Source organism: Phyllobates terribilis, unplaced genomic scaffold (assembly GCF_046119375.1).
Source record: "Phyllobates terribilis strain yellow unplaced genomic scaffold, ASM4611937v1 Scaffold_4__5_contigs__length_816908805, whole genome shotgun sequence".
NCBI classification, from domain to species: domain Eukaryota; kingdom Metazoa; phylum Chordata; class Amphibia; order Anura; family Dendrobatidae; genus Phyllobates; species Phyllobates terribilis.
The window spans coordinates 682,510,471-682,654,094 of record NW_027362764.1 but is presented as its reverse complement, the minus strand read 5'-3'; the positions used below and the strand labels follow the sequence as shown (position 1 = coordinate 682,654,094).

General features: G+C 45.2%; 5 non-coding genes and 27 pseudogenes across 5 annotated transcripts; 7 read left to right on the top strand and 25 right to left on the bottom strand.

Moving 5' to 3' along the window:
- The window catches only part of LOC141267583 (5S ribosomal RNA), a 120-nt pseudogene extending 2 nt beyond the window's left edge, over positions 1–118 (bottom strand).
- Positions 119–724: 606 nt separating this feature from the next.
- Positions 725–844, bottom strand: LOC141269856 (5S ribosomal RNA; annotated as a pseudogene).
- Positions 845–27,501: 26,657 nt separating this feature from the next.
- On the bottom strand, positions 27,502–27,621 carry LOC141269429 (5S ribosomal RNA; annotated as a pseudogene).
- A 625-nt stretch (positions 27,622–28,246) lies between these two features.
- Positions 28,247–28,365, bottom strand: LOC141268429 (5S ribosomal RNA; annotated as a pseudogene).
- A 941-nt stretch (positions 28,366–29,306) lies between these two features.
- Positions 29,307–29,426, bottom strand: LOC141267445 (5S ribosomal RNA; annotated as a pseudogene).
- Positions 29,427–30,928: 1,502 nt separating this feature from the next.
- LOC141267998 (5S ribosomal RNA) lies at positions 30,929–31,048 on the bottom strand (annotated as a pseudogene).
- A 1,505-nt stretch (positions 31,049–32,553) lies between these two features.
- Positions 32,554–32,673, bottom strand: LOC141268513 (5S ribosomal RNA; annotated as a pseudogene).
- Positions 32,674–33,293: 620 nt separating this feature from the next.
- LOC141266758 (5S ribosomal RNA) lies at positions 33,294–33,412 on the bottom strand. Its single transcript, XR_012320783.1, has one exon. It is a non-coding gene; the product is annotated as a 5S ribosomal RNA (ribosomal RNA).
- Positions 33,413–34,354: 942 nt separating this feature from the next.
- Positions 34,355–34,474, bottom strand: LOC141268122 (5S ribosomal RNA; annotated as a pseudogene).
- A 10,221-nt stretch (positions 34,475–44,695) lies between these two features.
- LOC141270280 (5S ribosomal RNA) lies at positions 44,696–44,815 on the bottom strand (annotated as a pseudogene).
- Positions 44,816–45,436: 621 nt separating this feature from the next.
- LOC141268381 (5S ribosomal RNA) lies at positions 45,437–45,555 on the bottom strand (annotated as a pseudogene).
- A 941-nt stretch (positions 45,556–46,496) lies between these two features.
- Positions 46,497–46,616, bottom strand: LOC141268845 (5S ribosomal RNA; annotated as a pseudogene).
- A 13,794-nt stretch (positions 46,617–60,410) lies between these two features.
- On the bottom strand, positions 60,411–60,529 carry LOC141268832 (5S ribosomal RNA; annotated as a pseudogene).
- A 921-nt stretch (positions 60,530–61,450) lies between these two features.
- Positions 61,451–61,570, bottom strand: LOC141269105 (5S ribosomal RNA; annotated as a pseudogene).
- Positions 61,571–68,759: 7,189 nt separating this feature from the next.
- LOC141268253 (5S ribosomal RNA) lies at positions 68,760–68,879 on the bottom strand (annotated as a pseudogene).
- Positions 68,880–76,527: 7,648 nt separating this feature from the next.
- LOC141268982 (5S ribosomal RNA) lies at positions 76,528–76,647 on the bottom strand (annotated as a pseudogene).
- Positions 76,648–77,262: 615 nt separating this feature from the next.
- LOC141269999 (5S ribosomal RNA) lies at positions 77,263–77,381 on the bottom strand (annotated as a pseudogene).
- A 1,667-nt stretch (positions 77,382–79,048) lies between these two features.
- Positions 79,049–79,167, bottom strand: LOC141270216 (5S ribosomal RNA; annotated as a pseudogene).
- Positions 79,168–80,099: 932 nt separating this feature from the next.
- Positions 80,100–80,219, bottom strand: LOC141267122 (5S ribosomal RNA). The gene has a single exon (XR_012321136.1). It is a non-coding gene; the product is annotated as a 5S ribosomal RNA (ribosomal RNA).
- A 1,055-nt stretch (positions 80,220–81,274) lies between these two features.
- LOC141269072 (5S ribosomal RNA) lies at positions 81,275–81,383 on the bottom strand (annotated as a pseudogene).
- Positions 81,384–82,324: 941 nt separating this feature from the next.
- On the bottom strand, positions 82,325–82,443 carry LOC141270091 (5S ribosomal RNA; annotated as a pseudogene).
- Positions 82,444–83,064: 621 nt separating this feature from the next.
- On the bottom strand, positions 83,065–83,183 carry LOC141267151 (5S ribosomal RNA). The gene has a single exon (XR_012321165.1). It is a non-coding gene; the product is annotated as a 5S ribosomal RNA (ribosomal RNA).
- A 922-nt stretch (positions 83,184–84,105) lies between these two features.
- On the bottom strand, positions 84,106–84,225 carry LOC141269925 (5S ribosomal RNA; annotated as a pseudogene).
- A 621-nt stretch (positions 84,226–84,846) lies between these two features.
- LOC141266659 (5S ribosomal RNA) lies at positions 84,847–84,965 on the bottom strand. The gene has a single exon (XR_012320689.1). It is a non-coding gene; the product is annotated as a 5S ribosomal RNA (ribosomal RNA).
- A 943-nt stretch (positions 84,966–85,908) lies between these two features.
- LOC141268721 (5S ribosomal RNA) lies at positions 85,909–86,028 on the bottom strand (annotated as a pseudogene).
- Positions 86,029–104,119: 18,091 nt separating this feature from the next.
- LOC141269291 (5S ribosomal RNA) lies at positions 104,120–104,239 on the top strand (annotated as a pseudogene).
- Positions 104,240–105,055: 816 nt separating this feature from the next.
- LOC141268943 (5S ribosomal RNA) lies at positions 105,056–105,174 on the top strand (annotated as a pseudogene).
- Positions 105,175–105,795: 621 nt separating this feature from the next.
- Positions 105,796–105,915, top strand: LOC141269225 (5S ribosomal RNA; annotated as a pseudogene).
- Positions 105,916–114,846: 8,931 nt separating this feature from the next.
- On the top strand, positions 114,847–114,965 carry LOC141266855 (5S ribosomal RNA). Its single transcript, XR_012320876.1, has one exon. It is a non-coding gene; the product is annotated as a 5S ribosomal RNA (ribosomal RNA).
- A 621-nt stretch (positions 114,966–115,586) lies between these two features.
- On the top strand, positions 115,587–115,706 carry LOC141268164 (5S ribosomal RNA; annotated as a pseudogene).
- A 22,166-nt stretch (positions 115,707–137,872) lies between these two features.
- LOC141267974 (5S ribosomal RNA) lies at positions 137,873–137,992 on the top strand (annotated as a pseudogene).
- A 1,023-nt stretch (positions 137,993–139,015) lies between these two features.
- On the top strand, positions 139,016–139,134 carry LOC141269711 (5S ribosomal RNA; annotated as a pseudogene).
- Positions 139,135–143,624: the final 4,490 nt, after the last annotated feature.

Below are 143,624 nucleotides of genomic sequence, written 5' to 3'. Positions count from 1 at the left end.
TCTACAGCACCCGGTGTTCCCAGGAGGTCTCCCATCCAAGTACTGTCTGAGCCCAGCCCTGCTTTGCTTCCGAGATCAGACGAGATCGGGCGTATCCAAGGTGGTATAGCCAGTAGACGCTGCTTGATCCATCGCCCGGCCAGCCTTTCTCAGGATCGCTTGGTGGCGAGCAATCTGGCCGTGACGGGGCGGGCTCCGAAGGGTCTATGCAAAGGCTGTGCCGTCCCTACAGGTGTGGTTTGTTTAGCAGTGATTCACCCGCCGCATCAGGTGTCTTCAAAAATGGCTCGGCGCAGGGTCTCCTGCAGGCTAAACCCTTCATCGCGGTAATGTGACAGAAAGAGCAAGCTGGACCCGTAACTTGGGGGCGGAGCGAGACGTCCAGGGGTGAATGAAGGAAGAGGGTGAGATGGTTGCCAGTGACTTTGAGCTGCTCTTCAGGGGGGAGGGTCGTGTTGCCTGTAAAGGTCTTCTGCTTGGGGTTACCGGTGGTTGCCTCCAGCCACGTGGGAGACGCTGGTCCTAGTATTAAAATTAAAGAAGCAACAATGCTGGAGGCCCACGGTGATCAGAAGGATGCTGGTATTTTGTAGAGATGAAATAGCGCAAGGGAGAAAGCAAATGAAAAAAAGAAAAGAGAATGAATGTGTGCACTTGTGAAAGGGAATAGAAAAAAGGCACAGAAGAAAGTGCCCCCTGCTGGTGGAAGGAAAGAAAAAGCAAAAGCCTACAGCACCTGGTAGTCCCAGGCTGTCTCCCATTCCAAGTACTAACCAGGCCTGACACTGCTTAGCTTCCAAGATCAGACGAGATCAGGCGTGTTCAGGGTGGTGTGGCCGTAGGCAGAGACAAGCCTCTCACTTGCTGCTTTTCTACTTTGACGTCTGGCTGCCGGCTGCCCTTTCCAGTGCTCAGCAAGACCAGGTCCTTTTGTGCTTTCCCTTCTCTTCAATTTTTTTGCTGGCTTCCTTAAAACGTCTTGTAGACACAACTAGTGTTGAGCCACCCCCGTAGTGTTCGCCAAACTGTTCGTCGAACTGTTCGTCGAACACCTTCGAACACCGTTAAAACCAATGGCAGGCAAACAAAAACACATAGAAACACATAGAAAACACCTTCAAAGGTGTCCAAAAGCTGACAAACTGCTCAGAAGACATAACTAACACATGGAAAAGTGACAAGTACATATAGTCATGCGAAAATAAAAGAGGTGGAGGAGTAAAAGGAGGGGGAGACACAGATATAGGCATGTCATGCCCTTCTAAAATCCAAAAAGTGAGAAGCCGACACGGCCAGTCCGTTCCTGCCCGTGCCACCTCCGTGTCGCCGGGTTTGTGCCAGAGCCGCGGTGGACCCTGACGGCCAGCCCCCCTCTCCTAATACTGGTGCCTGTCCGCTGGTGGGTCGTGCCCCCCGCGGTGGGGGGGGGAGTAACATCTGCAGAAGAAAGACCATCTTCCAGCCAAACTAACATGTCGACTTCTTTTCGTGGACAATGTGATACGATCCCTTTGTTACGGACACGCCCATCGCTACAAATTCCAGATGAGGCACAAAAACAGCAGGTGCTTCAGCGGATATCAAGTGCTCCTTCAAGTGGGCTCTCCTCCACCTCAACTTCAACATCACAAATACTCCAGTCCTCAGAGGTGTCACCCCAATCGCACTTGCTTCCTCACAGCTCCCAAGTCTCCAGCTGCCGGTCTGAGTATGGGGTAACACAGATGGTTGAGTCTGCACAGCTGTTTACTCATACTATAGCCTGGGAAACGAATGTCTGCTCCAGAGCTTCTGTTAATCCAGACGAGGAAATGATCTGCACTGATGCCCAGAATCTTTATAAGTCGGATCCAGGACCAGATGAAGAAGGTTCTGAGCATAATGTAGACCCTCGTTCCCAAACTGTAACTCCTGTTGGTGGAGACAATGATGAAGACGATGATGAGACTCAAATACCTGATTGGAGCGACAACTTGACTTTTCGGTCAGGGCAGGAAGAGGTTGGCTTTGAGGACAACAGGTGTGATAACACACAGGGTGATGATGACAAGGTTGGAGATCCCACTTACTGTCAACCCACAGTCAGCCAGTCGATGAGGTCACCCGGGCCTTTGCCTGGCCTTTGGGATGTCGCGGTGGTCGGCTCCCTGGCCCGTACCCTGGGGTCACTCTTTAAAAGGGTGGATAATTGTTAATTTTATAAGAGTTTGTGACACCACCTGTGGTATCTGGTGAGAAGCACCAGCGCTGCAGCAGTCCACTGAGGCCCGTGATAAGGCAGCTCGATGGTATAGCTCCCCACAGGTGGAGCTAGGTCTCAGGTCAGCGTATGCAGGGGGAATGCAGGACAGGCGAGACCCAGCTGGGTCAGAGCAAGAACGGAAACGGACACGGTAGTCACTTCAGTACCTTTTACTGGAGGAAATTCAGGCACATCCTGGAGCACTGTAGGGTGAAGGGTGCATATCAGGATCCTCCCCAATGAGCAGGTGTAGGGCCTCCTGTTTCTTGCCTCTGCGCAGTAAGTTTCTGACCTGCCTGGAGCTAGGCCTAACTTTGTCTCTGTCTTGCGCTGGCTGACCTTGTGGTAGGGCCTTCTCTTGAAGTTCACGCTCCCAGTATGCGGGGCCTAAGCGTCTCCTGGCTCTGTTACGTATCAGCACCTTAGCGATCCTGGGACTTGTAGTTCTCCAGGGATTCCGGTTATGCCTTACTGGGTCATAGAGATCCCGGTAAGCTCGGATCCGGTGTCCGGTAAATGCTTCGGGGTGAGCTGGTTAAGCTCCGCTGCCCCTTATGTACTAACTCGCCACTCGCCTTCGGCCTACTCGGGCCCTCAATAGGCTAAACAAACTAATGGCAGCTTGCCGCGCTTCACCGATCTTATGACGCCGGCACACCTTAAGCTCTATCTGGGCTCCCTGAATCTAGCTAGCAGGAGCCTCATGCTCCACTGCTGAACTATTAACTGAGTTCTCTAGACTAGACTGAGCTACACTGCAGACTGACCTCTCTTAGGCTTCTCTACTGCAGGAACTCTTCAGAGGAACTGAACTGCCTAGCTCCACCTTCCCTATTTATATCCCTAACGGGCTCCCTCTGCTGGTCTGAGGTGGAAGGTGGAGATGTGTGAATGTTTATGGGGGCCTCTTGTGGAGGATTCCATCAATACACTCTTCTAGGATCTGTGATACCAAGCGCAGCGGGGCGTCACAGATGCTATTGAGGACGAGGTTAGGTTGCGCCTTCCTGGACAGAGACGGAGTACTGGAAGCACGTCAACAACTGCATCCTCAACCACAACTCCGCCTCTGACCACAAGTCGTAGTGGCTCTTCAGGTCGCATGGGCTCTAAGCCTTGCATAGCCTGGGCATTTATTCAGATCGATAAGGATGACCCAACTCGTGTTATCTGTAATATTTGTCACCAAAAGCTAAGTAGAGGCCAAAAAATCGATAGTTTGAGTACTTCATGCATGTACCGTCACATGGATATGAAGCATAAGTTGCAGTGGGAAGCTCACTGTGCTACAATGCGGCCTAGCAGACTGGGCCAACCACCGTCTGCCCCATCTTGTGCATCCGCGGCCTCTTCATCCTCTGTGACTGGGGGGACAGCAGTCACACATGTTTTTGGACGCAGACCTGCCACCTCTTTACCTGCAACAGCCAGTGTGATTGGCAGGTCGTCAGTTCATTGGGAAGTGGAAACACCTGCTGGTGTTGAGAGCTCTCTGACATCGAGAGCACCACCTTTGGATCAAGGCAACCTAACATGTCCGCCTGCATCTTCCTCACAGACTGGCAGTTTGCCAGGGACACCCTACTCAACCCCGTCAAAGCACAACAGCCAGCCCTCGGTCATTCAGATGTGGACAAGTAAAAGACCATTTCCTCCTAGCCATGAGAAAGCTAAGAGGTTGAATTTCACCATCTGCAAGCTGTTGGCTACAGAAATGCTGCCTTTCCGCCTGGAGGACACAGTGGATTTTTGAGACCTTATGTCCATCGCAGTGCCCCAGTACCAGATGCCCAGTCGGCACTACTTCTCAAAGAAAGGTGTGCCTGCGTTCCACCAGCATGTCGCACACAACATCACCGCTTCTTTGAGAAACTCTGTGTGTGACAGGGTGCATTTCACCACAGACACTTGGACGAGTAGGCATGGACAGGGGTGTTACATGTCGCTGACAGGGCACTGGGTAACTATGGTGACATCAGGACAAGGGGCTGCTGTCCAAGTCTTGCCATCCCCGCGAGTTGTACGTCAATCCTCTATCTAGAAGTTCCTCCACTGCTTCTGCCTCCTCAACCTCCTCTCGGTCCTCCACCTGCACCCAAAGCCTGTCTGGTAATGCCACCTGCGTTCTAACTGCGCACCTCCTTACTATGCTGGCAGCAGGGCTCAACGGCATCAGTGTTTACTTTGAAATGTCTGGGAAATGTGAGTCACACAGCTGAGGACTTGTGGTCAGCTCTGGAGACCCAGTTTCATGAATGGTTGTCTCCACTGGACCTGCAACCAGGGAAGGCCGTGTGCGACAATGCTGCAAACCTGGGTGCGGCCCTTCGCCGGGGCAATGTTACACACGTGCCTTGTATGGCTCACGTGTTGAACCTGGTTGTCCATAAATTTTTAGCCCACTATCCCGGACTAGATGGCCTTCTGCAGAGGGCACGGTCGCTGTGTGCTCACTTCCGCCGTTCGCATCCCGCAGCTCAACGACTTACATCTCTACAGAAGTCGTTGGGCCTGCCAGTTCACCGGCTGAAATGCGATGTGCCGACACGGTGGAATTCAACTCTGCACATGTTGCAGCGACTGTGGCAGCATCGACAAGCCCTGGTGCAATAGTTTCTGACGTATAGCCTGGGCCAACGAGATCCAGAGGTGGGGCAAATCACACAGCAGGAGTGGTCTCAGATCAGGGACCTATGAAGTTGACGCGCCCCCTGGGCCGTGGGGTACCCGGAGCCGGGCCGGTAGACGCTGGGGGTTGTAGTCACTGTGGCGGTGACCCGGTCCGTGACCCAGGGCGGTCAATCCAACGGTAATTTGTATATATGGATTTTATAATGTCCGACTACGCTACCTGTGGAGTGCGGCCAAAGGGGCCGCCGCTGCGGAACAGTCCTCTGAAGCTGGTGGTTTTGCTGCAATGGTATTATTACTCACCACAGGAAGAGTGTAGCTTCAGGGCAGTGTGGGTGGTTGATGGTGGTTGTAGTGCAGGGAGTCAGTAATGAACACAGAGTCTGTGTGATGCAGTCCCAAGATCTTTACTCACAGTTGTTGCAGTCCAGATTACAGGTACCAGAGCTATCTCACCCGTCGTGCTGTGCGTACTCAGTGAGGGGCTCAGTCCACCCCCAGATAGCTCCGAAGTACTTAGCAGGACCCCCTTCTGTGTGTCCTTTCTCTGGCCTTCTCCCTGCACCTCACACCCAGTGACACTTCTATCCGGTATCCTCGGGCCTTGGCGGGCGACTTGTGTTCCGTCCCCTGGGTCCTATGTGGCTACCTTCTTAGTGAGACTGGTGTGGACTTTTGCCTGCAGTACATGAAATGCTGCAGCCTCCGGTTTCTAGTTCAGCCTTGCTGTTTCTCCTCTAGTTGAGGGACCGGTTCCCCTTATCTGGCCTGACCCCTCTACCTCCTGGTAGCAGCGGGAGTACAGGTGGCCTTCTGCACGGCCCGTAGCCCTAGGGTCCCTTTGGTTCCTGGAGCCTTCCTGCTCCCACTCCTCTCTTCTCTCCTTCAGTCCTGGGCCTCCCAGGCTAGGCCCGCCTCCGGAGCAGAGCTCATGTCGAGCCTCTGCTCCTGTCACTTTTCCTCCTCTGACTGGCTTGCTCTTTCTAAGATGGCTTCCTATTTATACTCTCCCTGTCATGTGCTCCCCTAAGCTGCTCCCCTAAGCACCCACTACATAGGATCCTCCCACCAGCTAGGGACCTGGGACTGTGCTCTCCCTTAGGAGCAATCTCGCCCTAACCCCACTGCGGGTATGTGTTGGATGCAGGTGTTAGGGTCCCGAGCCATACGCCTTCCTTACCTGAGGGTGAGATACCACACCTCTGGGTGAGATGCAGTAACTCTGTGGTGACTGCACCCTCAGGGGCACCACACACCTTTCTGCACAGTTTTGAAATGGCGACGAAGATGTTTAGTGCTGACGACGATGCCATTATCAGCATAACTATTCCGGTGATTTACATGCTGGAGCACACATTAAACAGAATTCAGAGTCAGGTGGTCGGACAAGAGGAGGTGGAGGAAGTAGAGGAGGAGTCATATGTGGAAGGGATAACATCTCCAAGGTCCAGACGGTTGGCAGCACCAAGGAGGCAGGCATGGGAGGGTGGGGGAGAGGGATTAAACAGGGCGCATGGTAGCAGCCAAACTGTTGAGGAAGGTGCAGGAGCCGAGGAAGAAGTGGAGGATGAACTGGCGATGGGCATGGAAGACTCATCAGATGAGGGAGACCTTGATCACATTTCTGTTGTGCGAGGTTGGGGGGAGAGGGCAGAGGAAAGAAGCATGATTCTTACCTCGCTACCAACACAACAAGGACTTGGTCCTCCTGGATGCGCAAGACACATGAGTGCCTTCTTGCTGCACTACCTGCAACATGACCCTCAGATTGCAGAATTCGAAGTAATCTCGACTACTGGGTTGCCACACTCTTAGATCCCCGGTACAAAAGTAAATTTGCCGAAATAATTCCTGCCATAAAAAGGGATTGACGCATGCAGGAGTATCTGCAGACGCTGTTGCAGAATCTTACATGTGCTTTTCCACAAAACACCAGTGGTGCACGAAGTGAATCTCACAGTTCTAACTTGCCAACCGCGGGACTGTCGAGTCTTCATCACTCAAACCGTAACAGTAACACAGTATCTGCTGGTAACAGCAATTTTGTGAAATCGCTTCACCACTTTTTTAGACCATCCTTTGCAAGGCCACAGGAGACAAGAAGTCTGACACATAGTCAATGCCTAGAGAGGATGGTGCAGGAGTATCTCCAAGTGAACATTGAAGCCATGACTGTGTCACTGGACCCTTGCTCATTTTGGTATTCCAATCTGGAAAAATGGCCGGAGCTCGCCACTCACGCCTTGGAGATCTTGTCATGCCCTGCAGCCAGTGTTCTCTCTGAACGTGTGTTCAGCGCTGCTGATGGTGTGCTGACAGATAAGCGCACGCGGCTGTCCACTGAGAATGTAGACAGACTCACGTTCATAAAGATGAACAAATCATGGATTCGCAAGGACTTTTCTAATCCTGTGTTATCCTTGGGAGGCTAAAAGCTTGAGGATTTGGTAATATCACCTCACCAACCGTTTTAAGCAACTGTGGGGCAATTGATGCCACTTAACCCTAGAACGCATGACCATAAAAATCTACACTTTCATATACCTGGGGCCTTTTAGGCCCGTGTGCAAATAACATTGAATAACTCAAACTCAAATGACAAACAACTATATACATGAAGAATACCTAGAGTTTCAAAATTCTAACTAAAGTAATCTTGCAGAAAATAGAAAACAATTAACAGGGCGGGACTGCGAGGCCCCAGGTATGCGTTCTAGGGTTAAGTGGTGTCTGTGCCACAATTTTGGGAAAAAATGGAAACTCTTTTTGGAGTCCCCTTGCTGTGTCTTACGTGACGTTGGCATCGTCAATTCCAGGTGGGTTGGGTCGCTCCCCCCCCCCTTTTAACTGTAAGAAACTACATACACTATGGCTTGGGGTAACACAGATGATTGAGTCTGAAGAGCTGTTTACTCAGAGGTCTGCTCCAAATCTTCAGTGTCTGCTAGTCAGCGTAGAATTTTTAACTACATCTAGCCTAGGCAATACTTTGGGCGTAGTAGCCCAGCTGCGAAGCAAGCTGCACCGCCTGTGTATCTAATAAGAATTTTTAAATGCATCTAGCCTAGGCAGACTGTGGGGACCCCCAACCAAACCCAGACGCTCAGCCCCCCTACCGCCCCCCTTTCCTTGACAATACAATAATGTAACTCTTACAACTGGATGGGTGAGGATCGGTCACAGCTTTATTAACTCTTTATACTCATTCCATTAGAAAGACATTTTATTTCTAAAATAATTCAGCTTGTTGCAGCATGCCCTGGGTCTCCACTCCGGCAACTTGGCCAACAAGTGTAACTCTCCAACATGTCCTTTCTATTTCCAGGCCACGGAGGATCCTGCGTACTCGTATGCAGGACTCTGACCCCCACCCATCACTCTTAACGCTTGTTCCACTCCGTCCTGGAGTCCTGACAGGAATATGTCCAGTCCAATATCCATTAAGTGAACACCGTCGGGCCGTATGAGGCCTGCTTTATCTCCTTCCAGTTGTCGGTGTCGTACCACTACACCGCCTCTGTCTCTTCTAAATTTTGCCATCCGAATATTTATTACCCGCCTTGTCCGTTCGATGGCCGTGATGTCTCGCGCACCTTGCCAAACCGCTATCGGCACAATCTCTGACCATACTATAGCTAGTTTTGTGAAAAATTCTCTGAAGCGCTCAGTGTCTAGTTTCATTATTGCCATTAGTTATGCGCTCTTGTGATGACCTAGGTTGTTTCCCCCGGCCTGTATAACTAAGGTGACCAGACATCTTGCCTCTCTCCCTACTTTGATTACCTCCATTAGTACCTGTGGCCATAGCAGGCCTCTAATACCTCTCCAGTTGAAATATGTGTTATGAAACTCTAATTTCCTCCCGCCTGGGCGGACTTTCGCCCTTTAATCTGCCCAATATATATACGAGTGGCCTATCACCCACACTGTTGGCTTAGCGTCACCTGTAAAAGAAACAAACCACGTTAGGATAACAAGTCCGGTCTTATGTATCTTGCCAAACACGTGGATCACCATCTCTCTATCCTCTGAACTTCCGTTTCTGACAGTCCTGCTCTTGCTGCTTCTGTGGCCGCGCCTATGCGGAATGAGTGTGTCCCGTAATCTTTGGGGTGGTTCCCTGCCGATGTTATGCATTTATTAAATATAGCTTGGAACTGGTATCTTGATAATGGCGTCCCATCAATGTGTGATAGGAACAAATTACTTTGTGATCTGATGGTTAGATATGGTTTTACTATTGTTACCCGACTCAGTGTACCGTTTGTGGGTTGTAGAAGTACCCAAGTGCCCCTGCCCGCTGGAACCATTTTCGATTTGTGTATGCGTAGACGTATTGCATTATTGCCTATGACTACGTCCTGGTGCAATAAGCCTCCACTGGTGCTAATTTTGGATTGAGGGACTAATTCGCTTATGCATAGCGCCCCGAAGAAGGCGATCACAAATGCAGTAGACAGTAGTGTTGCTTCAAATTGTGAGTGTCATGTTAATGGTGTTAGGGATATGATGTGAGAAATCAGTTTTAGTGACACGGGACGGGACGTCTACACTCCTGACTTGGCTGACCCCTTTTCCACCCTTTTATGGATTGTCTGATGATGAATCTTTGTCACATCTCCCCAATTCAGTAGTTGGAAGTGAAATGCTACTCCGGTCAGACACCGCTGCGCTGACGCCCCTGATATGCCCCTCATCATTAGCTGGTGGAGAAATTCTATGGTGACTTGTGATCTGGCTTGTTCACATTGGTCAACCCGTCTGCCTGCTACTAGTCGTGTCCACTCTTCCCATGCCTTACCGTATGCTTGCCACGTCGACGGGGCAACTGACGCTCTGATTAATGGCATCAACTATTCGCCACTAGATCCCATAGGGAAGGTGGGCAACTGTTGTCCCGATGGGTGGGCATTGTGGAAGAGCTCTGTGAAAATCTGCCAATTGAATTGTTATAAAGCGTTAGCAGCAGCTTTAGACCACTCAGCATAGTGGCTAGCGCGGACCCATACATTGTGTTTTAGGCACAGGAATGCTAGCCTGGGTAGTAGGCCTAGCACTGGGAGAGACAATGATGCCATCTTATTAATGCAGTGCGCTAAGCTGGTGTTTTTTGTTATGAAGCGTATATTTTTGTAAGCCAGGAGCGCGCCCCATATTTCTATTGCTACCACTATTGGGAAGAAAAATTATTTTCAGGGCTAGATGCAGCGAAAAATTATTATTAATTGAAAAGCTGGTGGAGCTTGGTATAGATGGCCTAATACAATGAGACCCACACACTGCTAGAAGGCCAAATATTTTTTCAGAGTTAGATGCAGAAAAAAATTATATTCAGTTTGCAACCTGATGGAGGTCAGTATAGATGGACTAATAGAACAAGTCCCACACACTGCTAGAAGGCCAAATATTTTTTCAGAGGTAGATGCAGACAAAAAATTATTTTGAATTTGCAACCTGATGGAGGTCAGTATAGATGACTAATAGAACAAGTCCCACACACTGCTAGAAGGCCAAATATTTTTTCAGTGCTAGATGAAGAAAAAAATTATATTCAGTTTGCAACCTTATGGAGGTGAGTATAGATGGACTAATAGAACAAGTCCCACACACAGCTAGAAGCCCAATATTTTTTCAGAGGTAGATGCAGAAAAAAATTATATTCAGTTTGTAACCTGATGGAGGTCTGTATAGATGGATTAATAGAACAAGTCCCACACACAGCTAGAAGCCCAATAATTTTTCAGAGGTAGATGCAGAAAAAAATATATTCAGTTTGCAACCTGATTGAGGTCTGTATAGATGGATTAATAGAACAAGTCCCACACACAGCTAGAAGCCCAATATTTTTTCAGAGGTAGATGCAGAAAAAAATATATTCAGTTTGCAACCTGATGGAGGTCAGTATAGATGGACTAATAGAACAAGTCCCACACACTGCTAGAAGGCTAAACATTTTTTCAGAGCTAGATGCAGAAAAATATCATATTCAATTTGCAACCTGATGGAGGTCAGTATAGATGGACTAATAGAACAAGTCCCACACACAGCTAGAAGGCCAAATATTTTTTCAGAGGTAGATGCAGAAAAAAATTATATTCAGTTTGCAACCTTATGGAGGTCAGTATAGATGGACTAATAGAACAAGTCCCACACACAGCTAGAAGCCCAAATATTTTTTCAGAGGTAGATGCAGAAAAAAATTATATTCAGTTTGCAACCTGATGGAGGTCAGTATAGATGGACTAATAGAACAAGTCCCACACACTGCTAGAAGGCCAAACATTTTTTCAGAGCTAGATGCAGAAAAATAATATAATCAATTTGCAACCTGATGGAGGTCAGTATAGATGGACTAATAGAACAAGTCCCACACACTGCTAGAAGGCCAAATATTTTTTCAGAGGTAGATGAAGACAAAAAATTATTTTGAATTTGCAACCTGATGGAGGTCAGTATAGATGACTAATAGAACAAGTCCCACACACTGCTAGAAGGCCAAATATTTTTTCAGTGCTAGATGCAGAAAAAAATTATATTCAGTTTGCAACCTTATGGAGGTCAGTATAGATGGACTAATAGAACAAGTCCCACACACAGCTAGAAGCCCAAATATTTTTTCAGAGGTAGATGCAGAAAAAAATTATATTCAGTTTGCAACCTTATGGAGGTCAGTATAGATGGACTAATAGAACAAGTCCCACACACAGCTAGAAGCCCAAATATTTTTTCAGAGGTAGATGCAGAAAAAAATTAAATTCAGTTTGCAACCTGATGTAGGTCTGTATAGATGGATTAATAGAACAAGTCCCACACACAGCTAGAAGCCCAATATTTTTTCAGAGGTAGATGCAGAAAAAAATATATTCAGTTTGCAACCTGATGGAGGTCTGTATAGATGGATTAATAGAACAAGTCCCACACACAGCTAGAAGCCCAATATTTTTTCAGAGGTAGATGCAGAAAAAAATATATTCAGTTTGCAACCTGATGGAGGTCAGTATAGATGGACTAATAGAACAAGTCCCACACACTGCTAGAAGGCCAAACATTTTTTCAGAGCTAGATGCAGAAAAATATTATATTCAATTTGCAACCTGATGGAGGTCAGTATAGATGGACTAATAGAACAAGTCCCACACACTGCTAGAAGGCTAAACATTTTTTCAGAGCTAGATGCAGAAAAATATTATATTCAATTTGCAACCTGATGGAGGTCAGTATAGATGGACTAATAGAACAAGTCCCACACACAGCTAGAAGGCCAAATATTTTTTCAGAGGTAGATGCAGAAAAAAATATATTCAGTTTGCAACCTGATGGAGGTCAGTATAGATGGACTAATAGAACAAGTCCCACACACTGCTAGAAGGCTAAACATTTTTTCAGAGCTAGATGCAGAAAAATATTATATTCAATTTGCAACCTGATGGAGGTCAGTATAGATGGACTAATAGAACAAGTCCCACACACAGCTAGAAGGCCAAATATTTTTTCAGAGGTAGATGCAGAAAAAAATTATATTCAGTTTGCAACCTTATGGAGGTCAGTATAGATGGACTAATAGAACAAGTCCCACACACAGCTAGAAGCCCAAATATTTTTTCAGAGGTAGATGCATAAAAAAATTATATTCAGTTTGCAACCTGATGGAGGTCAGTATAGATGGACTAATAGAACAAGTCCCACACACTGCTAGAAGCCCAAACATTTTTTCAGAGCTAGATGCAGAAAAATATTATATTCAATTTGCAACCTGATGGAGGTCAGTATAGATGGACTAATAGAACAAGTCCCACACACAGCTAGAAGGCCAAATATTTTTTCAGAGGTAGATGCAGAAAAAAATTATATTCAGTTTGCAACCTTATGGAGGTCAGTATAGATGGACTAATAGAACAAGTCCCACACACAGCTAGAAGCCCAAATATTTTTTCAGAGGTAGATGCAGAAAAAAATTATATTCAGTTTGCAACCTGATGGAGGTCTGTATAGATGGATTAATAGAACAAGTCCCACACACAGCTAGAAGCCCAATATTTTTTCAGAGGTAGATGCAGAAAAAAATATATTCAGTTTGCCACCTGATGGAGGTCTGTATAGATGGATTAATAGAACAAGTCCTACACACAGCTAGAAGCCCAATATTTTTTCAGAGGTAGATGCAGAAAAAAATATATTCAGTTTGCAACCTGATGGAGGTCAGTATAGATGGACTAATAGAACAAGTCCCACACACTGCTAGAAGGCTAAACATTTTTTCAGAGCTAGATGCAGAAAAATATTATATTCAATTTGCAACCTGATGGAGGTCAGTATAGATGGACTAATAGAACAAGTCCCACACACAGCTAGAAGGCCAAATATTTTTTCAGAGGTAGATGCAGAAAAAAATTATATTCAGTTTGCAACCTGATGGAGGTCAGTATAGATGGACTAATAGAACAAGTCCCACACACTGCTAGAAGGCCAAATATTTTTTCAGAGGTAGATGCAGACAAAAAATTATTTTGAATTTGCAACCTGATGGAGGTCAGTATAGATGACTAATAGAACAAGTCCCACACACTGCTAGAAGGCCAAATAGTTTTTCAGTGCTAGATGAAGAAAAAAATTATATTCAGTTTGCAACCTTATGGAGGTGAGTATAGATGGACTAATAGAACAAGTCCCACACACAGCTAGAAGCCCAATATTTTTTCAGAGGTAGATGCAGAAAAAAATTATATTCAGTTTGTAACCTGATGGAGGTCTGTATAGATGGATTAATAGAACAAGTCCCACACACAGCTAGAAGCCCAATAATTTTTCAGAGGTAGATGCAGAAAAAAATATATTCAGTTTGCAACCTGATGGAGGTCTGTATAGATGGATTAATAGAACAAGTCCCACACACAGCTAGAAGCCCAATATTTTTTCAGAGGTAGATGCAGAAAAAAATATATTCAGTTTGCAACCTGATTGAGGTCTGTATAGATGGATTAATAGAACAAGTCCCACACACAGCTAGAAGCCCAATATTTTTTCAGAGGTAGATGCAGAAAAAAATATATTCAGTTTGCAACCTGATGGAGGTCAGTATAGATGGACTAATAGAACAAGTCCCACACACTGCTAGAAGGCTAAACATTTTTTCAGAGCTAGATGCAGAAAAATATCATATTCAATTTGCAACCTGATGGAGGTCAGTATAGATGGACTAATAGAACAAGTCCCACACACAGCTAGAAGGCCAAATATTTTTTCAGAGGTAGATGCAGAAAAAAATTATATTCAGTTTGCAACCTTATGGAGGTCAGTATAGATGGACTAATAGAACAAGTCCCACACACAGCTAGAAGCCCAAATATTTTTTCAGAGGTAGATGCAGAAAAAAATTATATTCAGTTTGCAACCTGATGGAGGTCAGTATAGATGGACTAATAGAACAAGTCCCACACACTGCTAGAAGGCCAAACATTTTTTCAGAGCTAGATGCAGAAAAATAATATAATCAATTTGCAACCTGATGGAGGTCAGTATAGATGGACTAATAGAACAAGTCCCACACACTGCTAGAAGGCCAAATATTTTTTCAGAGGTAGATGAAGACAAAAAATTATTTTGAATTTGCAACCTGATGGAGGTCAGTATAGATGACTAATAGAACAAGTCCCACACACTGCTAGAAGGCCAAATATTTTTTCAGTGCTAGATGCAGAAAAAAATTATATTCAGTTTGCAACCTTATGGAGGTCAGTATAGATGGACTAATAGAACAAGTCCCACACACAGCTAGAAGCCCAAATATTTTTTCAGAGGTAGATGCAGAAAAAAATTATATTCAGTTTGCAACCTTATGGAGGTCAGTATAGATGGACTAATAGAACAAGTCCCACACACAGCTAGAAGCCCAAATATTTTTTCAGAGGTAGATGCAGAAAAAAATTAAATTCAGTTTGCAACCTGATGGAGGTCTGTATAGATGGATTAATAGAACAAGTCCCACACACAGCTAGAAGCCCAATATTTTTTCAGAGGTAGATGCAGAAAAAAATATATTCAGTTTGCAACCTGATGGAGGTCAGTATAGATGGACTCATAGAACAAGTCCCACACACTGCTAGAAGGCTAAACATTTTTTCAGAGCTAGATGCAGAAAAATATTATATTCAATTTGCAACCTGATGGAGGTCAGTATAGATGGACTAATAGAACAAGTCCCACACACAGCTAGAAGGCCAAATATTTTTTCAGAGGTAGATGCAGAAAAAAATTATATTCAGTTTGCAACCTTATGGAGGTCAGTATAGATGGACTAATAGAACAAGTCCCACACACAGCTAGAAGCCCAAATATTTTTTCAGAGGTAGATGCAGAAAAAAATTATATTCAGTTTGCAACCTGATGGAGGTCAGTATAGATGGACTAATAGAACAAGTCCCACACACTGCTAGAAGCCCAAACATTTTTTCAGAGCTAGATGCAGAAAAATATTATATTCAATTTGCAACCTGATGGAGGTCAGTATAGATGGACTAATAGAACAAGTCCCACACACAGCTAGAAGGCCAAATATTTTTTCAGAGGTAGATGCAGAAAAAAATTATATTCAGTTTGCAACCTTATGGAGGTCAGTATAGATGGACTAATAGAACAAGTCCCACACACAGCTAGAAGCCCAAATATTTTTTCAGAGGTAGATGCAGAAAAAAATTATATTCAGTTTGCAACCTGATGGAGGTCTGTATAGATGGATTAATAGAACAAGTCCCACACACAGCTAGAAGCCCAATATTTTTTCAGAGGTAGATGCAGAAAAAAATATATTCAGTTTGCAACCTGATGGAGGTCTGTATAGATGGATTAATAGAACAAGTCCTACACACAGCTAGAAGCCCAATATTTTTTCAGAGGTAGATGCAGAAAAAAATATATTCAGTTTGCAACCTGATGGAGGTCAGTATAGATGGACTAATAGAACAAGTCCCACACACTGCTAGAAGGCTAAACATTTTTTCAGAGCTAGATGCAGAAAAATATTATATTCAATTTGCAACCTGATGGAGGTCAGTATAGATGGACTAATAGAACAAGTCCCACACACAGCTAGAAGGCCAAATATTTTTTCAGAGGTAGATGCAGAAAAAAATTATATTCAGTTTGCAACCTGATGGAGGTCAGTATAGATGGACTAATAGAACAAGTCCCACACACTGCTAGAAGGCCAAATATTTTTTCAGAGGTAGATGCAGACAAAAAATTATTTTGAATTTGCAACCTGATGGAGGTCAGTATAGATGACTAATAGAACAAGTCCCACACACTGCTAGAAGGCCAAATATTTTTTCAGTGCTAGATGAAGAAAAAAATTATATTCAGTTTGCAACCTTATGGAGGTGAGTATAGATGGACTAATAGAACAAGTCCCACACACAGCTAGAAGCCCAATATTTTTTCAGAGGTAGATGCAGAAAAAAATTATATTCAGTTTGTAACCTGATGGAGGTCTGTATAGATGGATTAATAGAACAAGTCCCACACACAGCTAGAAGCCCAATAATTTTTCAGAGGTAGATGCAGAAAAAAATATATTCAGTTTGCAACCTGATGGAGGTCTGTATAGATGGATTAATGGAACAAGTCCCACACACAGCTAGAAGCCCAATATTTTTTCAGAGGTAGATGCAGAAAAAAATATATTCAGTTTGCAACCTGATGGAGGTCAGTATAGATGGACTAATAGAACAAGACCCACACACTGCTAGAAGGCTAAACATTTTTTCAGAGCTAGATGCAGAAAAATATCATATTCAATTTGCAACCTGATGGAGGTCAGTATAGATGGACTAATAGAACAAGTCCCACACACAGCTAGAAGGCCAAATATTTTTTCAGAGGTAGATGCAGAAAAAAATTATATTCAGTTTGCAACCTTATGGAGGTCAGTATAGATGGACTAATAGAACAAGTCCCACACACAGCTAGAAGCCCAAATATTTTTTCAGAGGTAGATGCAGAAAAAAATTATATTCAGTTTGCAACCTGATGGAGGTCAGTATAGATGGACTAATAGAACAAGTCCCACACACTGCTAGAAGGCCAAACATTTTTTCAGAGCTAGATGCAGAAAAATAATATAATCAATTTGCAACCTGATGGAGGTCAGTATAGATGGACTAATAGAACAAGTCCCACACACTGCTAGAAGGCCAAATATTTTTTCAGAGGTAGATGAAGACAAAAAATTATTTTGAATTTGCAACCTGATGGAGGTCAGTATAGATGGACTAATAGAACAAGTCCCACACACTGCTAGAAGGCCAAACATTTTTTCAGAGCTAGATGCAGAAAAATAATATAATCAATTTGCAACCTGATGGAGGTCAGTATAGATGGACTAATAGAACAAGTCCCACACACTGCTAGAAGGCCAAATATTTTTTCAGAGGTAGATGAAGACAAAAAATTATTTTGAATTTGCAACCTGATGGAGGTCAGTATAGATGACTAATAGAACAAGTCCCACACACTGCTAGAAGGCCAAATATTTTTTCAGTGCTAGATGCAGAAAAAAATTATATTCAGTTTGCAACCTTATGGAGGTCAGTATAGATGGACTAATAGAACAAGTCCCACACACAGCTAGAAGCCCAAATATTTTTTCAGAGGTAGATGCAGAAAAAAATTATATTCAGTTTGCAACCTTATGGAGGTCAGTATAGATGGACTAATAGAACAAGTCCCACAAACAGCTAGAAGCCCAAATATTTTTTCAGAGGTAGATGCAGAAAAAAATTAAATTCAGTTTGCAACCTGATGGAGGTCTGTATAGATGGATTAATAGAACAAGTCCCACACACAGCTAGAAGCCCAATATTTTTTCAGAGGTAGATGCAGAAAAAAATATATTCAGTTTGCAACCTGATGGAGGTCAGTATAGATGGACTAATAGAACAAGTCCCACACACTGCTAGAAGTCCAAACATTTTTTCAGAGCTAGATGCAGAAAAATATTATATTCAATTTGCAACCTGATGGAGGTCTGTATAGATGGATTAATAGAACAAGTCCCACACACAGCTAGAAGCCCAATATTTTTTCAGAGGTAGATGCAGAAAAAAATATATTCAGTTTGCAACCTGATGGAGGTCAGTATAGATGGACTAATAGAACAAGTCCCACACACTGCTAGAAGGCTAAACATTTTTTCAGAGCTAGATGCAGAAAAATATTATATTCAATTTGCAACCTGATGGAGGTCAGTATAGATGGACTAATAGAACAAGTCCCACACACAGCTAGAAGGCCAAATATTTTTTCAGAGGTAGATGCAGAAAAAAATTATATTCAGTTTGCAACCTTATGGAGGTCAGTATAGATGGACTAATAGAACAAGTCCCACACACAGCTAGAAGCCCAAATATTTTTTCAGAGGTAGATGCAGAAAAAAATTATATTCAGTTTGCAACCTGATGGAGGTCAGTATAGATGGACTAATAGAACAAGTCCCACACACTGCTAGAAGCCCAAACATTTTTTCAGAGCTAGATGCAGAAAAATATTATATTCAATTTGCAACCTGATGGAGGTCAGTATAGATGGACTAATAGAACAAGTCCCACACACAGCTAGAAGGCCAAATATTTTTTCAGAGGTAGATGCAGAAAAAAATTATATTCAGTTTGCAACCTTATGGAGGTCAGTATAGATGGACTAATAGAACAAGTCCCACACACAGCTAGAAGCCCAAATATTTTTTCAGAGGTAGATGCATAAAAAAATTATATTCAGTTTGCAACCTGATGGAGGTCAGTATAGATGGACTAATAGAACAAGTCCCACACACTGCTAGAAGCCCAAACATTTTTTCAGAGCTAGATGCAGAAAAATATTATATTCAATTTGCAACCTGATGGAGGTCAGTATAGATGGACTAATAGAACAAGTCCCACACACAGCTAGAAGGCCAAATATTTTTTCAGAGGTAGATGCAGAAAAAAATTATATTCAGTTTGCAACCTTATGGAGGTCAGTATAGATGGACTAATAGAACAAGTCCCACACACAGCTAGAAGCCCAAATATTTTTTCAGAGGTAGATGCAGAAAAAAATTATATTCAGTTTGCAACCTGATGGAGGTCTGTATAGATGGATTAATAGAACAAGTCCCACACACAGCTAGAAGCCCAATATTTTTTCAGAGGTAGATGCAGAAAAAAATATATTCAGTTTGCCACCTGATGGAGGTCTGTATAGATGGATTAATAGAACAAGTCCTACACACAGCTAGAAGCCCAATATTTTTTCAGAGGTAGATGCAGAAAAAAATATATTCAGTTTGCAACCTGATGGAGGTCAGTATAGATGGACTAATAGAACAAGTCCCACACACTGCTAGAAGGCTAAACATTTTTTCAGAGCTAGATGCAGAAAAATATTATATTCAATTTGCAACCTGATGGAGGTCAGTATAGATGGACTAATAGAACAAGTCCCACACACAGCTAGAAGGCCAAATATTTTTTCAGAGGTAGATGCAGAAAAAAATTATATTCAGTTTGCAACCTGATGGAGGTCAGTATAGATGGACTAATAGAACAAGTCCCACACACTGCTAGAAGGCCAAATATTTTTTCAGAGGTAGATGCAGACAAAAAATTATTTTGAATTTGCAACCTGATGGAGGTCAGTATAGATGACTAATAGAACAAGTCCCACACACTGCTAGAAGGCCAAATATTTTTTCAGTGCTAGATGAAGAAAAAAATTATATTCAGTTTGCAACCTTATGGAGGTGAGTATAGATGGACTAATAGAACAAGTCCCACACACAGCTAGAAGCCCAATATTTTTTCAGAGGTAGATGCAGAAAAAAATTATATTCAGTTTGTAACCTGATGGAGGTCTGTATAGATGGATTAATAGAACAAGTCCCACACACAGCTAGAAGCCCAATAATTTTTCAGAGGTAGATGCAGAAAAAAATATATTCAGTTTGCAACCTGATGGAGGTCTGTATAGATGGATTAATAGAACAAGTCCCACACACAGCTAGAAGCCCAATATTTTTTCAGAGGTAGATGCAGAAAAAAATATATTCAGTTTGCAACCTGATTGAGGTCTGTATAGATGGATTAATAGAACAAGTCCCACACACAGCTAGAAGCCCAATATTTTTTCAGAGGTAGATGCAGAAAAAAATATATTCAGTTTGCAACCTGATGGAGGTCAGTATAGATGGACTAATAGAACAAGTCCCACACACTGCTAGAAGGCTAAACATTTTTTCAGAGCTAGATGCAGAAAAATATCATATTCAATTTGCAACCTGATGGAGGTCAGTATAGATGGACTAATAGAACAAGTCCCACACACAGCTAGAAGGCCAAATATTTTTTCAGAGGTAGATGCAGAAAAAAATTATATTCAGTTTGCAACCTTATGGAGGTCAGTATAGATGGACTAATAGAACAAGTCCCACACACAGCTAGAAGCCCAAATATTTTTTCAGAGGTAGATGCAGAAAAAAATTATATTCAGTTTGCAACCTGATGGAGGTCAGTATAGATGGACTAATAGAACAAGTCCCACACACTGCTAGAAGGCCAAACATTTTTTCAGAGCTAGATGCAGAAAAATAATATAATCAATTTGCAACCTGATGGAGGTCAGTATAGATGGACTAATAGAACAAGTCCCACACACTGCTAGAAGGCCAAATATTTTTTCAGAGGTAGATGAAGACAAAAAATTATTTTGAATTTGCAACCTGATGGAGGTCAGTATAGATGACTAATAGAACAAGTCCCACACACTGCTAGAAGGCCAAATATTTTTTCAGTGCTAGATGCAGAAAAAAATTATATTCAGTTTGCAACCTTATGGAGGTCAGTATAGATGGACTAATAGAACAAGTCCCACACACAGCTAGAAGCCCAAATATTTTTTCAGAGGTAGATGCAGAAAAAAATTATATTCAGTTTGCAACCTTATGGAGGTCAGTATAGATGGACTAATAGAACAAGTCCCACACACAGCTAGAAGCCCAAATATTTTTTCAGAGGTAGATGCAGAAAAAAATTAAATTCAGTTTGCAACCTGATGGAGGTCTGTATAGATGGATTAATAGAACAAGTCCCACACACAGCTAGAAGCCCAATATTTTTTCAGAGGTAGATGCAGAAAAAAATATATTCAGTTTGCAACCTGATGGAGGTCAGTATAGATGGACTCATAGAACAAGTCCCACACACTGCTAGAAGGCTAAACATTTTTTCAGAGCTAGATGCAGAAAAATATTATATTCAATTTGCAACCTGATGGAGGTCAGTATAGATGGACTAATAGAACAAGTCCCACACACAGCTAGAAGGCCAAATATTTTTTCAGAGGTAGATGCAGAAAAAAATTATATTCAGTTTGCAACCTTATGGAGGTCAGTATAGATGGACTAATAGAACAAGTCCCACACACAGCTAGAAGCCCAAATATTTTTTCAGAGGTAGATGCAGAAAAAAATTATATTCAGTTTGCAACCTGATGGAGGTCAGTATAGATGGACTAATAGAACAAGTCCCACACACTGCTAGAAGCCCAAACATTTTTTCAGAGCTAGATGCAGAAAAATATTATATTCAATTTGCAACCTGATGGAGGTCAGTATAGATGGACTAATAGAACAAGTCCCACACACAGCTAGAAGGCCAAATATTTTTTCAGAGGTAGATGCAGAAAAAAATTATATTCAGTTTGCAACCTTATGGAGGTCAGTATAGATGGACTAATAGAACAAGTCCCACACACAGCTAGAAGCCCAAATATTTTTTCAGAGGTAGATGCAGAAAAAAATTATATTCAGTTTGCAACCTGATGGAGGTCTGTATAGATGGATTAATAGAACAAGTCCCACACACAGCTAGAAGCCCAATATTTTTTCAGAGGTAGATGCAGAAAAAAATATATTCAGTTTGCAACCTGATGGAGGTCTGTATAGATGGATTAATAGAACAAGTCCTACACACAGCTAGAAGCCCAATATTTTTTCAGAGGTAGATGCAGAAAAAAATATATTCAGTTTGCAACCTGATGGAGGTCAGTATAGATGGACTAATAGAACAAGTCCCACACACTGCTAGAAGGCTAAACATTTTTTCAGAGCTAGATGCAGAAAAATATTATATTCAATTTGCAACCTGATGGAGGTCAGTATAGATGGACTAATAGAACAAGTCCCACACACAGCTAGAAGGCCAAATATTTTTTCAGAGGTAGATGCAGAAAAAAATTATATTCAGTTTGCAACCTGATGGAGGTCAGTATAGATGGACTAATAGAACAAGTCCCACACACTGCTAGAAGGCCAAATATTTTTTCAGAGGTAGATGCAGACAAAAAATTATTTTGAATTTGCAACCTGATGGAGGTCAGTATAGATGACTAATAGAACAAGTCCCACACACTGCTAGAAGGCCAAATATTTTTTCAGTGCTAGATGAAGAAAAAAATTATATTCAGTTTGCAACCTTATGGAGGTGAGTATAGATGGACTAATAGAACAAGTCCCACACACAGCTAGAAGCCCAATATTTTTTCAGAGGTAGATGCAGAAAAAAATTATATTCAGTTTGTAACCTGATGGAGGTCTGTATAGATGGATTAATAGAACAAGTCCCACACACAGCTAGAAGCCCAATAATTTTTCAGAGGTAGATGCAGAAAAAAATATATTCAGTTTGCAACCTGATGGAGGTCTGTATAGATGGATTAATAGAACAAGTCCCACACACAGCTAGAAGCCCAATATTTTTTCAGAGGTAGATGCAGAAAAAAATATATTCAGTTTGCAACCTGATGGAGGTCAGTATAGATGGACTAATAGAACAAGTCCCACACACTGCTAGAAGGCTAAACATTTTTTCAGAGCTAGATGCAGAAAAATATCATATTCAATTTGCAACCTGATGGAGGTCAGTATAGATGGACTAATAGAACAAGTCCCACACACAGCTAGAAGCCCAATATTTTTTCAGAGGTAGATGCAGAAAAAAATATATTCAGTTTGCAACCTGATTGAGGTCTGTATAGATGGATTAATAGAACAAGTCCCACACACAGCTAGAAGCCCAATATTTTTTCAGAGGTAGATGCAGAAAAAAATATATTCAGTTTGCAACCTGATGGAGGTCAGTATAGATGGACTAATAGAACAAGTCCCACACACTGCTAGAAGGCTAAACATTTTTTCAGAGCTAGATGCAGAAAAATATCATATTCAATTTGCAACCTGATGGAGGTCAGTATAGATGGACTAATAGAACAAGTCCCACACACAGCTAGAAGGCCAAATATTTTTTCAGAGGTAGATGCAGAAAAAAATTATATTCAGTTTGCAACCTTATGGAGGTCAGTATAGATGGACTAATAGAACAAGTCCCACACACAGCTAGAAGCCCAAATATTTTTTCAGAGGTAGATGCAGAAAAAAATTATATTCAGTTTGCAACCTGATGGAGGTCAGTATAGATGGACTAATAGAACAAGTCCCACACACTGCTAGAAGGCCAAACATTTTTTCAGAGCTAGATGCAGAAAAATAATATAATCAATTTGCAACCTGATGGAGGTCAGTATAGATGGACTAATAGAACAAGTCCCACACACTGCTAGAAGGCCAAATATTTTTTCAGAGGTAGATGAAGACAAAAAATTATTTTGAATTTGCAACCTGATGGAGGTCAGTATAGATGGACTAATAGAACAAGTCCCACACACTGCTAGAAGGCCAAACATTTTTTCAGAGCTAGATGCAGAAAAATAATATAATCAATTTGCAACCTGATGGAGGTCAGTATAGATGGACTAATAGAACAAGTCCCACACACTGCTAGAAGGCCAAATATTTTTTCAGAGGTAGATGAAGACAAAAAATTATTTTGAATTTGCAACCTGATGGAGGTCAGTATAGATGACTAATAGAACAAGTCCCACACACTGCTAGAAGGCCAAATATTTTTTCAGTGCTAGATGCAGAAAAAAATTATATTCAGTTTGCAACCTTATGGAGGTCAGTATAGATGGACTAATAGAACAAGTCCCACACACAGCTAGAAGCCCAAATATTTTTTCAGAGGTAGATGCAGAAAAAAATTATATTCAGTTTGCAACCTTATGGAGGTCAGTATAGATGGACTAATAGAACAAGTCCCACAAACAGCTAGAAGCCCAAATATTTTTTCAGAGGTAGATGCAGAAAAAAATTAAATTCAGTTTGCAACCTGATGGAGGTCTGTATAGATGGATTAATAGAACAAGTCCCACACACAGCTAGAAGCCCAATATTTTTTCAGAGGTAGATGCAGAAAAAAATATATTCAGTTTGCAACCTGATGGAGGTCAGTATAGATGGACTAATAGAACAAGTCCCACACACTGCTAGAAGGCCAAACATTTTTTCAGAGCTAGATGCAGAAAAATATTATATTCAATTTGCAACCTGATGGAGGTCTGTATAGATGGATTAATAGAACAAGTCCCACACACAGCTAGAAGCCCAATATTTTTTCAGAGGTAGATGCAGAAAAAAATATATTCAGTTTGCAACCTGATGGAGGTCAGTATAGATGGACTAATAGAACAAGTCCCACACACTGCTAGAAGGCTAAACATTTTTTCAGAGCTAGATGCAGAAAAATATTATATTCAATTTGCAACCTGATGGAGGTCAGTATAGATGGACTAATAGAACAAGTCCCACACACAGCTAGAAGGCCAAATATTTTTTCAGAGGTAGATGCAGAAAAAAATTATATTCAGTTTGCAACCTTATGGAGGTCAGTATAGATGGACTAATAGAACAAGTCCCACACACAGCTAGAAGCCCAAATATTTTTTCAGAGGTAGATGCAGAAAAAAATTATATTCAGTTTGCAACCTGATGGAGGTCAGTATAGATGGACTAATAGAACAAGTCCCACACACTGCTAGAAGCCCAAACATTTTTTCAGAGCTAGATGCAGAAAAATATTATATTCAATTTGCAACCTGATGGAGGTCAGTATAGATGGACTAATAGAACAAGTCCCACACACAGCTAGAAGGCCAAATATTTTTTCAGAGGTAGATGCAGAAAAAAATTATATTCAGTTTGCAACCTTATGGAGGTCAGTATAGATGGACTAATAGAACAAGTCCCACACACAGCTAGAAGCCCAAATATTTTTTCAGAGGTAGATGCAGAAAAAAATTATATTCAGTTTGCAACCTGATGGAGGTCTGTATAGATGGATTAATAGAACAAGTCCCACACACAGCTAGAAGCCCAATATTTTTTGAGAGGTAGATGCAGAAAAAAATATATTCAGTTTGCAACCTGATGGAGGTCTGTATAGATGGATTAATAGAACAAGTCCTACACACAGCTAGAAGCCCAATATTTTTTCAGAGGTAGATGCAGAAAAAAATATATTCGGTTTGCAACCTGATGGAGGTCTGTATAGATGGATTAATAGAACAAGTCCCACACACAGCTAGAAGCCCAATATTTTTTCAGAGGTAGATGCAGAAAAAAATATATTCAGTTTGCAACCCGATGGAGGTCAGTATAGATGGACTAATACAACAAGTCCCACACACAGCTAGAAGCCCAATATTTTTTCAGAGGTAAATGCAGAAAAAAATATATTACGTTTGCAACCTGATGGAGGTCTGTATAGATGGATTAATAGAACAAGTCCCACACACAGCTAGAAGCCCAATATTTTTTCAGAGGTAGATGCAGAAAAAAATATATTCAGTTTGCAACCTGATGGAGGTCTGTATAGATGGATTAATAGAACAAGTCCCACACACAGCTAGAAGCCCAATATTTTTTCAGAGCTAGATGCAGAAAAAAATTATATTCAATTTGCAAACTGATGGAGGTCAGTATAGATGGACTAATAGAATGATGCTATGCCCAAAAGATTTTACTTCACTAGGTGCAGTAAAAAAATTGGTATTCTATACACAGGTGGTATATCTTGCATCACAGATAGGCTACTCCACTGACTAACACACTCTGCAATAGGCCAAAAAGGATTAGCTTTGCTAGATTCAGCCAAATGCTGTGAAAAAAACTTGCACAGCACTGGCACAGACCTGCCTGGCAAAAACTGATAGGAACTGATGTAACCTAGTCCTGAAAAGGACTCCAATTACAATTAGTCTTTACTCCCACAATCTATCTATTTAAGAGAACAGACCTGCCTGATAAAAGTCGTAGGAAATGCTGTAACCTAGTCCTTAAAAGGACTGCAATCACAACTATTCCCTACTCCCAAGCTATCTGTAGATTTGTGCGAAAATTGGCTTGAAATTAACAAGGTATAGCGCACACAGCAACAGCGGTGCCGTCTAACACGCAGCTGCAGCAGTGAGAAAATGGTGGCGACGGGGAAAATGGCTTGGTCTTATAGGGCAAGGACATGTGACATACACTGCCAATGACACATGCCCTTGCTTGTGTGAAAAAAAGCACTTCGCTCCGTGTGTGCGCTGCTGATAGGCTGACAGATTGCACCTCCCCACTGCAAATGCAGGAAAGAGAAAAAAAAATAGAGATCTTCATTGTTCCTGCAGAGATCCATCCCCTGCCCCTCCCCCCACCCCGCTGTACACTCAAACTGCGTATTAACATTAATTTTCATCATTACTGAGAAAAAATCCAGTTATGATTTTGGTGCACGAACATTTATCGAACATAACCTCGAACAGCCGAATTTTTCTCAAATTGTTCGTGTTCGCCGAACGGCTCGAACACCGCCCAAAACAGCTCTAATTTGAGATTGGCGAACAGTTCGAGTAGAACAACGCTCATCTCTAGACACAACGCCCCACTCAGAGCCGCTGAGCTCACTGATCGGCTGCAGTGCTGTCGACGGAACGTCAGCTTCACGGCCAATACCACAGGCCGGGAGCAGAGGCGAGACTCACCGGTAGACCCGGGTAGGGTGAGCAGAGCGCGGTTAGTTGCTTTCTAATAGCCTGCAGCCGGGGATTAACTTTTAATGAAAGGGAACAATCCCTTTGACTGTCTGCTGCGCGCCACACCTAGGAAGTGCACTCTCACACACAAGCCAGCATGCACACGTGCTCGCACGTGATAACACCCCCTATCTGCCCCTGCAACCTCTCCGTCACCATGCGTCAGAATCTCCAGCCTGTTTTATGATTTCAGGGCCCTAGCAGGAATCACCCCCCCCTCCCCAATTCCTTCCTTGCCTTCCTTGCACTGAGGTTAGCTCTTTGTCAGCCGTCTGGCTTGGTTACAGAAGCTTCTTTGCAGAGAAACATGTTACTTCTGCTGGCCCTCGCTAGGCGGCAGGCATCCAAAACCTTCTCTGGGCACCTGCTGAAAGCCTGGCCCCTTCACGGCCCCGGGTGCTTTTAACGCCATCATTTCCACACGTCGAGCTGCGGAGTCAATAAGCACTCCTAGCCGTGGCAAGGAGCTCGGTGTCAGGCCTGCGTGAAGGCGGCAGGGTAGCGTACTTAGCTGCCAACTGGCTCAGAGGCCTTGGGGCTTCCATCATCTAAGTTACTTAAGTCGGTGTCCGGCAAGGCGCCGTTCCATGCTAGCAGAGCTGGGCAGTAGGGCAAAACGTCATCAAAATGGACTACAGCACCCGGTGTTCCCAGGAGGTCTCCCATCCAAGTACTGTCCGAATCCTGCCCTGCTTTGATTTCGAGATCAGACGAGATCGGGCGTATCCAAGGTGGTATGGCCAGTAGACGCTGCTCGATCCATCGCCCGGCCAGCCTTTCTCAGGATCGCTTGGTGGCGAGCAATCTGGCTGTGACGGGGCGGGCTCCGAAGGGTCTATGCAAAGGCTGTGCCGTCCCTACAGGTGTGGTTTGTTTAGCAGTGATTCACGCGCCGCATCAGGTGTCTTCAAAAATGTCTCGGCGCAGGGTCTCCTGCAGGCTAAACCCTTCATCGCGGTAATGTGACAGAAAGAGCAAGCTGGACCCATAACTTGGGGGCGGAGCGATACGTCCAGGGGTGAATGAAGGAAGAGGGTGAATGGTTGCCAGTGACTTTGAGCTGCTCTTCAGGGGGGAGGGTCGTGTTGCCTGCAAAGGTCTTCTGCTTGGGGTTACCGGTGGTTCCCTCCAGCCACCCGGGAGACGCTGGTCCTGGTGAAAAGGAGCCTAGTATTAAAAGTAAAGAAGCAACAATGCTGGAGGCCCACGGTGATCAGAAGGATGCTGGTATTTTGCAGAGATGAAATAGCGCAAGAGAGAAAGCAAATGAAAAAAAGAAAAGAGAATGAATGTGTGCACTTGTGAAAGGGAATAGACAAAAGGCACAGAAAGAGTGCCCCCTGCTGGTGGAAGGAAAGAAAAAGAAAAAGCAAAAGCCTACAGCACCTGGTAGTCCCAGGTGGTCTTCCTTCCAAGTACTAACCAGTCCCAACACTGCTTAACTTCCGAGATCAGACGAGATCAGGCATGTTCAGGGTGGTGTGGCCGTAGGCAGAGACAAGGCTCTCACTTGCTGCTTTTCTACTTTGAATTCTCGCTGCCGGCTGCACTTTCCAGTGCTCAGCAAGACCAGGTCCTTTTGTGCTTTCTCTTCTCTTCAATTTTTTTGCTGGCTTCCTTAAAAGGTCTTGTAGACACAATGCCCCACTCAGAGCCGCTGAGCTCACTGATCGGCTGCAGCGCTGTCGACGGAACGTCAGCTTCACGGCCAATGCCACAGGCCGGGAGCAGAGGCGAGACTCACCGGTAGACCCGTGTAGGGTGAGTAGAGCGCGGTTAGTTGATTTCTAATAGCCTGCAGCCGGGGATTAACTTTTAATGAAAGGGAACAATCCCTTTGACTGTCTGCAGCGCGCCACACCTAGGAAGCGCTATCTCACACACAAGCCAGCATGCACACGTGCTCGCACGTGACAACACCCCCTATCTGCCCCTACATCCTCTCCGTCACCATGCGTCAGACTCTCCTGCCTGTTTTATGATTTCAGGGCCCTAGCAGGAATCACCCCCCCCTCCCCAATTCCTTCCGCACCTTCCTTGCCTTCCTTGCACTGAGGTTAGCTCTTTGTCAGCCGTCTGGCTTGGTTACACAAGCTTCTTTGCAGAGAAACATGTTACTTCTGCTGGGGCTTGCTAGGCGGCCGGCGTCCAAATCCTTCCCTGGGCACGTGCTGAAAGCCTGGCCCCTTCACGGCCCCGGGTGCTTTTAACGCCATCATTTCCACACGGCGAACTGCGGAGTCAATAAGCACTCCTAGCCGTGGCAAGGAGCTCGGTGTCAGTCCTGCGTGAAGGCGGCGGTGTAACGTACTTAGCTGCCAACTGGCTCAGAGGCCTTGGGGCTTCCATCATCTAAGTTACTTAAGGTCGGTGTCCAGCAAGGCGCCGTTCCATGCTAGCCGAGCTGGGCAGTAGGGCAAAACATCATCAAAATGGTCTACAGCACCTGGTGTTCCCAGGAGGTCTCCCATCCAAGTACTGTCCGAGCCCAGCCCTGCTTTGCTTTCGAGATCAGACGAGATCGGGCGTATCCAAGGTGGTATGGCCAGTAGATGCTGCTCGATCCATCGCCCGGCCAGCCTTTCTCAGGATCGCTTGGTGGCGAGCAATCTGGCCTGTGACGGGGCGGGCTCCGAAGGGTCCATGCAAAGGCTGTGCCGTCCCTACAGGTGTGGTTTGTTTAGCAGTGATTCACCCGCCGCATCAGGTGTCTTCAAAAATGTCTCGGCGCAGGGTCTCCTGCAGGCTAAACCCTTCATCGCGGTAATGTGACAGAAAGAGCAAGCTGGACCCGTAACTTGGGGGCGGAGCGAGACGTCCAGGGGTGAATGAAGGAAGAGGGTGAGATGGTTGCCAGTGACTTTGAGCTGCTCTTCAGGGGGGAGGGTCGTGTTGCCTGCAAAGGTCTTCTGCTTGGGGTTACCGGTGGTTGCCTCCAGCCACGCGGGACACGCTGGTCCTGGTGAAAAGGAGCCTAGTATTAAAAGTAAAGAAGCAACAATGCTGGAGGCCCACGGTGATCAGAAGGATGGTGGTATTTTGCAGAGATGAAATAGCGCAAGAGAGAAAGCAAATGAAATAAAGAGAATGAATGTGTGCACTTGTGAAAGGGAATGGAAAAAAGGAATAAAAGAGAGTGCCCCCTGCTGGTGGAAGGAAAGAAAAAGCAAAAGCCTACAGCACCTGGTATTCCCAGGCGGTCTCCCATCCAAGTACTAACCAATTTTTTTGCTGGCTTCCTTAAAAGGCCTTGTAGACACAACGCGCCACTCAGAGCCGCTGAGCTCACTGATCGGCTGCAGCGCTGTCGACGGAACTTCTGCTTCACGGCCAATGCCACAGGCCGAGAGCAGAGGCGAGACTCACCGGTAGACCCGGGTAGGGTGAGTAGGGCGCGGTTAGTTGCTTTCTAATAGCCTGCAGCCGGGGATTAACTTTTAATGAAAGGGAACAATTCCTTTGACTGTCTGCAGCGCGCCACACCTAGGAAGCGCACTCTCACACACAAGCCAGCATGCACACGTGCTCGCACGTGACAACACCCCCTATCTGCCCCTACATCCTCTCCGTCACCATGCATCAGACTCTCCTGCCTGTTTTATGATTTCAGGGCCCTAGCAGGAATCACTCCCCCCTCCCCAATTCCTTCCGCACCTTCCTTGCCTTCCTTGCACTGACGTTAGCTCTTTGTCAGCCGTCTGGCTTGGTTACACAAGCTTCTTTGCAGAGAAACATGTTACTTCTGCTGGCCCTCGCTAGGCGGCCGGCATCCAAAACCTTCCCTGGGCACCTGCTGAAAGCCTGGCCCCTTCACGGCCCCGGGTGCTTTTAACGCCATCATTTCCACACGGCGAGCTGCGGAGTCAATAAGCACTCCTAGCCGTGGCAAGGAGCTCGGAGTCAAGCCTGCGTGAAGGCGGCGGGGTAGCGTACTTAGCTGCCAACTGGCTCAGAGACCTTGGGGCTTCCATCATCTAAGTTACTTAAGGTTGGTGTCCGGCAAGGCGCCGTTCCATGCTGGCCGAGCTGGGCTGTAGGGAAAAACGTCATCAAAATGGTCTACAGCACCCGGTGTTCCCAGGAAGTCTCCAATCCAAGTACTGTCCAAGCCCAGCCCTGCTTTGCTTCCGAGATCATATGAGATCGGGCGTATCCAAGGTGGTATGGCCAGTAGAAGCTGCTCGATTCATCGCCCGGCTAGCCTTTCATAGGATCGCTTGGTGGCGAGTAATCTGGCCGTGACGGGGCGGGCTCCGAAGGGTCCATGCAAAGTCTGTGCCGTCCCTACAGGTGTGGTTTGTTTAACAGTGATTCACCCGCTGTATCAGGAGTCTTCAAAAATGGCTCGGCGCAGGGTCTCCTGCAGGCTAAACCCTTCATCGCGGTAATGTGACAGAAAGAGCAAGCTGGACCCGTAACTTGGGGGCTGAGCGAGACGTCCAGGGGTGAATGAAGGAAGAGGGTGAGATGGTTGCCAGTGACTTTGAGCTGCTCTTCAGGGGGGAGGGTCGTGTTTCCTGCAAAGGTCTTCTGCTTGGGGTTACCGGTGGTTGCCTCCAGCCACGCGAGAGACGCTGGTCCTGGTGAAAAGGAGCCTAGTATTAAAAGTAAAGAAGCAACAATGCTGGAGGCCCACGGTGATCAGAAGGATGCTGGTATTTTGCAGAGATGAAATAGCGCAAGAGAGAAAGCAAATGAAAAAAAGAAAAGAGAATGAATGTGTGCACTTGTGAAAGGGAATGGAAAAAAGGCATAGAAGAGAGTTCCCCCTGCTGGTGGAAGGAAGGAAAAAGCAAAAGCCTACAGCACCTGGTATTCCCAGGCGGTCTCCCATCCAAGTACTAACCAATTTTTTTGCTGGCTTCCTTAAAAGGTCTTGTAGACAGAACGCCCCACTCAGAGCCGCTGAGCTCACTGATCGGCTGCAGCGCTCTCGACGGAACGTCAGCTTCACGGCCAATGCCACAGGCCGGTAGCAGAGGCGAGACTCACCGGTAGACCCGGGTAGGTTGAGTAGAGCGCGGTTAGTTGTTTTCTAATAGCCTGCAGCCGGGGATTAACTTTTAATGAAAGGGAACAATCCCTTTGACTGTCTGCAGCGCGCCACACCTAGGAAGCGCACTCTCACACACAAGCCAGCATGCACACGTGCTCGCACGTGACAACACCCCCAATCTGCCCCTACAACCTCTCTGTCACCATGCGTCAGACTCTCCTGCCTGTTTTATGATTTCAGGGCCCTAGCAGGAATCACCCCCCCTCCCCAATTCCTTCCGCACCTTCCTTTCCTTCCTTGCACTGAGGTTAGCTCTTTGTCAGCCGTCTGACTTGGTTACACAAGCTTCTTTGCAGAGAAACATGTTACTTCTGCAGGCCCTCGCTAGGCGGCCGGCATCCAAAACCTTCCCTGGGCACCTGCTGAAAGCCTGGCCCCTTCACAGCCCCGGGCGCTTTTAACGCCATCATTTCCACACTGCGAGCTGCGGAGTCAATAAGCACTCCTAGCCGTGGCAAAGAGCTCAGTGTCAGCCCTGCGTGAAGGCGGCAGGGTAGTGTACTTAGCTGCCAACTGGCTCAGAGGCCTTGGGGCTTCCATCATCTAAGTTACTTAAGGTCGGTGTCCGGCAAGGCGCCGTTCCATGCTAGCCAAGCTGGGCAGTAGGGCAAAACGTCATCAAAATGGCCTACAGCACCCGGTGTTCCCAGGAGGTCTCCCAATGAAGTACTGTCCAAGCCCAGCCCTGCTTTGCTTCCAAGATCAGACGAGATCGGGCGTATCCAAGGTGATATGGCCAGTAGACGCTGCTCGATCCATCGCCCGGCCAGCCTTTCTCAGGATCGCTTGGTGGCGAGCAATCTGGCCGTGACGGGGCAGGCTCCGAAGGGTCCATGCAAAGGCTGTGCCGTCCCTACAGGGGTGGTTTGTTTAGCAGTGATTCACCCGCCGCATCAGGTGTCTTCAAAAATATCTCGGCGCAGGGTCTCCTGCAGGCTAAACCCTTCATCGCGGGAATGTGACAGAAAGAGCAAGCTGGACCCGTAACGTGGGGGTGGAGCGATACGTCCAGGGGTGAATGAAGGAAGAGGGTGAATGGTTGCCAGTGACTTTGAGCTGCTCTTCAGGGGGGAGGGTCGTGTTGCCTGCAAAGGTCTTCTTCTTGGGGTTACCGGTGGTTGCCTCCAGCCACCCGGGAGACGCTGGTCCTGGTGAAAAGGAGCCTAGTATTAAAAGTAAAGAAGCAACAATGCTGGAGGCCCACGGTGATCAGAAGGATGCTGGTATTTTGCAGAGATGAAATAGCGCAAGAGAGAAAGCAAATGAAAAAAAGAAAAGAGAATGAATGTGTGCACTTGTGAAAGGGAATGGAAAAAAGGCATAGAAGAGAGTGCCCCCTGCTGGTGGAAGGAAGGAAAAAGCAAAAGCCTATAGCACCTGGTATTCCCAGGCGGTCTCCCATCCAAGTAATAACCAGGCCCAACCCTGCTTAGCTACCAAGATCAGACGAGATCGGGCGTGTTCAGGGTGGTGTGGCCGTAGGCAGAGACAAGCCTGTCACTTGCTGCTTTTCTACTTTGAAGTCTGGCTGCCGGCTGCCCTTTCCAGTGCTGAGCAAGACCAGGTCCTTTTGTGCTTTCCCTTCTCTTCAATTTTTTTGCTGGCTTCCTTAAAAGGTCTTGTAGACACAACGCCCCACTCAGAGCCGCTGAGCTCACTGATCGGCTGCAGCGCTGTCGACGGAACGTCAGCTTCACGGCCAATGCCACAGGCCGGGAGCAGAGGCGAGACTCACCGGTAGACCCGGGTAGGGTGAGTAGAGCGTGGTTAGTTGCTTTCTAATAGCCTGCAGCCGGGGATTAACTTTTAATGAAAGGGAACAATCCCCTTGACTGTCTGCAGCGCGCCACACCTAGGAAGCGAACTCTCACACACAAGCCAGCATGCACACGTGCTCGCACGTGACAACACCCCCTATCTGCCCCTACAACCTCTCCGTCACCATGCGTCAGACTCTCCTGCCTGTTTTATGATTTCAGGGCCCTAGCAGGAATCACCCCCCCCTCCCCAATTCCTTCCGGACCTTCCTTACCTTCCTTGCACTGAGGTTAGCTCTTTGGCAGACATCTGGCTTGGTTACACAAGCTTCTTTGCAGAGAAACATGTTACTTCTGCTGGCCCTCCCTAGGCGGCCGGCATCCAAAACCTTCCCTGGGCACCTACCGAAAGTCTGGCCCCTTCACGGCCCCGGGTGCTTTTAACGCCATCATTTCCACACGGCGAGCTGCGGAGTCAATAAGCACTCCTAGCCGTGGTAAGGAGCTCGGTGTCAGGCCTGCGTGAAGGGCGGCGGGGTAGCGTACTTAGCTGCCTACTGGCTCAGAGGCCTTGGGGCTTCCATCATCTAAGTTACTTAAGGTCGGTGTCCGGCAAGGCGCCGTTCCATGCTAGCCGAGCTGGGCAGTAGGGCAAAACGTCATCAAAATGGTCTACAGCACCCGGTGTTCCCAGGTGGTCTCCCATTCAAGTACTGTCTGAGCCCAGCCCTGCTTTGCTTCCGAGATCAGACGAGATCGGGCGTATCCAAGGTGGTATGGACAGTAGACGCTTCTCGATCCATCGCCCGGCCAGCCTTTCTCAGAATCGCTTGATGGCGAGCAATCTGGACGTGAGGTGGCCAGCTCCGAAGGGTCCATGCAAAGGCTGTGCCGTCCCTACAGGTGTGGTTTGTTTAGCAGTGATTCAACCGCCGCATCAGGTGTCTTCAAAAATGGCTCGGCGCAGGGTCTCCTGCAGGCTAAACCCTTCATCGCGGTAATGTGACAGAAAGAGCAAGCTGGACCCGTAACTTGGGGGCGGAGCGAGATGTCCAGGGGTGAATGAAGGAAGAGGGTGAGATGGTTGCCAGTGACTTTGAGCTGCTCTTCAGGGGGGAGGGTCGTGTTGCCTGCAAAGGTCTTCTGCTTGGGGTTACCGGTGGTTGCCTCCAGCCACCCGGGAGACACTGGTCCTGGTGAAAAGGAGCCTAGTATTAAAAGTAAATAAGCAACAATGCTGGAGGCCCACGGTGATCAGAAGGATGCTGGTATTTTGCAGAGATGAAATAGCGCAAGAGAGAAAGCAAAGGAAAAAAGAAAAGAGAATGAATGTGTGCACTTGTGAAAGGGAATGGAAAAAAGGCATAAAAGAGAGTGCCCCCTGCTGGTGGAAGGAAGGAAAAAGCAAAAGCCTACAGCACCTGGCATTCCCAGGCGGTCTCTGTTAAATGGTTAATTATGGAAATTCATTTGGAATGTTAATCGATAATCATTTTTCTGAGTTCTATGCCTCAGCCATCGTGTCTAGTTGACATGCGCTATTTGTGTGTGTGTTTTTGGTTCACTACCATATGTAGAACAGGTGTCCATACGACTGGCTATAAAAGCCCATGGTACAGAAAGGGGGGGCTCTCTTGCTCTGCCCACCCCACAAGACACAGAATCTTCATGCTGAGAAGCAGATGACATGTAGGCCTGGACACATGCTGGACAAAGACATGATTTACCAGCCAGGATCCAAGGAAAGATGGGTGAATCTCAACAATTAAGCTAATTATGGACAAATGGACAATTACTTTATAACTAAATATTGTATATACCTGCTGCAATCTGATTCTTTTTAATGGACAATCCAAGAATAAATAGATACATTTTTCTATAAGAATATCGTGATATTGATACTTTGAGAAGTCCTCAGTAGAAAAAAATAATACAGGAAGAGTATTATTTTACAATTGTGAGCCAGCCAGTCCTGTTTTTTTGTTTTTTAAATTAAGTAAGAGAATTTCTTCCGTGAACAAGGGGGGAGTCCTGACGAGCTGAACAGCTGTTGTTCACGTGTCAGTAAATTCACTAGTTTGTCACGAGAAGCAGAAAGGACCTACAGACTGAGGAAAGACAGGAAGCAGAGGTACTAACAAGGAACAGAATCACACAGGAAAAGAATCAGACGAACTGAAGACAGGACGTGCTGATAAAGAGAAGCCAAGGAATCTTAAGGTAAGCAAAATATGGATATATTTTCTTCTTTAGCTAAACAAAGTAATATTAATTTCAAAGTTAATGTAGGAGATGACATAGAAGTTTTGTGGCTCAGTTTATACAAAGAATGTGAATTGCAGAATTTACAGTTAACTTCTAAGTTGGTAAATAGAGACAAACAGAAATTGAGAAATATTCTACATTTGGTAGATTTTTTTCATAGTCTTGTGTTAGAGATTTCTAAGCAGGAAAATAGTGTAGAAGTGTCAGACGGTGATACTGATTCTGACTGTAATGTGGAAAATGAGCAAGAAGTAAGACACGTGTCTATAACTGAAGGTGACCTTGGGTCTGACCAAGAGACGGACATACAGAAACCTGACATGGGAGGAGACATGACTGACATACGAGAAACCGACATACTAGGTGATGTGGGAGGAGACGTGAGTGACGTAGGAGGAACGGACGTACAAGAGCCACTAAAAATATCAGAGAATTCTGGAATTACCCAGGCTCAACTCCAAATTAAAATGAGGAAAAATTTGCTGAAATTATACAAAATCATACCAAAATATGATGTCAAAATCCATGCCTGTAGAAATTCAGAGACATTTGAGAGCTTCTCTGATAAGTTTGATTTATCATATGAGGAGAGGAATCAATTATTTAAAATATGGATTCCTGTGACATTGTCCAGACGTTTACATTTAATGCCCTGTGAAAATGACTCTCCTAATGGATGGGAAAATGATTCGGGCAGATTAAGATATTTGATTTATTGTGTCACAAAGGATTTTCCCAACATAGAAGATCTGCAGAAACTAAGGATTGGTAGGAAGGAATGTACATATACATTCATGTCCATATTTGAACGGTTGTACAAAGCTCTCATCAAAAATGGAAATGTACAACATATGATAACAACTTTTGTACAAAAATTCAAATTCCTAAATTAAATTTCCCAAGTCATGGCATCACAAAAAAATTCATTATTTGAATGTGCGCAGATGCTGGATTTTGTTAGAAAACATGAGAATCGTGAAAAGAAAATAAATCAAGCTAAATTTATAAAACCAGGAAAGGTAAAATCTTACCAAAAGCCAATATCAAACTCTCCTAGACTGAGTCATCCCCATAGTGAACTCTATCAAATACGCAGAAGATTTCATATATGTTATAAGCCATATCAGCCAGTGCAAAGATCCATCTCTCCACAGAATGAGTTAATTCTCAGTCAGAACTGTGATTCTCTAAAAAGGAAAATGGCTGAAACTGATGGACAGAGACAGGTGAGACGACCAACTCACAGTGACGTCATGGAATGTGGACAGAAGAACAGGCAGTTCTCTGAGGTTTTGAAGGATAGAAAAATGTCTTTCCTAAATAGGGCGTTCCTGGGGATATTTGAGAGAGACAGAAGATTTGGTTTAGGGAGTGGCTAAGGAAAAACTGCAATTATATTGTTGTATCAAAATGTAATACAATGTCTCAATATTTATTTATAATCTTATGCAGTAAAATTGTAGTTACATAGTTTCTAATAGTTCATATATATATATATATATATATATATATATATATACACTTGTCTAAGTAGAGATTGCGTATAATTGTATTTATATATACGTTTATAAAATATATTTTATATATATTAATTAATAAATTAGAACTTCATATATATAAATTTAAGTAGCAATATTTTGAATTACATTAGAACCAACCAATATATGTATAAGATATTTAAATAATTCTGTTTCTGTATGAATTTGATATTTAATTTTATTTTCTTATATTTCCTTAGAGTTTTCATTCCAAAGCAGGATTTGATCAAAGAACTCTAAAATGGATTTATTTCTTTATTCACACAGGAAGTGAAAAAATTGCATGATTTTATGTGTATAACATTTTAAAATAATAACAATATATCTAGTTGAACTATAATATATATGTAATACTTATTAATTCTTTTGTGTTGCTAATATTTTCTGTGCATGAAGTGTTCGTGCAAATTAAAGTAGCTTTACAGCATGACGTGTGACAGCTGCGGCCTTTGAACTTTGAGCTAATAGTATAGGATCCCATTCATTCTATTTTCAACTGATGTAACTTAAGACCGGGCAGCCAGTGAAAAAAGAATCTAAGACAAGAGTTTTTTCAAGTGTCTGAAATTCCAGTGACTTACTCTCATATTATATAATATGTACTTGGGAAATATTCAAAGAAATATAAAGATATTCAATTGATATGGCAATGCACATTAATAAATTGGGATACAACAATTTTGGGTTAAATATATATATATATATATCTAAAACTTCATATGTGGAATGTTTGAGTTGAACAGATCTGTGAATGTCAGAGTGAAGGTGACAGATGAGTAAATCAGCAGCTGCTAAGTGTGATTGATGTGACAGAGGCCTCGTATGTTTGTATGTTTGAAAAAAAAAAATGTTTCTTTATGTGAAGGTACAAAAATATATTTAATTCTGAGGAAATTATAATACATAATTAGGTATTATCTACATATGTATATTTCTATATTTCTTTAATAATTATTATTTCTTGATTTAACTAATAGTGGATAAGGGCAACCACACATCAAAATGGTTTACAAAGCAAATTTATATTTAGAATAATTTTCCACATGATAATATTCTTGAATAACTATAATATTAGTTTTAATGGTTACCTAAATAGGTACACACCTCTCTTTAGTCAAATCTATGCTACTCATCGATATGAAATTTATGCACAATATTTCTAGAAGAATAATTATTTTTAATTTGGTTCTGATATATACATAAATTTTATAAAATAATATTTTTGGTATTAAGGGGGAAAATGTGTTTTTGATCCTGATTACATAATCACTTTTGATCAATACTTATTTTCCACACATTTTAATAAAGAAGAAATAAAAATAATGTACTATGGTATAATTAAGAAGGGTATTACATGCAAAGTTGCATAATTTAATATTTTTTGGTGGTACAAGATTATGACAAATATGAAATCATCCAGATAATGGAGATATAAGGGTATTTTTTATGGAGAATATAATTACTCTGCTTTTGTCATTAAAATTTAAAGGCCTTATTTTTATTTTTATTCTTATTTTTACTCTTAATTTTATTTTTCATTTTTAAAATTTTATTCTTACTTTATACTTCTTATTTTTCTATTTTTTCATTTTTTAATTCTCATTTGATTTTATTTGAGTTCAATATCTCAATTGAGAAAACACATTAATATTTAATAAAGTAATGTCTAATACAAGAGTATTGCTTCATTAAATATATATTGCTAAGGAAAAAAATGTTTACATTTTCTGAGTAAACACAACAATTCATTCATTCATTTATTCATTCATTCATTCATTCATACATTCATATATTTATTCATTTTGGTTCAGGAGTATACATTCTTTGATATTATTGGTTTAATAAAGATATAAAAACTTGTTTTTTCAAAATACACTGACACCTATGGGTTGGAAAAGGTAATTACACCTATGACATAAAAATGTTCTATCATATGGAGAACTTGATTGATAATGAATTATTATCTATTATTGTTTATTATTCCAAACATAATATATTTTAATATTTTGATAATAATTAGATGGATATTACTGATTGCTATGGTACGCTGTGATATTATAGGTTAGGAAAAACTGCCAGATTTGGTATCAGATTAGGGAATGAAGTCTTCAATCAAGACATCGCAATTATGAATTCTATCTTAATAAAGACTTTTAATTTTTATAAATCAAAGAGATTCTCAAAAGTTACAAGAAGAAGCAACTGACATCCGGACGTCTCAGAAGGTAACAGGTGTGAATGCTGAGTGTTATAATAGACTGTGTCCATTACATACAATACAATTCACACCACTGATCACCAGGACGGCAGAGGACGATGATCCTATATGTACTGTGTTGTGTTTAAGTTTCATCACGTTCCAGTGGTTTCTTATCACCTGCAACGCTTCAATGAAAGCTGGTGAACAGGTAATACCTGGCATATGTGTCCTGTATATAAAGGACTGAGTACTGGTTATGGTGCTATATAAAGCAGGAAAGTGTCAAGTTAACCCTTGCTTTACTGACCAAAGACGTCACATCTGTTCCAAAAGTGACACGAGACCAGTGCGGACACACGGAAGATTCCAAAGACGATACAACGTAGGTCCAGGTGACACTGCACAGATATTAAAGCTACATTTCATCCATGGACTTTGTTTTCTTATCAACTGACACACATGATCTTTCTAATAAAGAGTACAGTTTATGGACTGAACAATAATGAACACAATTATGGACTGTACAATATCTACATGCTGTCATTTATTTCAAAGGAGTTTTCATCTAAAGAGTGTGTTATAAAAGAACCAAGAAGAAGACGAGACGACGACTCGATGACATCAGATGATGACGATTGAACCCGCGATTGCTTCAATTTAGATATAGGGAAGTATAATTATACATATTAAATGAATATTAGTCACGGCTTACCATAACATGAATTCACATCATTATATAGCAATAATCCGATATTGATACTATTATTACTATTATTATTATTATGGAAATTTAATGATATTGCCAAGGAAGAAGGAAAGAAAAAATGATTGATGAATGTATCTTCTTTTGATAAATTTCAGTTAAAGTCCTTTTATTCTCAAAAAAGGGGGAAATGTTAAATGGTTAATTATGGAAATTCATTTGGAATGTTAATCGATAATCATTTTTCTGAGTTCTATGCCTCAGCCATCGTGTCTAGTTGACATGCGCTATTTGTGTGTGTATTTTTGGTTCACTACCATATGTAGAACAGGTGTCCATACGACTGGCTATAAAAGCCCATGGTACAGAAAGGGGGGGCTCTCTTGCTCTGCCCACCCCACAAGACACAGAATCTTCATGCTGAGAAGCAGATGACATGTAGGCCTGGACACATGCTGGACAAAGACATGATTTACCAGCCAGGATCCAAGGAAAGATGGGTGAATCTCAACAATTAAGCTAATTATGGACAAATGGACAATTAACTACCCCGATATAGACTGGGAAACCGAAAGCTGTAGATCTCAGAAAGGAAACAGGTTTCTGTCAATTATCAAAGACAATTATTTGTCACAACTTGTGCAGGAACCAACTAGAGGGACGGCCCTTTTAGACTTAATATTAACTAACAGGCCAGACAGAATAACTGAGGTGCAGGTCAGGGGGCACCTGGGAAATAATGACCACAACATTATACAATTCCACATGTGCTTCAGTAGGGTGCCCAGCAAGGGAGTCACAAAAACACTGAACTTCAGGAGGGCAAAGTTTGATCAGCTAAGAGATGCCCTTCACCTTATAGACTGGGATAGTATCTTTAGTAATAGGAGCACGGATAGAAAATGGGAAATTTTTAAAACAGTCCTACATAGTCACTGTAGAAGGTACATACCTTATGGGAATAAAAGGGCTAGGAATAGGAGGAAGCCAATGTGGCTAAATAAGGAAGTCAAGAGGGCAATGAAAAACAAAAAAAGGGCATTCGGTAAACTTAAACAAGAAGGCAGCGAGGAAACGCTAATATCTTATAGGGAAAAAAACAAAATCTGTAAGAAACAAATAAGAATAGCAAAAGAGGAGACAGAGAGACTAATTGCCAAGGAAAGTAAAACGAATCCCAAACTGTTCTTTAACTATATAAACAGTAAAAGGATTAAAACTGATGGAGTTGGCCCATTGAAAAATAACCTGGGTAAAATCATAGAGGGCGATGAGGGTAAAGCAAACCTACTCAATAGCTTCTTCTCCACTGTTTTCACAAAAGAAAGCAATTTATCGGAGGAAATGCAGAGTGATAAAGTAAACCCTCCGCTAAATATCACCCACCTAACCCAGGAGGAAGTTCAGAAACGCCTAAATAATATCAAAATAGACAAGTCACCAGGCCCAGATGGCATACACCCCCGGGTACTAAAAGAATTAAGTAATGTGATAGACAGACCGCTGTATCTTATATTCAAGCACTCTTTATGGACAGGGACTGTCCCACTAGACTGGCGCCAAGCAAATGTGGTACCAATATTCAAAAAGGGGTCTAAAAGTGACCCTGAGAACTATAGACCAGTAAGCTTAACGTCTGTTGTGGGTAAATTGTTTGAAGGATTTCTTAGAGATGCTATTGTAGAATATCTTAATGATAATAACTGTCTAACTCCATATCAACATGGATTCATGAGGGATCGCTCCTGCCAAACAAACCTGATGGCCTTCTACGAGGAGGTGAGCTCACAGCTGGATCGGGGAGAGTCAGTGGATGTTGTATACCTTGACTTCTCCAAAGCGTTTGATACCGTGCCACACAAAAGGTTGGTATATAAAATGAGAATGCTTGGTCTGGGGGATAATGTGTGCAAGTGGGTAAATAGCTGGCTGAGTGATAGAAAGCAGAGGGTGGTTATCAATGGAGTAAGCTCAGGGTGTGTCAGGGTTACTAGCGGGGTGCCTCAAGGGTCTGTCTTGGGCCCTATATTATTTAATATATTTATTAATGATCTAGTGGAAGGGTTGCATAGTAAAATAGCAATATTTGCAGATGATACTAAACTTTGTAAAGTAGTTAATACAGATGAGGATAGGGCACAGCTACAGGAGGATTTAGATAAATTGGGGAGTTGGGCCAAAAAATGGCAAATGGGGTTCAATGCCGATAAATGTAAGGTCATGCACATGGGAAAGAAAAACAGCAGTCACCCATACATATTAAATGGGAAACCGTTGGGGAAATCTGACATGGAGAAGGACCTGGGCGTCTTGGTTAATAGCAAATTAAATTGGAGTGCCCAGTGTCAGGCAGCAGCTGCGAAGGCAAATAGAGTCATGGCATGCATCAGAAGAGGAATAGGGGCATATGATGAGAACATTGTTCTTCCTCTGTATAAAGCGCTGGTAAGGCCGCACTTAGAATATTGTGCACAGTTCTGGGCTCCTGTGCTCAGGAAAGACATATTGGAGCTAGAGAGAGTAAAAAGGAGGGCGACTAAGGTAATAAAGGGAATGGAGGGACTAGAATACCCAGAGAGGTTGTCAAAATTAGGCCTATTTACATTGGAAAAGAGAAGGCTTAGGGAGACCTCATAAACATGTATAAATACATCAGGGGGCAGTACAGAGATCTCTCCCATGACCTGTTTATACCAAGGATGGTGACAAAGACGAGGGGGCACACTATGCGTCTGGAGGAAAGGAGGTTCCTGCACCATCATAGAAGGGGATTCTTTACGGTCAGAGCCGTGAGACTCTGGAACTCTCTGGGAGAGGAAGTGGTGATGTCCAACTCACTTAAAGAGTTCAAGAGAGGCCTGGACGCCTTTCTTGAGAACAATAAAATTACATCTTATGCTTAGTTAATTAATCCAGGGATTTAATCTGACTGCCAGATTGGTGTCGGGAAGTGAATTTTTCCTCAATGATGTAAATTGGCCTATGCCGCATGTTTTTTTGTTGCCTTCCCCTGGATCAATGCTGCGGAATAGCTGCAGTGCACAAGAAATAGGCTGAACTGGATGGACGCTTGTCTTTTTTCGGCCTTATAAACTATGTAACTATGTAACTTTATAAGTAATTATTGTATGTACCTGCTGCAATCTGATTCTTTTTAATGGACAATCCAAGAATAAATAGATACATTTTTTTATAAGAATATCGTGATATTGATACTTTGAGAAGTCCTCAGTAGAAAAAAATAATACAGAAAGAGTATTATTTTACAGTCTCCCATCCAAGTACTAACCAGGCCTGACCCTGCTTAGCTTCCAAAATTAGATGAGATCGGGCATGTTCAGGGTGGTGTGGCCGTAGGAAGAGACAAGCCTCTCACTTGCTGCTTTTCTACTTTGACGTCTGGCTGCCGGCTGCCCTTTCCAGTGCTCAGCAAGACCAGGTCCTTTTGTGCTTTCCCTTCTCTTCAATTTTTTTGCTGGCTTCCTTAAAAGGTCTTGTAGACACAACGCCCCACTCAGAGCCGCTGAGCTCACTGATCGGCTGCAGCGCTGTCGACGGAACGTCAGCTTCACGACCAATGCCACAGGCCGGGAGCAGAGGCGGGACTCACCGGTAGACCCGGGTAGGGTGAGTAGAGCGCGGTTAGTTGCTTTCTAATAGCCTGCAGCCGGGGATTAACTTTTAATGAAAGGGAACAATCCCTTTGACTGTCTGCAGCGCGCCACACCTAGGAAGCGCACTCTCACACACAAGCCAGCATGCACACGTGCTCGCACATGACAACACCCCCTATCTGCCCCTACAACCTTTCCGTCACCATGCGTAAAACTCTCCTGCCTGTTTTATGATTTCAGGGCCCTATCAGGAATCACCCACCCCCCCCTCCCCAATTTCTTCCGCACCTTCCTTGCCTTCCTTGCACTGAGGTTAGCTCTTTGGCAACCGTCTGGCTTGGTTACACAAGCTTCTTTGCAGAGATACATGTTACTTCTGCTGGCCCTCGCTAGACAGCTGGCATCCAAAACCTTCCCTGGGCACCTGCTGAAAGCCTGGCCCCTTCACGGCCCCGGGTGCTTTTAACGCCATCATTTCCACACGGCGAGCTGCGGAGTCAATAAGCACTCCTAGCCGTGACAAGGAGCTCGGTGTCAGGCCTGCGTGAGGGCGGCCGGGTAGCGTACTTAGCTGCCAACTAGCTCAGAGGCCTTGGGGCTTCTATCATCTATGTTACTTAAGGTCGGTGTCCGGCAAGGCGCCGTTCCATGCTAGCCGAGCTGGGCAGTAGGGCAAAACGTCATCAAAATGGTCTACAGCACCCGGTGTTCCCAGGAGGTCTAGCAGCCAAGTACTGTCTGAGCCCAGCCCTGCTTTGCTTCCGAGATCAGACAAGATCGGGCGTATCCAAGGTTGTATGGCCAGTAGACGCTGCTTGATCCATCGCCCGGCCAGCCTTTCTCAGGATCGCTTGGTGGCGAGCAATCTGGCCGTGACGGGGCGGGCTCCGAAGGGTCCATGCAAAGGCTGTGCCATCCCTACAGGTGTGGTTTGTTTAGCAGTGATTCACCCGCCGCATCAGGTGTCTTCAAAAATGTCTCGGCGCAGGGTCTCCTGCAGGCTAAACCCTTCATCGCGGTAATGTGACAGAAAGAGCAAGCTGGACCCGTAACTTGGGGGCGGAGCGAGACGTCCAGGGGTGAATGAAGGAAGAGGGTGAGATGGTTGCCAGTGACTTTGAGCTGCTCTTCAGGGGGGAGGGTCGTGTTGCCTGCAAAGGTCTTCTGCTTGGGGTTACCGGTGGTTGCCATCAGCCACGCGGGAGGCGCTGGTCCTGGTGAAAAGGAGCCTAGTATTAAAAGTAAAGAAGCAACAATGCTGGAGGCCGACGGTGATCAGAAGGATACTGGTATTTTGCAGAGATGAAATAGCGCAAGAGAGAAAGCAAATGAAAAAAAGAAAAGAGAATGAATGTGTGCACTTGTGAAAGGGAATGGAAAAAAGGCATAGAAGAGAGTGCACCCTGCTGGTGGAAGGAAGGAAAAAGCAAAAGCCTACAGCACCTGGTATTCCCAGGCGTTCTCCCATCCAAGTACTAACCAGGCCCAACTCTGCTTAGTTTCTGAGATCAGATGATATCAGGCCAGTTCAGGGTGGTGTGGCTGTAAGCAGAGACAAGCCTCTCACTTGCTGCTTTTCTACTTTGAAGTCTGGCTGCCGGCTGCCCTTTCCAGTGCTCAGCAAGACCAGGTCCTTTTGTGCTTTCCCTTCTCTTCAATTTTTTTGTTGGCTTCCTTAAAAGGTCTTGTAGACACAACGCCCCACTCAGAGCCGCTGAGCTCACTGATCGGCTGCAGCGCTGTCGACGGAACGTCAGCTTCACTGCCAATGCCACAGGCCGGGAGCAGAGGCGAGACTCACCGGTAGACCCGGGTAGGATGAGTAGAGCACGGTTAGTTGCTTTCTAATAGCCTGCAGCCGGGGATTAACTTTTAATGGAAGGGAACAATCCCTTTGACTGTCTGCAGCGCGCCACACCTAGGAAGCGCACTCTCACACACAAGCCAGCATGCACACGTGCTCGCACGTGACAACACCCCCTATCTGCCCCTACAACCTCTCCGTCACCATGCGTCAGACTCTCCTGCCTGTTTTATGATTTCAGGGCCCTAGCAGGAATCACCCCACCCTCCCAAATTCCTTCCGCACCTTCCTTGCCTTCCTTGCACTGAGGTTAGCTCTTTGTCAGCTGTCTGGCTTGGTTATACAAGCTTCTTTGCAGAGAAACATGTTACTTCTGCTGGCCCTCGCTAGGCGGCCAGCATCCAAAACCTTCCCTGGGAACCTGCTGAAAGCCTGGCCCCTTCACGGCCCCGGGTGCTTTTAACGCCATCATTTCCACACAGCGAGCTGCGGAGTCAATAAGCACTCCTAGCTGTGGCAAGGAGCTCGGTGTCAGGCGTGCGTGAAGGCGGCGGGGTAGCGTACTTAGCTGCCAACTGGCTCAGAGGCCTTAGGGCTTCCATAATCTAAGTTACTTAAGGTCGGTGTCCGGCAAGGCGCGGTTCCATGCTAGCCGAGCTGGGCAATAGGGCAAAACGTCATCAAAATGGTCTACAGCACCCGGTGTTCCCAGGAGGTCTCCCATCCAAGTACTGTCCAAGCCCAGCCCTGCTTTGCTTCCGAGATTAGATGAGATGAGGCGTATCCAAGGTGGTATGGCCAGTAGACGCTGCTTGATCCATCACCCGGCCAGCCTTTCTCAGGATCGCTTGGTGGCGAGCAATCTGGCCGTGACGGGGCGGGCTCCGAAGGGTCCATGCAAAGGCTGTGCCGTCCCTACAGGTGTGGTTTATTTAGCAGTGATTCACCCGCCACATCAGGTGTCTTCAAAAATGGCTCGGCGCAGGGTCTCCTGCAGGCTAAACCCTTCATCGCGGTAATGTGACAGAAAGAGCAAGCTGGACCCGTAACTTGGGGGCGGAGCGAGACGTCCAGGGGTGAATGAAGGAAGAGGGTGAGATGGTTGCCAGTGACTTTGAGCTGCTCTTCAGGGGGGAGGGTCGTGTTGCCTGCAAAGGCCTTCTGCTTGGGGTTACCGGTGGTTGCCTCCAGCCACCCGGGAGACGCTGGTCCTGGTGAAAAGGAGCCTAGTATTAAAAGTAAAGAAGCAACAATGCTGGAGGCCCACGGTGATCAGAAGGATGCTGGTATTTTGCAGAGATGAAATAGCGCAAGAGAGAAAGCAAATGAAAAAAAGAAAAGAGAATGAGTGTGTGCACTTGTGAAAGGGAATGGAAAAAAGGCATAGAAGAAAGTGCCCCCTGCTGGTGGAAGGAAGGAAAAAGCAAAAGCCTACAGCACCTGGCATTCCCAGGCGGTCTCTGTTAAATGGTTAATTATGGAAATTCATTTGGAATGTTAATCGATAATCATTTTTCTGAGTTCTATGCCTCAGCCATCGTGCCTAATTGACATGCGCTATTTGTGTGTGTATATTTGGTTCACTACCATATGTAGAACAGGTGTCCATACGACTGGCTATAAAAGCCCATGGTACAGAAAGGGGGGGCTCTCTTGCTCTGCCCACCCCACAAGACACAGAATCTTCATGCTGAGAAGCAGATGACATGTAGGCCTGGACACATGCTGGACAAAGACATGATTTACCAGCCAGGATCCAAGGAAAGATGGGTGAATCTCAACAATTAAGCTAATTATGGACAAATGGACAATTACTTTATAACTAATTATTGTATGTACCTGCTGCAATCTGATTCTTTTTAATGGACAATCCAAGAATAAATAGATACATTTTTTATAAGAATATCGTGATATTGATACTTTGAGAAGTCCTCAGTAGAAAAAAAATAATACAGGAAGAGTATTATTTTACAATGGTGAGCCAGCCAGTCCTGTTTTTTTGTTTTTTAAATTAAGTAAGTGAATTTCTTCCGTGAACAAGGGGGGAGTCCTGACGAGCTGAACAGCTGTTGTTCACGTGTCAGTAAATTCACTAGTTTGTCACGAGAAGCAGAAAGGACCTACAGACTGAGGAAAGACAGGAAGCAGAGGTACTAACAAGGAACAGAATCACACAGGAAAAGAATCAGACGAACTGAAGACAGGACGTGCTGATAAAGAGAAGCCAAGGAATCTTAAGGTAAGCAAAATATAGATATAATTTCTTCTTTTGCTAAACAAAGTAATATTAATTTCAAAGTTAATGTAGGAGATGACATAGAAGTTTTGTGGCTCAGTTTATACAAAGAATGTGAATTGCAGAATTTACAGTTAACTTCTAAATTGGTAAATAGAGACAAACAGAAATTGAGAAATATTCTACATTTGGTAGATTTTTTTCATAGGCTTGTGCTAGAGATTTCTAAGCAGGAAAATAGTGTAGAAGTGTCAGACGGTGATACTGATTCTGACTGTAATATGGAAAATGAACAAGAAGTAAGACACGTGTCTGTAACTGAAGGTGACCTTGGGTCTGACCAAGAGACGGACATACAGAAACCTGACATGGGAGGAGACATGACTGACATACGAGAAACCGACATACTAGGTGATGTGGGAGGAGACGTGAGTGACGTAGGAGGAACAGACGTACAAGAGCCACTAAAAATATCAGAGAATTCTGGAATTACCCAGGCTCAACTCCAAATTAAAATGAGGAAAAATTTGCTGAAATTATACAAAATCATGCCAAAATACGATGTCAAAATCCATGCCTGTAGAAATTCAGAGACATTTGAGAGCTTCTCTGATAAGTTTGATTTATCCAATGAGGAGAGGAATCAATTATTTAAAATATGGATTCCTGTGACATTGTCCACACGTTTACATTTAATGCCCTGTGAAAATGACTCTCCTAATGGATGGGAAAATGATTCAGACAGATTAAGATATTTGATTTATTGTGTCACAAAGGATTTTCCCAACATAGAAGATCTGCAGAAACTAAGGATTGGTAGGAAGGAATGTACATATACATTCATGTCCATATTTGAACGGTTGTACAAAGCTCTCATCAAAAATGGAAAAGTACAACATATGATAACAACTTTTGTACAAAAATTCAAATTCCTAAATTCAGTTTCCCAAGTTATGGCATCACAAAAATATTCATTATTTGAATTTGCGCAGATGCTGGATTTTGTTAGAAAACATGAGAATCGTGAAAAGAAAATAAATCAAGCTAAATTTATAAAACCAGGAAAGGTAAAATCTTACCAAAAGCCAATATCAAACTCTCCTAGACTGAGTCATCCCCATAGTGAACTCTATCAAATACGCAGATGATTTCATATATGTTATAAGCCATATCAGCCAGTGCAAAGATCCATCTCTCCACAGAATGAGTTAATTCTCAGTCAGAACTGTGATTCTCTAAAAAGGAAAATGGCTGAAACTGATGGACAGAGACAGGTGAGACGACCAACTCACTGTGACGTCATGGAATGTGGACAGAAGAACAGGCAGTTCTCTGAGGTTTTGAAGGATAGAAAAATGTCTTTCCTAAATTGGGCGTTCCTGGAGATATTTGAGAGAGACAGAAGATTTGGTTTAGGGAGTGGCTAAGGAAAAACTGTAATTATAATGTTGTATCAAAATGTAATACAATGTCTCAATATTTATTTATAATCTTATACAGTAAAATTGTAGTTACATAGTTTCTAATAGTTCATATATATATGAATATATATATATATATATATATATATACACTTGTCTAAGTCGAGATTGCGTATAATTGTATTTATATATACTTTTATAAAATATATATATATATATATACATATTAATTAATAATTAGAACTTCATATTTATAACTTTAAGTCGCAATATTTTGAATTACATTAGAACCAACCAATATATGTATAAGATATTTAAAGAATTCTGTCTCTGTATGAATTTGATATTTAATTTTATTTTCTTATATTTCCTTAGAGTTTTCATTCCAAAGCAGGATTTGATCAAAGAACTCTAAAATGGATTTATTTCTTTATTCACACAGGAAGTGAAAAAATTGCATGATTTTATGTGTATAACATTTTAAAATAATAACAATATATCTAGTTGAACTATAATATATATGTAATACTTATTAATTCTTTTGTGTTGCTAATATTTTCTGTGCATGAAGTGTTCGTGCAAATTAAAGTAGCTTTACAGCATGACGTGTGACAGCTGCGGCCTTTGAACTTTGAGCTAATAGTATAGTATCCCATTCATTCTATTTTCAACTGATGTAACTTAAGACCGGGCAGCCAGTGAAAAAAGAATCTAAGACAAGAGTTTTTTCAAGTGTCTGAAATTCCAGTGACTTACTCTCATAAGATCTGTGAATGTCAGAGTTAAGGTGACAGATGAGTAAATCAGCAGCTGCTAAGTGTGATTGATGTGACAGAGGCCTCGTATGTTTGTATGTTTAAAAAAAAAAAATGTTTCTTTATGTGAAGGTACAAAAATATATTTAATTCTGAGGAAATTATAATACATAATTAGGTATTATCTACATATACAGTATATATTTCTATAATTCTTTAATAATTATTATTTCTTGATTTAACTAATAGTGGATAAGGGCAACCACACATCAAAATGGTTTACAAAGCAAATTTATATTTAGAATAATTTTCCACATGATAATATTCTTGAATAACTATAATATTATTTTTAATGGTTACCTAAATAGGTACACACCTCTCTTTAGTCAAATCTATGCTACTCATCAATATGAAATTTATGCACAATATTTCTAGAAGAATAATTATTTTTAATTGGGTTCTGATATATACATAAATTTTATAAAATAATATTTTTGGTATTAAGGGGGAAAATGTGTTTTTGATCCTGATTACATAATCACTTTTGATCAATACTTATTTTCCACACATTTTAATAAAGAAGAAATAATAATAAGGTACTATGGTATAATTAAGAAGGGTATTACATGCAAAGTTGCATAATTTAATATTTTTTGGTGGTACAAGGTTATGACAAATATGAAATCATCCAGATAATGGAGATATAAGGGTATTTTTTATGGAGAATATAACTACTCTGCATTTGTCATTAAAATTTAAAGGCCTTATTTTTATTTTTATTCTTATTTTTACTCTTAATTTTATTTTTCATTTTTAAAATTTTATTCTTACTTTATACTTCTTATTTTTCTATTTTTTCATTTTTTAATTCTCATTTGATTTTATTTGAGTTCAATATCTCAATTGAGAAAACACATCAATATTTAATAAAGTAATGTCTAATACAAGAGTATTGCTTCATTAAATATATATTGCTAAGGAAAAAAATGTTTACATTTTCTGAGTAAACACAACAATTCATTCATTCATTTATTCATTTATTCATTCATTCATTCATTCATATATTCATATATTTATTCATTTTGGTTCAGGAGTATACATTCTTTGATATTATTGGTTTAATAAAGATATAAAAACTTGTTTTTTCAAAATACACTGACACCTATGGGTTGGAAAAGGTAATTACACCTATGACATAAAAATGTTCTATCATATGGAGAACTTGATTGATAATGAATTATTATCTATTATTGTTTATTATTCCAAACATAATTTATTTTAATATTTTGATAATAATTAGATGGATATTACTGATTGCTATGGTACGCTGTGAAATTATAGGTTAGGAAAAACTGCCAGATTTGGTATCAGATTAGGGAATGAAGACTTCAATCAAGACATCGCAATTATGAATTCTATCTTAATAAAGACTTTTAATTTTTATAAATCAAAGAGATTCTCAAAAGTTACAAGAAGAAGCAACTGATATCCGGACGTCTCAGAAGGTAACAGGTGTGAATGCTGAGTGTTATAATAGACTGTGTCCATTACATACAATACAATTCACACCACTGATCACCAGGACGGCAGAGGACGATGATCCTATATGTACTGTGTTGTGTTCAAGTTTCATCACGTTCCAGTGGTTTCTTATCACCTGCAACGCTTCAATGAAAGCTGGTGAACAGGTAATACCTGGCATATGTGTCCTGTATATAAAGGACTGAGTACTGGTTATGGTGCTATATAAAGCAGGAAAGTGTCAAGATAACCCTTGCTTTACTGACCAAAGACGTCACATCTGTTCCAAAAGTGACACGACACCAGTGCGAACACACGGAAGATTCCAAAGACGATCCAACGTAAGTCCAGGTGACGCTGCACAGATATTAAAGCTACATTTCATCCATGGACTTTGTTTTCTTATCAACTGACACACATGATCTTTCCAATAAAGAGTACAGTTTATGGACTGAACAATAATGAGCACAATTATGGACTGTACAATATCTACATGCTGTAATTTATTTCAAAGGAGTTTTTGTAACGGGTCTGGGAGGCGGAACCTCTGAGCTACTATACAAGGGGGCGGTCCTTGTAAGGGAGCGGGTGGCGACCAGGCAGGCAGTCACAGCAGGTGACCGGGACAGTCTCTGGGTGTACGGGCAGGAGGTCACGGCAAGTGACCGGGACAGTCTCTGGAAGAACGGGCTGGAGGTCACGGCAAGTGACCGGGGCAGTCTCTGGGTGAACGGGCTGGAGGTCACGGCAAGTGACCGGGGCAGTCTCTGGGTGAATGGGCTGGAGGTCACGGCAAGTGACCGGGGCAGTCTCTGGGTGAACGGGCTGGAGATCACGGCAAGTGACCGGGACAGTCTCTGGGTGATCGGGCTGGAGGTCACGGCAAGTGACCGGGGCAGTCTCTGGGTGAACGGGCTGGAGGTCACGGCAAGTGACCGGGGCAGTCTCTAGGTAAAGGGTAGGTACGACCTGTGATGGCTGAAGGTAGGCTCCAGGTAGGCTAGCAAGGCAGATGGAGGATGTGTGCTCCCAGGTGAGGAAGCGAGAGTCTCTGGAATAGCAGGTGGTCACAGCACGTGACGGCGAAGCCTCCAGGTAGGCAAGCAGGCAGGTAGCGGAGAAGCGCTCCCAGGTGAGCGGGCAAGAGTCTCTGGAATAGCTGGTGGTCACAGCACGTGACGGCGGAGCCTCCGGGCTGGCAAGCAGGCAGGTAGTGGAGAAGCGCTCCCAGGTGAGCAGGCAAGAGTCTCTGGAATAGCTGGTGGTCACAGCACGTGACGGCGGAGCCTCCGGGCAGGCAAGGAGGCAGGTAGCGGAGGAGCGCTCCCAGGTGAGCGGGCAAGCTGGTCCATAGACAGACTGACAGGAGTAGAAAGGCAGACCGTCGGACCTCAGGCTAGCAAGCAGGTAGCAGGAATAACTGGCAGGAAACAGACAGCAAACTGGCAGGACTCTGGCAGGAATCAGGCAGGTAACTGGCAGGTAACTGGCAACGGGACCTGAGGGCTGAAGCAGAGTAGAACAGTGCAACAACATTGCTCGGGCACCTCCATTTTGGAGGAGGTGCCTTATATATGGTGAAGTCCTCCGGCCATTGGCCGGGGACTCCTTAGGACGGCGCGCGCGGCCCCTTTAAGAGGGAGGGAGAGCGCGCGCGCGTGCCCTAAGCACAGTGGCCGGGAAGGAGCACGCGCTGCCAGCAGAGTGGGAGGAGGACGCCGGGCACGGAGCAGGGAGGTGAGGGGAACAGCGTCCCTGCCTAGCAGAGGGCAGGGACGCCGGCGCTACAGTACCCCCCTTTTTAGGCCCCCCCTTTTTTAGGCCAGACAGAAATTTAGCAAGGATAAGAGGGGCATGGATGTTCTCCCGGGGCTCCCACGTTCTCTCCTCGGGACCAAACCCCTTCCAATCTACTAGAAAAAAGGTCTTTCCTCTTACCCTTTTGGTGGCAAGAATGTTCTCTACCTCAAACTCGTCCTCAGCAGAAACCGGAGCAGGAGGCGTACCTGTAGACTTGGAAAAGAGTTAAGTACCACAGGTTTGAGGAGAGATACATGGAAGGAGTTAGGGATCCGTAAGTTGGCCGGGAGTTTCAATTTATAGGCCACTGGGTTGATCTGACTGATGACCTCCAGGGGGCCGATGAACCGAGGCCCTAACTTGTAAGAAGGTATCTTGAGTCGGACATATTTAGATGAGAGCCAGACTTTATCTCCGGGACGAAATTGTGGAGGATCCAGGCGTTTTTTGTCAGCGTGTCTTCTCATCCGTTCGGACGACTGAAGGAGTGCGGATCGGGTACTCTCCCAAATGGAGGAAAATTTGCCAACGAGAGATTCCGCAGCCGGGTTGTCCACAGAGGTGGAGACAGGAAAAGGAATCCGAGGATGCTGACCGAAGACTACAAAAAACGGGGATTTGGAGGAGGATTCGCTCTCGTGATTGTTATAAGAGAACTCGGCCCATGGTAGGAGATCCACCCAGTCTGAATGATGGGCATTAACGAAGTGCCGGAGGTAACTGGTCAGGTTCTGATTGATCCGCTCCACTTGACCATTGGACTGTGGGTGGTAAGCGGAAGAGAAGTCAAGGGTGACGTCTAGCAGTTTACAAGTGGCTCTCCAGAAGCGTGAGGTGAACTGTACCCCACGATCCGACACGATGTGGAGGAGCAGGCCATGAAGACGGAAGTTGTGACGAATAAAGTCTTTAGCTAGCTCGGGTGCAGACGGGAGGCCTGGCAGGGGAACAAAATGAGCCATCTTGGAGAAGCGGTCAGCGATCACCCAAATGACCGTACAACCGGCAGAGACTGGGAGGTCTGTTATAAAGTCCATTGCTATATGCTGCCAGGGGGCAGCAGGTACTGGGAGCGGAAGGAGGCGACCGGCTGGCAGATGTCTCGGAACCTTGTTGCGGGCGCAGGACACACAGGCAGAAACAAAGTCTATTACGTCCTTGAGCAGGGTAGGCCACCAGTAGTGCCGGGTAATAAGCTGGAGGGTCTTTTTTTGACCGGCATGGCCAGCCAGTTTAGACGAGTGACCCCAGTGAAGGATCTTCTCCCGATCAGGTACTGATACGAACGTCTTTCCGGGAGGGAGACGATTTAGACTCACGGGAGCCACCTGCATTACTCTGGCGGGATCGATGATGTGTTTCGGATCTTCCTCGAGATCAGACACCAGAAAGGATCGAGACAAGGCGTCCGCCTTGACGTTTTTGTCAGCCGGGCGAAAATGAAGAACAAAATCAAAGCGGGCAAAAAACAAGGACCACCGGGCTTGGCGCGGGTTAAGTCTCTGGGCATGCTGGAGGTAAGCCAAGTTCTTGTGGTCCGTGTAAATTATTACCGGGTGAAGAGCCCCCTCGAGCAGGTAACGCCACTCCTCCAATGCCAGTTTGATGGCCAATAACTCTCGGTCTAGTATGGAATAATTGCGCTCTGAGGAGGAGAAGAGTTTAGAGAAGAAGCCGCAAGTTACCATCCTCCCGGAAGATGATTTTTGAGTAAGTACCGCTCCGGCTCCAGAGGAGGAGGCGTCAACTTCCAGGAAGAACTGCTTGTTGCCGTCCGGGCGATGCAGCACCGGGGCGGAAGAGAAGGCCTGTTTTAAGGAAAGAAAGGCCTCCTCTGCTTCGGGCGGCCACTCTTTGGGATTAGTACCCTTACGGGTGAGCGCGGAAATTGGGGCAGTCCGGGAAGAGAAGTGTGGTATGAAGAGGCGGTAGTAGTTGGCGAAGCCCAGGAACCGCTGAATGGCCTTCAACCCCTCCGGTCGAGGCCATTTCTCGATGGCAGACAGTTTCTCTGGATCCATTCGTAGGCCGGTCTGAGAAATAATGTAGCCCAAAAACAGAAGCGAGGTCTGCTCAAAGAGGCACTTCTCGTATTTAGCGAAGAGGTGATTCTGCCTGAGCCTGAGCAGGACCTGACGAACGTCCCTCCGGTGAGTCTGGAGATCCGGAGAGAAGACCAAGATGTCATCCAGGTACACTACTACGCAGGAGTAGAGAAGGTCCCGGAAGATGTCATTGACCAACTCTTGAAAGACGGCAGGAGCGTTACAGAGACCAAAGGGCATTACCAGATATTCATAGTGGCCGTCCCGGGTGTTGAATGCCGTCTTCCATTCATCCCCCTGACGGATACGAACCAGGTTGTACGCCCCACGGAGGTCCAGTTTGGTGAAGATTCTAGCCCCTCTCAGACGATCAAATAACTCCGGAATGAGCGGAAGGGGGTACTTATTCTTCACCGTGATTTGGTTAAGGCCTCTATAGTCTATACAGGGACGGAGAGAGCCGTCCTTCTTTTTTACGAAGAAGAAGCCTGCTCCCGCCGGGGAGGTAGATTTCCAGATGAATCCCCTGGCCAGATTCTCCTCAATATATTCGGACATCGACCGGGTCTCAGCAGCGGATAATGGATAAATACGCCCACGGGGAGGAGTAGTACCGGGTAACAGGTCGATAGGGCAGTCGTATGGTCTATGAGGGGGTAGCGTCTCTGCTTCCTTTTTATTAAAGACATCAGCATAAGACCAATAAGGAATCGGAAGTCCAGGTAGATTAGCTGGGGTAGGAGAAGGACGGACGGGATGGACGGGAACCAGACAGGTCTTATGGCAGTCCTGTCCCCAGCGAAGGACTTCTCCGGTCTGCCAGTCAAGCACGGGTGCATGTCTCTGGAGCCAAGGTAGACCTAGCAAGAGGGCGTGAGAGAGTCCAGGCAGAACATGAAAGGAGATACTCTCAGAATGCAGCATTCCCACCTGCAGAGTAATGGATTCGGTGATGAGTTGGATGGGGCGTGGTAAGAGACCCCCATCCACGGCAGCAACAGACAAGGGAACAGCCAGAGGTTTGGTGGGGATGCGGTATTTCTCTACCAGGGACTGTGAAATAAGATTCCCGGCTGCTCCAGAGTCCAGTTGGGCTAGTTCAAAATAACGGTTCTCCCCGCAGACGATTGAAACTGACAGCAGCAGAGATGGAGAGGATTTATTCTTGTCTAGGTCGACCTCTCTGAGCGAACCTAGACACAGGCGTTTCCCGACCTCTCTGGGCAGGCACGGATCCGGTCCAGTAGAAGCAGCTCCCCTCGGCACGGCGTAAGTCCTGACGGGTTTTGACCATCTTGGTCTGGTCGACCTGCATAGACTCAGGAGAGTGTACCTGGGGAGAGATGGAGGGAGTGACGTGTCTCTGAAAGGTAGGAGCTAGACGTGGAAACCTCCTCTCACGGGTGACCTCTTTGGCACGCTCCAGGAACCGTAGGTCAATCCGGGTGGCAAGAGTTATTAGGTCATCGAGAGTGGTAGGAATGTCCCGACCGGCAAGTTCATCTTTAATACGGCCGGACAGACCCTCCCAGAAGACGGATACCAGAGCATCGTTATCCCAGGCCAGCTCCGAGGCAAGGGTACGGAACCGTATGGCATATTGGCCCACGGTGAGACTTCCCTGACGGAGGCGTAGCAGAGATGATGCGGATGAGGTCTTCCGTCCGGGTTCGTCGAAGACTTTCCGGAAAGCCGTGAGGAAGGCAGGCAAGTCGGACACCAGGGGGTCTCCTCTCTCCCATAGAGGATTTAGCCAGGCCAGGGCCTCCCCGGTGATATGGGACATGATGAAGGCAATTTTGGCCCAGTCGGAGTTAAACTGGTGGGACAATAGTTCAAAGTGCAGGGTGCACTGATTTATGAAGCCCCGAGCCTGGGCGGAGTCGCCTCTGAAGCGAGGAGGTGCAGAAAGCCGGGGTCCGGGGTAGGATACCATGGTATTGGTGGGCAGCGGAGCTGCCGGGTTGTGAGTCATGGCACTGGCAATGGTTGCTGGTGGAGCAGTCAGAGTATCCAGGCGAGAATTGACATTCCGCAGGTGACCCAGGATGGACTCCTGTTGCGACCTCTGACGGGACAGTTCATGACAGAGGTCCGAGAGCGAGGGAGCTTGGGTGGCACCGGGTTCCATGGCCCGAGCAAACTGTAACGGGTCTGGGAGGCGGAACCTCTGAGCTACTATACAAGGGGGCGGTCCTTGTAAGGGAGCGGGTGGCGACCAGGCAGGCAGTCACGGCAGGTGACCGGGACAGTCTCTGGGTGTACGGGCAGGAGGTCACGGCAAGTGACCGGGACAGTCTCTGGAAGAACGGGCTGGAGGTCACGGCAAGTGACCGGGGCAGTCTCTGGGTGAACGGGCTGGAGGTCACGGCAAGTAACCGGGGCAGTCTCTGGGTGAACGGGCTGGAGATCACGGCAAGTGACCGGGACAGTCTCTGGGTGAACGGGCTGGAGGTCACGGCAAGTGACCGGGGCAGTCTCTGGGTAAAGGGTAGGTACGACCTGTGATGGCTGAACCTCCAGGTAGGCTAGCAAGGCAGATGGAGGATGTGTGCTCCCAGGTGAGCAAGCAAGAGTCTCTGGAATAGCAGGTGGTCACAGCACGTGACGGCGAAGCCTCCAGGTAGACAAGCAGGCAGGTAGCGGAGAAGCGCTCCCAGGTGAGCGGGCAAGAGTCTCTGGAATAGCTGGTGGTCACAGCACGTGACGGCGGAGCCTCCGGGCTGGCAAGCAGGCAGGTAGCGGAGAAGCGCTCCCAGGTGAGCGGGCAAGAGTCTCTGGAATAGCTGGTGGTCACAGCACGTGACGGCGGAGCCTCCGGGCTGGCAAGCAGGCAGGTAGCGGAGAAGCGCTCCCAGGTGAGCGGGCAAGAGTCTCTGGAATAGCTGGTGGTCACAGCACGTGACGGCGGAGCCTCCGGGCAGGCAAGCAGGCAGGTAGCGGAGGAGCGCTCCCAGGTGAGCGGACAAGCTGGTCCATAGACAGACTGACAGGAGTAGAAAGGCAGACCGTCGGACCTCAGGCTAGCAAGCAGGTAGCAGGAATAACTGGCAGGAAACAGACAGCAAACTGGCAGGACTCTGGCAGGAATTAGGCAGGTAACTGGCAGGTAACTGGCAACGGGACCTGAGGGCTGAAGCAGAGTAGAACAGTGCAACAACATTGCTCGGGCACCTCCATTTTGGAGGAGGTGCCTTATATATGGTGAAGTCCTCCGGCCATTGGCCGGGGACTCCTTAGGACGGCGCGCGCGGCCCCTTTAAGAGGGAGGGAGAGCGCGCGCGCGCGCCCTAAGCACAGTGGCCGGGAAGGAGCGCGCGCTGCCAGCAGAGCGGGAGGAGGACGCCGGGCACGGAGCAGGGAGGTGAGGGGAACAGCGTCCCTGCCTAGCAGAGGGCAGGAACGCCGGCGCTACAGTTTTCATCTAAAGACTGTGTTATAAAAGAATCAAGAAGAAGACGAGACGACGACCCGATGACATCAGATGATGACGATTGAACCCGCGATTGCTTCAATTTAGATATAGGGAAGTATAATTATACATATTAAATGAATATTAGTCACGGCTTACCATAACATGAATTCACATCATTATATAACAATAATCCGATATTGATACTATTATTACTATTATTATTATTATGGAAATTTAATGATATTGCCAAGGAAGAAGGAAAGAAAAAATGATTGATGAATGTATCTTCTTTTAAGATTTTTCAGTTAAAGTCCTTTTATTCTCAAAAAGGGGGAAATGTTAAATGGTTAATTATGGAAATTCATTTGGAATGTTAATCGATAATCATTTTTCTGAGTTCTATGCCTCAGCCATCGTGTCTAGTTGACATGCGCTATTTGTGTGTGTATTTTTGGTTCACTACCACATGTAGAACAGGTGTCCATACGACTGGCTATAAAAGCCCATGGTACAGAGAGGGGGGGCTCTCTTGCTCTGAACACCCCACAAGACACAGAATCTTCATGCTAAGAAGCAGATGACATGTAGGCCTGAACACATGCTGGACAAAGACATGATTTACCAGCCAGGATCCAAGGAAAGATGGGTGAATCTCAGCAATTAAACAATTAAGCTAATTATGGACAAATGGACAATTACTTTATAACTAATTATTGTATGTACCTGCTGCAATCTGATTCTTTTTAATGGACAATCCAAGAATAAATAGATACATTTTTTTATAAAAATATCGTGATATTGATACTTTGAGAAGTCCTCAGTAGAAAAAAACAATACAGGAAGAGTATTATTTTACAGTCTCCCATCCAAGTACTAACCAGGCCCGACACTGCTTAGCTTCTGAGATCAGATGAGATCAGGCATGTTCAGGGTGATGTGGCTGTAGGCAGAAACACGTCTCGCACTTGCTGCTGAAGGCTAAACCCTTCATCGCGGTAATGTGACAGAAAGAGCAAGCTGGACCCGTAACTTGGTGGCGGAGCGAGACGTCCAGGGGTGAATGAAGGAAGAGGGTGAGATGGTTGCCAGTGACTTTGAGCTGCTCTTCAGGGGGGAGGGTCGTGTTGCCTGCAAAGGTCTTCTGCTTGGGGTTACCGGTGGTTGCCTCCAGCCACGCGGGAGACGCTGGTCCTGGTGAAAAGGAGCCTAGTATTAAAAGTAAAGAAGCAACAATGCTGGAGGGCCACGGTGATCAGAAGGATGCTGGTATTTTGCAGAGATGAAATAGCGCAAGAGAGAAAGCAAGTGAAAAAAAGAAAAGAGAATGAATGTGTGCACTTGTGAAAGGGAATGGAAAAAAGGCATAGAAGAGAGTGCCCCCTGCTGGTGGAAGGAAGGAAAAAGCAAAAGCCTACAGCACCTGGTATTCCCAGGTAGTCTCCCATCCAAGTACTAACCAGGCCCAATGCTGCTTAGCTTCTGAGATCAGACAAGATTGGGCATGTTCAGGGTGGTGTGGCCGTAGGCAGAGACAAGCCTCTCACTTGCTGCTTTTCTACTTTGAAGTCTGGCTGCCGGCTGCCCTTTCCAGTGCTCAGCAAGACCAGGTCCTTTTGTGCTTTCCCTTCTCTTCAATTTTTTTGCTGGCTTCCTTAAAAGGTCTTGTAGACACAACGCCCCACTCAGAGCCGCTGAGCTCACTGATCGGCTGCAGCGCTGTCGACGGAACGTCAGCTTCGCGGCCAATGACACAGGCCGGGAGCAGAGGCGAGACTCACCGGTAGACCCGGGTAGGGTGAGTAGAGCACGGTTAGTTGCTTTCTAATACCCTGCAGCCGGGGATTAACTTTTAATGAAAGGGAACAATCCCTTTGACTGTCTGCAGCGCGCCACACCTAGGAAGCGCACTCTCACACAAAAGCCAGCATGCACACGTGCTCGCACGTGACAACACCCCCTATCTGCCCCTACAACCTCTCCGTCACCATGCGTCAGACTCTCCTGCCTGTTTTATGATTTCAGGCCCCTAGCAGGAATCACCCCCCCCTCCCCAATTCCTTCCTTGCCTTCCTTGCACTGAGGTTAGCTCTTTGTCAGCCGTCTGGCTTGGTTACACAAGCTTATTTGGAGAGAAACATGTTACTTCTGCTGGCCCTCGCTAGGCGGCCGGCATCCAAATCCTTCCCTGGTCACCTGCTGTAAGCCTGGCCCCTTCACGGCCCCGGGTGCTTTTAATGCCATCATTTCCACACGTCGAGCTGCGGAGTCAATAAGCACTCCTAGCCGTGGCAAGGAGCTCGGTGTCAGGCCTGTGTGGTAGCGTACTTAGCTGCCAACTGGCTCAGAGGCCTTGGGGCTTCCATCATCTTAGTTACTTAAGGTCGGTGTCCGGCAAGGCGCCGTTCCTTGCTAGCCGAGCTGGGCAGTAGGGCAAAATGTCATCAAAATGGTCTACAGCACCCGGTGTTCCCAGGAGGTCTCCCATCCAAGTACTGTCTGAGCCCAGCCCTGCTTTGCTTTTGAGATCAGACGAGATCGGGCGTATCCAAGGTGGTATGGCCAGTAGATGCTGCTTGATCCATCGCCCGGCCAGCCTTTCTCAGGATCGCTTTATTATGATCTGCTACAGAGAGTATGGAAAGAAAGGAGATCTATCCCTACAATAGAACTAAACTAGATCCCTACGATGTAACGGGGAACCTGATCCTGCGATCAGACCCGCTAAAGTCCTCGGCTAGTCTGAACGCAGACCTATAGATGTGAGGGAGGGATCCCTACAAGATCTAGGGACTGGGAAGAGTTGGACACCTCCTAGCAGAAATAGTAGCAGTCAAAGACAAACACACAACAAAAAGGCATAGGGGTCAGAAGACCTAGCAAAACTAACAGAGAACGGCAACAGAGCAACAAGCTAGCTCAACAGTAGTAAATACAAATGAAGTCCAGCAAAGCCAGGAGGGCGGAGCCAGATTAAATAGGCAAAAAGGTCATGTGACCAGCAAACTAAAAAAAAACTAACAGGAGAGTTGTAACAGTACCCCCTCTTCTAAGAGGATCCTCCGGATCCCCTAGGCCCAGGCTTACCAGAAAACCTCCTGTGAAACGCTCGGAAAAGTCTGGGGGCAGAAACATAATCCGCTCTCACCCATGAGTTATCCTCAGGTCCGAAACCCTTCCAAGCGACGAGATACTGCAAACTCCCTCTATACCGTCTAGAATTTAGGATGCGGGAAATTTCATATTCCCCGTCCTCCACCACCGGAGGAACAGTGGCAGAGGCGTCACCATCCGACACATCAGCTTTTTTCAAAAGAGAAACATGAAACACCGGATTAATCCTCCAGGACGTAGGAACCTCCAGCCTAACAGCAGATTGGTTAACTATCTGAAGTACCTTAAAGGGCCCTACGAACTTGGGACCCAATTTTTTAGAAGGAATCCTCAATCGCAGATTCTTAGAGGACAACCAAACCATGTCACCAACCGCAAACAAAACCTCTTGCCGTTTCCTATCAAAGTACATCTTAGATTTTTTGTTAGCCTCCTGAAGATTACCACGCACATCCGTCCAAACTCTCTCCAAATCACCGGAAAAACTCTCCTCCTCAGGCACAGCCGAAACCAATTTGGAAAATGACCCAAAAGACGGATGTCTCCCAGAACAACACAAAAAAGGCGAACACCCAGCAGAAGAGGATGTATGGTTGTTAAGAGCAAATTCAGCAAGTGGCAGAAACTCAGACCACGCCTCTTGATTGTCTGCCACAAAACAACGCAAGAACTGCTCAACAACCTGGTTCTTCCTTTCTGTCTGGCCATTAGACTCAGGATGATATCCGGATGAAAACGACAAATGAACTCCCAACCTGTCACAAAAGGCACGCCAAAAACGAGCCACGAACTGAGGTCCCCTATCAGAAACAATGTCAGTAGGAACACCATGTAGTCTGACAATCTCCTTGACAAAGGCCTTAGCGAGTGTCTTAGCGCAAGGCAGTTTGATGAAGGGAACCAAGTGACACATCTTGCTAAAACGGTCCACGACCACCCAGATGACCGTGAAACCTTCAGAGGGAGGAAGGTCAGTAATAAAGTCCATAGCCAGATGTGTCCAAGGTGCACTAGGAACCTCCAGAGGGCAAAGCAACCCCGCAGCAGGAGCATGCGAAGACTTGGATCTTGCACACACAGTACATTGGCGCACCCACTTAATGACTTCCTTCTGCCATCCAGGCCACCAAAAACTGCGACCCACAAGTCTCTTGGTCTCAGAAATTCCTGGATGACCTGCCAACCGAGACTCATGACACTCAACAAACAAATCTCTCCTAAAGGTCCTAGGCACAAACAACCTCCCATGTGGAGTGTTAGATGGGGCATTCTCCTGTGCTTTAAGAATCTCATCCTCCAAAACGGAGTCCAAAGCAGCAATCACAACACCTTCTTGTAAAATGGTCTCCTCTTCCTCCTCAACACCGACCATGTGAGAAAAGCTGTGAGACAAAGCATCCGCTTTAACATTCTTGGTACCCAGGATGTAAGTAACGGAAAAATTAAACCGCGAGAAAAAAAGTGCCCACCTAGCCTGACGGGCATTCAAGCGCTTGGCAGCATCAAGATAGATCAGATTTTTATGATCAGTGAAAACCTGAATGGGAAATTCAGCACCTTCCAAGAGATGACTCCAGTGTTCAAATGCGAGTTTAATCGCCAGCAATTCCTGATTACCAATATCGTAATTAAGTTTCGTCTCGGAAAATTTTTTTGAAAAAAAGGCACAGGGATGTACTCCATCCTTGTTTTCCTGAGACAACACCGCACCAACCCCCACCAAAGAAGCATCAACCTCAACCAAAAACGGCTTAGTCACATCAGGCTGCATAAGGATGGGAGCAGAGGTGAACCTCTCCTTTAGAAACACAAAAGCTTCAATGGCCTCAGAAGTCCACTGAACCGCATTAGCACCTTTCCTGGTGAGATCGGTCAGCGGCTTGACAATAATAGAAAATTTTTTTATGAATTTTCTGTAATAATTGGCGAAACCCAAAAACCTCTGTATCGATTTCAAACCAATAGGCCTAGGCCATTCCTGCACAGCTTGAACTTTAACCGGGTCCATCTCAAAACCTTCACTGGAGATAATGTAGCCCAAAATACTAATTCTCTGTACAGCGAACTCACATTTCTCCAGCTTAGCAAAAAGCGAATTGTCCATTAATAACTGTAATACCTCACGTACGCTCCGCCAATGAGACTCCAGATCCGGCGAATAAATCAAAATGTCATCCAAATACACAACCACATTTTTGCCGATTAAAGGTCTAAGGATATCATTAATAAGATTCTGAAAAAATGCTGGAGCATTGGTGAGACCAAAAGGCATAACCAGATTCTCAAAATGACCCACAGGAGTGTTAAAAGCAGTCTTCCATTCATCACCCTCCTTCATGCGCAACAAATTGTATGCCCCCCGGAGATCAATTTTAGAGAACCACTTGGCCCCCACTAACTGGTTAAATAAATCAGGAATCAATGGCAGTGGGTAAGGATTGCGTACAGTAATTTTATTAATCTCACGAAAGTCCAGACAAGGACGTAAACCGCCATCTTTTTTTTTTTGCAAAAAAAAATCCAACAGCCACAGGAGACTTGGAAGGCCTAATGTGACCGGCGGCCAAGCTTGTCTGTATGTATTCTTCCAAAGCCTTTCTTTCAGGAATAGTAAGATTAAATAAACGACTCTTAGGAAGAGTCGCGCCAGGGACAAATTCAATGGTACAATCATAGTCTCTATGGGGAGGCAAAACCTGCGACTCCTCCTCAGAAAAAACTCTCCAAAAATCCTGAATAGGTACAGGCAATTCCCCTCTATCCACAGCAGCAATGCGCCCGTTACAACACTTGTCATAACACTTAGGGCTCCAGGACTTAATTTCATTGGTAGACCAATCCAGTACAGGATTGTGCAATTTTAACCAGGGTAACCCCAATATTACTGGAGAAGGCAAATTATCCAATACCACCAAATCCAAATTCTCTTGATGAATACCATTAATAGTGAGGGGAAGTTCACAGACCTTGTGAGTAACACTCTTCAAGGGAGAGCCATCGACAGAAACCACAGCAATAGGGGATGACAAAGTTTTAGGTTCTAATCTAAGTTTTTCCAAGAATCCCCCATCAATCACATTCAGAGTAGATCCATAATCCACAAATACCCGAAATTCAATTAATTCATCCTGAGCAGCAGTAGTGGCAGATAGGAATACTCCCTTAGAATTTAAACAGGCAATACGAGCATGACTGACCATTTTTTTTCTTTCTTCTTACGAAGCACACAGCTCTTAATAAAATGACCAGAATTTCCGCAATAGAAACACAAGCCTTCAGAAAGTCGGCGGTCTTTTTCCTGAGAGCGGGGTGCCATCGCCCCACTTTCCATTGGCTCTCCATTGTCAGCACAGAACCTCTCAGGACTCGAAGTTGACATAGCAGAGGATTTACTCTCATTAACCCTTTCATGCAGTCTCCTGTCCACCCGTATAGCTAATTGCATTGTCTCCTGCAAGTTTCCAGGTGTGGGATAAGCAATCAGTAAATCCTTTACCCTTTCACATAGCCCTGCAAGAAACAAGCTTTTCAAAGCAGAATCGTTCCACCCCACCTGGGCAGACCACCGACGGAAGTGAGAACAATATTTTTCCACATTACCTGATCCCTGCCTCAAACGTCTTAATTCAGACTCAGCAGATGAGACACGATCAGGATCATCGTACAACAAACCCAAAGCAGAAAAAAAACTATCCACTGATGTAAAGCACGGATCACTAGGTTGGAGAGAGAAGGCCCATCCCTGAGGATCTTTGCGCAAAAGTGACATTATGATCCCTATGCGCTGTGATTCATCACAAGAGGATCCGGGTCTCAAACGAAAATATAATAGACAAGCATTTTTAAAAGAAAAAAAATCTTGTTGTTTGCCAAAAAATAGATCAGGCAGACGTACCTTAGGTTCCACAAAATGCGCTCCAGAACAGCTACTCACGTGTTGTTGGAGCTTGGTCACCTCCAGAGAGAGTCCCTGCAAGCGTTGAGCCAAATCTTGCACCGAGACCATGATGGAAAACTGGAGGTCTTTCCTTAGAGAAATTTTTTTTTTTTTTTTTTTATGGCTGGAATTACTGTTATGATCTGCTACAGAGACTAAGGAAAGAAAGGAGATCTATCCCTACAATAGAACTAAACTAGATCCCTACGATGTAACGGGGAACCTGATCCTGCGATCAGACCCGCTAAAGTCCTCGGTTAGTCTGAACGCAGACATATAGATGTGAGGGAGGGATCCCTACAAGATCTAGGGACTGGGAAAAGTTGGACACCTCCTAGCAGAAATAGTAGCAGTCAAAGACAAACACACAACAAAAAGACATAGGGGTCAGAAGACCTAGCAAAACTAACAGAGAACGGCAACAGAGCAACAAGCTAGCTCAACAGTAGTAAATACAAATGAAGTCCAGCAAAGCCAGGAGGGCGGAGCCGGATTAAATAGGCAAAATGGTCATGTGACCAGCAAACTAAAAAAAAACTAACAGGAGAGTTGTAACACGCTTGGTGGCGAGCAATCTGGCCGTGACGGGGCGGGCTCCGAAGGGTCCATGCAAAGGCTGTGCCGTCCCTACAGGTGTGGTTTGTTTAGCAGTGATTCACCCGTCGCATCAGGTGTCTTCAAAAATGTCTCGGCGCAGGGTCTCCTGCAGGCTAAACCCTTCATTGCGGTAATGTGACAGAAAGAGCAAGCTGGACGCATAACTTGGGGACGGAGCGAGATGTCCAGGGGTGAATGAAGGAAGAGGGTGAGATGGTTGCCATTGACTTTGAGCTGCTCTTCAGGGGGGAGGGTCATGTTGCCTGCAAAGGTCTTCTGCTTGGGGTTACCGGTGGTTGCCTCCAGCCACACGGGAGACGCTGGTCCTGGTGAAAAGGAGCCTAGTATTAAAAGTAAAGAAGCAACAATGCTGGAGGCCCACGGTGATCAGAAGGATGCTGGTATTTTGCAGAGATGAAATAGCGCAAGAGAGAAAGCAAATGAAAAAAAGAAAAGAGAATGAATGTGTGCACTTGTGAAAGGGAATGGAAAAAAGGCATAGAAGAGAGTGCCCCCTGCTGGTGGAAGGAAGGAAAAAGCAAAAGCCTACAGGACCTGGCATTCCCAGGCGGTCTCTGTTAAATGGTTAATTATGAAAATTCATTTGGAATGTTAATCGATAATCATTTTTCTGAGTTCTATGCCTCAGCCATCGTGTCTAGTTGACATGCGCTATTTGTGTGTGTATTTTTGGTTCACTACCATATGTAGAACAGGTGTCCATACGACTGGCTATAAAAGCCCATGGTACAGAAAGGGGGGGCTCTCTTGCTCTGCCCACCCCACAAGACACAGAATCTTCATGCTGAGAAGCAGATGACATGTAGGCCTGGACACATGCTGGACAAAGACATGATTTACCAGCCAGGATCCAAGGAAAGATGCGTGAATCTCAACAATTAAGCTAATTATGGACAAATGGACAATTACTTTATAACTAATTATTGTATGTACCTGCTGCAATCTGATTCTTTTTAATGGACAATCCAAGAAAAAATAGATACATTTTTTTATAAGAATATCGTGATATTGATACTTTGAGAAGTCCTCAGTAGAAAAAAATAATATAGTAAGAGCATTATTTTACAGTCTCCCATCCAAGTACTAACCAGTCCCAACCCTGCTTAGCTTCCAAGATCAGATGAGATCAGGCGTGTTCAGGTTGGTGTGGCCGTAGGCAGAGACAAGCCTCTCACTTGCTGCTTTTCTACTTTGACGTCTGGCTGCCGGCTGCCCTTTCCAGTGCTCAGCAAGACCAGGTCCTTTTGTGCTTTCCCTTCTCTTCAATTTTTTTGCTGGCTTCCTTAAAAGGTCTTGTAGACACAACGCCCCACTCAGAGCCGCTGAGCTCACTGATCGGCTGCAGCGCTGTAGACGGAACGTCAGCTTCACGGCCAATGCCACAGGCCGGGAGCAGAGGCGAGACTCACCGGTTGACCCGGGTAGGTTGAGTAGAGCGCGGTTAGTTGCTTTCTAATAGCCTGCAGCCGGGGATTAACTTTTAATGAAAGGGAACAATCCCTTTGACTGTCTGCAGCGCGCCACACCTAGGAATCGCACTCTTACACACAAGCCAGCATGCACACGTGCTCGCACGTGACAACACCCCCTATCTGCCCCTACAACCTCTCCGTCACCATGCGTCAGACTCTCCTGCCTGTTTTATGATTTCAGGGCCCTAGCAGATATCACCCCCTCCCCTCCCCAATTCCTTCCGCACCTTCCTTGCACTGAGGTTAGCTCTTTGTCAGCCGTCTGGCTTGGTTACAAAAGCTACTTTGCAGAGAAACATGTTACTTCTGCTGGCCCTCGCTAGGAGGCCGGCATCCAAACCTTCCCTGAGCACCTGCTGAAAGCCTGGCCCCTTCACGGCCCCGGGTGCTTTTAACGCCATCATTTCCACACGGCGAGCTGCGGAGTCAATAAGCACTCCTAGCCGTGACAATGAGCTCGGTGTCAGGCCTGCGTGAAGGCGGCGGGGTAGCGTACTTAGCTGCCAACTGGCTCAGAGGCCTTGGGGCTTCCATAATCTAAGTTACTTAAGGTCGGCGTCCGGCAAGGCGCCGTTCCATGCTAGCCGAGCTGGGCAGTAGTTAAAAACGTCATCAAAATGGTCTATAGCACGCGGTGTTCCCACGAGGTCTCCCATCCAAGTACTGTCCAAGCCCAGCCCTGCTTTGCTTCCGAGATCATATGAGATCGGGCGTATCCAAGGTGGTATGGCCAGTAGAAGCTGCTCGATTCATCGCCCGGCTAGCCTTTCATACGATCGCTTGGTGGCGAGCAATCTGGCCGTGACGGGGCGGGCTCCGAAGGGTCCATGCAAAGTCTGTGCCGTCCCTACAGGTGTGGTTTGTTTAACAGTGATTCACCCGCTGTATCAGTAGTCTTCAAAAATGGCTCGGCGCAGGGTCTCCTGCAGGCTAAACCCTTCATCGCGGTAATGTGACAGAAAGAGCAAGCTGGACCCGTAACTTGGGGGCTGAGCGAGACGTCCAGGGGTGAATGAAGGAAGAGGGTGAGATGGTTGCCAGTGACTTTGAGCTGCTCTTCAGGGGGGAGGGTCGTGTTGCCTGCAAAGGTCTTCTGCTTGGGGTTACCGGTGGATGCCTCCAGCCACGCGGGAGACGCTGGTCCTGGTGAAAAGGAGCCTAGCATTAAAAGTAAAGAAGCAACAATGCTGGAGGCCCACGGTGATCAGAAGGATGCTGGTATTTTGCAGAGATGAAATAGCGCAAGAGAGAAAGCAAATGAAAAAAAGAAAAGAGAATGAATGTGTGCACTTGTGAAAGGGAATGGAAAAAAGGCATAGAAGAGAGTGCCCCCTGCTGGTGGAAGGAAGGAAAAAGCAAAAGCCTACAGCACCTGGCATTCCCAGGCGGTCTCTGTTAAATGGTTAATTATGGAAATTCATTTGGAATGTTAATCGATAATCATTTTTCTGAGTTCTATGCCTCAGCCATCGTGTCTAGTTGACATGCGCTATTTGTGTGTGTATTTTTGGTTCACTACCATATGTAGAACAGGTGTCCATACGACTGGCTATAAAAGCCCATGATACAGAAAGGGGGGGCTCTCTTGCTCTGCCCACCCCACAAGACACAGAATCTTCATGCTGAGAAGCAGATGACATGTAGGCCTGGACACATGCTGGACAAAGACATGATTTACCAGCCAGGATCCAAGGAAAGATGGGTGAATCTCAACAATTAAGCTAATTATGGACAAATGGACAATTACTTTATAACTAATTATTGTATGTACCTGCTGCAATCTGATTCTTTTTAATGGACAATCCAAGAATAAATAGATACATTTTTTATAAGAATATCGTGATATTGCTACTTTTAGAAGTCCTCAGTAGAAAAAAATAATACAGGAAGAGTATTATTTTACAATGGTGAGCCTGCCAGTCCTGTTTTTTGTTTTTTTAAATTAAGTAAGTGAATTTCTTCCGTGAACAAGGGGGGAGTCCTGACGAGCTGAACAGCTGTTGTTCACGTGTCAGTAAATTCACTAGTTTGTCACGAGAAGCAGAAAGGACCTACAGACTGAGGAAAGACAGGAAGCAGAGGTACTAACAAGGAACAGAATCACACAGGAAAAGAATCAGACGAACTGAAGACAGGACGTGCTGATAAAGAGAAGCCAAGGAATCTTAAGGTAAGCAAAATATGGATATAATTTCTTCTTTTGCTAAACAAAGTAATATTAATTTCAAAGTTAATGTATGAGATGACATAGAAGTTTTGTGGCTCAGTTTATACAAAGAATGTGAATTGCAGAATTTACAGTTAACTTCTAAATTGGTAAATAGAGACAAACAGAAATTGAGAAATATTCTACATTTGGTAGATTTTTTTCATAGTCTTGTGTTAGAGATTTCTAAGCAGGAATATAGTGTAGAAGTGTCAGACGGTGATACTGATTCAGACTGTAATGTGGAAAATGAACAAGAAGTAAGACACGTGTCTGTAACTGAAGGTGACCTTGGGTCTGACCAAGAGACGGACATACAGAAACCTGACATGGGAGGAGACATGACTGACATACGAGAAACCGACATACTAGGTGATGTGGGAGGAGACGTGAGTGACGTAGGAGGAACGGACGTACAAGAGCCACTAAAAATATCAGAGAATTCTGGAATTACCCAGGCTCAACTCCAAATTAAAATGAGGAAAAATTTGCTGAAATTATACAAAATCATGCCAAAATATGATGTCAAAATCCATGCCTGTAGAAATTCAGAGACATTTGAGAGCTTCTCTGATAAGTTTGATTTATCCAATGAGGAGAGGAATCAATTATTTAAAATATGGATTCCTGTGACATTGTCCAGACGTTTACATTTAATGCCCTGTGAAAATGACTCTCCTAATGGATGGGAAAATGATTCGGACAGATTAAGATATTTGATTTATTGTGTCACAAAGGATTTTCCCAACATAGAAGATCTGCAGAAACTAAGGATTGGTAGGAAGGAATGTACATATACATTCATGTCCATATTTGAACGGTTGTACAAAGCTCTCATCAAAAATGGAAAAGTACAACATATGATAACAACTTTTGTACAAAAATTCAAATTCCTAAATTCAGTTTCCCAAGTTATGGCATCACAAAAAAATTCATTATTTGAATGTGAACAGATGCTGGATTTTGTTAGAAAACATGAGAATCGTGAAAAGAAAATAAATCAAGCTAAATTTATAAAACCAGGAAAGGTAAAATCTTACCAAAAGCCAATATCAAACTCTCCTAGACTGAGTCATCCCCATAGTGAACTCTATCAAATACGCAGAAGATTTCATATATGTTATAAGCCATATCAGCCAGTGCAAAGATCCATTTCTCCACAGAATGAGTTAATTCTCAGTCAGAACTGTGATTCTCTAAAAAGGAAAATGGCTGAAACTGATGGACAGAGACAGGTGAGACGACCAACTCACAGTGACGTCATGGAATGTGGACAGAAGAACAGTCAGTTCTCTGAGGTTTTGAAGGATAGAAAAATGTCTTTCCTAAATAGGGCGTTCCTGGAGATATTTGAGAGAGACAGAAGATTTGGTTTAGGGAGTGGCTAAGGAAAAACTGTAATTATAATGTTGTATCAAAATGTAATACAATGTCTCAATATTTATTTATAATCTTATACAGTAAAATTGTAGTTACATAGTTTCTAATAGTTTATATATATATATATATATATATATATACACTTGTCTAAGTAGAGATTGCGTATAATTGTATTTATATATACGTTTATAAAATATATATATATATATATTAATTAATAAATTAGAACTTCATATATATAAATTTAAGTAGCAATATTTTGAATTACATTAGAACCAACCAATATATGTATAAGATATTTAAATAAATCTGTTTCTGTATGAATTTGATATTTAATTTTATTTTCTTATATTTCCTTAGAGTTTTCATTCCAAAGCAGGATTTGATCAAAGAACTCTAAAATGGATTTATTTCTTTATTCACACAGGAAGTGAAAAAATTGCATGATTTTATGTGTATAACATTTTAAAATAATAACAATATATCTAGTTGAACTTTAATATATATGTAATACTTATTAATTCTTTTGTGTTGCTAATATTTTCTGTGCATGAAGTGTTCGTGCAAATTAAAGTAGCTTTACAGCATGACGTGTGACAGCTGCGGCCTTTGAACTTTGAGCTAATAGTATAGTATCCCATTCATTCTATTTTCAACTGATGTAACTTAAGACTGGGCAGCCAGTGAAAAAAGAATCTAAGACAAGAGTTTTTTCAAGTGTCTGAAATTCCAGTGACTTACTCTCATATTATATAATATGTACTTGGGGAATATTCAAAGAAATATAAAGATATTCAATTGATATGGCAATGCGCATTAATAAATTGGGATACAACAATTTTGGGTTAAATATATATATATATATATCTAAAACTTCATATGTGGAATGTTTGAGTTGAACAGATCTGTGAATGTCAGAGTGAAGGTGACAGATGAGTAAATCAGCAGCTGCTAAGTGTGATTGATGTGACAGAGGCCTCGTTTGTTTGTATGTTTGAAAAAAAAAATGTTTCTTTATGTGAAGGTACAAAAATATATTTAACTCTGAGGAAATTATAATACATAATTAGGTATTATCTACATATATATATATTTCTATATTTCTTTAATAATTATTATTTCTTGATTTAACTAATAGTGGATAAGGGCAACCACACATCAAAATGGTTTACAAAGCAAATTTATATTTAGAAAAATTTTCCACATGATAATATTCTTGAATAACTATAATATTAGTTTTAATGGTTACCTAAATAGGTACACACCTCTCTTTAGTCAAATCTATGCTACTCATCGATATGAAATTTATGCACAATATTTCTAGAAGAATAATTATTTTTAATTTGGTTCTGATATATACATAAATTTTATAAAATAATATTTTTGGTATTAAGGGGGAAAATGTGTTTTTGATCCTGATTACATAATCACTTTTGATCAATACTTATTTTCCACACATTTTAATAAAGAAGAAATAATAATAAGGTACTATGGTATAATTAAGAAGGGTATTACATGCAAAGTTGCATAATTTAATATTTTTTGGTGGTACAAGGTTATGACAAATATGAAATCATCCAGATAATGGAGATATAAGGGTATTTTTTATGGAGAATATAATTACTCTGCATTTGTCATTAAAATTTAAAGGCCTTATTTTTATATTTATTCTTATTTTTACTCTTAATTTTATTTTTCATTTTTAAAATTTTATTCTTACTTTATACTTCTTATTTTTCTATTTTTTCATTTTTTAATTCTCATTTGATTTTATTTGAGTTCAATATCTCAATTGAGAAAACACATTAATATTTAATAAAGTAATGTCTAATACAAGAGTATTGCTTCATTAAATATATATTGCTAAGGAAAAAAATGTTTACATTTTCTGAGTAAACACAACAATTCATTCATTCATTTATTCATTCATTCATTCATTCATACATTCATATATTTATTCATTTTGTTCAGGAGTATACATTCTTTGATATTATTGGTTTAATAAAGATATAAAAACTTGTTTTTTCAAAATACACTGACACCTATGGATTGGAAAAGGTAATTACACCTATGACATAAAAATGTTCTATCATATGGAGAACTTGAGTGATAATGAATTATTATCTATTATTGTTTATTATTCCAAACATAATTTATTTTAATATTTTGATAATAATTAGATGGATATTACTGATTGCTATGGTACGCTGTGATATTATAGGTTAGGAAAAACTGCCAGATTTGGTATCAGATTAGGGAATGAAGACTTCAATCAAGACATCGCAATTATGAATTCAATCTTAATAAAGACTTTTAATTTTTATAAATCAAAGAGATTCTCAAAAGTTACAAGAAGAAGCAACTGATATCCGGACGTCTCAGAAGGTAACAGGTCTGAATGCTAAGTGTTATAATAGACTGTGTCCATTACATACAATACAATTCACACCACTGATCACCAGGACGGCAGAGGACGATGATCCTATATGTACTGTGTTGTGTTCAAGTTTCATCACGTTCCAGTGGTTTCTTATCACCTGCAACGCTTCAATGAAAGCTAGTGAACAGGTAATACCTGGCATATGTGTCCTGTATATAAAGGACTGAGTACTGGTTATGGTGTTATATAAAGCAGGAAAGTGTCAAGTTAACCCTTGCTTTACTGACCAAAGACGTCACATCTGTTCCAAAAGTGACACGAGACCAGTGCGGACACACGGAAGATTCCAAAGACGATCCAACGTAAGTCCAGGTGACACTGCACAGATATTAAAGCTACATTTCATCCATGGGCTTTGTTTTCTTATCAACTGACACACATGATCTTTCTAATAAAGAGTACAGTTTATGGACTGAACAATAATGAACACAATTATGGACTGTACAATATCTACATGCTGTAATTTATTTCAAAGGAGTTTTCATCTAAAGACTGTGTTATAAAAGAACCAAGAAGAAGACGAGACGACGACCCGATGACATCAGATGATAACGATTGAACCCGCGATTGCTTCAATTTAGATATAGGGAAGTATAATTATACATATTAAATGAATATTAGTCACGGCTTACCATAACATGAATTCACATCATTATATAACAATAATCCGATATTGATACTATTATTACTATTATTATTATTATGGAAATTTAATGATATTGCCAAGGAAGAAGGAAAGAAAAAATGATTGATGAATGTATCTTCTTTTGAGAAATTTCAGTTAAAGTCCTTTTATTCTCAAAAAAGGGGGACATGTTAAATGGTTATTTATGGAAATTCATTTGGAATGTTAATCGATAATCATTTTTCTGAGTTCTATGCCTCAGCCATCGTGTCTTGTTGACATGCGCTATTTCTGTGTGTATTTTTGGTTCACTACCATATGTAGAACAGGTGTCCATACGACTGGCTATAAACGCCCATGGTACAGAAAGGGGGGGCTCTCTTGCTCTGCCCACCCCACAAGACACAGAATCTTCATGCTGAGAAGCAGATGACATGTAGGCCTGGACACATGCTGGACAAAGACATGATTTACCAGCCAGGATCCAAGGAAAGATGGGTGAATCTCAACAATTAAGCTAATTATGGACAAATGGACAATTACTTTATAACTAATTATTGTATGTACCTGCTGCAATCTGATTCTTTTTAATGGACAATCCAAGAATAAATAGATACATTTTTTTAAAAGAATATCGTGATATTGATACTTTGAGAAGTCCTCAGTAGAAAAAAATAATACAGGAAGAGTATTATTTTACAGTCTCCCATCCAAGTACTAACCAGGCCTGACCCTGCTTAGCTTCCGAGATCAGATGAGATCGGGCATGTTCAGGGTGGTGTGGCCGTAGGCAGAGACTAGCCTCTCACTTGCTGCTTTTCTACTTTGACGTCTGGCTGCCGGCTGCCCTTTTCAGTGCTCAGCAAGACCAGGTCCTTTTGTGCTTTCCCTTCTCTTCAATTTTCTTGCTGGCTTCCTTAAAAGGTCTTGTAGACACAACGCACCACTCAGAGCCGCTGAGCTCACTGATCGGCTGCAGCGCTGTCGACGGAACATCAGCTTCACGGCCAATGCCACAGGCCGGGAGCAGAGGCGAGACTCACCGGTAGACCCGGGTAGGGTGAGTAGAGCGCGGTTAGTTGCTTTCTAATAGGCTGCAGCCGGGGATTAACTTTTAATGAAAGGGAACAATCCCTTTGACTGTCTGCAGCACGCCACACCAAGGAAGCGCACTCTCACACACAAGCCAGCATGCACACGTGCTCGCACATGACAACACCCCCTATCTGCCCCTACAACCTCTCCGTCACCATGCGTCAGACTCTCCTGCCTGTTTTATGATTTCATGGCCCTAGCAGGAATCACCCACCCCCCCTCCCCAATTCCTTCCGCACCTTCCTTGCCTTCCTTGCACTGAGGTTAGCTCTATGGCAGCCGTCTGGCTTGGTTACACAAGCTTCTTTGCAGAGATACATGTTACTTCTGCTGACCCTCGCTAGGCGGCCGGCATCCAAAACCTTCCCTGGGCACCTGCTGAAAGCCTGGCCCCTTCACGGCCCCGGGTGCTTTTAACGCCATCATTTCCACACGGCGAGCTGCGGAGTCAATAAGCACTCCTAGCCGTGGCAAGGAGCTCGGTGTCAGACCTGCGTGAAGGCGGCGGGGTACCGTACTTAGCTGCCAACTGGCTCAGAGGCCTTGGGGCTTCCATCATCTAAGTTACTTAAGGTCGGTGTCCGGCAAGGCGCCGTTCCATGCTAGCCGAGCTGGGCAGTAGGGCAAAAGGTCATCAAAATGGTCTACAGCACCCAGTGTTCCCAGGAGGTCTCCCATCCAAGTACTGTCTGAGCCCAACCCTGCTTTGCTTCCAAGATCAGACAAGATCGGGCGTATCCAAGGTGGTATGGCCAGTATGCACTGCTTGATCCATCGCCCGGCCAGCCTTTCTCAGGATCGCTTGGTGGCGAGCAATCTGGCCATGACGGGGCAGGCTCCGAAGGGTCCATGCAAAGGCTGTGCCGTCCCTACAGGTGTGGTTTGTTTAGCAGTGATTCACCCGCCGCATCAGGTGTCTTCAAAAATGTCTCGGCGCAGGGTCTCCTGCAGGCTAAACCCTTCATCGTGGTAATGTGGCAGAAAGAGCAAGCTGGACCCGTAACTTGGGGGTGGAGCAAGACGTCCAGGGGTGAATGAAGGAAGAGGGTGAGATGGTTGCCAGTGACTTTGAGCTGCTCTTCAGTGGGGAGGTTCGTGTTGCCTGCAAAGGTCTTCTGCTTGGGGTTACCGGTGGTTGCCTCCAGCCACGCGGGAGACGCTGGTCCTGGTGAAAAGGAGCCTAGTATTAAAAGTAAAGAAGCAACAATGCTGGAGGCCCATGGTGATCAGAAGGATGCTGGTATTTTGCAGAGATGAAATAGCGCAAGAGAGAAAGCAAATGAAAAAAAGAAAAGAGAATGAATGTGTGCACTTGTGAAAGGGAATGGAAAAAAGGCATAGAAAAGAGTGCCCCCTGCTGGTGGAAGGAAGGAAAAAGCCTACAGCACCTGGTATTCCCAGGTGGTCTCCCATCCAAGTACTAACCAGTTGTGACCCTTCTTAGCTTCCAAGATCAGATGAGATCAGCCGTGTTCAGGGTGGTGTGGCCGTAAGCAGAAACAAGCCTCTCACTTGCTGCTTTTCTACTGTGACGTCTGGCTGCCGGCTGCCCTTTCCAGTGCTCAGCAAGACCAGGTCCTTTTGTGCTTTCCCTTCTCTTCAATTTTTTTGCTGGCTTCCTTAAAAGGTCTTGTAGACACAACGTCCCACTCAGAGCCGCTGAGCTCACTGATCGGCTGCAGCGCTGTCGACGGAACGTCAGCTTCACAGCCAATACCACAGGCCGGGAGCAGAGGCGAGACTCACCGGTAGACCCGGGTAGGGTGAGCAAAGCGCGGTTAGTTGCTTTCTAATAGCCTGCAGCCGGGGATTAACTTTTAATGAAAGGGAACAATCCCTTTGACTGTCTGCAGCGCGCCACACCTAGGAAGTGCACTCTCACACACAAGCCAGCATGCACACGTGCTCGCACGTGACAACACCCCCTATCTGCCCCTACAACCTCTCCGTCACCATGCGTCAGACTCTCCTGCCTGTTTTCTGATTTCAGGGCCCTAGCAGGAATCACCCTCCCCTCCCCAATTCCTTCCTTGCCTTCCTTGTACTGAGGTTAGCTCTTTGTCACCCGTCTGGCTTGGTTACACAAGCTTCTTTGCAGAGAAACATGTTACTTCTGCTGGCCCTTGCTAGGCGGCCGGCATCCAAAGCCTTCCTTGGGCACCTGCTGAAAGCCTGGCCCTTTCACGGCCCCGGGTGCTTTTAACGCCATCATTTCGACACGGCGAGCTGCGGAGTCAATAAGCACTCCTAGCCGTGGCAAGGAGCTCGGTGTCAGACCTTCGTGAAGGCGGCGGGGTAGCGTACTTAGCTGCCAACTGGCTCAGAGGCCTTGGGGCTTCCATCATCTAAGTTACTTAAGGTCGGTGTCCGGCAAGGCGCCGTTCCATGCTAGCCGAGCTGGGCAGTAGGGCAAAACGTCATCAAAATGGTCTACACCACCTGGTGTTCCCAGGAGGTCTCCCATCTAAGTACTGTCCGAGCACAGTCCTGCTTTGTTTCCGAGATCAGACGAGATCGGGAGTATCCAAGGTGGTAATGCCATTAGACGCTGCTCGATCCATCGCCCGGCCAGCCTTTCTCAGGATCGCTTGGTGGCGAGCAATCTGGCCGTGACGGGACTGGCTCCGAAGGGTCCATGCAAAGGCTGTGCCGTCCCTACAGGTGTGGTTTGTTTAGCAGTGATTCGCCTGCCACATCAGGTGTATTCAAAAATGTCTCGGCGCAGGGTCTCCTGCAGGCTAAACCCTTCATCGCGGTAATGTGACAGAAAGAACAAGCTGGATCCGTAACCTGGGGGCGGAGCGAGACGTCCAGGGGTGAATGAAGGAAGAGGGTGAAATGGTTGCCAGTGACTTTGAGCTGCTCTTCAGGGGGGAGGGTCGTGTTGCCTGCAAAGGTCTTCTGCTTGGGGTTACCGGTGGTTGCCTCCAGCCACGCGGGAGACGCTGGTCCTGGTGAAAAGGAGCCTAGTATTAAAAGTAAAGAAGCAACAATGCTGGAGTCCCACGGTGATCAGAAGGATGCTGGTATTTTGCAGAGTTGAAATAGCGCAAGAGAGAAAGCAAATGAAAAAAAGAAAAGAGAAGGAATGTGTGCACTTGTGAAAGGGAATGGAAAAAAGGCATAGAAGAGAGTGCCCCCTGCTGGTGGAAGGAAGGAAAAAGCCTACAGCACCTGGTATTCCCAGGTGGTCTCCCATCCAAGTACTAACCAGTTGTGACCCTTCTTAGCTTCCAAGATCAGATGAGATCAGCCGTGTTCAGGGTGGTGCGGCCGTAAGCAGAGACAAGCCTCTCACTTGCTGCTTTTCTACTGTGACGTCTGGCTGCCGGCTGCCCTTTCCAGTGCTCAGCAAGACCAGGTCCTTTTGTGCTTTCCCTTCTCTTCAATTTTTTTGCTGGCTTCCTTAAAAGGTCTTGTAGACACAACGTCCCACTCAGAGCCGCTGAGCTCACTGATTGGCTGCAGCGCTGTCGACGGAACGTCAGCTTCACGGCCAATACCACAGGCCGGGAGCAGAGGCGAGACTCACCGGTAGACCCGGGTAGGGTGAGAAAAGCGCGGTTAGTTGCTTTCTAATAGCCTGCAGCCGGGGATTAACTTTTAATGAAAGGGAACAATCCCTTTGACTGTCTGCAGCGCGCCACACCTAGGAAGTGCACTCTCACACACAAGCCAGCATGCACACGTGCTCGCACGTGACAACACCCCCTATCTGCCCCTACAACCTCTCCGTCACCATGCGTCAGACTCTCCTGCCTGTTTTCTGATTTCAGGGCCCTAGCAGGAATCACCCCCCCCTCCCCAATTCCTTCCTTGCCTTCCTTGCACTGAGGTTAGCTCTTTGTCAGCCGTCTGGCTTGGTTACACAAGCTTCTTTGCAGAGAAACATGTTACTTCTGTTGGCCCTCGCTAGGTGGCCAGCATCCAAAACCTTCCCTGGGCACCTGCTGAAAGCCTGGCCCCTTCACGGCCCCGGGTGCTTTTAACGCCATCATTTCCACACGGCGAGCTGCAGAGTCAATAAGCACTCCTAGCCGTGGCAAGGAGCTCGGTGTCAGGCGTGCGTGAAGGCGGCGGGGTAGCGTACTTAGCTGCCAACTGGCTCAGAGGCCTTGGGGCTTCCTTCATCTAAGTTACTTAAGGTCGGTGTCCGGCAAGGCGCCGTTCCATGCTAGCCGAGCTGGGCAGTAGGGCAAAACGTCATCAAAATGGTCTACAGCACCTGGTGTTCCCAGGAGGTCTCCCATCCAAGTACTGTCCGAGCCCAGCCCTGCTTTGCTTTTGAGATCAGACGAGATCAGGCGTATCCAAGGTGGTATGGCCAGTAGACTCTGCTCGATCCATCGCCCGGCCAGCCTTTCTCAGGATCGCTTTGTTATGATCTGCTACAGAGACTAAGGAAAGAAAGGAGATCTATCCCTACAATAGAACTAAGCTAGATCCCTACGATATAACGGGGAACCTGATCCTGCGTTCAGACCCGCTAAAGTCCTCGGCTAGTCTGAACGCAGACCTATAGATGTGAGGGAGGGATCCCTACAAGATCTAGGGACTGGGAAAAGTTGGACACCTCCTAGCAGAAATAGTAGCAGTCAAAGACAAACACACAACAAAAAGGCATAGGGGTCAGAAGACCTAGCAAAACTAACAGAGAACGGCAACAGAGCAACAAGCTAGCTCAACAGTAGTAAATACAAATGAAGTCCAGCAAAGCCAGGAGGGCGGAGCCAGATTAAATAGGCAAAATGGTCATGTGACCAGCAAACTAAAAAACCTAACAGGAGAGTTGTAACACGCTTGGTGGCGAGCAATCTGGCCGTGACGGGGCGGGCTCCGAAGGGTCCATGCAAAGGCTGTGCCATCCCTACAGGCCTACAGGTGTGGTTTGTTTAGCAGTGATTCACCTGCCGCATCAGGTGTCTTCAAAAATGTCTCGGCGCAGGGTCTCCTGCAGGCTAAACCCTTCATCGCGGTAATGTGACAGAAAGAGCAAGCTGGACCCGTAACTTGGGGGCGGAGCGAGACGTCCAGGGGTGAATGAAGGAAGAGGGTGAGATGGTTGCCAGTGACTTTGAGCTGCTCTTCAGGGGGGAGGGTCGTTTTGCCTGCAAAGGTCTTCTGCTTGGGGTTACCGGTGGTTGCCTCCAGACACGCGGGAGACGCTGGTCCTGGTGAAAAGGAGCCTAGTATTAAAAGTAAATAAGCAACAATGCTAGAGGCCCACGGTGATCAGAAGTATGCTGGTATTTTGCAGAGATGAAATAGCGCAAGAGAGAAAGCAAATTAAAAAAAGAAAAGAGAATGAATGTGTGCACTTGTGAAAGGGAATAGAAAAAAGGCATAGAAGAGAGTGCCCCCTGCTGGTGGAAGGAATGAAAAAGCAAAAGCCTAAAGCACCTGGTATTCCCAGGCGGTCTCCCATCCAAGTACTAACCAGGCCCAACCCTGCTTAGCTTCTGAGATCAGATGTGTTCAGGGTGGGGTAGCCGTAGGCAGACACAAGCCTCTCTCTTGCTGCTTTTCTGCCTTGAAGTCTGGCTGCCGGCTGCCCTTTCCAGTGCTCAGCAAGACCAGGTCCTTTTGTGCTTTCCCTTCTCTTCAATTTTTTTGCTGGCTTCCTTAAAAGGTCTTGTAGACACAACGCCCCACTCAGAGCCGCTGAGCTCACTGATCGGCTGCATCGCTGTCGACGGAATGTCAGCTTCACGGCCAATGCCACAGGCCGGAGGCAGAGGCGAGACTCACCGGTAGACCCGGGTAGGGTGAGTAGAGCGCGGTTAGTTGCTTTCTTATAGCCTGCAGCCGGGGATTAACTTTTAATGAAAGGGAACAATCCCTTTGACTGTCTGCAGCGCGCCACACCTAGGAAGCGCACTCTCACACACAAGCCAGCATGCACACGTGCTCGCACGTGACAACACCCCCTATCTGCCCCTACAACCTCTCCGTCACCATGCGTCAGACTCTCCTGCCTGTTTTATGATTTCAGGGCCCTAGCAGGAATCACCCCCCCCTCCCCAATTCCTTCCGCACCTTCCTTGCCTTCCTTCCACTGAGGTTAGCTCTTTGTGAGCCGTCTGGCTTGGTTACACAAGCTTCTTTGCAGAAAAACATATTACTTCTGCTGGCCCTCGCTAGGCGACCGCCATCCAAAACCCTCCCTGTTCACCTGCTGAAATCCTGGCCCCTTCACGGCCCCGAGTGCTTTTAACGCCATCATTTCCACACGGCGAGCTGCGGAGTCAATAAGCACTACTAGCCGTGGCAAGGAGCTCGGTGTCAGGCCTGCGTGAAGGCGGCGGGGTAGCTTATTTAGCTGCCAACTGGCTCAGAGGCCTTGGGGCTTCCATCATCTAAGTTACTTAAGGTCGGTGTCCGGCAAGGCACCGTTCCATGCTAACCGAGCTGGGCAGTAGGGCAAAACGTCATCAAAATGGTCTACAGCACCCAGTGTTCCCAAGAAGTCCCCCATCCAAGTACTGTCTGAACCCAGCCCTGCTTTGCTTCCGAGATCAGACGAGATCGGGCGTATCCAAGTGGTATGATCAGTAGACGCTGCTCGATCCATCACCCGGCCAGCCTTTCTCAGGATCGCTTGGTGGCGAGAAATATGGCCGTGACGGGGCGGGCTCCAAAGGGTCCATGCAAAGGCTGTGCCGTCCCTACATGTGTGGTTTGTTTAGCAGTGATTCACCCGCCGCATCAGGTGTCTTCAAAAATGTCTCGGCGCAGGGTCTCCTGCAGGCTAAACCCTTCATCGCGGTAATGTGACAGAAAGAGCAAGCTGGACCCGTAACTTGGGGGCGGAGCGAGATGTCCAGGGGTGAATGAAGGAAGAGGGTGAGATGGTTGCCAGTGACTTTGAGCTGCTCTTCAGGGGGGAGGGTCGTGTTGCCTGCAAAGGTCTTCTGCTTGGGGTTACCGGTGGTTGCCTCCAGCCACGCGGGAGACGCTGGTCCTGGTGAAAAGGAGCCTAGTATTAAAAGTAAATAAGCAACAATGCTAGAGGCCCACGGTGATCAGAAGTATGCTGGTATTTTGCAGAGATGAAATAGCGCAAGAGAGAAAGCAAATGAAAAAAAGAAAAGAGAATGAATGTGTGCAATTGTGAAAGGGAATGGAAAAAAGGCATAGAAGAGAGTGCCCCCTGCTGGTGGAAGGAAGGAAAAAGCAAAGGCCTACAGCACCTGGTATTCCCAGGTGGTCTCCCATCCAAGTACTAACCAGGCTCAACCCTGCTTAGCTTCCAAGATCAGACAAGAGCGGGCGTGTTCAGGGTGGTTTGGCCGTAGGCACAGACAAGCCTCTCACTTGCTGCTTTTCTACTTTGAAGGCTGGCTGCCGGATGCCCTTTCCAGTGTTCAGCAAGACCAGGTCCTTTTGTGCTTTCCCTTCTCTTCAATATTTTTGCTGGCTTCCTTAAAAGGTCTTGTAGACAGAAGGCCCCACTCAGAGCCGCTGAGCTCACTGATCGGCTGCAGCGCTGTCGATGGAACGTCAGCTTCACGGCCAATGCCACGGGCCGGGAGCAGAGGCGAGACTCACCGGTAGACCTGGGTAGGGTGAGTAGAGCGCGGTTAGTTGCTTTCTAATAGCCTGCAGCCGGGGATTAACTTTTAATGAAAGGGAACAATCCCTTTGACTGTCTGCAGCGCGCCACACCTAGGAAGCGCACTCTCACACACAAACCAGCATGCACACGTGCTCGCACGTGACAACACCCCCTATCTGCCCCTACAACCTCTCCGTCACCATGCGTCAGACTCTCCTGCCTGTTTTATGATTTCAGGGCCCTAGCAGGAATCACCCACCCCCTCCCCAATTCCTTCCTTGCCTTCCTTGCACTGAGGTTAGCTCTTTGTCAGCCGTCTGGCTTGGTTACACAAGCTTCTTTGCAGAGAAACATGTTACTTCTGCTGGCCCTCGCTAGGCAGCCGGCATCCAAAACCTTCCCTGGGCACCTGCTGAAAGCGTGGCCCCTTCACGGCCCCGGGTGCTTTTAACGCCATCATTTCCACACGGCGAGCTGCGGAGTCAATAAGCACTCCTAGCCATGGCAAGGAGCTCGGTGTCAGGCCTGCGTGGTAGCGTACTTAGCTGCCAACTGGCTCAGAGGCCTTGGGGCTTCCATCATCTAAGTTACTTAAGGTCGGTGTCCGGCAAGGCGCCGTTCCATGCTAGCCGAGCTGGGCAGTAGGGCAAAACGTCATCAAAATGGTCTACAGCACCCAGTGTTCCCAGGAGGTCTCCCATCCAAGTACTGTCCGAGCCCACCCCTGCTTTGTTTTCAAGATCATACGAGATCAGGCGTATCCAAGGTGGTATGGCCAGTAGACGCTGCTCGATCCATCGCCCGGCCAGCCTTTCTCAGGATCGCTTGGTGGCGAGCAATCTGGCCGTGACGGGTTGGGCTCCGAAGGGTCCATGCAAAGGCTGTGCCGTCCCTACAGGTGTGGTTTGTTTAGCAGTGATTCACCCGCCGCATCAGGTGTCTTCAAAAATGTCTCGGCGCAGGGTCTCCTGCAGGCTAAACCCTTCATCGCGGTAATGTGACAGAAAGAGCAAGCTGGACCCGTAACCTGGGGGCGGAGCGAGACGTCCAGGGGTGAATGAAGGAAGAGGGTGAGATGGTTGCCAATAACTTTGAGCTGCTCTTCAGGGGGGAGGGTCGTGTTGCCTGCAAAGGTCTTCTGCTTGGGGTTACCGGTGGTTGCCTCCAGCCACGCGGGAGACGCCGTTCCTGGTGAAAAGGAGCCTCGTATTAAAAGTAAAGAAGCAACAATGCTGGAGGCCCACGGTGATCAGAAGGATGCTGGTATTTTGCAGAGATTAAATAGCGCAAGAGAGAAAGCAAATGAAAAAAAGAAAAGAGAATGAATGTGTGCACTTGTGAAAGGGAATGGAAAAAAGGCATAGAAGAGAGTGCCCCCTGCTGGTGGAAGGAAGGAAAAACCAAATGCCTACAGCACCTGGTATTCCCAGGTGGTCTCCCATCCAAGTACTAACCAGGCACAACCCTGCTTAGCTTACAAGATCAGATGAGATCAGGCGTGTTCAGGGTGGTATGGCCGTAGGCAGAAGCAAGCCTCTCACTTGCTGCTTTTCTACTTTGAAGTCTGGCTGCCGGCTGCCCTTTCCAGTGCTCAGCAAGACCAGGTCCTTTTGTGCTTTCCCTTCTCTTCAATTTTTTTGCTGGCTTCCTTAAAAGGTCTTGTAGACACAACGCCCCACTCAGAGCCGCTGAGCTCACTGATCGGCTGCAGCACTGTCGACGGAACGTCAGCTTCACGGCCAATGCCACAGGCTGGGAGCAGAGGCGAGACTCACCGGTAGACCAGGGTAGGGTGAGTAGAGCGCAGTTTGTTGCTTTCTAATAGCCTGCAGCAAGAGATTAACTTTTAATGAAAGGGAACAATTCCTTTGACTGTCTGCAGCGCGCCACACCTAGGAAGCGCACTCTCACACACAAGCCAGCATGCACTCGTTCTCGCACGTGACAACACCCCCTATCTGCCCCTACATCCTCTCCGTCACCATGCGTCAGACTCTCCTGCCTGTTTTATGATTTCAAGGCCCTAGCAGGAATCACCCCCCCCCCTCCCCAATTCCTTCCGCACCTTCCTTGTCTTCCTTGCACTGAGGTTAGCTCTTTGTCAGCCATCTGGCTTGGTTACACAAGCTTCTTAGCAGAGAAACATGTTACTTCTGCTGGCCCTCGCTAGGCGGCCGGCATCCAAAACCTTCCCTGGGCACCTGCTGAAAGCCTGGCCCCTTCCCAGACCCGGGTGCTTTTAACGCCATCATTTCCACACGGCGAGCTGCGGAGTCAATAAGCACTCCTAGCCGTGACAAGGAGCTTGGTGTCAGACCTGCGTGAAGGCGGCCGGGTAGCGTACTTAGCTGCCAACTGGCTCAGAGGCCTTGGGGCTTCCATCATCTAAGTTACTTAAGGTCGGTGTCCGGCAAGGCGCCGTTCCATGCTAGCCGAGCTGGGCAGTAGGTAAAAACGTCATCAAAATAGTCTACAGCACCTGGTGTTCCCAGGAGGTCTCCCATCCAAGTACTGTCCGAGCCCAGCCCTGCTTTGCTTTCCAGATCAGACGAGATCAGGCGTATCCAAGGTGGTATGGCCAGTAGACGCTGCTCGATCCATCGCCCGACCAGCCTTTCTCAGGATCGCTTGGTGGCGAGCAATCTGGCCGTGACGGGGCGGGCTCCGAAGGGTCCATGCAAAGGCTGTGCCGTCCCTACAGGTGTGGTTTGTTTAGCAGTGAGTCACCCGCCGCATCAAGTGTCTTCAAAAATGTCTCGGCGCAGGGTCTCCTGCAGGCTAAACCCTTCATCGCGGTAATGTGACAGAAAGTGCAAGCTGGACCCGTAACCTGGGGACGGAGCGAGACGTCCAGGGGTGAATGAAGGAAGAGGGTGAGATGGTTGCCAATAACTTTGAGCTGCTCTTCAGGGGGGAGGGTCGTGTTGCCTGCAAAGGTCTTCTGCTTGGGGTTACCGGTGGTTGCCTCCAGCCACGCGGGAGACGCTGGTCCTGGTGAAAAGGAGCCTAGTATTAAAAGTAAAGAAGCAACAATGCTGGAGGCCCACGGTGATCAGAAGGATGCTGGTATTTTGCAGAGATTAAATAGCGCAAGAGAGAAAGCAAATGAAAAAAAGAAAAGAGAATGAATGTGTGCACTTGTGAAAGGGAATGGAAAAAAGGCATAGAAGAAAGTTCCCCCTGCTGGTGGAAGGAAGGAAAAACCAAAAGCCTACAGCACCTGGCATTCCCAGGCGGTCTCTGTTAAATGGTTAATTATGGAAATTCATTTGGAATGTTAATCGATAATCATTTTTATGAGTTCTATGCCTCAGCCATCGTGTCAAGTTGACATGCGCTATTTGTGTGTGTATTTTTGGTTCACTACCATATGTAGAACAGGTGTCCATACGACTGGCTATAAAAGCCCATGTTACAGAAAGGGGGGGCTCTCTTGCTCTGCCCACCCCACAAGACACAGAATCTTCATGCTGAGAAGCAGATGACAAGTAGGCCTGGACACATGCTGGACAAAGACATGATTTACCAATGGTGAGCCAGCCAGTCCTGTTTTTTTGTTTTTTAAATTAAGTAAGTGAATTTCTTCCGTGAACAAGGGGGGAGTCCTGACGAGTTGAACAGCTGTTGTTCACGTGTCAGTAAATTCACTAGTTTGTCACGAGAAGCAGAAAGGACCTACAGACTGAGGAAAGACAGGAAGCAGAGGTACTAACAAGGAACAGAATCACACAGGAAAAGAATCAGACGAACTGAAGACAGGACGTGCTGATAAAGAGAAGCCAAGGAATCTTAAGGTAAGCAAAATATGGATATAATTTCTTCTTTTGCTAAACAAAGTAATATTAATTTCAAAGGTAATGTAGGAGATGACATAGAAGTTTTGTGGCTCAGTTTATACAAAGAATGTGAATTGCAGAATTTACAGTTAACTTCTAAATTGGTAAATAGAGACAAACAGAAATTGAGAAATATTCTACATTTGGTAGATTTTTTTCATAGTCTTGTGTTAGAGATTTCTAAGCAGGAAAATAGTGTAGAAGTGTCAGACGGTGATACTGATTCTGACTGTAATGTGGAAAATGAACAAGAAGTAAGACACATGTCTGTAACTGAAGGTGACCTTGGGTCTGACCAAGAGACGGACATACAGAAACCTGACATGGGAGGAGACATGACTGACATACGAGAAACCGACATACTAGGTGATGTGGGAGGAGACGTGAGTGACGTAGGAGGAACGGACGTACAAGAGCCACTAAAAATATCAGAGAATTCTGGAATTACCCAGGCTCAACTCCAAATTAAAATGAGGAAAAATTTGCTGAAATTATACAAAATCATGCCAAAATATGATGTCAAAATCCATGCCTGTAGAAATTCAGAGACATTTGAGAGCTTCTCTGATAAGTTTGATTTATCCAATGAGGAGAGGAATCAATTATTTAAAATATGGATTCCTGTGACATTGTCCAGACGTTTACATTTAATGCCCTGTGAAAATGACTCTCCTAATGGATGGGAAAATGATTCGGACAGATTAAGATATTTGATTTATTGTGTCACAAAGGATTTTCCCAACATAGAAGATCTGCAGAAACTAAGGATTGGAATGAAGGAATGTACATATACATTCATGTCCATATTTGAACGGTTGTACAAAGCTCTCATCAAAAATGGAAAAGTACAACATATGATAACAACTTTTGTACAAAAATTCAAATTCCTAAATTCAGTTTCCCAAGTTATGGCATCACAAAAAATTTATTATTTGAATGTGCGCAGATGCTGGATTTTGTTAGAAAACATGAGAATCGTGAAAAGAAAATAAATCAAGCTAAATTTATAAAACCAGGAAAGGTAAAATCTTACCAAAAGCCAATATCAAACTCTCCTAGACTGAGTCATCCCCATAGTGAACTCTATCAAATATGCAGAAGATTTCATATATGTTATAAGCCATATCAGCCAGTGCAAAGATCCATCTCTCCACAGAATGAGTTAATTCTCAGTCAGAACTGTGATTCTCTAAAAAGGAAAATGGCTGAAACTGATGGACAGAGACAGGTGAGACGACCAACTCACTGTGACGTCATGGAATATGGACAGAAGAACAGGCAGTTCTCTGAGGTTTTGAAGGATAGAAAAATGTCTTTCCTAAATAGGGCGTTCCTGGAGATATTTGAGAGAGACAGAAGATTTGGTTTAGGGAGTGGCTAAGGAAAAACTGTAATTATAATGTTGGATCAAAATGTAATACTATGTCTCAATATTTATTTATAATCTCATACAGTAAAATTGTAGTTACATAGTTTCTAATATTTCATATATATATATATATATATATATATATACACTTGTCTAAGTAGAGATTGCGTATAATTGTATTTATATATACGTTTAGAAAATATATATATGTATTAATTAATAAATTAGGACTTCATATATATAAATTTATTTAGCAATATTTTGAATTACATTAGAACCAACCAATATATGTATAAGATATTTAAATAATTCTGTTTCTGTATGAATTTGATATTTAATTTTATTTTCTTATATTTCCTTAGAGTTTTCATTCCAAAGCAAGATTTGATCAAAGAACTCTAAAATGGATTTATTTCTTTATTCACACAGGAAGTTAAAAAAATTGCATGATTTTATGTGTATAACATTTTAAAATAATAACAATATATCTAGTTGAACTATAATATATATGTAATACTTATTAATTCTTTTGTGTTGCTAATATTTTCTGTGCATGAAGTGTTCGTGCAAATTAAAGTAGCTTTACAGCATGACGTGTGACAGCTGCGGCCTTTGAACTTTGAGCTAATAGTATAGGATCCCATTCATTCTATTTTCAACTGATGTAACTTAAGACCGGGCAGCCAGTGAAGAAAGAATCTAAGACAAGAGTTTTTTCAAGTGTCTGAAATTCCAGTGACTTACTTTCATATTATATAATATGTACTTGGGGAATATTCAAAGAAATATAAAGATATTCAAATGATATGGCAATGCACATTAATAAATTGGGATACAACAATTTTGGGTTAAATATATATATATATATCTAAAACTTCATATGTGGAATGTTTGAGTTGAACAGATCTGTAAATGTCAGAGTGAAGGTGACAGATGAGTAAATCAGCAGCTGCTAAGTGTGATTGATGTGACAGAGGCCTCGTATGTTTGTATGTTTAAAAAAAAAAAATGTTTCTTTATGTGAAGGTACAAAAATATATTTAATTCTGAGGAAATTATAATACATAATTAGGTATTATCTACATATATATATATTTCTATATTTCTTTAATAATTATTATTTCTTGATTTAACTAATAGTGGATAAGGGCAACCACACATCAAAATGGTTTACAAAGCAAATTTATATTTAGAATAATTTTCAACATGATAATATTCTTGAATAACTATAATATTATTTTTAATGGTTACCTAAATAGGTACACACCTCTCTTTAGTCAAATCTATGCTACTCATCGATATGAAATTTATGCTCAATATTTCTAGAAGAATAATTATTTTTAATTGGGTTCTAATATATACATACATTTTATAAAATAATATTTTTGGTATTAAGGGGGAAAATGTGTTTTTGATCCTGATTACATATTCACTTTTGATTAATACTTATTTTCCACACATTTTAATAAAGAAGAAATAATAATAAGGTACTATGGTATAATTAAGAAGGGTATTACATGCAAAGTTGCATAATTTAATATTTTTTGGTGGTACAAGGTTATGACAAATATGAAATCATCCAGATAATGGAGATATAAGGGTATTTTTTATGGAGAATATAATTACTCTGCATTTGTCATTAAAATTTAAAGGCCTTATTTTTATTTTTATACTTATTTAGACTCTTAATTTTATTTTTCATTTTTAAAATTTTATTCTTACTTTATACTTCTTATTTTTCTATTTTTTCATTTTTTAATTCTCATTTGATTTTATTTGAGTTCAATATCTCAATTGAGAAAACACATTAATATTTAATAAAGTAATGTCTAATACAAGAGTATTGCTTCATTAAATATATATTGCTAAGGAAAAAAATGTTTACATTTTCTGAGTAAACACAACAATTCATTCATTCATTTATTCATTCATTCATTCATTCATACATTCATATATTTATTAATTTTGGTTCAGGAGTATACATTCTTTGATATTATTGGTTTAATAAAGATATAAAAACTTGTTTTTTCAAAATTCACTGACACCTATGGGTTGGAAAAGGTAATTACACCTATGACATAAAAATGTTCTATCATATGGAGAACTTGATTGATAATGAATTATTATCTATTTTTGTTTATTATTCCAAACATAATTTATTTTAATATTTTGATAATAATTAGATGGATTTTACTGATTGCTGTGGTACGCTGTGATATTATAGGTTAGGAAAAACTGCCAGATTTGGTATCAGATTAGGGAATGAAGACTTCAATCAAGACATCGCAATTATGAATTCTATCTTAATAAAGACTTTTAATTTTTATAAATCAAAGAGATTCTCAAAAGTTACAAGAAGAAGCAACTGATATCCGGAGGACGTCTCAGAAGGTAACAGGTGTGAATGCTGAGTGTTATAATAGACTGTGTCCATTACATACAATACAATTCACACCACTGATCACCAGGACGGCAGAGGACGATGATCCTATATGTACTGTGTTGTGTTCAAGTTTCATCACGTTCCAGTGGTTTCTTATCACCTGGAACGCTTCAATGATAGCTGGTGAACAGGTAATACCTGGCATATGTGTCCTGTATATAAAGGACTGAGTACTGTTTATGGTGCTATATAAAGCAGGAAAGTGTCAAGTTAACCCTTGCTTTACTGACCAAAGACGTCACATCTGTTCCAAAAGTGACACGAGACCAGTGCGGACACACGGAAGATTCCAAAGACGATCCAACGTAAGTCCAGGTGACACTGCACAGATATTAAAGCTAAATTTCATCCATGGACTTTGTTTTCTTATCAACTGACACACATGATCTTTCTAATAAAGAGTACAGTTTATGGACTGAACAATAATGAACACAATTATGGACTGTACAATATCTACATGCTGTAATTTATTTCAAAGGAGTTTTCATCTAAAGACTGTGTTATAAAAGAACCAAGAAGAAGACGAGACGACGACCCGATGACATCAGATGATGACGATTGAACCCGCGATTGCTTCAATTTAGATATAGGGAAGTATAATTATACATATTAAATGAATATTAGTCGCGGCTTACCATAACATGAATTCACATCATTATATAACAATAATCCGATATTGATACTATTATTACTATTATTATTATTATGGAAATTTAATGATATTGCCAAGGAAGAAGGAAAGAAAAAATGATTGATGAATGTATCTTCTTTTGAGAAATTTCAGTTAAAGTCCTTTTATTCTCAAAAAAGGGGGAAATGTTAAATGGTTAATTATGGAAATTCATTTGGAATGTTAATCGATAATCATTTTTCTGAGTTCTATGCCTCAGCCATCGTGTCTAGTTGACATGCGCTATTTGTGTGTGTATTTTTGGTTCACTACCATATGTAGAACAGGTGTCCATACGACTGGCTATAAAAGCCCATGGTACAGAAAGGGGGGGCTCTCTTGCTCTGCCCACCCCACAAGACACAGAATCTTCATGCTGAGAAGCAGATGACATGTAGGCCTGGACACATGCTGGACAAAGACATGATTTACCAGCCAGGATCCAAGGAAAGATGGGTGAATCTCAACAATTAGGCTAATTATGGACAAATGGACAATTACTTTATAACTAATTATTGTATGTACCTGCTGCAATCTGATTCTTTTTAATGGACAATCCAAGAATAAATAGATACATTTTTTTATAAGAATATCGTGATATTGATACTTTGAGAAGTCCTCAGTAGAAAAAAATAATACAGGAAGAGTATTATTTTACAATGGTGAGCCAGCCAGTCCTGTTTTTTTGTTTTTTAAATTAAGTAAGTGAATTTCTTCCGTGAACAAGGGGGAGTCCTGACGAGCTGAACAGCTGTTGTTCACGTGTCAATAAATTCACTAGTTTGTCACGAGAAGCAGAAAGGACCTACAGACTGAGGAAAGACAGGAAGCAGAGGTACTAACAAGGAACAGAATCACACAGGAAAAGAATCAGACAAACTGAAGACAGGACGTGCTGATAAAGAGAAGCCAAGGAATCTTAATGTAAGCAAAATATGGATATAATTTCTTCTTTTGCTAAACAAAGTAATATTAATTTCAAAGTTAATGTATGAGATGACATAGAAGTTTTGTGGCTCAGTTTATACAAAGAATGTGAATTGCAGAATTTACAGTTAACTTCTAAATTGGTAAATAGAGACAAACAGAAATTGAGAAATATTCTACATTTGGTAGATTTTTTTCATAGTCTTGTGTTAGAGATTTCTAAGCAGGAATATAGTGTAGAAGTGTCAGACGGTGATACTGATTCTGACTGTAATGTGGAAAATGAACAAGAAGTAAGACACGTGTCTGTAACTGAAGGTGACCTTGGGTCTGACCAAGAGACGGACATACAGAAACCTGACATGGGAGGAGACATGACTGACATACGAGAAACCGACATACTAGGTGATGTGGGAGGAGACTTGAGTGACGTAGGAGGAACGGACGTACAAGAGCCACTAAAAATATCAGAGAATTCTGGAATTACCCAGGCTCAACTCCAAATTAAAATGAGGAAAAATTTGCTGAAATTATACAAAATCATGCCAAAATATGATGTCAAAATTAGAGATGAGCGTTGTTCTACTCGAACTGTTCGCCAATCTCAAATTCGAGCTGTTTTGGGCGGTGTTCGAGCCGTTCGGCGAACACGAACAATTTGAGAAAAATTCGGCTGTTCGAGGTTATGTTCGATAACTGTTCGTGCACCAAAATCATAACTGGATTTTTTCTCAGTAATGATGAAAATTAATGTTAATACGCAGTTTGAGTGTACAGCGGGGTGGGGGGAGGGGCAGGGGATGGATCTCTGCAGGAACAATGAAGATCTCCATTTTTTTTTCTCTTTCCCGCATTTGCAGTGGGGAGGTGCAATCTGTCAGCCTATCAGCAGTGCACACACGGAGCGAAGTGCTTTTTTTCACACAAGCAAGGGCATGTGTCATTGGCAGTGTATGTCACATGTCCTTGCCCTATAAGACCAAGCCATTTTCCCCGTCGCCACCATTTTCTCACTGCTGCAGCTGCGTGTTAGACGGCACCGCTGTTGCTGTGTGCGCTATACCTTGTTAATTTCAAGCCAATTTTCGCACAAATCTACAGATAGCTTGGGAGTAGGGAATAGTTGTGATTGCAGTCCTTTTAAGGACTAGGTTACAGCATTTCCTACGACTTTTATCAGGGAGGTCTGTGCTCTTAAATAGATAGGTTGTGGGAGTAAAGACTAATTGTAATTGGAGTCCTTTTCAGGACTAGGTTACATCAGTTCCTATCAGTTTTTGCCAGGCAGGTCTGTGCCAGTGCTGTGCAAGTTTTTTTCACAGCATTTGGCTGAATCTAGCAAAGCTAATCCTTTTTGGCCTATTGCAGAGTGTGTTAGTCAGTGGAGTAGCCTATCTGTGTTGCAAGATATACCACCTGTGTATAGAATACCAATTTTTTTACTGCACCTAGTGAAGTAAAATCTTTTGGGCATAGCATCATTCTATTAGTCCATCTATACTGACCTCCATCAGGTTGCAAATTAAAACTAATTTTTATCTGCATCTACAGTACCTCTGAAAAAATATTTGGGCTTCTACCTGTGTGTGGGACTTGTTGTATTAGTCCATCTATACTGACCTCCATCAGGTTGCAAACTGAATATATTTTTTTCCTGCATCTACCTCTGAAAGAATATTGGGCTTCTAGCTGTGTGTGGGTCTTGTTCTATTAATCCATCTATACTGACCTCCATCAGGTTGCAAACTGAATATAATTTTTTTCTGCATCTAGCTCTGAAAAAATAATTTGCCTTCTAGTAGTGTGTCGGACTTTCTCTATTAGTCCATCTATACTGACCTCCATCAGGTTGCAAACTGAATATAATTTTTTTCTGCATCTAGCTCTGAAAAAATATTTGGCCTTCTAGTAGTTTGTCGGACTTTCTCTATTAGTCCATCTATACTGACCTCCATCAGGTTGCAAATTAAAACTAATTTTTATCTGCATCTACAGTACCTCTGAAAAAATATTTGGGCTTCTAGCTATGTGTGGGACTTGTTGTATTAGTCCATCTATACTGACCTCCATCAGGTTGCATACTGAATATATTTTTTTCTGCATCTACCTCTGAAAAAATATTGGGCTTCTAGCTGTGTGTGGGACTTGTTGTATTAGTCCATCTATACTGACCTCCATCAGGTTGCAAACTGAATATATTTTTTTCTGCATCTACCTCTGAAAAAATATTGGGCTTCTAGCTGTGTGTGGGTCTTGTTCTATTAATCCATCTATACTGACCTCCATCAGGTTGCAAACTGAATATAATTTTTTTCTGCATCTAGCTCTGAAAAAATATTTGGCCTTCTAGTAGTGTGTCGGACTTTCTCTATTAGTCCATCTATACTGACCTCCATCAGGTTGCAAATTAAAACTAATTTTTATCTGCATCTACAGTACCTCTGAAAAAATATTTGGGCTTCTAGCTGTGTGTGGGACTTGTTGTATTAGTCCATCTATACTGACCTCCATCAGGTTGCAAACTGAATATATTTTTTTATCTGCATCTACCTCTGAAAAAATATTGGGCTTCTAGCTGTGTGTGGGACTTGTTGTATTAGTCCATCTATACTGACCTCCATCAGGTTGCAAACTGAATATATTTTTTTCTGCATCTACCTCTGAAAAAATATTGGGCTTCTAGCTGTGTGTGGGTCTTGTTCTATTAATCCATCTATACTGACCTCCATCAGGTTGCAAATTCAAAATATTTTTTTTCTGCATCTAACCCAGCCAATAGTTTTGGCCTAATACCACAGTTTGGCCACTCAGCTCTGCTCGGTTACCATCCATTGTTTTTTTGTGCAAACAACTCCAGAGTTGTGAATTAGTTAACCACCAAAATGAGTGGAAAAAGGCCTGCTGCTGGTGGAAAGGGGAATAGGCGTGTTGGGAAGGGGAAAAAAGGTTGTGTCCGTGGGGTAGGTGTTAAAGCAACAGTAACATCTGCAGAAGAAAGACCATCTTCCAGCCAAACTAAAATGTCTACTTCTTTTAGCGGACAATGTGATAAGATCCCTTTCTTACGGCCACACCAATCGCTACAAATTCCAGATGAGGCACAAAAACAGCAGGTGCTTCAACGGATATCAAGTGCTCCTTTAAGTGGGCTCTCCTCCACATCAACTTCAACATCACAAATATTCCAGTCCTCAAAGGTGTCACCCAAATCGCACTTGCTTCCTCACAGCTCCCAAATCTCCAGCTGCCCGTCTGAGTATGAGGTAGAACAGATGGTTGAGTCTGCAGAGCTGTTTACTCATACTATAGCCTGGGAATCAGAGGTCGACTCCAGCGCTTCTGTGAATCCAGACGAGGAAATGATCTGCACTGATGCCCAGAATCTTTATGAGTCGGATCCAGGACCAGACGCAGAAGGTTCTGACCATAATGTAGACCCTCATTCCCAAACTGTAACTCCTGTTGGTGGAGACAATGAGGAAGACGATGATAAGACTCAAATACCTGATTGGAGCGACAACTTTAGTTTTTTGTCAGGGCAGGAACAGGTTGGCTCTGAGGACGACGGGTGTGATAACGCACAGGGTGATGATGATGAGGTCGGAGATCCCACTTACTGTCAACCCACAGTCAGCCAAGAGATGAGGTCAGCAGAGGAGGTGGAGGAAGATGCTAGTGACGACGAGGTCAGGTTGCGCCTTCCTGGACAGAGACGTAGTACTGGAAGCACGTCAACAACTGCATCCTCAAACACAACTCTGCCTCTCACCACAAGTCGTGGTGGCTCTTCAGGTCGCATGGGTGCTAAGCCTTGCATAGCCTGGGCATTTTTTCAGATCGATAAAGATGACCCAACTCGTGTTATCTGTAACATTTGTCAGCAAAAGCTAAGTAGAGGCCAAAAAATACATAGTTTGAGTACTTCATGCATGAACCGGCACATGGACATGAAGCATAAGTTGCAGTGGGAAGCTCAGTGTGCTACAATGCGGCCTAGCCAGCCGGGCCAACCACCGTCTGCCATATCTTGTGCATCCGCGGCCTCTTCATCCTCTGTGACTGGGGGGACAGCAGTCACACCTGTTTTGGGGCGCAGACCTGCCACCTCTTTACCCGCAACAGCCAGCGTGATTGGCAGGTCATCATTTTCTTTGGAGGTGGTAACACCAGCTGGTGTTGAGCGCTGTCCGACATCGATAGCACCACCTTTGGATCAAGGCAACCTAACATGTCCGCCTGCATCTTCCTCACAGACCGGCAGTTTGCCGGGGACACCCTTATCAACCCCGTCTAAGCACAATCGCCAGCCCTCGGTCCCTCAGATGTGGACAAGTAAAAGACCATTTCCTCCTAGCCATGAGAAAGCTAAGAGGTTGAATTTCACCATCTGCAAGCTCTTGGCTACAGAAATGCTGCCTTTCCGCCTGGTGGACACAGAGGATTTTCGAGACCTTATGTCCGTCGCAGTGCCCCAGTACCAGATGCCCAGTTGGCACTACTTCTCAAAGAAAGGTGTGCCTGCGCTCCACCAGCATGTCGCACATAACATCACCGCTTCTTTGAGAAACTCTGTGTGTGACAGGGTGCATTTCACCACAGACACTTGGACGAGTAGGCATGGACAGGGGCGTTACATGTCGCTGACTGGGCACTGGGTAACTATGGTGACAGCAGGACAAGGGGCTGCTGTCCAAGTCTTGCCGTCCCCACGAGTTGTGCGTCAATCCTCTTTATGTCAAAGTTCCTCCACTGCTTCTGCCTCCTCAACCTCCTCTCGGTCTTCCACCTGCACCCAAAGCCTGTCTGGTCATGCCACAAGCTTTCTAACTGCGCAGAAGGGATCCTGCACACCTCCTTACTATGCTGGCAGTAGGGCTCAGCGTCATCAGGCGGTTTTTACATTGAAATGTCTGGGAAATGTGAGTCACACAGCTGAGGAGTTGTGGTCAGCTCTGGAGAACCAATTTCATGAATGGTTGTCTCCACTGGACCTGAAACCAGGGAAGGCCGTGTGCGACAATGCTGCAAACCTGGGTGCGGCCCTTCGCCGGGGCAATGTCACACACGTGCCTTGTATGGCTCACGTGTTGAACCTGGTTGTCCAGCAATTTTTAGCCCACTATCCCAGACTAGATGGCCTTCTGCAGAGGGCACGGTCGCTGTGTGCTCACTTCCGCCGTTCGCATCCCGCAGCTCAGCGACTTACATCTCTACAGAAGTCGTTGGGCCTGCCACTTCACCGGCTAAAATGCGATGTGCCTACCCGGTGGAATTCAACTCTGCACATGTTGCAGCGACTGTGGCAGCACCGACAAGCCCTGGTGCAATACGTTCTGACATATAGCCTGGGCCAACGAGATTCAGAGGTGGGGCAAATCACGCTGGAGGAGTGGTCTCAGATCAGGGACCTATGCACCCTTCTGCACAGTTTTGAAATGGCGACGAAGATGTTTAGTGCTGACGATGCCATTATCAGCATGACTATTCCGGTGATTTACATGCTGGAGCACATGTTAAACAGAATTCGGAGTCAGGTGGTGGCACAAGAGGAGGTGGAGGAAGTAGAGGAGGAGGAGTTGTATGCGGAAGGGCTAACATCTGCAAGGTCCAGACGGTCGGCAGCACCAAGGCGGCAGGCATGTGAGGGTGGGGGAGATGGTTTTACCAGGGCGCATGGTAGCAGCCAAACTAGTGAGGAAGGTGCAGGAGCCCAGGAAGAAGTGGAGGACGAACTGATGGAAGACTCATCAGATGAGGGAGACCTTGATCACATTTCTGTTGTGCGAGGTTGGGGGGAGAGGACAGAGGAAGGAAGCATGATTGTTACCTCGCCACCAACACAACAGGGACTTGGTGCTCCTGGATGCGCAACACACATGAGTGCCTTCTTGCTGCACTACCTGCAACATGACCCTCGAATTGTGAGAATTAGAAATAATCCTGACTACTGGGTTGCCACACTGTTAGATCCCCGGTACAAAAGTAAATTTGCAGAAATTATTCCTGCCATAGAAAGGGATGCACGCATGCAGGAGTATCAGCAGAGACTGTTGCATAATCTTACATGTGCTTTTCCACAAAATACCAGTGGTGCACGTAGTGAATCTCACAGTTCCAACTTGCCAACCGTGGGACCGTCAAGTGTTCAGCACTCAAACCGTAACAGAACCACAGTATCTGCTGGTAACATCAATTTTGCGGAATCATTTCACCACTTTTTTAGCCCATTGTTTGCAAGGCCACAGGAGACAAGAAGTCTGACACATAGTCAACGCCTAGAGACGATGGTACAGGAGTATCTCCAAGTAAACATTGAAGCCACGACTGTGTCACTGGACCCTTGCTCTTTTTGGGCTTCCAATCTGGATAAATGGCCGGAGCTAGCCACTTACGCCTTGGAGATCTTATCATGCCCCGCAGCCAGCGTTCTGTCTGAACGTGTGTTCAGCGCTGCTGGTGGTGTGCTGACAGATAAGCGCACGCGGCTCTCCACTGATAATGTAGACAGACTCACGTTCATAAAGATGAACAAATCATGGATCCGAAACGACTTTTCTACCCCTGTGTCATCCTGGGGAGAGTAAAAGCTTGATGATTGGTTAAAATCACCCTACCAACCGTTTTAAGCTTTCAAATTACTAATCATGTTTATCTGTATCTTGACTGGAAAATAATTTGGGCTTTGTAGCAGTGTGCAGCACTGATCCTATTAGGCCATCTATACTAAAGCTTCACCAGATTTAAAATTAAAAATAATTTTTAGCTGCATCTAGCCCGGAAAATAATTTTGGGGCTCCGAGAAGCGCAAGGCACATAAGTGCCTTCTTGCTGCACTACCTGCAGCATGACCCTCATATTGTCAGAATTCGAAGTAATCATGACTACTGGGTTGCCACACTCTTAGATCCCCCAAACTTTTCGATCAACCTTTTCATTTTAATAAAGACCAAAAAAATGGTCATTTTTGAAATTATAAGCATTAGCAGGTTGTTAGAAACTGAAATCAAACAGTTTTCAACTCAAAACTTTATTCTAGGTGATGTTACATTTTCACATAGGACCCCTTGTTCGAAAGGAGCTTCTGAACTCTCTCGTCCATTGAATTTGTCAGGTTTTGGATGGTTTCTGCTTCAATTGTTTTGCATGAGGACAGAATACCCTCCCAGAGCTGTTGCTTAGATGTGAACTGCCTCCCGCCATCATAGACACTCCTTTTAATGATGCTCCAAAGGTTCTGAATGGGGTACAGGTCAGGGGAGCATGGGGGTCACACCATAAGTTTGTCCCCTTTTATGCCCATATCAGCCAGAGATGCAGATGTTTTATGTGCAGCATGAGATGGTGCATTATCATGCAGAAAAATGATCTTGCTGTGAAATACACGGTTCTTCTTCTTGAACCATGGCAGGAAGTGCTGTTTGAGAAAATCCACATACATTATGGAGTTCATCTTTAGCGCCTTCAGGGATCCTAAAGGGGCCGACAATCTCTCTCCCCATGATTCCAGCCCAAAACATTACTCCACCTCCTCCTTGTTGGCGCTGTAGCCGTGTTTGCGTGGGGTGTCCATCAACCAGCCATCCTCCACTCCATCCATCTGGACCATCGAGCGCTGCACGGCACTCATCCGTGAACAAAACAGTTTTGAAATCAGTCTTCATGTAATGTTTGGCCCACTGGAGCCGTTTCTGCTTGTGTGAAGTGGATAGAGGAGGTCGACAGGATGGCGCATGCACAGCTGCAAACCTCTGAAGGACCCTGCATCTTGTTGTTCGGGGGACGTTGGAGGCACAAGCAGCTTCAAAAACTTGTCTGCTGCTATGACAAGGCTTTTTTGCCGCTGCTCTTTCAACCTGACGTAATTGCCTGTAGGAAAGAGTCCTCAATTTGCCCTTATCAGCACGCTCACGTGTGTACTGTGAATCAGCTACATACTTCTTGATTGCCAAGACACTTCATCCTGATCATCGCACAATGTTGATTGTAGTCATGCCTTGACCTAAACACTCCACAATTTGTTGCTTCTCAGCAGCCGACACATGCTTTTTCTTTCCCATTTTGGCAGAAAATGTAGGTTGCTTAATAATGTGAGAGAGCCTTCTTAAGTAGTCTTGCCTTTCATTGGACACACCTGCCAAACTAATTAGCACAGGTGTCTGCAATTGCTTACAGTGATATAAAGAGCCCTGACACACATCACCATCAATGAGTTTAACTGACAAACAAACAAATTCTTCCCTTATCACTCCTAAACACTTTTTGCATAATAATTTGGAACGCAGTGTACATGTGCTTTTCCACAAAACACCAGTGGTTCACGTAGTGAATCTTACAGTTCTAACTTGCCAACAGTGGTCTGTATGGAGTTGTTCAATAAAGGGCCCAAAATTAAGATAACATAGATGGGAGAGGTCTCTATGAATAGGAATTCCTAAGTATTTGATACCCTGTGAGGGCCAGGCAAAGGGAAAGTTGGACTGGATGGAATCCTATATGGATTTGGGGAGGGAGACATCGAGGGCCTCAGACTTCGCTGCATTGATTTTAAAATTTTACCATGTAACAAAGTGATCTATTTCAGCCATAACAGCATGGATGGATATATGTGATTGAGTGATATATACTAGGACATCATCAGCAAATAGAGAGCACTTGTACTCGGTGCCTCCCACCTCAATCCACCTAATATTGGGGTTATGGCGAATTGATGAGAGCAGGTGCTCCGTCACTAGGATGTATAAGAGAGGGGACAGAGAACATCACTGCCTTGTCCCATTGGTGATTGTGAAAGGTGATGAAAATGTTCTGACGCACCCCCTGGGCCTTGGGACACCCGAAGCCGGACCCTTTTTGGTGGATGCTGGTGGTTGTAGTCTTCGTGGCGGCGACCCAGTTCCGTGGCTCAGGGCGGTCAAACCAGTGGCGGTACTATTTATGTGGTTTTGATGTTTAAATGTCCGACTACGCCACCCGTGGATTGCGGTCAGAGTGAACCGCCGCTACAGGGCAGACCGCTGAGGCTGGTGTTGTGGGTGCAGCAGAGCGTAGCATAACTCCCCACGGGAGGAGTATAGCCTCAGGGCAGTGTATGCGGAGGATGGGGGTGATGGTGCAGGGCAGCAGCAGTAACGACACGGAGTCAGTGATGCAGTTCAGGGCCTTTACTCACAGTTCTTATTATCCAGACCACGTCTGCAGGTAACGGCTGCCCACGTCGTACTGTGCTCACCAGGTGAGGGGCTCAGACAACTCCCAGATAACTTTGGAGCACTTCACAGGACCCCCTTTGTGTGTCCTTTGTCTGGCCTTTCTTACTAACACTTCTGTCCGGCTGCCTCGGGCCTCCTCTTGGTAAACTTGGCGCCAGTTTCCCTGACCCTATGTGGTGCCTTCCTAGCGGGTGTAGCGAGGGGCTGCGCCACATAAAATGTCAGAGCCTCCGGTTTCTAGCTGAGGGTCGTTTCCTGCCTCCACTAGTTCGGGGACCGGTCTTCCCCTTTGGCCTGACCCCTCCACGCAGGTGGATTCGGGCGTGCGGTGGCGACTCGCCCGTCCGCACCCCTGGGATCCCTTCATTCCTCGTTCCTGGAGCCTTCTCCGCTCCTCTTCCTTCCTTCTCCCTCTTCCAGGCCTGGGCCTCTGTTGCTAGGCCCGCCTCCGGAGCAGAGCTCATGCAGAGCTCCTGCTCCCTGCCACTTCTGCTCAGACTTCTCTGCACTGAACTAAGATGGTGCCCACCTTTTATACTCCCTTCTCAATGCACCCAGGAACTGCTTCCTCCCTGCTCCTGCACTACAGGGTTCCCCTTCCTCAGTGTTCCCTCCCCCCACTCCAGCCAGGGACAGGGACTGTCGTGCCCATCTCAGGGGCATATTGGTCGCCCTGCCCCACGGCAATGTGGTGTAATGCATGCAGGTGTCGGGTCCTGATCCACACTCCATCCTTACCTGAGAGTGAGATATCACACCTCTGGGTGAGGTGCAATACGTCTGTAGCAACCGAGCCCTCAGGGTGCTACAGTTCCATTTATCTTCAGCCTAGGTGACGTATTGCGATACAGGGCCGTGATTTTGGCTATAAAAGGGTCCCCTAGACCCCTACCCCAAGCTTTTTAAGAGAATCATATATGGCGTGCCAGGAGACTCTATGGAATGCTTTCTCAGCATCCAACGAGAGTATCTAATTACAAATTTTTAACTGCATCTAGCCCAGGAAATACTTTGTGCCTAGTAGCAGTGTCTGCTAGTCAGCGGATTATCCCGGCTGTTAAGCAAGCTGCACCACCTGTAGTTTAGACACTTAATTTTTTCAAAGGAAATGCTTCGGGACCATGGGATACTTAGTGAAGAGCATCAGGAGGCACCCCAAGGCATAGGGGCTGGGACTGGCAGTAGGATGCCTTGCGGTGGACAGCCGAGCTCGATCCTTATAAAAGCTTTTTAACTGCAGCAGCTTTAGTGGACGCTACTGGAGCTGGAATTACCGCGGCTGCTGGCATGAGACTTGCCCTCCAATAGATCCTTGTAAATGGATTTAAAGTGTATTCATTCGAATTAGAGAGACAATTTAAATTAAAAAGCTTAGAGCTGCCTCCACCACAGGGGGGCTCGCTCGACCCACCAGCGGACAGGCACCAGTATTGGGAGAGGGGGGCTGGCCGTCAGGGTTCACCGCGGCTCTGGCACAAACCCGGCGACACGGAGGTGGCACGGGCAGGAGCGGACTGGCCGTGTCGACTTCTCACTTTTTGGATTTTAGAAGGGCATGACATGCCTATATCTGTGTCTCCCCCTCCTTTTACTCCTCCACCTCTTTTATTTTCGCATGACTATATGTACTTGTCACTTTTCCATGTGTTAGTTATGTCTTCTGAGCAGTTTGTCAGCTTTTGGACACCTTTGAAGGTGTTTTCTATGTGTTTCTATGTGTTTTTGTTTGCCTGCCATTGGTTTTAACGGTGTGCGAAGGTGTTCGACGAACAGTTCGACGAACAGCTCGGCGAACACACGGGTGTTCGACGAACCGAACCGAACTCGAACACTACGGGGGTGGCTCAACACTACCGGTAACCCCAAGCAGAAGACCTTTGCAGGCAACACAACCCTCCCCCCTGAAGAGCAGCTCAAAGTCACTGGCAACCATCTCACCATCTTCCATCATTCACCCCTGGACGTCTCGCTCCGCCCCCAAGTTACGGGTCCAGCTTGCTCTTTCTGTCACATTACCGCGATGAAGGGTTTAGCCTGCAGGAGACCCTGCGCCGAGACATTTTTGAAGACACCTGATGCGGCCGGTGAATCACTGCTAAACAAACCACACCTGTAGGGATGGCACAGCCTTTGCATGGACCCTTCGGAGCCCGCCCCGTCACGGCCAGATTGCTCGCCACCAAGCGATCCTGAGAAAGGCTGGCCGGGCGATGGATCGAGCAGCGTCTACTGGCCATACCACCTTGGATACGCCCGATCTCGTCTGATCTCCGAAGCAAAGCAGGGTTGGGCTCAGACAGAACTTGGATGGGAGACCTCCTGGGAACACCGGGTGCTGTAGACCATTTTGATGACGTTTTGCCCTACTGCCCAGCTCGGCTAGCATGGAACGGCGCCTTGCCGGACACCGACCTTAAGTAACTTAGATGATGGAAGCCCCAAGGCCTCTGAACCAGTTGGCAGTAAAGTACGCTACCCCGCCGCCTTCACGCAGGCCTGACACCGAGCTCCTTGCCACGGCTAGGAGTGCTTATTGACTCCGCAGCTCGTTGTGTGGAAATTATGGCGTTAAAAGCACCCGGGGCCGTGAAGGGGCCAGGCTTTCAGAAGGTGCCCAGGGAAGGTTTTGGATGCCGGCCGCCTAGCGAGGGCCAGCAGAAGTTACATGTTTCTCTGCAAAGAAGCTTGTGTAACCAAGCCAGACGTTTGACAAAGAGCTAACCTCAGTGCAAGGAAGGCAAGGAAGGAATTGGGGAGGGGGGGAGTGATTCCTGCTAGGTCCCTGAAATCATAAAACAGGCAGGAGAGTCTGACGCATGGTGACGGAGAGGTTGTAGGGGCAGATAGGGGGTGTTGTCACGTGCGAGCACGTGTGCATGCTGGCTTGTGTGTGAGAGTGCGCTTCCTAGGTGAGTCTCGCCTCTGCTCCCTGCCTGTGGCATTGGCCGTGAAGCTGACGTTCCGTCGACAGCGCTGCAGCCGATCAGTGAGCTCAGCGGCTCTGAGTGGGGCATTGTGTCTACAAGACCTTTTAAGGAAGCCAGCAAAAAAATTGAAGAGAAGGGAAAGCACAAAAGGACCTGGTCTTACTGAACACTGGAAAGGGCATCCGGCAACCAGACTTCAAAGTAGAAAAGCAGCAAGTGAGAAGCTTATCTCTGCCTACGGCCACACCACCCTAAACACGCCTGATCTTGTCTCATCTTGGAAGCTAAGCAGGGTTGGGTCTGGTTAGTACTTGGAAGGGAGACCACCTGGGAATACCAGGTGCTGTAGGCTTTTGCTTTTTCCTTCCTTCCACCAGCAGGGGGCACTCTCTTCTATGCCTTTTTTCCATTCCCTTTCACAAGTGCACACATTCATTCTCTTTTCTTTTTTTCATTTGCTTTCTCTCTTGCGCTATTTCATCTCTGCAAAATACCAGCATCCTTCTGATCACCGTGGGCCTCCAGCATTGTTGCTTATTTAATTTTAATACTAGGCTCCTTTTCACCAGGACCGGCGTCTCCCGCGTGGCTGGAGGCAATCACCGGTAACCCCAAGCAGAAGACCTTTGCAGGCAACATGACCCTCCCCCCTGAAGAGCAGCTCAAAGTCACTGGCAACCATTTCACCCTCTTCCTTCATTCACCCCTGGACGTATCGCTCCGCCCCCAAGTTTCAGGTCCAACTTGCTCTTTCTGTCACATTACCGCGATGAAGGGTTTAGCCTGCAGGAGACCCTGCGCCGAGCCATTTTTGAAGACACCTGATGCGGCGGGTGAATCACTGCTAAACAAACCACACCTGTAGGGACGGCACAGCCTTTGCATGGACCCTTCGGAGCCCGCCCCGTCTCGGCCAGATTGCTCACCACCAAGCGATCCTGAGAAAGGCTGGCTGGGCGATGGATCGAGCAGCGTCTACTGGCCATGCCACCTTGGATATGCCTGATCTTGTCTGATCTCGGAAGCAAAGCAGGGCTGGGCTTGAACAGTACTTTGATGGGATACCCCCTGGGAACACCGGGTGCTGTAGACCATTTTGATGACGTTTTGCCCTACTGCCCAGCTCGGCTAGCATGGAACGGCGCCTTGCCGGACACCGACCTTAAGTAACTTAGATGATGGAAGCCCCAAGGCCTCTGAGCCAGTTGGCAGCAAAGTACGCTACCCCGCCGCCTTCACGCAGGCCTGACACCGAGCTCCTTGCCACGGCTAGGAGTGCTTATTGACTCCGCAGCTCGCCGTGTGGAAATGATGGCGTTAAAAGCACCCGGGGACGTGAAGGGGCCAGGCTTTCAGCAGGTGCCCAGGGAAGGTTTTGGATGCCGGCCACCTAGCGAGGGCCAGCAGAGTAACATGTTTCTCTGCAAAGAAGATTGTGTAACCAAGCCAGACGGCTGCCAAAGAGCTAACCTCAGTGCAAGGAAGGCAAGGAAGGTGCAGAAGGAATTGGGGAGGGGGGGGGGGTGATTCCTGATAGGACCCTGAAATCATAAAACAGGCAGGAGAGTCTGATGCATATGACTCGCCCCCTGGGCCGTGGGGCACTCGGATCCGGGCAATAGGGAGACGATGGGGGTAGTAGTGGCGACCCGGTTCCGTGGCTCAGGGTGGTCAGGCCAATGGTAGTCTGCTACGTTCTGCTAATAATGTCCGACTACGCCACCCGTGTATTGCGGTTATTAGGAACCGCTCCTGCATGCAGACCGCTGGGGCTGATGAGGTGTGCAGCTAGGGTAGTGTGACTCCCCACGGGAAGAGTGCGGCCCCAGGGCAGTATAATGGATGTTGGGAGTGATGGTAGTGAGAATCCCAGTGCTGATAGTGCGGGAGGAGCAAGGAGCACACAGACAACAAGTTGCAGTCCAGGGTCTTTACTACAACAGGTAAACTGACCCATAAACAGTCCCGGCTAGGAGGGCACCTGGACGTCTGAGAGCAAAGGGGAAATTGGCGCTGGTCAGGGTGAGGGTGTAGGCCTACAGTGCTTTCTGCGCTCCTTCTGGCTATCTCCTCCTGATAGGGTAACAGCCCACGTTTCCGAGCTTTCCGTGTATTCTCGCCTGTATGGCCTGCGACGTGGGTTCCTTTCTGCTCCCAGCCTTGTACGGCTTTACTGGTCCCTTCAGTTGTGGCAGGGCCTCCAGGCTTCTTAGGCCAAGGAATGTACAGTCCCTTGCGGACTGGTTCTCTGCTGGGGGATGTGGAATCCTTCCAGCCTCAGACACCAAAGTCTGGTAAAATTAAGTCTTTTCTCTGCCAAGACAGACTCTCTTCGCCTCTTGTCTCTGGCTTGTGGCTCTCCTCCTGCCACACTTCCTCTTAGGTGCAATCAACTTTCTGTCCCTGCTCCACTCTGGGACACGTCTCAGAGCTGAGACAGGCAATCCAGTTCTCTCTAACCCTGCCCCCATCACCAGCTTTTATAGGGGCAGCCTGCTCCCCCTACTGGCCTGAGACAGGAGGCATTGCATGCTAATGTTCCCCTGACCAGAGAACCTCCCGCTTGCTCTCAGACACAGCTTTAATACATTTTGTGGCATCCAGGCCAGGGTGACACATTCCCCCCTAGTGAAATTTAGTACTCCGGGACTAAACAATAAACAAAGACAATATGCATAACAATAAAACATTAATAGACAGACGACGCACAAATTGAGTTCTTAAGGTCACAGTGTGGCCTGTGACCGGGTGTCCATATCACCAATACAACGGGAGCCTTAACCAGGTGGGGGTCTGTCCTACCCCAAGTCCTTCACAGTCTTAGTTCATTCCTGGGTTAGGCTCAGAATGCAGTCCATACAAGGTCCCGGTTATAAAAAGTCCATAACCTGTGAGTCCTTACGGTAGCTGCAAGAAACTGAAACACACTATTAATAAACATGCAGGTAACTTGGCAAACATTTCAACATTTGGCAACAGGGTTATTTACAATCTTAGTACACTCTATATTCTCCAGCGAGCGGGTATCTGCCCCTTTGTGCTCCTGGTTGACCTCCTTAACCCACTGTCTGGTGGTGGACCAACCTGGCTTTCCCCACTAGCGTTAGGGGTACAGCTACCAGCTGGGTGTACAGGTAGGGCAGGCAGCTGTCTGCGGGTTCTTTGGCTTACCGCAGGCATGGCAGGCTCACTGTCAGCAGAGGGTTGACTCTCCTGGGCTGCTGGTACAGGCTCTTCTGCCTCTGGAACTGCTGGCTCCTCTTCACCTTCCGGCTCTGGTGTTGGTTGTTGCTGGGCCGGTTGCAGGAAATGCAGGACGGGTACCACTATGGCATCATTTATGCGAGTCCAGGACTGAGGGAACTCTCCGAGAATGGTGCTGATCATTTCTTCCTTATCCTCTGCGGGTTCAAGGTCACTCTGATCCTCTTCTGCACTACGGAGTTGCTCGGGGCACCTTTTGAGGTGGTCTCTGGAGACGACACTAGTGGTTTCTCCTCCGTCCTTGGTGATTACGCACACCTTTGGGTTGTCGTGGTCAGACTGCAGTACGGTGTAGGGTTCCCTTTCCCACTGGTCGTCCAACTTATGTAGCCTTCTTTTTCGCTTTAGGACTTGCTCACCAGGTTCTAGGGGACCAGCAGGGGCGTGTTGATTGAAGAGTCTTTCTTGCTTCTCTCTCACCTGGGCCAGGCTCTTCTCCACACTCTCCTGTACCTTCTTGTACTGCAGTTGCCTTTCCGTATCCCAGTCCGCATCCGGGGAGGTGTCCTCAGGTATTATGACTCCCATCTCCAGGTCTACGGGCAGCTTACCCGGTCTGGCTCGCATCAGGTAAGCCGGGGTGCAGTTGGTAGCATTCACCGGGATATTGTTGTATAGGTCTATCAGGTCCGGCAGTTTTTCTGGCCACAGGCTGCGTTCCTCCAGGGGCAACGTCTTCAGGAGATCAATGACTATATTGTTCATCTTCTCACACATCCCGTTGGTTTGTGGATGGTAAGGCGTTGTCCGAATTTTCTTACAGCCATAGAGGTTGCAGAACTCCTGGAAGATTTCAGCCTCGAACGCTGGACCCTGGTCTGTCAGGACCTGTTCCGGATACCCGTGTGGACGGCAGAAGTATTGCTGGAAGGCTCTGGCCGCTGTTTGGGCTGTCAAGTGATTTACCGGGACCACCACTAGAAAACGGGAATAGTGGTCCACGATTGTCAGGGCATAGATGTATCCTGACCGGCTGGGAGCCAATTTGACATGGTCCAGAGCTACCAGCTCAAGAGGCTGCGTGGTGACGATGGGCCTCAAGGGTGTCTTCTGGCTGGTGCGGTCCTTCCTCCTCAGGTGACAAGGGCCACAGTCTCTGCACCATTTTTCTACAGCTCCTCTCATGCCGACCCAAAAGAACCTTCCTCTTAGTAGGAACTCCAGTTTCTTCCAACCGAAGTGTCCCGCTCTGTCATGGAAAGCCCCCAGGACCATAGCTGCATCTCGCCTTGGGACCACGACTTGCCAGGTCAGCTCGTGCGTCCGGTGGTTGACAATCCTTCTGCACAACTTGCCTTCGTAGAGGAACAGCTTGCTCTTCTCCTTCCATAGCTGCTTGGCTTCCTCTGGGGCATCTGGATCTAGGCGGGCGTTTTCCCGGGTCAGCAGATCTTTCACCAGGCGGACTGCAGGGTCACTATCTTGGATCTCGGCCCAGCTGTGGTGAGGTAGGGGATTCATCATCACAGTTGTTAGATCCTCCTCCTTCACGCGGTGAGAGTGTTGAGCGGCTCCATACCGGTGAAACGCGGGGAGTTCTACCTCCTCCAGCTCTTCTGGGTCTTCGTCACCTTCAGGTAAGTGAGGCATTCTTGATAGGGCGTCCGCGTTGGCGTTGGTTTTGCCTGCCCGGTACTTGATCACGAAGTCATAGTTGGAGAGACGGGCCATCCACCGCTGTTCCAGGGCACCCAGTCTTGCATTGTCCACGTGTGTCAACGGGTTGTTGTACGTGTACACGGTGAACTTTGCGGAGGCCAGGTAATGCTTGAAGCGTTCCGTCATGGCCCACACCACCGCCAAGAATTCTAGCTTGAAGGAGCTGTAATTCTCCGGGTTCCTCTCGGTGGGCCTCAGCTTCCGACTGGCGTATGCGATCACCCGTTCTCTGCCCTGTTGGTTTTGGGACAGTACGGCTCCCAGTCCCACATTACTGGCATCTGTGTGGAGAATGAAAGGCTGGCCGTAATCAGGGTAGGCCAGGATCTCATCCCCCGTGAGGGCCATCTTTAGCTGGCGGAAGGACTCCTCTTCCGGTTTATCCCACTTGAAGGGTGGCTTTTGACTTCGGGACTTAGACTGTCCGATCAGGAGGTCCTGCATAGGAGCTGCCATCTTAGTGAACCCGGGGATGAACCTTCGGTAGTAGCCTACCAACCCGAGAAACTGTCTCACCTCTTTGATGTTCGAGGGGCTTGGCCAGCTCTTGATTGCCGTGACTTTGTCAGGGTCGGGGGCCACTCCTTCCGCGCTTACCACGTGCCCTAGGTACTGGACCTTTGGTTTCAGCAGGTGACACTTCCATGGTTTCACCTTCAGGCCATAGCCTGCCAGGGCTTCGAACACCTCGGCCAGGTGCTTTAGATGGTCCTCGTAGGTCTTCGAATAGACGATCACGTCGTCCAGGTAAAGGAGGACCGTATTGAAGTTTCGGTGCCCTAGACAGCATTCCATCAGCCGTTGGAAGGTCCCTGGTGCGTTGCAGAGCCCGAAAGGCATACAGTTGAACTCGCTCAGTCCCATCGGGGTGGTGAAGGCGGTCTTCTCCTTGTGAGCCTCTGCCACAAGAACCTGCCAGTACCCGCTAGTAAGGTCCAAAGTAGAAAAGAAGTTAGCAGATTTTAGTGCGGCTAAAGACTCCTCTATTCTAGGCAGCGGGTATGCGTCTTTGTGGGTGATACGGTTGATTTGTCTATAGTCCACGCACATTCTCATGGTGCCGTCTTTCTTTTTCACCAGAACCAAGGGGGCTGCCCAGGGGCTACAGCTATCTCTAATGACCCCAGCTTCCTTCATCTCTCTTAGCATGCTCTTGGCGTTCTGATAATGTGCAGGGGGTACAGTCCTGTGTCTCTCTTTTATTGGTGGGTGGCTCCCTGTCGGGATGTGGTGTTCTATCCCCTTTACTCTGCCGAAGTCCAGCGGGTGCTTACTAAAGACTCTCTCGTACTCCTGTACCACCCGGTAGACTCCTTGTTTTTGGTGCAGGGGAGTGGAGTCAGCACCCACATGGAGTTTCTGGCACCAGTCCTCCTTTTGTTTCTGGGAGCCATTACCCTCCGCCTGAGGAGATGGAGGCAAGGGTTCCACGGCCCTGATAGCTTGGTGTTCGACAGCAAACAGTTTGGCGAGTGTAGCGTACCTGGGTAAGTGTACTTCCCTCTCCCCAATGTTGAGGATGCGGACGGGCACCCTCCCATGACGGACATCAACCACCCCCCGGGCTGTCAAAATGGTGGGCCTGCTGTCTGAGTACACGGGTTCTACCATGGCTTGGTAGTCTCTACCTCTCAACCCGATTGCAGTCCGACACCAGATCATCATTTCACTTTTGAGAGGCATGGAAATGGGGATTGGGTCACTCAGTCTTACACTACCGATCTCACCACCAGACAGTTCTACCTGCTGCCGTCTCATCAGGGCTTTTATCTCCTTGTTGAGGACCCTCTGTTGGCTGGAACTAGCATTCACCGCCACCTGTTGTAGAATTACAATTACCTCTGAAAGACAATTTTCAATTATGTTAGTACCCACAGTTATTTTAGGGTGACTTTCATGACCGTCAATGTCCACAATAATCACTCCCTGTGCCGGCAGTTCAACTTTACCAATTTTAATGGTCATCTCCTTGAACCCCATCTGCGGCACGGGTAAGCCATTACTGGCGATGATGCTCAAGTTACTGTCTGGATACCGTGTGATATCAGCATCAGTCCAATACTGCTTAAAAAGTACATAAGGGATTGTGGTTACTTGCGACCCAGTATCCAGCAAGGCGCTCATGGGGATACCGTCCAGCACCACGGGTAAAGCTGGGTGCCCCCCAACGTACTTATCACGCCAATTATAAGGGCCTGGTGATCTTATGCCTGGGGGTCGGCCCTCTGCCCCAGGTTGGACCCGTTTAAATTACAGTACCTGGAAATGTGTCCGGGCTGGTTGCATCGACGGCAAATGGGCTGTCCATCCTCTGCGTAGCGGTCTGTGGGCCTCCCTCGGAATGACGGGATCCTCCTCTGTCGACGCCACGGGACATCCTCCGGACTTGAAGCCAGCTCGATGGGTCTTGACGGGTCCACTTGCAACGCCTGGACGGTTCTGGTCAACGCCGCGACGCTCCTGGTTAGCTCCTGGACTTGGTGTTGCAGGCCTTTCGACGGGGCTTGGTTCAGGGCCTGTGCATCAGCCTCCACGGAGTCCATAGAGGAGGGCGCCGCCTCCTGGTGGTAGGTGATAGCAGGGCACGGGGGTTTATAGCACCACTGGTTACAGATTCACGGAGCACCCTCATGGCCCTGTCCTTAAATTGGGCAAAGGTCAGGTCGGGGTTCTGAAAGAACATGAGGCGCAGTTGGGCCCTGTGGGCGCTAGACAGCAGACCTTCTATGAATTGTTCTGTTAGCAGCTTATCGGTTTCCTGCACACTGCCAGGGTCAGTTTGTTGAATAGCCCTCAAGGCTTCCTGCAGATTTAGGGCATAGTCTCTAATGCTGTCCTGTGCCCGCTGCCTACATCAATAGAACCTCATTTTAATCTCAGGGGAGGTACGTGTATCAAAGGTACCCCGCAGCCGGGCCAGGATACCCTTCACAGTCCTTTTCTCCTCAGTGGGCCATGATTTTACCTCCCTTTGGGCTGCGCCAGTTAACTGCCCTGTCAATATGCTGACCTTCTGCTCCTCTGTCAGGGGGTAAACCTGGAACAAACTGTATAGCCTTTCCTTAAAGTCAGTTAGGGCATGGGGCTCCCCTGAGTATTTGGGCAGCCAGGCCGCTCCAGGGATGTAGGGCAGGGAAAAGGGCATCACTGCTGCTGCAGCTGCGTTGGTGGTAGTGGGCGCCTCTGTGTCTGACATCTTGCTCCCCCCTAGTTAAGCGTGGCCTACCTTCCGGCGATCCTCTTCTGTAGGCCGCGGCTCCGCTGCTGCTGCTATGGACGAGGACCTGGCGTCGCGTCCTGATGACGTCAGCGTCGCTCTCTCTCCCTTCCAGGACCTTGCGCAGCGTCGGAGCGTGGGGCGGAGCTTCGGATCTCGCGCAGTTTTGACGTCCACGCCCCTCTTCTTCCCGCGCGGCGTCCTGAAGATGGCGTCCGATGGCGGGAAGCAGCTGCGGATGGCGGGAAGAAGGCAGAAGACGGCGGGAAACGGTCCAAGATGGCGTCCGATGGCGGGAATCGGCTCCGGATGGCGGGAAACTTCGCCACAGGTAAGTTTACAAAAGTCTTTTTCAGGCACGCAGTACCCGGTGGTTGCGGGCACGAAATCCTGCCGACTACGCCAAAGCTGACTCGCCCCCTGGGCCGTGGGGCACTCGGATCCGGGCAATAGGGAGACGATGGGGGTAGTAGTGGCGACCCGGTTCCGTGGCTCAGGGTGGTCAGGCCAATGGTAGTCTGCTACGTTCTGCTGATAATGTCCGACTACGCCACCCGTGGATTGCGGTTATTAGGAACCGCCGCTGCATGCAGACCGCTGGGGCTGATGAGGTGTGCAGCTAGGGTAGTGTGACTCCCCACGGGAAGAGTGCGGCCCCAGGGCAGTATAATGGATGGTGGGAGTGATGGTAGTGAGAATCCCAGTGCTGATAGTGCGGGAGGAGCAAGGAGCACACAGACAACAAGTTGCAGTCCAGGGTCTTTACTACAACAGGTAAACTGACCCATAAACAGTCCCGGCTAGGAGGGGACCTGGACGTCTGAGAGCAACGGGGAAATTGGCCCTGGTCAGGGTGAGGGTGTAGGCCTACTGTGCTTTCTGCGCTCCTTCTGGCTATCTCCTCCTGATAGGGTAACAGCCCACGTTTCCGAGCTTTCCGTGTATTCTCGCCTGTATGGCCTGCGACGTGGGTTCCTTTCTGCTCCCAGCCTTGTACGGCTTTACTGGTCCCTTCGGTTGTGGCAGGGCCTCCAGGCTTCTTAGGCCAAGGAATGTACAGTCCCTTGCGGACTGGTTCTCTGCTGGGGGATGTGGAATTCTTCCAGCCTCAGACACCAAAGTCTGGTAAAATTAAGTCTTTTCTCTGCCAAGACAGGCTCTCTTTGCCTCTTGTCTCTGGCTTGTGGCTCTCCTCCTGCCACACTTCCTCTTAGGTGCAATCAACTTTCTGTCCCTGCTCCACTCTGGGACACGTCTCAGAGCTGAGACAGGCAATCCAGTTCTCTCTAACCCTGCCCCCAGCACCAGCTTTTATAGGGGCAGCCTGCTCCCCCTACTGGCCTGAGACAGGAGGCATTGCATGCTAATGTTCCCCTGACCAGAGAACCTCCCCCTTGCTCTCAGACACAGCTTTAATACATTTTGTGGCATCCAGGCCAGGGTGACACACATGGTGACGGAGAGGTTGTAAGGGCAGCGTGTGCATGCTGGCTTGTGTGTGAGAGTGCGCTTCCTAGGTGTGGCGCGCTGCAGACAGTCAAAGGGATTGTTCCCTTTCATTAAAAGTTAATCCCCGGCTGCAGCCTATTAGAAAGCAACTAACCGCGCTCTACTCACCCTACCCGGGTCTACCGGTGAGTCTCGCCTCTGCTCCCGGCCTGTGGATTGGCCGTGAAGCTGACGTTCCGTCGACAGCGCTGCAGCCGATCAGTGAGCTCAGCGGCTCTGAGTGGGGCGTTGTGTCTACAAGACCTTTTAATGAAGGCAGCAAAAAAATTGAAGAGAAGGGAAAGCACAAAAGGACCTGGTCTTGCTGAGCACTGGAAAGGGCAGCTGGCAGCCAGACGTCAAAGTAGAAAAGCAGCAACTGAGAGGATAGTCTCTGCCTACGGCCACACCACCCTGAACACGCCCAATCTCGTCTGATCTCAAAAGCTAAGCAGGGTTGGGCCTGGTTAGTACTTGGATGGGAGACCACCTAGGAATACCAGGTGCTGTAGGCTTTTGCTTTTTCCTTCCTTCCACCAGCAGGGGGCACTCTCTTCTTTGCCTTTTTTCCATTCCCTTTCACAAGTGCACACATTCATTCTCTTTTCTTTTTTTCATTTGCTTTCTCTCTTGCGCTATTTCATCTCTGCAAAATACCAGCATCCTTCTGATCACCGTGGGCCTCCAGCATTGTTGCTTCTGTACTTTTAATACTAGGCTCCTTTTCACCAGGACCAGCGTCTCCCCCGTGGCTGGAGGCAACCACCGGTAACCCCAAGCAGAAGACCTTTGCAGGCAACACGACCCTCCCCCCTGAAGAGCAGCTCAAAGTCACTGGCAACCATCTCACCCTCTTCCTTCATTCACCCCTGGACGTCTCGCTCTGCCCCCAAGTTACTGGTCCAGCTTGCTCTTTCTGTCACATTACCGCGATGAAGGGTTTAGCCTGCAGGAGACCCTGCGCCGAGACATTTTTGAAGACACCTGATGCGGCGGGTGAATCACTGCTAAACAAACCACACCTGTAGGGACGGCACAGACTTTGCATGGACCCTTCGGAGCCCGCCCCGTCACGGCCAGATTGCTCGCCACCAAGCGATCCTGAGAAAGGCTGGCCGGGCGATGGATCGAGCAGCTTCTACTGGCAATACCACCTTGGATACGCCTGATCTCATCTGATCTCGGAAGCAAAGCAGGGCTGGGCTCGGAGAGTACTTGGATGGGAGACTTCCTGGGAATACCGGGTGCTGTAGACCATTTTGATGACATTTTGCCCTACTGCCCAGCTCGGCTAGCATGGAACGGCGCCTTGCCGGACACCGACCAAAAGTAACTTAGATGATGGAAGCCCCAAGGCCTCTGAGCCAGTTGGCAGATAAGTACGCTACCCCGCCGCCTTCACGCAGGCCTGACACCGAGCTCCTTGCCACGGCTAGGAGTGCTTATTGACTCCGCAGCTCGCCGTGTGGAAATGATGGCGTTAAAAGCACCCAGGGCCGTGAAGGGGCCAGGCTTTCAGCAGGTGCCCAGGGAAGGTTTTGGATGCCGGCCACCTAGCGAGGGCCAGCAGAAGTAACATGTTTCTCTGCAAAGAAGCTTGTGTAACCAAGCCAGACAGCTGACAAAGAGCTAACCTCAGTGCAAGGAAGGCAAGGAAGTTGCGGAAGGAATTGGGGAGGGGGGGGGTGATTCCTGCTAGGGCCCTGAAATCATAAAACAGGCAGGAGAGTCTGACGCATGGTGACGGAGAGGTTGTAGGGGCTGATAGGGGGTGTTGTCACGTGCGAGCACGTGTGCATGCTGGCTTGTGTGTGAGAGTGCGCTTCCTAGGTGTGGCGTGCTGCAGACAGTCAAAGGGATTGTTCCCTTTCATTAAAAGTTAATCCCTGGCTGCAGCCTATTAGAAAGCAACTAACCGCGCTCTACTCATCCTACTCGGGTCTACCGGTGAGTCTCGCCTCTGCTCCCGGCCTGTGGCATTGGCCGTGAAGCTGACGTTCCGTCGACAGCTCTGCAGCCGATCAGTGAGCTCAGCGGCTCTGAGTGGGGCGTTGTGTCTACAAGACCTTTTAAGGAAGCCAGCAAAAAAATTGAAGAGAAGGGAAAGCACAAAAGGACCTGGTCTTGCTGAGCACTGGAAAGGGCAGCCGGCAGCCAGACGTCAAAGTAGAAAAGCAGCAAGTGAGAGGCTTGTCTTTGCCTACGGCCACACCACCCTGATCACACCCGATCTCATCTGATCTTGGAAGCTAAGCAGGGTTGGGCCTGGTTAGTACTTGGATGGGAGACTGTAAAATAATACTCTTCTTGTATTATTTTTTTCTACTGAGGACTTCTCAAAGTATCAATATCACGATATTCTTATAAAAAAATTTATCTATTTATTCTTGGATTGTCCATTAAAAAGAATCAGATTGCAGCAGGTACATACAATAATTAGTTATAAAGTAATTGTCCATTTGTCCATAATTAGCTTAATTGTTGAGATTCACCCATCTTTCCTTGGATCCTGGCTGGTAAATCATGTCTTTGTCCAGCATGTGTCCACGCCTACATGTCATCTGCTTCTCAGCATGAAGATTCTATGTCTTGTAAGGTGGGCACAGCAAGAGAGCCCCCCCTTTCTGTACCATGGGCTTTTATAGCCAGTCGTATGGACACCTGTTCTACATATGGTAGTGAACCAAAAATACACACACAAATAGCGCATGTCAACTAGACACGATGGCTGAGGCATAGAACTCAGAAAAATGATTATCGATTAACATTCCAAATGAATTTCCATAATTAACCATTTAACATTTCCCCCTTTTTTGAGAATAAAAGAACTTTAACTGAAATTTCTCAAAAGAAGATACATTCATCAATCATTTTTTCTTTCCTTCTTCCTTGGCAATATCATTAAATTTCCATAATAATAATAATAGTAATAATAGTATCAATATCGGATTATTGTTATATAATGATGTGAATTCATGTTATGGTAAGCCGTGACTAATATTCATTTAATATGTATAATTATACTTCCCTATATCTAAATTGAAGCAATCGCGGGTTCAATCGTCATCATCTGATGTCATCGGGTCGTCGTCTCGTCTTCTTCTTCGTTCTTTTATAACACAGTCTTTAGATGAAAACTCCTTTGAAATAAATTACAGCATGTAGATATTGTACAGTCCATAATTGTGTTCATTATTGTTCAGTCCATAAACTGTACTCTTTATTAGAAAGATCATGTGTGTCAGTTGATAAGAAAACAAAGTCCATGGATGAAATGTAGCTTTAATATATGTGCAGTGTCACCTGGACTTACGTTGGATCGTCTTTGGAATCTTCCGTGTGTCCGCACTGGTCTCGTGTCACTTTTCGAACAGATGTGACGTCTTTGGTCAGTAAAGCAAGGGTTAACTTGACACTTTCCTGCTTTATATAGCACCATAACCAGTACTCAGTCCTTTATATACAGGACACATATGCCAGGTATTACCTGTTCACCAGCTTTCATTGAAGCGTTGCAGGTGATAAGAAACCACTGGAACGTGATGAAGCTTAAACACAACACAGTACATATAGGATCATCGTCCTCTGCCATCCTGGTGATCAGTGGTGTGAATTGTATTGTATGTAATGGACACAGTCTATTATAAAACTCAGCATTCACACCTGTTACCTTCTGAGACGTCCGGATATCAGTTGCTTCTTCTTGTAACTTTTGAGAATCTTTTTGATTTATAAAAATTAAAAGTCTTTATTAAGATAGAATTCATAATTGCGATGTCTTGATTGAAGTCTTCATTCCCTAATCTGATACCAAATCTGGCAGTTTTTCCTAACCTATAATATCACAGCGTACCATAGCAATCAGTAATATCCATCTAATTATTATCAAAATATTAAAATAAATTATGTTTGGAATAATAAACAATAATAGATAATAATTCATTATCAATCAAGTTCTCCATATGATAGAACATTTTTATGTCATAGGTGTAATTACCTTTTCCAACCCATAGGTGTCAGTGTATTTTGAAAAAACAAGTTTTTATATCTTTATTAAACCAATAATATCAAAGAATGTATACTCCTGAACCAAAATGAATAAATATATGAATGTATGAATGAATGAATGAATGAATGAATAAATGAATGAATGAATTGTTGTGTTTACTCAGAAAATGTAAACATTTTTTTCTCAGCAATATATATTTAATGAAGCAATACTCTTGTATTAGACATTACTTTATTAAATATTAATGTGTTTTCTCAATTGAGATATTGAACTCAAATAAAATCAAATGAGAATTAAAAAATGAAAAAATAGAAAAATAAGAAGTATAAAGTAAGAATAAAATTTAAAAAATGAAAAATAAAATTAAGAGTAAAAATAAGAATAAAAATAAAAATAAGGCCTTTAAATTTTAATGACAAATGCAGAGTAATTATATTCTCCATAAAAAATACCCTTATATCTCCATTATCTGGATGATTTCATATTTGTCATAACCTTGTACCACCAAAAAATATTAAATTATGCAACTTTGCATGTAATACCCTTCTTAATTATACCATAGTACCTTATTATTATTTCTTCTTTATTAAAATGTGTGGAAAATAAGTATTGATCAAAAGTGATTATGTAATCAGGATCAAAAACACATTTTCCCCCTTAATACCAAAAATATTATTTTATAAAATTTATGTATATATCAGAACCAAATTAAAAATAATTATTCTTCTAGAAATATTGTGCATAAATTTCATATCGATAAGTAGCATAGATTTGACTAAAGAGAGGTGTGTACCTATTTAGGTAACCATTAAAAATAATATTATAGTTATTCAAGAATATTATCATGTGGAAAATTATTCTAAATATAAATTTGCTTTGTAAACCATTTTGATGTGTGGTTGCCCTTATCCACTATTAGTTAAATCAAGAAATAATAATTATTAAAGAAATATAGAAATATATATATGTAGATACAGTGCCTACAAGTAGTATTCAACCCCCTGCAGATTTAGCTGGTTTGATAAGATGCAAATAAGTTAGAGCCTTCAAACTGCAAACGAGAGTAGGTTTTATGAACAGAAGCATAAATCTTACAAACAAAAAAGTTATGTTGCTCAGTTGAATTTTATTAAATTTTAAACATAAAAGTGTGGGTCAATTATTATTCAACCCCTATGTTTAATATTTTGTGGAATAACCCTTGTTTGTAATTACAGCTAATAATCGTCTTTTATAAGACCTGATCAGGCCGGCACAGGTCTGTGGAGTTATCTTGGCCCACTCCTCCATGCAGATCTTCTCCAAGTTATCTATGTTCTTTGGGTGTCTCATGTGGACTTTATTCTTGAGCTCCTTCCACAAGTTTTCAATTGGGTTAAGGTCAGGAGACTGACTAGGCCACTCCAACACCTTGACTTTTTCCCTATTGAACCAGACCTTGGTTTTCTTGGCTGTGTGCTTTGGGTCGTTGTCTTGTTGGAAGATGAAATTACGATCCATCTTAAGATCCTTGATGGAGGAGCGGAGGTTCTTGGCCAAAATCTCCAGGTAGGCCGTGCTATCCATCTTCCCATGGATGCAGACCAGATGGCCAGGCCCCTTGGCAGAGAAACAGCCCCACAGCATGATGCTGCCACCACCATGCTTGACTGTAGGGATGGTATTCTTGGGGTCGTATGCAGTGCCATCCAGTCTCCAAACGTCACGTGTGTGGTTGGCACCAAAGATCTCGATCTTGGTCTCATCAGACCATAGAACCTTAAACCAGTCTGTCTCAGAGTCCTCCAAGTGATCATGAGCAAACTGTAGACGAGCCTTGACATGACGCTTTGAAAGTAAAGGTACCTTACGGGCTCGTCTGGAACCGAGACCATTGCGGTGGCATACGTTACTTATGGTATTGACTGAAACCAATGCCCCCACTGCCATGAGATCTTCCCGGAGCTCCTTCCTTGTTGTCCTTGGGTTAGCCTTGACTCTTTGGACAAGCCTGGCCTCGGCACGGGAGGACAACTTCAAAGGCTGTCCAGGCCGTGGAAGGCTAACAGTAGTTCCATAAGCCTTCCACTTACGGATGATGCTCCCAACAGTGGAGAAAGGTAGGCCAAACTCCTTGGAAAGGGTTTTGTACCCCTTGCCAGCCTTGTGACCCTCCACGATCTTGTCTCTGATGGCCTTGGAATGCTCTTTTGTCTTTCCCATGTTGACCATGTCTGAGTGCTGTTCACAAGTTTGGGGAGGTTCTTAAATAGTCAGAAAAGGCTGGCAAAAGAGATCTTTAATCCACACATGTGAAGCTCATTATTCTTGGTGCCTGAACTACTTCTTAATACTTTAGGGGGACCAAACAGAATTCTTGTGGTTTGAGGGATTGAATAATAAATGACACTCTGAATTAACTTTTAACGTTTTAAAAAAACAAAAAAACAAAAAAAAGTTGCTGCAGTGCATTTCCCACTTCCAGGCTGATCTACAATACAAATGTCACAATGCCAAGTTAATTCCGCATGTGTCAACCACCTAAATCTGCAGGAGGTTGAATACTACTTGTAGGCACTGTAATACCTAATTATGTATTATAATTTCCTCAGAATTAAATATATTTTTGTACCTTCACATAAAGAAACATTTTTTTTTTCAAACATACAAACATACGAGGCCTCTGTCACATCAATCACACTTAGCAGCTGCTGATTTACTCATCTGTCACCTTCACTCTGACATTCACAGATCTGTTCAACTCAAACATTCCACATATGAAGTTTTATATATATATATATATATATATATATATATATATATATATATATTTAACCCAAAATTGTTGTATCCCAATTTATTAATGCGCATTGCCATATCAATTGAATATCTTTATATTTATATACTGGATTTTGGCTGTTGGAGCTGAAAAGAGGATATTGGTAAACCAGGGGAGGAGTCCTGAGGAGATAATTTGCATATTCCCACTGCATTTTGGGGTAAGTGAAGAGTCTCCGCGAGCTCAAAGAACACTGGATTTTGGCTGTTGGAGCTGAAAAGAGGACATCGGTAAACCAGGGGAGGAGTCCTGAGGAGATAATTTGCATATTCCCACTGCATTTTGGGGTAAGTGAAGAGTCTCCGCGAGCTCAAAGAACACTGGATTTTGGCTGTTGGAGCTGAAAAGAGGACATCGGTAAACCAGGGGAGGAGTCCTGAGGAGATAATTTGCATATTTCCACTGCATTTTGGGGTAAGTGAAGAGTCTCCGCGAGCTCAAAGAACACTGGATTTTGGCTGTTGGAGCTGAAAAGAGGACATCGGTAAACCAGGGGAGGAGTCCTGAGGAGATAATTTGCATATTCCCACTGCATTTTGGGGTAAGTGAATAGTTTCTGCGAGCTCAAAGAACACTGGATTTTGGCTGTTGGAGCTGAAAAGAGGACATCGGTAAACCAGGGGAGGAGTCCTGAGGAGACAATTTGCATATTCCCACTGCATTTTGGGGTAAGTCAAAAGTCTCCGCGAGCCCAAAGAACACTGGATTTTGGCTGTTGGAGCTGAAAAGAGGACATCGGTAAACCAGGGGAGGAGTCCTGAGAAGATAATTTGCATATTCCCACTGCATTTTGGGCTAAGTGAAGAGTTTCCGCGAGCTCATAGAACACTGGATTTTGGCTGTTGGAGCTGAAAAGAGGACATCGGTAAACCAGGGGAGGAGTCCTGAGGAGATAATTTGCATATTCCCACTGCATTTTGGGGTAAGTGAAGAGTCTCCGCGAGCTCAAAGAACACTGGATTTTGGCTGTTGGAGCTGAAAAGAGGACATCGGTAAACCAGGGGAGGAGTCCTGAGGAGATAATTTGCATATTCCCGCTGCATTTTTGGGTAAGTGAAGAGTCTCCGCGAGCTCAAAGTACGCTAGATTTTGGCTGTTAGAGCTGAAAAGAGGACATCGGTAAACCGCGCGCCTACTGGCGCGCGCATTTTGACGCTTTTTTTTTAAGCTTTTTTCACTGTTTTCTGAACATTAACAATAAGAACATGGAAGAGTCCAGGAGCCATTTGGTGAGCTGCATATCCTGCTACATGTTCACAGACTTGCCAGTGGAAAAGCCAAACTTCACATGCCAGAAATGCAAGCTTGTGTCCCTGTTGGAGGAAAAGTTGCGAAATCTAGAAGAGAGGTTAACTACCTTGAAAATCATTAAGGAAGGTGAAGAGTTCTTAGACAGAGCAGAATTATCTCTTCATGATTCAGAAAGAGAAGAAATTCGAACTGCACCTGACGAAACAGAGGAATGGAAGCATGTGACCCACAGAAGCAGGAGGATCGAGAGGCAGTCAGCACCCATACTGCTCAGGAACCAGTACCAGGCTCTCACGCAGGAGAACCATGAAGAAATACAGCAAAATAAGACTTTGCCAGCAATGAATAACCTTGTAAGCCCTCAGAATCCTCCTGGATGGAAAAAGAAGAATGTTGTGAAGAAAAAACGGAGAGTGGTGGTCATGGAGGATTCCCTGTTAAGAGGAACAGAGGCCGCTATCTGCAGACCAGACATAACCTCAAGAGAAATGTGCTGTCTTCCAGGAGCAAAAATTAAAGATGTGTCTGACAGGATATCAAGATTCTTCAGACCGACAGATCACTACCCATTCCTGCTACTACATGTGGGGACAAATGACACCGCAAGAAAGGACCTGGAAACCATCTGCAGTGACTTTGAAGACTTAGGCAAGAAAGTGAAAGAATTGGGAGTGCAGGTGGTCTTCTCATCCATCCTCCCAGTGGATGGCCATGGAACAATGAGGTGGAATAAGATTCTACAGGTGAACAACTGGCTACGTCGATGGTGCCGTCAACAAGGATTTGGATTTCTGGATCACGGAATGAATTACCTATACGATGGACTACTTGCTAGAGATGGGGTGCACCTTACGAAGACTGGAAAACATGTATTTGGAAGCCGCCTTGCTACACTCATCAGAAGAGCTTTAAACTAGAACAATGTGGGAAGGGAAGCAAAAGGCCAGAAAAAGCCATACAGCTGACAAATACTATTGAGATCTCTGCTACTGGAAGTGGAAAGGAAGAACAAATACAAAACAATTTAAATAATAAAAATATGGGAGGAAGAGAAACCAATCACAAACTAAAATGTTTTTATACAAATGCACAAAGCATGGGCAACAAACAAGGAGAATTGGAACTACTAACGCAGGAAAAGGAATATGATGTCATTGGAATCACTGAAACTTGGTGGGACGATACACATGATTGGAATAAAAAGCTAAAAGGATACAACTTATTTGCAAGAAACAGACTTGATAAACGAGGAGGAGGTGTTGCATTGTATGTTAGAAAAGCGTATATCTGCACAGAGATTGAAGCTTCAGAGACTGGGAGTTCTGTGGAAACTGTTTGGGTAAGAATACAAGGAGAGAACAACGGAAAGGACACCATTGTAGGCATTTACTACAGGCCACCTGGGCAAGCTGAAGATATGGATGAACTCTTTATGTATCAAATAACCAAGTTCTCCAAAAAATATGACGTAGTGGTCATGGGAGATTTCAACTATCCAGACATTTGTTGGGAATCTCTGTCAAGTAAAACTAACAGGTCAAGCAAATTCTTATCCTCTCTTGCTGACAACTTTATCTTCCAAAAGGTAGGGGAGAAAACAAGTGGATCTGCTACTTTGGATCTAATCCTTATAAACAGGGAGGAAATGGTTGAGGAGGTAAAGGTGGCTGGGACCCTAGGAGGCAGCGATCATGCTATTATAGAATTTTGGATAACTAGAGGAGGAAGACATGTGAAGACTCAAACTTCAAGGTTAGATTTTAGAAAGGCAGATTTTAAGAGACTCAGAAAGAGAATAGGAGGGATCCAATGGCTGGATGTCCTTAAGGACAAAAATGTCCAGGAAGGATGGGAAATTTTTAAAAATGAGATTCTCAAAGCACAATCGTTAACAATCCCGAAAAGTAGGAAGAATGGGAAGCATTTAAGGAAACCAGGATGGATGAACACAGAACTTAAACACATGCTAAAAAGAAAGAAAGAAATGTTTATTAAATGGAAAGAGGGAGCCATATCTAAAGAAGATTATAATGCAGTCTGCAGATCCAGTAGGGCACGTATCAGGTTAGCTAAAGCTGACAATGAATTAAGGCTTGCAAGAGATGTCAAAAGCAATAAAAAAGGATTTTGGGGGTATGTCAAAAGTAAAAGAAAAGTCAAAGATGCTATAGGATTTTTACAGGATGAAAATGGAGAAATGGTAAGAGAGGATGTTGAGAAGGCCGAACGTTTTAATTCTTATTTTGCATCTGTTTTCTCTCAGAAAGAAAATGTAACATCAACTGATCTCCACTGTCCTTTTAAAGGAATAGAGGAATCCAAGTTATCTGTAAACAGAAAGATTGTGAGGGAATATTTAGCTAACATAAATGAGTTCAAGTCTCCAGGTCCAGATGAATTACACCCCAGAGTACTGAAGGAGATCGTAGAAGAAATTTTAGAACCACTCTCCATAATCTTTGAAAATTCTTGGAGAACAGGAGAAGTCCCAGAAGACTGGAGAGGAGCAAATGTTGTTCCTATCTTCAAAAAGGGGAAGAAGGTGGACCCAGGGAACTATAGGCCGGTGAGTCTGACTTCTATACCAGGAAAGATCTTTGAACAAATTATTAAACAACATGTATGTAAGTACATGGATAAGAATGAAGTGATTAACCAGAGTCAGCATGGGTTTGTAACTAACAAGTCATGTCAGACTAACTTAATTTCCTTCTATGACAGAATCACTGACTGGGTGGATCAGGGAAATGCTGTAGATATAGTATATCTTGACTTCAGCAAAGCATTTGACAAAGTATCTCACACCATCCTTATTGAAAAAATGACCAAGTATGCAATGGACCAGGCAACTGTTAGGTGGATTCATAACTGGCTTAGTGATCGGACTCAAAGGGTGGTTGTAAATGGCTTCACATCCAGCTGGATGAATGTCTCAAGTGGGGTACCACAGGGCTCCGTCCTGGGACCTGTATTGTTCAACATCTTTATCAATGATTTAGAGGAAGGAATTGAGGGTAAACTGATTAAATTTGCTGATGACACAAAGCTAGGAGGGATAGCTAATACTAGAGAAGAGAGAGAGAGGATTCAAAAAGACCTAAATAAACTGGAGCAGTGGGCAGCAACCAACAGAATGGTTTTTAACAGGGAAAAATGCAAAGTACTACATCTGGGCAATAAAAAATGAAAAAAGCATATACAGAATGGGAGGAATAGAGCTAAGCAACAGTACATGTGAAAAAGACTTAGGTATACTAATAGATCATAGACTGAACATGAGTCAACAGTGTGATGCAGCAGCAAAAAAGGCAAATACAATTCTGGGATGTATTAACAGAAGCATACAGTCTAGATCACGTGAAGTCATTATCGGTCTTTACTCCTCTTTGGTCAGACCTCATCTGGAATACTGTGTACAGTTTTGGGCACCACATTTTAAAAAAGACATAGACAAACTGGAGCAAGTTCAGAGAAGAGCGACCAGCATGGTGACTGGTCTGCAAACAATGTCCTATGAGGAACGGTTGCAGGATTTGGGAATGTTTAGCTTGCAAAAAAGAAGACTGAGAGGAGACTTAATAGCTGTCTACAAATATGTCAAGGGCTGTCACATTGTAGAAGGATCATCTTTATTCTCGTTTGCACAAGGAAAGACTAGAAGCAATGGGATGAAACTAAATGGGAGGAGACACAGATTAGATATTAGAAAAAACTTTTTGACAGTTAGGGTGATTAATGAGTGGAACAGGCTGCCACGAGAGGTGGTGAGTTCCCCTTCAATGGACGTCTTCAAACAGAGGCTGGACAGACATCTGTCTGAGATGATCTAGTGAATCCTGCTTTGAGCAGGGGGTTGGACCAGATGACCCAGGAGGTCCCTTCCAACTCTACCATTCTATGATTCTATGATTCTATTTCTTTGAATATTCCCCAAGTACATATTATATAATATGAGAGTAAGCCACTGGAATTTCAGACACTTGAAAAAACTCTTGTCTTAGATTCTTTTTTCACTGGCTGCCCGGTCTTAAGTTATATCAGTTGAAAATGGAATGAATGGGATCCTAAACTATTAGCTCAAAGTTCAAAGGCCACAGCTGTCACACGTCATGCTGTAAAGCTACTTTAATTTGCATGAACACTTCATGCACAGAAAATATTAACAACACAAAAGAATTAATAAATATTACATATATATTATAGTTCAACTAGATATATTGTTATTATTTTAAAATGTTATACACATAAAATCATGCAATTTTTTCACTTCCTGTGTGAATAAAGAAATAAATCCATTTTAGAGTTATTTGATCAAATCCTGCTTTGGAATGAAAACTCTAAGGAAATATAAGAAAATAAAATTAAATATCAAATTCATACAGAAACAGAATTATTTAAATATCTTATACATATATTGGTTGGTTCTAATGTAATTCAAAATATTGCTACTTAAATTTATATATATGAAGTTCTAATTTATTAATTAATATATATATATATATATATTTTATAAACGTATATATAAATACAATTATACACAATCTCTACTTAGACAAGTGTATATATATATATATATATATATATATATATATGAACTATTAGAAACTATGTAACTACAATTTTACTGTATAAGATTATAAATAAATATTGAGACATTGTATTACATTTTGATACAACATTATAATTACAGTTTTTCCTTAGCCACTCCCTAAACCAAATCTTCTGTCTCTCTCAAATATCTCCAGGAACGCCCAATTTAGGAAAGACATTTTTCTATCCTTCAAAACCTCAGAGAACTGCCTGTTCTTCTGTCCACATTACATGACGTCACTGTGAGTTGGTCGTCTCACCTGTCTCTGTCCATCAGTTTCAGCCATTTTCCTTTTTAGAGAATCACAGTTCTGACTGAGAATTAACTCATTCTGTGGAGAGATGGATCTTTGCACTGGCTGATATGGCTTATAACTAGTGTTGAGCGATACCTTCCGATATCAGGAAATATCGTATCGGATTGGATCGGGCCGATACCCAAAAAGTATCGGATATCGCCGATTCCGATACCGGAAACCAAGGCAAGTCAATGGGACACAAATATCGGAATGAAAATAAACCCTTTCTTTCCTTGTAGGTTAATTCTACATGAAGTAAAACAACTAAGAATAATGTAGAATGACATGAAAAGCCGGCAATTCAGCAGCGGCATACACCGGTACCCAACAATTTACAACAGAAAGAATAGAGCTTCACACATAGATTAGATAGATAGAAACATGTCAGTCACATATATATGAAGTACAGTGACAGTGTTGCTTACTGTACTTGTCATTTAGTGTAAAGGATTTATTAAAAAAAATATTAGTGTTTTCGTGCACCGTCTCTTTAAAAAAGCCGGCCGGCAATTCAGCAGCGGTACCCGACAATTTATAACAGACAGAATAGAGCTTCACACATAGATTAGATAGATAGAAACATGTCAGCCACATATATAAGAAGTACAGTGACAGTGTTGCTTACTGTACTTGTCATTTAGTGTAAAGGATTTATTTAAAAAAATAATAGTGTTTTCATGCACCGTCTCTTTAAGAAAGCCGGCCGGCAATTCAGCATCTGTACCCGACAATTTAGAATAGAAAGAATAGAGAATCACACATAGATTAGATAGATAGAAACATGTCAGTCACATATATATGAAGTACAGTGACAGTGTTGATTACTGTACTTGTCATTTAGTGTTAAAATAAAGGATTTATTTAAAAAAAAATTGGCGTGGGGTTCCCCTTAATTTTAGGCTCTAGCGGAGGTTAAGCAGACAGCTGGGGCAAATGTTTGAAGCCTGGGAAGGGGGTAATACCCACGGAGCTTCCCAGGCTACTAATATCAGCCCCCAGCTGAATACCTAGCCTTTACTAGCTATTAAAATGGGGGAACCCCCCAAAAAAAATAACGTGGGGTCCCCCCTAATTTAATGGCTAGCACAGGCTAGGCAGACAGCTGGGGGCTGATATTAATAGCCCAGGAAGGGTGCCATGAATATTGGCCCCCTCCCAGGCTAGAAACACCAGCCGTCAGCCGCCCCAGAAATGGCGCATCCATAGGATGCGCCAATTCTGGCACTTAGCCTCGCTCTTCCACGCTGCCCTGGTGCGGTGGCAGGGGGTAATAGGGTTGGGGTTGATGTCGGCTTATAATGCCAGCTGACATCAAGCCCAGGTTAGTAATGGAGAGGCGTCTATAAGACACCCCCATTACTAACCCCATAGTCAAAGTTAAAAGAAAACACAAACACCCAGAATAAAGTCCTTTAATTGAAATAAAGACACAATTCTTTATTGTTCTAAATTAAACCATACTTACCATCACGCCCATTCCAGCTGAAGCCAACGATCTCCTGCAATAAAAGTAAAATAATAAAGCAACCTCATCCTTACCTTTCCATGGTTCCCACGACAGCTTCAGCTCTGCTACATCGAGATGACAGGCTGGACCGCAGCAGAACGCTGCCATCCAGCCTGTCATCCCGCAGACACTGAGAAGCGCAGGCATGCTTTCGCTCCTCAGTGTCTCTCTGTGACGTCATCCAGATGAGCCGAGTTCATGTCCAATGAACTCAGCTCACCTCATGCACGTCACTGACAGCGTGGGAAAATTCTCCTGCACTCAGCGCTTCAGCGTGAGAATTCTCCCACGCTGTCAGTGACATACATGAGGTGAGGTCATGTCCAATGAACTCAGCTCACCTCATGCACGTCACTGACAGCGTGGGAAAATTCTCACGCTGAAGTGCTGAGTGCAGGAGAATTTTCCCACGCTGTCAGTGACGTACATGAGGTGAGCTGAGTTCATTGGACATGACCGTCACAGCCAGACACTGAGGAGTGGAAGTATGCCTGCGCTTCTCAGTGTCTGCGGGATGACAGGATGGATGGCAGCGTTCTGCTGCGGTCCAGCCTGTCATCTCGATGTAGCAGAGCTGAAGCTGTCGTGGGAGCCATGGAAAGGTAAGGATGATGTTGCTTTATTATTTTACTTTTATTGCAGGAGATCGTTGGCTTCAGCTGGAATGGGCGTGATGGTATGTATGGTTTAATTTAGAATAATAAAGAATTGTGTGTTTATTTCAATTAAAGTACTTTTTTCTGGGTGTTGTGTTTTTTTAAATACTTTACTAGAAATTCATGGTGGTCATGTCTAATATTGGCGTGACCCCATGAATTTCGGGCTTAGGGCCAGCTGATAATGCCAAGCTGGCCTTAACCCCTTTATTACCCAGTGAGCCACCGCACCAGGGCCCTGGATGAGTTGGGTACAGCGCCAGAAGATGGCGCTTCTATGAACGCGCCATTTTCTGGGGCGGCTGCGGACTGCAATTTGCAGCGGGGGTGGCCCAGAAAGCTTGGGTCTCCCTGCGCTGCGGATTCCAGCCCCCAGCTGCCTAGTTGTATCTGGCTGGGCACAAAAATAGGGCGAAGCCCCACGCATTTTTTTTTTAAATTATTTCATGAAATTCATGGAATAATTAAGAAAAAAAGGGCTTCCCTATATTGTTGTGTCCAACCAGGTACAAATAGGCAGCTGGTGGTTGGGGGCAGCCCATTCCTGCCTGCTGTACCTGGCTGGACACAAATATAGTGCGAAGCCCCACGTCAATTTTTTTTTAATTATTTCATGAAATAATTTTTTTAAAAAAGGGCTTCCCTATATTGTTGTGTCCGGCCAGGTACAAATAGGCAGCTGGTGGTTGGGGGCAGCCTGTTCCTGCCTGCTGTACCTGGCTGGACACAAATATAGGGCGAAGCCCCACGTCAATGTTTTTTTAAATAAATCCTTTATTTTAACACTAAATGACATTTGAGGAGTTAATAAAGATGCAGTCCCTAAATTATTATTTATTTTTTAATTAATTTTTCCCAAAACTTTTGACGTGGGCTTCGCCATATTTTTGTATGCCAGCCAGGTACAGCATCCAGCTTCTATGAACGCGCCATTTTCCGGGGTGGCTGCGGACTGCAATTTTCAGCGGGGGGGGGGCAGAAAGCTTGGGCCTCCCTGCGCTGCAGATTCCATCCCCCAGCTGCCTAGTTGTACCTGGCTGGACACAAAAATAGGGAGAAGCTTCACGTATTTTTTTTTTAAAATTATTTCATGAAATTCATGAAATAATTAAGAAAAAAAGGGCTTCCCTATATTGTTGTGTCCAACCAGGTACAAATAGGCAGCTGGTGGTTGGGGGCAGCCCGTTCCTGCCTGCTGTACCTGGCTGGACACAAATATAGTGCGAAGCCCCACGTCAATTTTTTTTAAATCATTTCAGGAAATTCATGAAATAATTAAAAAAAATTGATGTGGGGCTTCACCCTATATTTGTGTCCAGTCAGGTACAGCAGGCAGGAACGGGCTGCCCCCAACCACCAGCTGCCTATTTGTACCTAGCCGGACACAACAATATAGGGAAGCCCTTTTTTTCTTAATTATTCCATGAATTTCATGAATTTAAAAAAAAAAAACGTGGAGCTTCGCCCTATTTTTGTGTCCAGCCAGGTACAACTAGGCAGCTGGGGGCTGGAATCTGCAGCGCAGGGAGGCCCAAGCTTTCTGGGCCCCACCCGCTGCAAATTGCAGTCCGCAGCCGCCCCGGAAAATGGCGCGTTCATAGAAGTGCCATCTTCTGGCGCTGTACCCAACTCATCCAGGGCCCTGGTGCGGTGGCTCACTGGGTAATAAAGGGGTTAAGGCCAGCTTGGCATTATCAGCTGGCCCTAAGCCCGAAATTCATGGGGTCACGCCAATATTAGACATGACCACCATGAATTTCTAGTAAAGTATTTAAAAAAAACACAAACACCCAGAAAAAAGTCCTTTAATTGAAATAAACACACAATTCTTTATTGTTCTAAATTAAACCATACTTACCATCACGCCCATTCCAGCTGAAGCCAATGATCTCCTGCAATAAAAGAAAAATAATAAAGCAACCTCATCCTTACCTTTCCATGGCTCCCACGACGGCTCCAGCTCTGCTACATCGAGATGACAGGCTGGACCGCAGCAGAACGCTGCCATCCAGCCTGTCATCCCGCAGACACTGAGAAGCGCAGGCATACTTCCACTCCTCAGTGTCTGGCTGTGACGGCATCCAGATGAGCCGACAATGAACTCGGCTCACCTCATGTACGTCACTGACAGCGTGGGAGAATTCTCCTGCACTCAGCGCTTCAGCGTGAGAATTTTCCCACGCTGTCAGTGACGTGCATGAGGTGAGGTCATGTCCAATGAACTCGGCGCACCTCATGCACGTCACTGACAGCGTGGGAAAATTCTCACGCTGAAGCGCTGAGTGCAGGAGAATTTTCCCACGCTGTCAGTGACGTGCATGAGGTGAGCTGAGTTCATTGGACATGACCTCGGCTCATCTGGATGCCGTCACAGCGAGACACTGAGGAGCGCAAGCATGCCTGCGCTTCTCAGTGTCTGCGGGATGACAGGCTGGATGGCAGCGTTCTGCTGCGGTCCAGCCTGTCATCTCGATGTAGCAGAGCTGAAGCTGTCCTGGGAACCATGGAAAGGTAAGGATGAGGTTGCTTTATTATTTTACTTTTATTGCAGGAGATCGTTGGCTTCAGCTGGAATGGGCGTGACTGTAAGTATGGTTTAATTTAGAACAATAAAGAATTGTGTCTATTTCAATTAAAGGACATTTTTCTGATTTTTCTAATATTGGCGTGACCCCATGAATTTCGGGCTTAGGGCCAGCTGATAATGCCAATCTGGCCTTAACCCCTTTATTACCCAGTGAGCCACCGCACCAGGGCCCTGGATGAGTTGGGTACAGCGCCAGAAGATGGCGCTTCTATGAACGCGCCATTTTCCGGGGCGGCTGCGGACTGCAATTTGCAGCGGGTGGGGCCCAGAAAGCTTGGGCCTCCCTGCGCTGCGGATTCCAGCCCCCAGCTGCCTTGTTGTACCTGGCTGGACACAAAAATAGGGCGAAGCCCCACGTATTTTTTTTTTTAATTATTTCATGAAATTCATGGAATAATTAAGAAAAAAAGGGCTTCCCTATATTGTTGTGTCCGGCTAGGTACAAATAGGCAGCTGGTGGTTGGGGGCAGCCCGTTTCTGCCTGCTGTACCTGACTGGACACAAATATAGGGCGAAGCCCCACTTAATTTTTTTTTAATTATTTCATGAATTTCCTGAAATAATTAAAAAAAAATTGACGTGGGGCTTTGCACTAAATTTGTGTCCAGCCAGGTACAGCAGGCAGGAACGGGCTGCCCCCAACCACCAGCTGACTATTTGTAACTGGTTGGACACAACAACATAGGGAAGCCCTTTTTTTCTTAATTATTCCATGAATTTCATGAAATAATTAAAAAAAAAAAAACGTGGAGCTTCTCCCTATTTTTGTGTCCAGCCAGGTACAACTAGGCAGCTGGGGGATGGAATCTGCAGCGCAGGGAGGCCCAAGCTTTCTGCCCCCCACTGAAAATTGCAGTCCGCAGCCGCCCCGGAAAATGGCGCGTTCATAGAAGCTGGATGCTGTACCTGGCTGGCATACAAAAATATGGCGAAGCCCACGTCAAAAGTTTTGGGAAAAATTAATTAAAAAATAAATAATAATTTAGGGACTGCATCTTTAATAACTCCTCAAATGTCATTTAGTGTTAAAATAATGGATTTATTTAAAAAAAAAATGGCGTGGGATCCCCCATAATTTTAGTCTCTAGCGGAGGTTAAGCAGACGGCTGGGGCAGATGTTTGAAGCCTGGGAAGGGGGTAAAACCCACGAAGCTTCCCAGGCTACTAATATCAGCCCCCAGCTGAATACCTAGCCTTTACTAGCTATTAAAATGGGGGACCCCCCCCAAAAAAATGACGTGGGGTCCCCCCTATTTTAATAGCTAGCAAAGGCTAGGCAGACATCTGGGGGCTGATATTAATAGCCCAGGAAGGGTGCCATGAATATTGGCCCCCTCCCAGGCTAGAAACACCAGTCGTCAGCCGCCCCAGAAATGGCGCATCCATAGGATGCGCCAACTCTGGCACTTAGCCTCGCTCTTCCACGCTGCCCTGGTACGGTGGCAGGGGGTAATAGTGGTGGGGTTCACGTCAGCGCCAGCTGCCATGAAGTCCAGGTTAGTAATGATGGGCGTCTATAAGACACCCCCATTACTAACCTACAAAGTGTTAAAAAGAAAAAACACACTACACCCAGAAAAAAATAATTTATTTGAAATAAAACACACAATTTTATTTAATTCTTAGTTTACTAAAAATAATAGTTACCTGTCCACGTTCCTGCGCTGATCTCCCATGCACAGCTGTCACATCTGGAGATGGTGACAGCTGTGCATGGCTGCTGTAAGCTCACGCTGCCGGGAACACGTCCGCTCCCGGCAGCGGGAGCCACTGACTGAGGTCACCGGAGTGCATTCAGGCAGCGCAGCTCCGGAGACCTCCTTTACGGCACTGCTGTACCGTGGGAATTTCTCACGATACAGCAGGGCCGTAAAGGAGCTAACCGGAGCAGCGCTGCCTGAACTCCGGTGAACCCTTACGGCCCCGTCATTCTAGCGGCGGCAGCGGTTCAGAGCGGTCACATTCTATGTGGCTGCTCTGAACTGGAGATCTTCGTGGGACACTCGTGGACTGCTACGGAGGGGTAAGGATAAGGTTGTGGTTTATTATTTTATATTTTATTACAGGAGATCGATGGCTTCGGGGAATTAGGTGTCTAGGTGAGTATAGGTGTAGTTTTTTATTTTTTACTTTATTTTAGGTGGCGATCGGCGGGGACAGGTAATGTATGAACTAATTTATTGTAGGTAACCACTGGCCACCAATGACATGTATTTAATATTTATTGGGGACACAGTAGGGCAATTTAAATAGCAGGATCAGTCTGATGGGAACTACTGCTCCCATCGAGCTGATCCTGCTGGCACGAGTGGACGGGGGACAGACATAGGCCGATGGGAGTAGTAGTGTCACATCGGCCTATGTCTGCCTGCACGCACACACCCGCACACACCCGCACACATCGCACAGACACCGCGCTCACCCGCACAAACATCGCGCACACACCCCGCACACACACCCCGCACACACACTAATCATGACGGGTCTGAGAGGTGAGGCTGACCTGTGCGGCCGTGGGAAAGTTCATGTGAGTTCATGCAGTCAAGCATGAACTCACATGAACCCTCTGAGGGCACCGCGGCTACTTCAAATGAATAGCTGATCGGCATCACCTGATACCTCAGCTGTTCATTTGAAATAACCGGCGGGAAAGCGCAGCACAGAACGGGAAAGCCGGCGGTGAAGTCTTTTCACTGCCGGCTTCCCCGCCCGGGTCCTTCACTCCCCGCTCCTTGGAGCTGCGCTCCCCGCCCGGTCCTAACTTACGATCGGGATGGGAGGTGGCGAGGGGAGCGGAGGATCGGGGTGGGAGGCTGCGGGGAAGCAGTATGGGGCTGTGTGATTGTTTAAAAGCCGGCGGCTTTATACCGCCCGCCGGCTTTTAAACAATCAGGAGAATTCTCCCCCGCTGGGATGGCATTCTGATGACAGGCTGGATCGCGCTGCCATCCAACTTGTCATCCTTCACAGACACTGCAGAGCGCAGGCATTATGGGAACTTCCGATTCCGGTATCCGATATTGTAAAAGTATCGGAATTAAGTATCGGAATTCCGATACCGCGAATATCGGCCGATACCCGATATTACAGTATCGGAATGCTCAACACTACTTATAACATATATGAAATCTTCTGCGTATTTGATAGAGTTCACTATGGGGATGACTCAGTCTAGGAGAGTTTGATATTGGCTTTTGGTAAGATTTTACCTTTCCTGGTTTTATAAATTTAGCTTGATTTATTTTCTTTTCACGATTCTCATGTTTTCTAACAAAATCCAGCATCTGCGCACATTCAAATAATGAATTTTTTTGTGATGCCATAACTTGGGAAACTGAATTTAGGAATTTGAATTTTTGTACAAAAGTTGTTATCATATGTTGTACTTTTCCATTTTTGATGAGAGCTTTGTACAACCGTTCAAATATGGACATGAATGTATATGTACATTCCTTCCTACCAATCCTTAGTTTCTGCAGCTCTTCTATGTTGGGAAAATCCTTTGTGACACAATAAATCAAATATCTTAATCTGTCCGAATCATTTTCCCATCCATTAGGAGAGTCATTTTCACAGGGCATTAAATGTAAACGTCTGGACAATGTCACAGGAATCCATATTTTAAATAATTTATTCCTCTCCTCATTGGATAAATCAAACTTATCAGAGAAGCTCTCAAATGTCTCTGAATTTCTACAGGCATGGATTTTGACATCATATTTTGGCATGATTTTGTATAATTTCAGCAAATTTTTCCTCATTTTAATTTGGAGTTGAGCCTGGGTAATTCCAGAATTCTCTGATATTTTTAGTGGCTCTTGTACGTCCGTTCCTCCTACGTCACTCACGTCTCCTCCCACATCACCTAGTATGTCGGTTTCTCGTATGTCAGTCATGTCTCCTCCCATGTCAGGTTTCTGTATGTCCGTCTCTTGGTCAGACCCAAGGTCACCTTCAGTTACAGACACGTGTCTTACTTCTTGTTCATTTTCCACATTACAGTCAGAATCAGTATCACCGTCTGACACTTCTACACTATTTTCCTGCTAAGAAATCTCTAACACAAGACTATGAAAAAAATCTACCAAATGTAGAATATTTCTCAATTTCTGTTTGTCTCTATTTACCAATTTAGAAGTTAACTGTAAATTCTGCAATTCACATTCTTTGTATAAACTGAGCCACAAAACTTCTATGTCATCTCCTACATTAACTTTGAAATTAATATTACTTTGTTTAGCAAAAGAAGAAATTATATCCATATTTTGCTTACCTTAAGATTCCTTGGCTTCTCTTTATCAGCACGTCCTGTCTTCAGTTTGTCTGATTCTTTTCCTGTGTGATTCTGTTCCTTGTTAGTACCTCTGCTTCCTGTCTTTCCTCAGTCTGTAGGTCCTTTCTGCTTCTCGTGACAAACTAGTGAATTTACTGACACGTGAACAACAGCTGTTCAGCTCGTCATGACTCCCCCCTTGTTCACGGAAGAAATTCACTTACTTAATTTAAAAAACAAAAAAACAGGACTGGCTGGCTCACCATTGTAAAATAATACTCTTCCTGTATTATTTTTTTCTACTGAGGACTTCTCAAAGTATCAATATCACGATATTCTTATAAAAAAATGTATCTATTTATTCTTGGATTGTCCATTAAAAAGAATCAGATTGCAGCAGGTACATACAATAATTAGTTATAAAGTAATTGTCCATTTGTCCATAATTAGCTTAATTGTTGAGATTCACCCATCTTTCCTTGGATCCTGGCTGGTAAATCATGTCTTTGTCCAGCATGTGTCCAGGCCTACATGTCATCTGCTCCTCAGCATGAAGATTCTGTGTCTTGTGGGGTGGGCAGAGCAAGAGAGCCCCCCCTTTCTGTACCATGGGCTTTTATAGCCAGTCGTATGGACACCTGTTCTACATATGGTAGTGAACCAAAAATACACACACAAATAGCGCATGTCAACTAGACACGATGGCTGAGGCATAGAAATCAGAAAAGTGATTATCGATTAACATTCCAAATGAATTTCCATAATTAACCATTTAACAGAGACCGCCTGGGAATGCCAGGTGCTGTAGGCTTTTGCTTTTTCCTTCCTTCCACCAGCAGGGGGCACTCTCTTCTATGCCTTTTTTCCATTCCCTTTCACAAGTGCACACATTCATTCTCTTTTCTTTTTTTCATTTGCTTTCTCTCTTGCGCTATTTCATCTCTGCAAAATACCAGCATCCTTCTGATCACCTTGGGCCTCCAGCATTGTTGCTTATTTACTTTTAATACTAGGCTCCTTTTCACCAGGACCAGCATCTCCCGGGTGGCTGAAGGCAACCACCGGTAACCCCAAGCAGAAGACCTTTGCAGGCAACACGACCCTCCCCCCTGAAGAGCAGCTCAAAGTAACTGGCAACCATCTCACCCTCTTCCTTCATTCACCCCTGGACGTCTCGCTCTGCCACCAAGTTACTTGTCCAGCTTGCTCTTTCTGTCACATTACCGCGATGAAGGGTTTAGCCTGCAGGAGACCCTGTCCCAAGCCATTTTTGAAGACACCTGATGCGGCGGGTGAATCACTGCTAAACAAACCACACCTGTATGGACGGCACAGCCTTTGCATGGACCCTTCGGAGCCCGCCCCGTCACGGCCAGATTGCTCGCCACCAAGCGATCCTGAGAAAGGCTGGCCGGGCGATGGATTGAGCAGCGTCTACTGGCCATACCACCTTGGATATGCCCGATCTCGTCTGATCTCGGAAGCAAATCAGGGCTGGGCTCGGACAGTACTTCAATGGGAGACCTCCTGGGAACACCGGGTGCTGTAGACCATTTTGATGACGTTTTGCCCTACTGCCCAGCTCGGCTAGCATGGAACGGCGCCTTGCCGGACACTGACCTTAAGTAACTTAGATGATGGAAGCCCCAAGGCCTCTGAGCCAGTTGGCAGCTAAGTACGCTACCCCGCCGCCTTCACGCAGGCCTGACACCGAGCTCCTTGCCACGGCTAGGAGTGCTTATTGACTCCACAGCTCGCCGTGTGGAAATGATGGCGTTAAAAGCACTCGGGGCCGTGAAGGGGCCAGGCTTTCAGCAGGTGCCCAGGGAAGGTTTTGGATGCCGGCCGCCTAGCGAGGGCCAGCAGAAGTAACATGTTTCTCTGCAAAGAAGCTTGTGTAACCAAGCCAGACGGCTGCCAAAGAGCTAACTTCACTGCAAGGAAGGCAAGGAAGGTGCGGAAGGAATTGGGGAGGGGGGGGTGATTCCTGCTAGGGCCCTGAAATCATAAAACAGGCAGGAGAGTCTGACGCATGGTGACGTAGAGGTTGTAGGGGCAGATAGGGGGTGTTGTCACGTGCGCGCACGTGTGCATGCTGGTTTGTGTGTGAGATTGCGCTTCCTAGGTGTGGCACACTGCAGACAGTCAAAGGGATTGTTCCCTTTCATTAAAAGTTAATCCCCGGCTGCAGGCTATTAGAAAGCAACTAACCGCGCTCTACTTACCCTACCCAGGTCTACCGGTTAATCTCGCCTCTGCTCCCGGCCTGTGGCATTGGCTGTGAAGCTGACGTTCCGTCGACAGCGCTGCAGCCGATCAGTGAGCTCAGCGGCTCTGAGTGGGGCCTTCTGTCTACAAGACCTTTTAAGGAAGCCAGCAAAAAAATTGAAGAGAAGGGAAAGCACAAAAAGACCTGGTCTTGCTGAGCACTGGAAAGGGTAGCCGGCAGCCAGACTTCAAAGTAGAAAAGCAACAAGTGAGAGGCTTGTCTGTGCCTTCAAAGTAGAGAAGCAGCAAGTGAGAGGCTTGTCTGCGCCTTCAAAGTAGAAAAGCAGCAAGTGAGAGGCTTGTCTGTGTCTACGGCCAAACCACTCTGTACACGCCCGACCTTGTCTAATCTTGGAAGCCAAGCAGGGTTGGGCCTGGTTAGTACTTGGATGGGAGACTGCCTGGGAATACCAGGTGCTCTAGGCTTTTGCTTTTTCTTTCCTTCCACCAGCAGGGGGCACTCTCTTCTATGCCTTTTTTCCATTCCCTTTCACAAGTGCACACATTCATTCTCTTTTCTTTTTTTCATTTGCTTTCTCTCTTGCGCTATTTCATCTCTGCAAAATACCAGCATCCTTCTGATCACCGTGGGCCTCCAGCATTGTTGCTTATTTACTTTTAATACTAGGCTCCTTTTCACCAGGACCAGCGTCTCCCGCGTGGCTGGAGGCAATCACCGGTATCCCCAAGCAGAAGACCTTAGCAGGCAACACGACCCTCTCCCCTGAAGAGCAGCTCAAAGTCACTGGCAAACATCTCACCCTCTTCCTTCATTCACCTCTGGACGTCTCGCTCAGCCCCCAAGTTACGGGTCCAGCTTGCTCTTTCTGTCACATTACCGCGATGAAGGGTTTAGCCTGCAGGAGACCCTGCGCCGAGACATTTTTGAAGACACCTGATGCGGCGGGTGAATCACTGCTAAACAAACCACACCTGTATGGACGGCACAGCCTTTGCATGGACCCTTCGGAGCCCGCCCCGTCACGGCCAGATTGCTCGCCACCAAGCGTGTTACAACTCTCCTGTTAGTTTTTTTTTAGTTTGCTGGTCACATGACCATTTTGCCTATTTAATCCGGCTCTGCCCTCCTGGCTTTGCTGGACTTCATTTGTATTTACTACTGTTGAGCTAGCTTGTTGCTCTGTTGCCGTTCTCTGTTAGTTTTGCTAGGTCTTCTGACCCCTATGCCTTTTTGTTGTGTGTTTGTCTTTGACTGCTACTATTTCTGCTGGGAGGTGTCCAACTTTTCCCAGTCCCTAGATCTTGTAGGGATCCCTCCCTCACATCTATAGGTCTGCGTTCAGACTAGCCGAGGACTTTAGCGGGTCTGATCGCAGGATCAGGTTCCCCGTTACGTCGTAGGGATCTAGTTTAGTTCTATTGTAGGGATAGATCTCCTTTCTTTCCTTAGTCTCTGTAGCAGATCATAACAGTAATTCCAGCCATAAAAAAAAAAAAAAAAAAAAAAATTTCTCTAAGAAAAGACCTCCAGTTTTCCATCATGGTCTCGGTGCAAGATTTGGCTCAACGCTTGCAGGGACTCTCTCTGGAGGTGACCAAGCTCCAACAACACGTGAGTAGCTGTTCTGGAGCGCATTTTGTGGAACCTAAGGTACGTCTGATTGATCTATTTTTTGGCAAACAACAAGATTTTTTTTCTTTTAAAAATGCTTGTCTATTATATTTTCGTTTGAGACCCGGATCCTCTGGTGATGAATCACAGCGCATAGGGATCATAATGTCACTTTTGCGCAAAGATCTTCAGGGATGGGCCTTCTCTCTCCAACCTAGTGATCCGTGCTTTAGATCAGTGGATAGTTTTTTTTCTGCTTTGGGTTTGTTGTACGATGATCCTGATCGTGTCTCATCTGCTGAGTCTGAATTAAGACGTTTGAGGCAGGGATCAGGTAATGTGGAAAAATATTGTTCTCACTTCCGTCGGTGGTCTGCCCAGGTGGGGTGGAACGATTCTGCTTTGAAAAGATTGTTTCTTGCAGGGCTATGTGAAAAGGTAAAGGATTTACTGATTGCTTATCCCACACCTGGAAACTTGCAGGAGGCAATGCAATTAGCTATACGGGTGGACAGGAGACTGCGTGAAAGGGTTAATGAGAGCAAATCCTCTGCTATGTCAGCTTCGAGTCCTGAGAGGTTCTGTGCTGACAATGGAGAGCCGATGGCACCCCGCTCTCAGGAAAAAGACCGCCGACTTTCTGAAGGCTTGTGTTTCTATTGCGGAAATTCTGGTCATTTTATTAAGAGCTGTGTGCTTCGTAAGAAGAAAGAAAAAAAATGGTCAGTCATGCTCGTATTGCCTGTTTAAATTCTAAGGGAGTATTCCTATCTGCCACTACTGCTGCTCAGGATGAATTAATTGAATTTCGGGTATTTGTGGATTGTGGATCTACTCTGAATGTGATTGATGGGGGATTCTTGGAAAAACTTAGATTAGAACCTAAAACTTTGTCATCCCCTATTGCTGTGGTTTCTGTCGATGGCTCTCCCTTGAAGAGTGTTACTCACAAGGTCTGTGAATTTCCCCTCACTATTAATGGTATTCATCAAGAGAATTTGGATTTGGTGGTATTGGATAATTTGCCTTCTCCAGTAATATTGGGGCTACCCTGGTTAAAATTGCACAATCCTGTACTGGATTAGTCTACCAATGAAATTAAGTCCTGGAGCCCTAAGTGTCATGACAAGTGTTGTAACGGGCGCATTGCTGCTGTGGATAGAGGGGAGTTGCTTGTACCTATTCAGGATTTTTGGAGAGTTTTTTCTGAGGAGGAGTCGCAGGTTTTGCCTCCCCATAGAGACTATGATTGTACCATTGAATTTGTCCCTGGCGCGACTCTTCCTAAGAGTCGTTTATTTAATTTTACTATTCCTGAAAGAAAGGCTTTGGAAGAATACATACAGACAAGCTTGGCCGCCGGTCACATTAGGCCTTCCAAGTCTCCTGTGGCTGTTGGATTTTTTTTTGTAAAAAAAAAAGATGGCGGTTTACGTCCTTGTCTGGACTTTCGTGAGATTAATAAAATTACTGTACGCAATCCTTACCCACTGCCATTGATTCCTGATTTATTTAACCAGTTAGTGGGGGCCAAGTGGTTCTCTAAAATTGATCTCCGGGTGGCATACAATTTGTTGCGCATGAAGGAGGGTGATGAATGGAAGACTGCTTTTAACACTCCTGTGGGTCATTTTGAGAATCTGGTTATGCCTTTTGGTCTCACCAATGCTCCAGCATTTTTTCAGAATCTTATTAATGATATCCTTAGACCTTTAATCGGCAAAAATGTGGTTGTGTATTTGGATGACATTTTGATTTATTCGCCGGATCTGGAGTCTCATTGGCGAAGCGTACGTGAGGTATTACAGTTATTAATGGACAATTCGCTTTTTGCTAAGCTGGAGAAATGTGAGTTCGCTGTACAGAGAAATAGTTTTTTGGGCTACATTATCTTCAGTGAAGGTTTTGAGATGGACCCGGTTAAAGTTCAAGCTGTGCAGGAATGGCCTAGGCCTATTGGTTTGAAATCGATACAGAGGTTTTTGGGTTTCGCCAATTATTACAGAAAATTCATAAAAAAGTTTTCTATTATTGTCAAACCGCTGACCGATCTCACCAGGAAAGGTGCTAATGCGGTTCAGTGGACTTCTGAGGCCATTGAACCTTTTGTGTTTCTAAAGGAGAGGTTCACCTCTGCTCCCATCCTTATGCAGCCTGATGTGACTAAGCCGTTTTTGGTTGAGGTTGATGCTTCTTCGGTGGGGGTTGGTGCGGTGTTGTCTCAGGAAAACAAGGATGGAGTACATCCCTGTGCCTTTTTTTCAAAAAAATTTTCCGAGACTGAACTTAATTACGATATTGATAATCGTGAATTGCTGGCGATTAAACTCGCATTTGAACACTGGCATCATCTCTTGGAAGGTGCTGAATTTCCCATTCAGGTTTTCACTGATCATAAAAATCTGATCTATCTTGATGCTGCCAAGCGCTTGAATGCCCGTCAGGCTAGGTGGGCACTTTTTTTCTCGCGGTTTAATTTTTCCGTTACTTACATCCCGGGTACCAAGAATGTTAAAGCGGATGCTTTGTCTCGCAGCTTTTCTCCCATGGTCGGTGTTGAGGAGGAAGAGGAGACCATTTTACAAGAAGGTGTTGTGATTGCTGCTTTGGACTCCATTTTGGAGGATGAGATTCTTAAAGCACAGGAGAATGCCCCATCTAACACTCCCCATGGGAGGTTGTTTGTGCCTAGGACCTTTAGGAGAGATTTGTTTGTTGAGTGTCATGAATCTCGGTTGGCAGGTCATCCAGGAATTTCTGAGACCAAGAGACTTGTGGGTCGCAGTTTTTGGTGGCCTGGATGGCAGAAGGAAGTCATTAAGTGGGTGCGCCAATGTACTGTGTGTGCAAGATCCAAGTCTTCGCATGCTCCTGCTGCGGGGTTGCTTTGCCCTCTGGAGGTTCCTAGTGCACCTTGGACACATCTGGCTATGGACTTTATTACTGACCTTCCTCCCTCTGAAGGTTTCACGGTCATCTGGGTGGTCGTGGACCGTTTTAGCAAGATGTGTCACTTGGTTCCCTTCATCAAACTGCCTTGAGCTAAGACACTCGCTAAGGCCTTTGTCAAGGAGATTATCAGACTACATGGTGTTCCTACTGACATTATTTTTGATAGGGGACCTCAGTTCGTGGCTCGTTTTTGGCGTGCCTTTTGTGACAGGTTGGGAGTTCATTTGTCGTTTTCATCCGGATATCATCCTGAGTCTAATGGCCAGACAGAAAGGAAGAACCAGGATGTTGAGCAGTTCTTGCGTTGTTTTGGGGCAGACAATCAAGAGGGGTGGTCTGAGTTTCTGCCACTTGCTGAATTTGCTCTTAACAACCATACATCCTCTTCTGC